The sequence below is a fragment of the Styela clava genome, chromosome 12 (genome assembly GCF_964204865.1).
Source record: "Styela clava chromosome 12, kaStyClav1.hap1.2, whole genome shotgun sequence".
NCBI lineage: Eukaryota > Metazoa > Chordata > Ascidiacea > Stolidobranchia > Styelidae > Styela > Styela clava.
The window spans coordinates 10799516-10915163 of NC_135261.1; the positions used below are offsets into that span (position 1 = coordinate 10799516).

General features: G+C 33.8%; 12 protein-coding genes and 1 long non-coding RNA gene across 15 annotated transcripts; all 13 read left to right on the forward strand.

Annotated features, from left to right (window-relative positions):
- Positions 1 to 8060: 8060 nt before the first annotated feature.
- Positions 8061 to 14760, forward strand: LOC120330487 (bifunctional peptidase and (3S)-lysyl hydroxylase JMJD7-like). Its single transcript, XM_039397451.2, has 7 exons — positions 8061 to 8348; positions 10420 to 10580; positions 10712 to 10881; positions 12340 to 12494; positions 12579 to 12743; positions 13377 to 13513; positions 14453 to 14760. Exons 1-7 carry the CDS (start codon positions 8098 to 8100, stop codon positions 14587 to 14589), a joined length of 1176 nt encoding a protein of 391 aa, XP_039253385.2. The 5' UTR covers positions 8061 to 8097; the 3' UTR covers positions 14590 to 14760.
- Positions 14761 to 16425: 1665 nt separating this feature from the next.
- LOC144411639 (bifunctional peptidase and (3S)-lysyl hydroxylase JMJD7-like) lies at positions 16426 to 20517 on the forward strand. Of its 2 annotated transcripts, none has more exons than XM_078118437.1 (7): positions 16426 to 16758; positions 17355 to 17515; positions 17731 to 17804; positions 18418 to 18572; positions 18657 to 18821; positions 19446 to 19582; positions 20217 to 20517. In XM_078118437.1, the coding sequence occupies exons 1-7, from the start codon at positions 16508 to 16510 to the stop codon at positions 20351 to 20353; spliced, it is 1080 nt and encodes a 359-aa protein (XP_077974563.1). In that variant the 5' UTR covers positions 16426 to 16507; the 3' UTR covers positions 20354 to 20517. The 2 variants fall into 2 exon arrangements, with proteins under 2 accessions (XP_077974563.1, XP_077974562.1); XM_078118436.1 differs by having other exon boundaries at positions 16429 to 16758; positions 17635 to 17804.
- A 1811-nt stretch (positions 20518 to 22328) lies between these two features.
- Positions 22329 to 24694, forward strand: LOC144430700 (uncharacterized). The gene is made up of 4 exons (XM_078118738.1): positions 22329 to 22925; positions 23010 to 23174; positions 23616 to 23752; positions 24387 to 24694. The coding sequence occupies exons 1-4, from the start codon at positions 22861 to 22863 to the stop codon at positions 24521 to 24523; spliced, it is 504 nt and encodes a 167-aa protein (XP_077974864.1). The 5' UTR covers positions 22329 to 22860; the 3' UTR covers positions 24524 to 24694.
- Positions 24695 to 26002: 1308 nt separating this feature from the next.
- Positions 26003 to 30058, forward strand: LOC120330490 (uncharacterized). Its single transcript, XM_039397456.2, has 7 exons — positions 26003 to 26314; positions 26913 to 27073; positions 27193 to 27362; positions 27965 to 28119; positions 28204 to 28368; positions 28991 to 29127; positions 29762 to 30058. The coding sequence occupies exons 2-7, from the start codon at positions 26989 to 26991 to the stop codon at positions 29896 to 29898; spliced, it is 849 nt and encodes a 282-aa protein (XP_039253390.2). The 5' UTR covers positions 26003 to 26314; positions 26913 to 26988; the 3' UTR covers positions 29899 to 30058.
- A 1738-nt stretch (positions 30059 to 31796) lies between these two features.
- Positions 31797 to 35842, forward strand: LOC120330491 (jmjC domain-containing protein E-like). Its single transcript, XM_039397458.2, has 7 exons — positions 31797 to 32094; positions 32694 to 32854; positions 32967 to 33136; positions 33751 to 33905; positions 33990 to 34154; positions 34779 to 34915; positions 35550 to 35842. The coding sequence occupies exons 1-7, from the start codon at positions 31844 to 31846 to the stop codon at positions 35759 to 35761; spliced, it is 1251 nt and encodes a 416-aa protein (XP_039253392.2). The 5' UTR covers positions 31797 to 31843; the 3' UTR covers positions 35762 to 35842.
- Positions 35843 to 37587: 1745 nt separating this feature from the next.
- On the forward strand, positions 37588 to 41319 carry LOC120330488 (bifunctional peptidase and (3S)-lysyl hydroxylase JMJD7-like). 2 transcript variants are annotated; one of them, XM_039397452.2, is made up of 7 exons: positions 37588 to 37892; positions 38489 to 38649; positions 38762 to 38931; positions 39172 to 39326; positions 39411 to 39575; positions 40367 to 40503; positions 40937 to 41319. In XM_039397452.2, the coding sequence occupies exons 1-7, from the start codon at positions 37642 to 37644 to the stop codon at positions 41071 to 41073; spliced, it is 1176 nt and encodes a 391-aa protein (XP_039253386.2). In that variant the 5' UTR covers positions 37588 to 37641; the 3' UTR covers positions 41074 to 41319. The 2 variants fall into 2 exon arrangements, with proteins under 2 accessions (XP_039253386.2, XP_039253388.2); XM_039397454.2 differs by having other exon boundaries at positions 38858 to 38931.
- Positions 41320 to 45442: 4123 nt separating this feature from the next.
- On the forward strand, positions 45443 to 50296 carry LOC120330493 (bifunctional peptidase and (3S)-lysyl hydroxylase JMJD7-like). Its single transcript, XM_039397464.2, has 7 exons — positions 45443 to 45723; positions 46103 to 46260; positions 46391 to 46560; positions 47392 to 47546; positions 47631 to 47795; positions 48494 to 48630; positions 48916 to 50296. The coding sequence occupies exons 1-7, from the start codon at positions 45473 to 45475 to the stop codon at positions 49050 to 49052; spliced, it is 1173 nt and encodes a 390-aa protein (XP_039253398.2). The 5' UTR covers positions 45443 to 45472; the 3' UTR covers positions 49053 to 50296.
- Positions 50297 to 50709: 413 nt separating this feature from the next.
- LOC120329885 (jmjC domain-containing protein D-like) lies at positions 50710 to 54064 on the forward strand. The gene is made up of 7 exons (XM_039396677.2): positions 50710 to 51026; positions 51353 to 51501; positions 51891 to 52060; positions 52646 to 52800; positions 52894 to 53058; positions 53281 to 53417; positions 53763 to 54064. The coding sequence occupies exons 1-7, from the start codon at positions 50776 to 50778 to the stop codon at positions 53906 to 53908; spliced, it is 1173 nt and encodes a 390-aa protein (XP_039252611.2). The 5' UTR covers positions 50710 to 50775; the 3' UTR covers positions 53909 to 54064.
- A 7739-nt stretch (positions 54065 to 61803) lies between these two features.
- On the forward strand, positions 61804 to 65727 carry LOC120329728 (jmjC domain-containing protein D-like). Its single transcript, XM_039396507.2, has 7 exons — positions 61804 to 62174; positions 62269 to 62429; positions 63010 to 63179; positions 63741 to 63895; positions 64196 to 64360; positions 64767 to 64906; positions 65401 to 65727. Exons 1-7 carry the CDS (start codon positions 61915 to 61917, stop codon positions 65538 to 65540), a joined length of 1191 nt encoding a protein of 396 aa, XP_039252441.2. The 5' UTR covers positions 61804 to 61914; the 3' UTR covers positions 65541 to 65727.
- Positions 65728 to 74116: 8389 nt separating this feature from the next.
- On the forward strand, positions 74117 to 76707 carry LOC120330102 (uncharacterized). Its single transcript, XM_039396930.2, has 3 exons — positions 74117 to 74649; positions 74727 to 74968; positions 75733 to 76707. Exons 1-3 carry the CDS (start codon positions 74248 to 74250, stop codon positions 76325 to 76327), a joined length of 1239 nt encoding a protein of 412 aa, XP_039252864.2. The 5' UTR covers positions 74117 to 74247; the 3' UTR covers positions 76328 to 76707.
- A 4565-nt stretch (positions 76708 to 81272) lies between these two features.
- Positions 81273 to 86772, forward strand: LOC120329628 (jumonji C domain-containing protein 5-like). Its single transcript, XM_039396347.2, has 8 exons — positions 81273 to 81435; positions 81671 to 81943; positions 82353 to 82513; positions 83032 to 83201; positions 83575 to 83729; positions 83984 to 84148; positions 84502 to 84638; positions 85325 to 86772. Exons 2-8 carry the CDS (start codon positions 81681 to 81683, stop codon positions 85465 to 85467), a joined length of 1194 nt encoding a protein of 397 aa, XP_039252281.2. The 5' UTR covers positions 81273 to 81435; positions 81671 to 81680; the 3' UTR covers positions 85468 to 86772.
- An 11739-nt stretch (positions 86773 to 98511) lies between these two features.
- Positions 98512 to 100104, forward strand: LOC144430389 (uncharacterized). The gene is made up of 3 exons (XR_013479518.1): positions 98512 to 99008; positions 99096 to 99149; positions 100048 to 100104. It is a non-coding gene; the product is annotated as an uncharacterized LOC144430389 (long non-coding RNA).
- Positions 100105 to 100270: 166 nt separating this feature from the next.
- Positions 100271 to 109829, forward strand: LOC120330386 (uncharacterized). The gene is made up of 22 exons (XM_078118416.1): positions 100271 to 100303; positions 100376 to 100444; positions 100692 to 100790; positions 101150 to 101272; positions 101584 to 101706; positions 102625 to 102780; positions 103808 to 103894; positions 104143 to 104226; positions 104395 to 104505; positions 104613 to 104659; positions 104971 to 105022; positions 105236 to 105343; positions 105647 to 105693; positions 106004 to 106055; positions 106321 to 106422; positions 106953 to 107029; positions 107521 to 107593; positions 107880 to 107898; positions 108123 to 108155; positions 108409 to 108453; positions 108941 to 108961; positions 109149 to 109829. Exons 1-22 carry the CDS (start codon positions 100271 to 100273, stop codon positions 109238 to 109240), a joined length of 1653 nt encoding a protein of 550 aa, XP_077974542.1. The 3' UTR covers positions 109241 to 109829.
- Positions 109830 to 115648: the final 5819 nt, after the last annotated feature.

Below are 115648 nucleotides of genomic sequence, written 5' to 3' on the forward strand. Positions count from 1 at the left end.
TCAAACTGTTTTATTGTGCATTAAGTTACATCTGTGTATCTAATCAGTTAGGGTTTGGAAGCATTGTAGTCCAAACTATTTTAAATCACTTTACCTCACACCAGTGGCCACAATAGTGCTTATACAGTTGAGTGGACGAAATAAAGCAAGTGCGTTTCGTTACTGGGTCTGGTTTTGTGCATGAGAAATTCAGCGGCTGTCAGGTTCAGTGCGTCCAAACCCTCAGGGCAAGCCCCCCATTAGTGACTCATCAGAAGAATTCTTGACACCACAAATACTCGCTGATTGAAGTCAGGGTGTGTACATATATCTGCTTGTCATCTCATTCATCATTTAAAATAGTTCACGGTCCCCGACTACCGGTGAATTATGGAGGAAAATATACGAGACATTGTAGTTGCTTCTATGCTTTCATCTAGCTCAGCAAAAACAAGACTTTCATCAACATTATCGAAGTGCCTTCAGGCAGAACTGATGTTTCTTGATGCTCAGGAAGAATTGTTGAAAGAAAAAATAGAAACAGCAATGGCAAAGTTCGAGAAGAAGAAGGTTGAGCTACTTCTAAAGTCTAGTTCATCAAGGGCTTCGTCTAGACGTCGTGATTCAGTAGATCTCACAAGATTAAAATCTTCTCTGGATGAAACAGACAAGCAACTACCAATAAGACAGTATGCCTTAGATGTAGGTCCTGCACATATGGTTCGTGAGCCTATGAGTCATACTGCTGTTAGGGAATCTTCCCCTATTACACAGATTACAAGTGAAGAGGTGCTGCAGAGCTGCGGTTTTGTACCATCTGTGTTAACACATGCTACTGGTGCGCATCATCCAGTAGTAAATTCATATGCAAGTGAAGGAGTGCTGCAGAGCTGCGGTTCCGTACCACTTGTGTTAACACATGCTACTGGTGCGCATCAGCCAGTAGTAAATTCATCAGATGTGGGTCACGCGCATATGGTTCGTGAGCCTATGAGACATGCTGCTGTTAGGGAATCTTCCCCTATTACACAGATTACAAGTGAAGAGGTGCTGCAGAGCTGCGATTTTGTACCACCTGTGTTAACACATGCTACTGGTGCGCATCAGCCAGTAGTAAATTCATATGCAAGTGAAGGAGTGCTGCAGAGCTGCGGTTCCGTACCACTTGTGTTAACACATGCTAATGGTGCGCATCAGCCAGTAGTAAATTCATCAGATGTAGGTCACGCGCATAGGGTTCGTGAGCCTATGAGACACGCTGCTGTTTGGGAATCTTCCCCCATTACAAGTGAAGGAGTGCTGCAGAGTTGCGGTTCTGTACCACCTGTGTTAACACATGCTACTGGTGCGCATCAGCCAGTAGTAAATTCATATGCAAGTGAAGGAAAGCTGCAGAGCTGCGGTTCTGTACCACCTGTGTTAACTCATGCTACTGGTGTGCATCAGCCAGTAGTAAATTCATACGAAAGTGGTGATCGTCAAGTTGGCGATGGGGTTTATCAGGCGGTACCGAATCCAGCTTTTTCAATTCAAACAGCAACAAGTGCTGTTCCTCCAGATTATGGAGCTATGATTAACGTTCTTCGAGAAGGCTTCACGTTGCCCAAAGTTGAACTGATGGAATTTGATGGAACTCCCTTGCATTTCCATGCCTTCGTGAAGTCATTCGAGACTAACATTCATCGTCACCAACATGCACCCGAGACAAAGCTCACACAGCTGATTCAATTGTGTTCTGGCATTGCAAAGGATGCCATCAAGAATTTAGTGCTAGTGTCACCACCAAGCAAGGGCTATCAGATGGCTTGGCGAACCTTATATGAACAGTTTGGTAACCGGAATGTGGTTATTGGAGCTACAATTAAGGAGTTAACAAATGGTCCCAAGATTATGGCAAACGATACTCAAAGACTTTGTGAGTTTGCCACTCAAATGCGTAACTGTGAGATTGTGCTCAGTGAGTGGAATGCAAATTAATTCATGGATGGCTATGAAAATCTTGAGGGTATTTTCTCACGCCTGCCCATGTACTTACAACAGAAGTATGCAGACCAATTCGATGACAGGGAACTTTCTACATTTTCACACTTGGTCGCATTCGTGGTGAAAAGGGCTCAGAAAACTAACACATTTATGGACGAATTGTGGCAAGGAATTCCGCCAAACAGAAAAGTATATCTGCCCCCAAGAAAGGATATGGGACCGGTGCAAGAATCGAAAATGTGAATTTTTCTGAATATTTCAGTGGGCTTAAATTTGTGCCTGCGGAGCTAACCAGCAATGATGCTTCTAATGTTGTGTGTACTTATGCATATTAAGATAAAGAAGAAAGTTCATACTAGGAATCCTGATCTAGTTCACGATGTTAAGAATTTTATTGTATGGTCACATTGTGTTTGATTGTTGGATCAATCATCCTCATTATTTGAAATAATTTTGTGCACAAAATGATCGGGGCCGGTGTGTTGAGGATGATTTCCGGTAATAGTTATCTCTTTCATTCGCATCTATTAATTCTGCTAGGTGACGACATAAAGTCAATTATCCTTTTTTCTGTATAAAAAAGCATGGTTTAAAGTGTTGCCACATATTGCCATTCCTATGTACATATTTCGATGTAAATGTCACTTCACATTGGCGTTTGCATATTATCTCACCTATTTAGAATTGTGTTAGGTATAGGCTAATGATCCACTTTGATGACTCTTATTCTATTGAGATAATAATTTGTTATTGCAGTCTAGTGCCCTATCTTAATTGTCACTTTGCGCATATTGTGGCAACCTGTTATTGCGACAGTCTCTTGGTTCATCAGTGTTTGGTGAAGGAGCGTGATTTTTTATGCTGTAGCTTTAATGTTAACTTATAGGAAAATTAGGATTGTATTTTATGCAGAGATGTGTTAGGATAGGGATTAGTCATTAGGTTCATACTTCAAACTCTTTTATTGTGCATTTAGTTACATCTGTGTATCTAATCAATTAGGGTTTGGAAGCATTGTAGTCCAAACTATTTTAAATCACTTTACCTCACACCAGTGGCCACAATAGTGCTTATACAGTTGAGTGGACGAAATAAAGCAAGTGCGTTTCGTTACTGGGTCTGGTTTTGTGCATGAGAAATTCAGCGGCTGTCAGGTTCAGTGCGTCCAAACCCGGAAGGCAAGACCCCCCCCCCCCCCCAAATACTTGCTGAATGAAGTCAGGGTGTGTACATATATCTGCTTGTCATCCCATTCAATATGTGATAATTAATGTTATTCTGAACGCACATAACTGATAGTCGACTGGAAGATAAACAACAATATTAAAAGCAAAATATAACACGTGTATTCCATGCCCTGGCATTCCCACTTCAGTGTTAATCGAAATCCATGTGCTTTGTGAACTTGTACTGTGTCAACAGTCTTTTTAATGGAATCCGTTATCAAATATTCGTTACATCTGACTTTGACTGTTCGTGTTATCCTCAGCTTTGATCGGTTTTCCACGATAAACTCAATTTGCGGTTTCAAAACTCTCGTTGTTTTGATAGGGACTTACTATTGCTGAAGTAAAGTCTTTGGGTTAGGTCACAAATCTTCATATAAAATTAGGATATTTACTTTCATAATGAAAGCATTAATCTAAAACAATAAAAAAATAGAACATATTTGTGTAATAGTATTACGAGAACGGAAAACATTGAATCCTAGCACTTGTTGAGGGGTCTGGAGATATCAACAACGTTTTGAATTCATCATTTTTCATTATTAGATTATCAACTCTTCTACAATTTGCCACTTGCTATTTTAGTGTTCATTTTTATTGGAAGGTCTGCACAAGATTGGTCGCTGTCAAAAGAATAATACCCCAAACGAAAACCTGGATCAGGGATGATGAACCTTTTCAATGAATAGGTCAAATATTTTATTTTTATCACGAGAAGAAGATTGCGGACCATAGTTATTTAATTTCCAATTAACAAAAAACTTGTCGTGCATCTTCCTCGCGAGTCTCATAATACAGATTTGGTAAGATATAGTTTTAAGCTCTGAACATGGAGCATTCATATCAGGACTGATGTAATTTCTGGTACTTGATTTTTTGAGTGTCTTGTACAAAATAACGAATTCGAATGCACATGAATTACCGAAAAAAAATGTTTATAATGATATGGCAAGATTTTTCGTAGTTCCAAATGAATGGAATTGCAATTGCATCTGCCCTAAAAATCAAACTTGCTGTTCAATATGGCAGCCCGATATGCCCCTCACATTAGAAGCCGTTCAACAGACGATAAAGCATTGTTGCAGGTAGCTGCTTATCGGTATACTGTACTATAATAGATTACTCATCGTTAGATTAATTTAAACCAGTTTTAATATCAATTTTCATCGTTGAAATGATAGCATGTTTTTGAACTAGTTTGTGACTTTGTATGGTTACCGAAAAATAGTGATGAGTCACAACAATTTATACCCAATTATGTGCAATAATTGAGGCACGGAGCGAGTTCACGAATAAGAAACGCGTTCTGTTGCGTTTATTCCCCGCCCGCTGCGTTGCAAAGTAGCTATTGTTTCATAAACAAACCGCCGTTTTACGTTTTCATTGAATAAAATAATCATGAAAAATATTAGTTTTTTTGTTTGATGACCGATACTCTTTAAAAAACGTTGCGTCATACAGACTTATGTAGCTTATGCGCCTTATGTATGAAAAATCCCAATCTAAGCAATTTATTGACGATGCGCCTTATAACCAGTGGTGGGGTTCAGCCGGTTTGCATCGGTTCTATAGAACCGTTTCGCGGAATTTCATGAGATCAGCGAACCGGTTAACATTACTGGTTACTGTCAATGTTCTGTTTGTAACAGAACCGGCTGAAAAATAAGACTTTTGTGAGGGAACCGGCTGACAAAATTTGAATCCCACCACTGCTTATAACCCCGGTGTAGCTTATGGTAATTATTATTATTCTCTTGAGCTAGCCACAGGTTTCCTTTTAAAAGTCACGATGGATAATAGTGAGTAAAATAAAAACAATACGACTCGAAAACCTTTAAGTTCATGGACGCCAAGTTTAAAATGGGCGATATATGAAATAGTCTACATACATCAAATGCGTACTTCCACAAGGCTCCATTCTTGGCGTGCTACTATTCTTATGTTATATAAATGGAAACAAAATTTAATTATAAATAGTTATATTCACTTCCATTCAAAATATGGCATTCTTAGTTCAGGTTTAGCAGCAAAGAAAAAGTTTAGTTACAAGGATTACTTTTACTTCACCCGTATTCACCAATATGCCACGAGATTCACAATATGTCCCTTGCGAAGTGCAATAATATGATGAGTTACGAAAAGATTTTGATATTTTTCAGCTATAGTAACAAAACCCAATTTGGATGCTTGTACAACGGGTTGTTCAAAGTGAAAGGCATGAAAATGCACCATATAAAATAAACACATAGGGTTATGCGTTAAAGGCAGTATTGCTTTCGTCTGGGGAAGCGTTATATCCGTTCTTATTGTCGTAAATTTATACCACGCGGATGTTTGTAGAATGTGAGTAATTATTAAATAGTGCCAGAATTATCATCACGCCAGAATTGGGATGCTTGATATATATCTAAAATTATACAATTTTCCATGAAATTGAATGCACGTAATTTATGCTGCCATATTTTGTTAATTCTCTTTCCAGAAATAAATAGGAAATCCTATTCGTGCAATCGACAAAACATACATGAATAATCAGACACAGGAACATACGTTGAAACAGATATATATATATATACTAGCTTAGTTTCTAGTGATATCAGTACCCAGATGGTTCAGCAGTCTAGAATTTATTAATTATGCTGAATTTAATAATTTCAATCATAGGATTTTTGAAGAGAAACGTTGAAGCGCTATATGACTGAAATTTGAGTGTTTAATAATTTTTGGTTTATCTGTGTGAACACACGATTAACAAGAGAGCTATGCTCAAATATATGGACACGTAGAGTCACATAATTTTGATGACGTCATAGCGAAAAAAAAAGTAATAGCCTTCTGGAGAAAATTTTTATCTTTAACCACTAAAAATTTCAAAGCAATTGGTCCAGTATTCGAAGAGAAAAGCGACTTTTAAAAACGTGTCAAGCGGTACTGAGTTAGCAGTCAGGCAGCATCTTACCTGTACACTGTAGGCCATATACGGTAATTGATCACAGAACAGTTGTTCCCTTGCAAATTTTATGTTGTTTACACTTTAGGACAGATAATTGATCACAGAACAATTCTTCCCTTTCAAATTTTATGTTGTTTCCAGTAGACTCTCATCAAAATAAACAAATATAGTAGGCTACAAGTGCTACAACGCTTGCATTACTGCACTGGTAGGACCGTGAAAGAATAAGTTACGGTAATTTCATTGTGGTAAGACACCGGTACCGGCACCAGTACCAGTATCGTACTTACGTACTGAGCTACCAGTACCGGTTAGCAGTCAGCCAGCATCTTACCTGTACACTGTAGGCCATATACGGTAATTGATCACAGAACAGTTGTTCCCTTGCAAATTTTATGTTGTTTACACTTTAGGACAGATAATTGATCACAGAACAATTCTTCCCTTTCAAATTTTATGTTGTTTCCAGTAGACTCTCATCAAAATAAACAAATATAGTAGGCTACAAGTGCTACAACGCTTGCATTACTGCACTGGTAGGACCGTGAAAGAATAAGTTACGGTAATTTCATTGTGGTAAGACACCGGTACCGGCACCAGTACCAGTATCGTACTTACGTACTGAGCTACCAGTACCGGTACCGAACCTGTAGGTCTGATATTCCGTTCCGCATACGATAGGCTATAAAACTTGCATTGCAGCATTAGTAATACCGCGGAAGGAATAAGTCAATTTCACTGCGTTACGGTACCTGTATGGCAACTTACCAGTACCGACCTACAGTAGCTGTAGTACTGAGCAAGACAATCGATCGCGAAACCGCTTGAAATAAGTGTAAAACAGTGTTCCCATGAGTAAAAATAAATACCGCGAAATTTTGTATGAAATATCATATCTCATAGGATTCATATAAAATTTAAGAATAAACAAAAGTAATAGCCTTCTAGCGAAAAAATTAATCTTTAACCACTGAAAATTTCAAAGCAATTGGTCCAGTATTCGAAGAGAAAAGCGACTTTTTAAAAACGTGTCAAAGAACAAGAACAAGAACAAGAACAACAAGAACAAGAACAACAACAACAACAACATAATATTGAAACGATCGTTATGTCCACTACGTGTCCAATAATGATTTTAAATTACGGAACCGTGAATTAGTGGGATATAAATAGGCAGCAACCGATTGTTTTATTTTATCAAAGTGAAATCACACACACACATATATATATGAGTCAAATCACGAATGGTAATCGATGATACATGGAGATAACACGAAAGCGAAAATGTTATTTAGGCACATACAACATTCACAATTATGTCCACTCATAATTTGTATTGTGGTGAACAATAAAAACGTTTAAGAATATACAGGGAAAATTTCGTGTAAGCGATAAAATTTACTTGGACGACTTATTGAGTGAAATTTGCATTCCTTTTCATACAATTTGCTTCCTTCCGTGCAAAAATTGGCTGAATGATAACTGACAGAACAATCAAGGTTTCTTTGCACCATATGGTTAAAGACGTCATCATATCAATTAGTGAACAATGTAGTCAACGCATTCAAAGCCAACCAAAGTCAACGTACGCAGCTTTTATCGCAACGAAGTTGCATCAAATCATAAGTACTTTATAGGGTTTGATATCAGAAAGTTAAAAAGTCTTCAACGACGCAGAAAGATATTGACATTACTATAGAATTAAACGAATAGATCAGTTTCAGACAGACATTGATTTGCATCGTCGGAATGTTTACTTACGTGTTCAGAATATAAAAAGCAGACGACATATGCTTATCTGAAACCTTCAAGATATTGAAAGGAATTTCCACGGACGCTCACGTAAAATAAACCCATTATCTCGTCTGGGGTTGAAATAAAACCCCATTTTATACTTAGATATATTTCAATTTTGTTTTAAAATACATACCACAGAATATAAAGTTAACAATTGCAATGAAGATGGATTTTGCATTTTTGTTATGTCTTGCTTCAGTATTTTGTGTAGCCAAGTCTGATGACCCTCCAGGACATCTACAACCTCTCGGCTCCCATATGCCTCCTATTAAAATCGATGTGATCGATACTCCACCCAATCCACAAGAATTTTTTGATAAATACATTAAAGTCAATAAACCAATCGTCATCAGAGGAGCGGCAAAAGTTTTTAGCAATTTCAATACTTGGAGAGACGATGATTACTTGAGGTAAGATGTTCATTTTACCGAGAGAAAATGATATTGTCATATTATTATTGACCTAACTAACAGTTAGGTCAATAATAATAACTAATAATAACTAGAATATCGCTTAGAAACCGAAGACTTATCGATCGAAGGTTAGGGCATCCCCCAAAACAGTGGTCTTACTCCATAGTGACACCGTGTGTCCCATCACTATTTAAATAATAACTCGCTAATTATAAGACATAATCCATCCAAAATCATTCTGATCCGAGCTATGATGAATGCACATGCAAAATTTGGAGCAGATTCAACCTCGCTTTCGTGAGATATCGCGTGCATCTAACACACAGACAAACAGACAGACAAATACCTATCAACATACTTACCGATCATAAGATCGATAAGTAATAATAATACCTAATAACTAACAGGGGTTACGTGAAACTAACTACCTTTCCTTGATCTATGCCTTTGCGCAGGTGGATACTTATGCGTATAACGCAAGGATGCAATAGCAAGAGTGAAAATGACTATTCTATTTAATTCAAGAGTCTTGCTGCACACGTACACAAATACATTTCTGTAACTTTTCGTCTGATCAAGCATTTTACAACTAGAAATATATTTGTGTAAGTGTGCAGCAAGGCTCTTGAATTATTATTGACCTACGTTAATAAATATGGATTTGCATTGACACATGCTTGTATGCATACCTTTATTCCGAACAGCTGCCAGACACAAATTTGTCTATTAATTGAGTGGGTATTTTAATTCTAGGTTTTGGAAAGTATCCAAACTAAATTTCAAAATTATGCCTTCCAATTTCAAATGTATTTTTTAATTAATTATCATTTTCTATATTGCCGCCAGTAATTCACAAAAATCTATCTTTTACAAATGTTTTTGTCATTGATTTTGCTCATTTAAAATGTTGCAATGAAATGTTATTAACCGCACAAAGATTACTAGTCAACGTAGCACAAAGTTACTTGGACGCTTGAGCTTTAGATTTAATGCATCCGTTGCGGTAGGCACAACGACATTAGTCAACATCATCAACATCAACAACACAGGCATCTTTTTTTACAGTGGTATAGGACAGTGGTTCCTAAACTTTTTTTCGCGGCCCCATTTTTATAAAATCGAAAACCACAGATATTCGCGACACCACAACAAGAAAAGTTGAATTAAAAAAAAGTGTTTTCTATTCAACTATCTTAATGCGAACAATGCGCATAGATATCGTGTGTACGTGTTTGAAACCTGGGTGCGGCGTTGTTGTATTATAGTTCCCAACCTTTTTACATTGGCCGATAGGTAACCTCAAATAAAACGACCCCCCAGACCGGTAACAAAATACAGGAATCAATGATACAGATAAAAAAATAACCTTTGTTGCAGTAGAACACTTCAATATTTTGACAAAAAAGAGTTCGAACAAAAAATTTCCGATTGAAATCAAATATGAACCATTACATTCACGTGGACGATAAACATTAGTCCGACGAAACGTCAAAAAAAATGGGGAATCCTCAGAAGATTCGATAACACATGACATATAAAAATCGCAAAGAAAAAAACCGAGATTCGCAATATAATAACGGAACATTAGGTCTTTTGGCAATACGTAGACAGACTTCAGACATAAAATGTGGTAGAAAAAGCGTGAAGAGAAATAGTAAGATTGCTTCTAAATACGGATAAATTTGAAAGTTTTTTTAGTTTTCAGTCTAAACATGGTCAGTCTAGGTTTCATGCTAAAATATTATGAATTGCTTAATTAGTAATTCGAAAGTAAAACAAAGAACGGAAAAAAAAATAAACATGTACGAATTCGTCTGGGTGCTTGTCATTGATGCTTAGAATTTTTTTTCGTGTTGCTCTAACTCTAAGGAATTATGTATACATGCAACGCTCTTTATATTATTAATTTAGGGCATTTATTTTTATGTCTAAATACAACAATGCAACATTGTTTGTTCACTAGTGTAGGAAAATGTACACAATTTACTTTATAACGAATAATTTCACATATACAGTTATTAATTCATTTCAAATAACTTAATTTGTTTAAACAATTTCTACACCACAGAGAAAAGTACGGTAAATGGATAGCTCCAACAGAAATCGGAAAATTTGAAGCTCAAATATACGGAGAAATTGTAGAGATGAAATTTGCACGTTTTCTGAGAAGCTATAAAAAGCGAGAACTCTGCATAATTCGAGACATTGTGCCCAAAAACCCAATGAGAGGTAATTATATCACTACGTTCGGTAATAAATTTTTGTACTCATATATTGATCAAATTTTTTTCGAGAAAAACACCTGCTGGTCACTTACAAATATATGTAATATATTCTAATAAAATACTTACTCTTCTTAGACGAACTATCTTTTATAAAATCTATGTCGTGTGGTGGATTTCAAGAACGGATTTCGAAGGTGATATTTCTATTTTCCTCCGGATCTGCTCAATCGGCACTACATTGGGATATGCAAGAAAATATGCACTGTATGCTTGATGGTACGAAGAATTGGACAATTATTCACAGGGTAGATATTATTGTTCTTTGTATAATAGGTAAATAGGCGAAACAAATAGTATAAATTAGGAGTTTATTGAATTTCGAATTTGCCACCAAATATTTTTTTGGTGTTTGGAAATTGACTGGGTGAACTGGTTTTACATTGTTTGATCACGCATCGACAGCGACAAGCTACTTATGCTAACAACACGTATTTTCATGCCACTTTTGTCCTCCGTAAATGATGGTTCTTACGTGCCGCTTCAGTGTAGTATTCGAGCGTTTTAAATGTGTTAAACTATATTATAATACCGGTAGTAATAAGTCAGTAGAAACTAGATTGGTCTGTTCTAAAAGAATTTGGCTGTTTTTCCAAAGCAACATTTTATAACGAATGAGTATAATTTCAACCAGGGATGACCAATTCGAATAAAGTATTCGAATGTATTCGAATATCTCGTCATTCGAATATCGGAATTAACGTTTAAAAAATATCGGATTTTGTGTGACGTCACACATCTGCGACACGGCTCTCAAAGCGTCTATATTAAATGGTAACTTTCTCGATAGAAACTTACGCATCGCACACACACTCAGCACATGCGCGCTTACGCCACGCTCTCGCCACAAAAATCTAGGTCATACACGTTCTCTCGTTTTGCAAAAATCTATTCTTTTCCCGTCTTATTTTATCGTCGCTCAACGCGTGCTTTCTCAGGCGCACGCAACAACAAACCAGGTCAAACTATATTATTTCATTCTCTTTCAGCATTTCATTAACTGCGTTCTTTTTACTGTACATAAACACAATTACGCATTGGTAGATTTAAGTTCTGCGCTACTCATAATAACAATACGGTACACATAAATTAATATATATAAATATACTGTAGGCTTAAATATTAGAATTTGTACAGAGGCCTAATGGATATTGGATCGTTGTCGCTTGATTCAGTTGCCTTTAATGCCAATGAATTTTATTACTCTCGCAAAATATACAAAATTATTTAAATACAAAAAGTACTTTTGCCAATAAATTATTATGGTAATATCATGGTTCCAAGAACACAAATCATCAAAGAACTCTTTGGCTATCCTTTCATTCGGCCAATTATACAAAGTATACAATTTCAATTAATTTACTTTGTCACAAGTTGCTAATATTTCTAATGAAAGTTATAAACTATAAAATAATTTGTGTACATATACTGTTGGTTTGTGGCTTTATTCTGATATTTCTATTGGAGCTTATTTCCTATTTTACTGGATATTAATTTACTAAAACAAAAATTTGTATGTCTGATTTTAGAAAGTATTCGGAATGCCAGATTCGAAAATATTATTTTAGAATGTATTCGGAATAGTTCAGTATTCGGAAATGCCATCCCTGATTTCAACAAACTATATATAATATCCATCAATGATTCGATGTCGCAAACTATATTGTGTTCACATTTGAATAAGTTTATTGAATTTATTATAACAGAAAGATCGACACATACTCCCGGAAACTGATTATTCGCCCGTATATTCTGGAATTGATCCAAGAAGTGTTGACATGTACAAATATCCCGTAATGCAAGATATGCCTTGGTATCAAGCTTCCGTTGAAGCTGGAGATTGTTTGTTTGTTCCAAATAAGTGAGTAAAGTTTTTCATTTAGTAATTTTGATATACAAAATATCTATACCGTGCGCATATAACTAAATATATATTTTTAATTAGCGCACCGCACTACGTGAAATCAGGAGATTCGAGGAATATGGCCTTTTCTATCTGGTTCGATGCCCCGAGATCGCTCAATCTAACAGACTGTCCGGAAAATGAAGCAGATTTACCTGACTCTGTGCCAATTGGCCAAAGCGTAATATCAGACTTGGAAAGTGTAAAGTATGCAATAATACGATATTTCAATAAAACATTATCATTATGATTATATGGTAGTTGCTTATATGCAATATTATATTGCAATTTTGTGGAACCTCATTAACCTAACTACTGTCTGGCGAAAGTCACGGATCACTTTGAGAAACCTCATTAGACGTAACCATACGCTTAATGAAAGCATTGTTTGTTCGACGACAATGAAAGTATAAGCACACTCCTCAGTGAATGATAAAGTAACTGCGTAGCAAAATTGGTTTATCCCCAATATATAACAGTATCTTTTGAAGCAAACTTTATGATAAATATATTCGAAAATTTTCAGAAAATTTACTACTTATTTCCGCATTTACCAAAATGTTCGTTTTTTATTGAAATTGCAATATATTCGGAAGTATTAAAAGGAAATTGTAATGAGAGAAAAAGATAATTCATTGGAAGTTATTTATACTTTTAAACTCTTTTGTCTTTACTCTTACCGTATTTGAATAATCGCAATAATTTGTTGATCACTCAGAAGAAGAAAATTACCTTCTAGAAACCTAAATTCGGGCTGATTTCATTGCATAAGCACCAAACTTTATATCTTATACCAAAGTTCAGTGAAATAATTGACTGGTCTTGTTTATTGTAATTAAGGGCATTTTTGTATACAATGATTGATGATCGTACTGATAGACTGTCCGTCATCAAGTTTACCAAAATGGTTCACGCGTTTGGTGCGGACGAGGAGACTTCGTCGGATCTTCGTGACGTACTCGATAAGGATAAAGACGGTGAGTTAATGTTACCTAAATGTGATATCGTATTTCGAGGCACTGACTAATGGTTATTTATTTAAAATTAAATACTGTCTTGTATTCATCATACTGTTTTAATTTTATGAGCATTCGGAACATCGCGGCATTATAAAGAATAACGTCACATCTCACAAATCTATTACCAACCATGTATAGGGTTCATGCTGTTGTTCCCTAAACTCCGCGTGCCGAGACTGTGCTTCCTTATTCCTGTCCGCTTTCAAGTCTCTAGTAAAATGTGCAAGTTTTTTGTTGTATGTTGTATTAAAATAGCGACGTTATAAAAGCAAAAAATAGATATCAAACAGTAAAATAACTTAACTCAAAAATGAGGCAGTAGTAGGTGCGTGTCGCGAGAGATCCCCGAGTTGAGTGTGGTAACTTTCTTATTCAAAACAGAAGCCAAAACGTGGCAGCGCGACACAGGTCATGTGACCCGAGCCTAGATGTCGCTATACATGAAAATTGATCTGAATTGTGCTATTATAAGCATATGAATGGAAAAATTATAGTGTCAATGAATGAAAAGAAACGGCCTTGTTAATTAAATGCTTTCAAAATAGTTCTCGAGCTTGTTTAACTTTGAACTGAACTGCGTGGTTCTTTGTATCTAATATATCATACTATCGTGGTATTTCAATTAGATATTACTCCTTGATAAGTTTCCGTATATGCCCTGATAAAGTTTTACTGTATAGAAATGTAGAAAGTCGCGAATTACATTGTTTTTCAAACATCGTCTTTGCTCCATATATCCTCAAAGTGTCGTGCATATTGAGTATGCAAGATTCCAAATGTGATAAACAAACTGCAGTGGCGTTGCTGATTCCTAATTTTTTTAAGTTTTTATTCTCTTTCATACTGAACATTCAGGCAGCATATTTTCATAAAATTACACGTCTTAATATTGTGCAGGTTTTATTACCGAAGAAGAGATCGAAGCTATAACAGATGTCACCGATGAGATGTGGTCGGGGCTTTTAGATGAAACAGATGAATACAAAGAGGTAGAAGACTTCAGGAAAAGTAAAAAAGAAAAAGATGAACTATAGAACTAAAACATTCAAAAAACTTGACCCAAAATTTTGTGAAAATTACCATGAATGTAAATTTTTTGCAATGATTTAATTGTGCTAATAGTTATGTTTGATCAATTGTAAATAACATTATGATGAAGTGCGGTAACAATTTTGAAATAGATAACTAAATTGAGAAATGTTGAATTTTTTTATCTTTCAATTTTATAATGGTATGGGTTTAGTTGAGCGTCATGACAAGCACTTATTCATAGAAAAAACGTTAGGAAACCTCAATTTAAAAAAAGCAGTGAATAAATTACACCTAGCCTGTGTAAATACGGGCGGGAGACAGTGCTTAATCAGTTCAACTCCTGCTACACATTCTCATCATTAGTCATTCTCATCATTGTCTCAGTTATCGTCATCAAAAATGAAAGCTCACGCTCTTTAGCAAATTCAAAAATATCATTCTCGAGTAGAGTCACGCAAACGTGGCCTAATTATTCTGCTAGCATACCTAGAAGGTTGTATGCACAAGGGGCGCGCAGATGGCTAGTTTTTGTAAAAAGCATACATTACCTAAATTACATGATCCGTATTATCTTAGAAATTTTCGAATGCAGTAGGAAAAATATTTTTTTGTTTCGGTCAGCAGCGTGATTTTTCCGTGTCTCTTGAATTAAGTATTTCCTTAACTATAAGTCCTTACGAGTACGTCCTTATATGAATGACTTGGAATACACTCATGTATTGGCTAAGTTTGTTTTCGTGTTGTGGTTTTAGTAGCACATAGGTGTGCGGAATTGTACATACATTGTAGTGTCGGCACAATTTTAGATTGTAACACATGTCCTGAGAGTAATATATGCGTAATTGAATGCACTAAAGTTTTTGGCGGCTTTGCTTTTAAAAATAAGATTGAAATAGGTATTTAGAAAATTGATACTAATATTGCGCAAAATTAACTTGCTGTAAATATATCAACATTAGCACAGTTAAAAAGTTCTACAGTATCGAGATTTAATGTCCATGCAATTCGGCAAAGATTTATCAAATTTGAAAAAAAAAATTCGTTGTTATTTTTAAGACTCATAGTCAATAGTCAATTTTATTTTATATAGTGACGTACTCGGTACGAACTTGGAGTAACTCATGCTGTTCAATGTTTGTCATAACCTCGCTTTATTTTTCCATGAAGTTTTCTTGAATATGATTGTTCTGAATTTTGCACTATACGACGTCTCATGAACTGTATCAAACCTGTCAGATTAATATTACTAAATTTTATATACTTTCCATGTATTTTTCTCTCAAGTTCTGGCCCAGGAAGAAATTATGCAATGAGACAATAAATCCTGAACAGGCCCCGAGTAGTGCTATGTAACATCTTGCGTAACGTGAGAAGAGAGTTTAAACAATAGATTCAGCGGTGTCTAGGATAAGTTATATCCGGACATCAGTCATATGCTGTCGATGTTAAGGCAAAATGCGGAAGGCAGTTCGTGATGCGTGCAAGATGGGTAAATATTTAAGTGCATATTGTCCAGGCATTACGAACTTTGCTAACTTTATAATTCTTAATACGGTATAGAATAGAACTTTACAATACGTATCATGTCGCTGTGCCCCAGCATTTTCTAAAGACTTGGATAGAAAGGCTGTAAGATAGCTGTAAAAATACGGTTTGAAAATGCACAATTCAAGAATTGAGATTAGAAGGAATGTTCAAGCAATGAAGATAATTTAATAGAAACTCTCACTCATGGCAATCAGTAGAATGAATCGTTTTTTTCTGACAAAGTTAACAAATTAGGTGAAATAGATGAGATAAAAGTACTTTTAAATTATATTTTTTATAAAATATGTTTAGGAGAAAAATAAAAACACTTATTTTAAATTTAAATTTATTTAAGTTAACCTTAAAAATATCAGAAAATAGTATCATATCACCATGAGCATACAATTTATTACATTAGTATGGTTTGTTTCTCTGTCGTGCATTGTAGAATGTGGTGACCCTATGGGACATCTTCAATCCCTTGGCTCCCATATGCCTCCGATTAAAATAGATGTGATCCATACTCCACCCAGTCCACAAGAATTTTTTGATAAATACATTAAAGTTAATAAACCGGTCGTCATCAAAGGAGCTGCAAAAGTTTTAAGCAATTTCAAAACTTGGAGAGATGATGATTACTTGAGGTAAGATGTTTATTTTACTAAGAGAAAATGCTATTGTCATATTATTATTATTGACCTACCCTTAATAATTAGGAATTCGCATATTTCTGTGTGCAAGCTTGGATCCCGAACGGCTGTCGTTACAATTCACGGCTTGGGGAGAAATTCTTGAAATTAGAATCGAAAATTATGCTTTTCAATTTCAAATGCCTTTTTTACTTTTCATTTGCAATATTGTCGTCATAAAATCACAAAAAAAAAGTTTTTCTCATGTTATATCATACATTTTGCTCATTTAAAATGTTCAAATCATTTGAAATAATGTGTTGCAAAATTAATAGTCAACTTTGCACGAAGCTGCTTCGGAGTTTAATCATTAGATTTTAAGCAAATGTTGCAGAGCGCGCTGATTGGTAGTGGTTTATATTTTAAAACCAAGTGGTCGCAAATTTGGCCGACATCATCGACTACATACGGAGGCATACGGAGCTTAAAAGATTATCACAGTGGTGCAGGAAAATTTAAATAAAATAATCATATGAGCATTATATAACATAAGGAATTATTATCTCATTTTAATTATAACTTAATTTGTTTTAAAAATTTCTACACCACAGTGAAAAGTACGGTAAATGGATAGCTCCAACAGACCTCGGAAAATTTGAGGCTCAAATATACGGAAAAATTTTTGAAATGAAATTTGCACGTTTTCTAAGAAGCTATAAAAAGCGAGAACTCTGTATAATTCGGGACATTCTGCCCGAGAACCCAATGAGAGGTAATTATTTACTACTTTCTGTTATAAATTTTGTACTCGTAAACTAAGTAAACTACCATCCGGTCACCTACAAATATTTGTCATATATTCCACTAAAATATAATACGTACTCTTTTTAGACGAACTATCTTTTATAAAATCTATGTCGTGCGGTGGATACCAAGAACGGATTTCGAAGGTGATATTCCTATTTTCATCTGGTTCTGCTCAATCAGCACTACATTGGGATATGCAAGAAAATATGCATTGTTTGCTTGATGGTACGAAGAATTGGACAATTATTCACAGGGTAAATAATATTGTTCCTTGTATAATAAGTGAGATAGGTATTATAAATTATAGGCTTATTGAATTACGTATTTGCCACCAAAACTAATTTATTGTTTGACAAATTGACTGGATAATCATATTCGTAGAGGCAGCAGTCTAGTAACAGCTATTGATACTAACAGACGCATTTTCATGCAACTCCTGTCCTCCATGAATGCGATGGCTTCAGTGTAGTTTTCAGCGATTTAAATTGTTTATTGCCTTTTGTATTGTATTTCAAACGACGAATTCAGTAAGACATTTGCAGCTGGCTTTTTCCCCGACTACTTCACGACTAGTTTAATCTTCTCCGCGGGCCACACTATTTTTCCAGGTGGGTCGCATTTGGTCGCAAATTCAAAATTTTAAATCATTCCTAACCTCAGATGTGTATCAACTAATTTGTTATTTCAAACGTGGTGGGGTGTCTCCCTCAAATCTCACATTTTTGCATTAGTGTCGGGGGATTCGTACGAAAGATACGCAACTTAGACAAGTGCCTGAGCCTGTGTCATGCATATATACTTATACACCAATTCGTTGGCTATTGTAGAGTTCGAATTCGAATAAGTGTATGGAATTTACCTTAACAGAAAGATCGACACATACTCCCAAAGTCGGATCATTCGCCAGTGTATTCTGGAATTGATCCAAGAAGTGTTGACATGTACAAATATCCCGTAATGCAAGATATGCCTTGGTATCAAGCTCTTATTGAAGCAGGAGATTGTTTGTTTGTTCCGAATAAGTAAGAAAAGTTTGTCATATATTAATTTTAATATACAAAATATCTATACTGTGCGCATATAACTAAATATATTATTTTAATAAGCGCACCGCACTACGTGAAATCAGGAGATTCGAGGAATATGGCCTTTTCTATCTGGTTCGATGCCCCGAGATCGCTCAATCTAACAGACTGTCCGGAAAATGAAGCAGATTTACCTGACTCAGTGCCAATTGGCCAAAGCGTAATATCAGACTTGGAAAGTGTAAAGTATGCCATAATACGATATTTCAATAAAACATTATTATTCTGATTATAAAGTAGTTGCTTATATGCAATATTATAATGCAATTTTGTGGAACCTCATTACTACTGTCTGGCGAAAGTCACGGATCACTCTGAGAAGGCTTTTTTGGACGGAACCATACGCTTAATGAAAGCATTGTTTGTTCGACGGCAATGAAAGTAAGCACGCTCCTCAGTGAATATGATAAAGTATCCGCGTAGCAAAAGTGGTTGATCCCCGATATATAACAGCATCTTTTGAAGCAAACTTCATGTTACATATTAGGAAATGTTCAGAAAATTTACTACTTTTTTCCGCATTTACCAAAATGTTCGTTTTGTATTGAAATTGCAAATTATTAGGAAATATTAAAAGGGAATTGTAATAGAAGAAAAATATAATTCATTGGAATTTATTTACACTTTTAAACTCTTTTGTCTTTACGTTTACCGTATTTGAATAATCGCAATAATTTTTGATCAGTCAGAAAAAGAAATTAACTTCTAGAAACCCGAATTCGGGCTGATTTCATGGCATAGGCACCAAACATTATATCTTATAACAAAGTTCAGTGAAATAATTGACTGGTATTGTTTATTGTAATCAAGGGCATTTATGTATACAATGATTGATGATCGCACTGATAGACTGTCTGTCATCAAATTTATCAAAATGGTTCACGCGTTTGGTGTGGACGAGGAGACTTCGTCGGATCTTCGTGACGTACTCGATAAGGATAAAGACGGTGAGTTAGTGTTAAACTACAAGTGATATTGTATTTCAGAGCACTGACTAATAGTTATTTATTTAAAAATAAATACTGTCTTGTATTCATCATACTGTTTTATTTTAATGAGCATTCGCAACATCGCGGTATTATAAAAAACAACGTCACATCTCACAAATCTAATACCAACGATGAAAATGGATCTGGATTGTGCTATCATAAGCATATAAATGGAAAAAGTATAGTGTCAATGAATGATAAAGAAACGACCCTGTTAATTAAATTCCTTTCAAAATAGTTTTCGAGCTTGTTTAACTTTGAACTGAACAGCGTGGTTCTTTGTATCTAATATATCATACTATCGTGTTATTTCAATTAGATACTATTCCTTGATAAGTTTTTTTATATGCCCTGATAAAGTTTTTCTGTATAGAAATGTAGAACGTCGCGAATTACATTGCTTTTCAAACATCGTCTGTGCTCCATATATCTTCAAAGTGTCGTGCATATAGAGTATGCGAGATTCCAAATGTGATAAATAAACTGAAGTGGCGTTACTGATTCCTAAATATTTTTCAAGTTTTTATTTCCTTCCATACTGAACATTCAGGCAGCATATTTTCACAAAATTACACGTCTTTATATCGTGCAGGTTTTATTACCGAAGAAGAGATCGAAGCTATAACAGATGTCACCGATGAGATGTGGTCGGGATTTTTAAATGAGGCAGATGAATACAAAGAGGTAGAAGACTTCAGGAAAAGTAAAAAAGAAAAAGAGGAACTATAGAACTATAACATTCAAAAACCTTGACCTTAGATTTTGTGAAAATTACCATGAATGTAAATTTTTTGCAATGATTTAATTGTGCTAATAGTTATGTTTGATCAATTGTAAATAATATTGTGGTGAAGAGCGGTAACAATTTTAAAATATATAACTGAATTGAAAAATGTTGAATTTTTTATCTTTTAATTTTGTAATGGCATGGGTTTAGTTGAGCGTCACGACAAGCACTTATTCATAGAAAAAACGTTAGGAAAACTTAATTTCGAAAAAGCAGTGAATGAATTACACCTAGCCTGTGTAAATACGGGCGGGAGACAGTGCTTAATCAGCTCAACTCCTGCTACACATGTTTGATTAACCACAAACATTCTTAATCATACTCATCGTTGTCTCAGTTATCGTCATCAAAAATGAAAGCCTACGCACTTTAGCAAATTCAGAAATATCATTCTCGAGTAGAGTCACGCAAACGTGACTTAATTATTCTGCTAGCATACCTAGAAGGTTGATTGAAATAGGTATTTAGGAAACTGATACTAATTTTGAGCAAAATTAACTTGCTGTAAATATATCAACATTAGCACAGCTGAAAAGTTCTACAGTATCGAGATTTAATGTCCATGCAATTCGGCAAAGATTTATCAAATTTGAAAAAAAAAAATTCGTTGGTATTTTTAAGACTCATAGTCAATAGTCAATTTTATTTTATATGGTGACGTACTCGGTACAAACTTGGAGTAACTCATGCTGTTCAATGTTTATAATAACCTCGCTTTATTTTTCCATGAGGTTTTCTTGAATATGATTGTTCTGAATTTTGCACTATACGACGTCTTATGAACTGTGTCAAACCTGTTAGATTAATATCACTAAATTGTATATACTTTCCATGTATTTTTCTCTCAAGTTCTGGCCCAGGAAGAAATTATGCAATGAGACAATAAATCCTCAACAGGCCCCGAGTAGTGCTATGTAACATCTTGCGTAACGTGAGAAGTGAGTTTAAACAATAGATTCAGCGGTGTCTAGGATAAGTTATATCCGGACATCAGTCATATGCTGTCGATGTTAAGGCAAAATGCGGAAGGCAGTTCGTGATGCGTGCAAGATGGGTAAATATTTAAGTGCATATTGTCCAGGCATTACGAACTTTGCTAACTTTATAATTCTTAATACGGTATAGAATAGAACTTAACAATACGTATCATGTCGCTGTGCCCAAGCATTTTCTAAAGACTTGGATAGAAAGGCTGTAAGATAGCTGTAAAAATATGGTTTGAAAATGCACGATTCAAGTATTGAGATTAGAAGGAATGTTCAAGCAATGAAGATAATTTAATAGAAACTCTCACTCATGGCAATCAGTAGAATGAATCGTTATTTCTAACAAAGATAACAAATTAGGTGAAATGGATGAGATATAAGTACTTATAAATTATATTTTTTATAAAATATGTTTATGAGAAAAATAAAAACACTTATTTTAAATTTAGATTTATTTAAGTGAACCTTAAAAATATCAGAAAATAGTAGCATATCACCATGAGCATAGAATTTGTTACATTAGTATGGTTTGTTTCTCTGTCGTGCATTGTAGAATGTGGTGACCCTATGGGACATCTTCAATCCCTTGGCTCCCATATGCCTCCGATTAAAATAGATGTGATCCATACTCCACCCAGTCCACAAGAATTTTTTGATAAATACATTAAAGTTAATAAACCGGTCGTCATCAAAGGAGCTGCAAAAGTTTTGAGCAATTTCAAACTTGGAGAGATGATGATTACTTGAGGTAAGATGTTTATTTTACTAAGAGAAAATGCTATTGTCATATTATTATTATTGACCTACCCTTAATAATTATGAATTCGCATATTTCTGTGTGCAAGCTTGGATCCCGAACGGCTGCCTCTACGAATATGATTATCCAGTCAATTTGTCTAGTAACAGCTATTGATACTAACAGACGCCTTTTTCATGCAACTCCTGTCCTCCATGAATGCGATGGCTTCAGTGTAGTTTTCAGCGATTTAAATTGTTTATTGCCATTTGTATTGCATTTCAAACGACGAATTCAGTAAGAAATTTGCAGCTGGCGTTTTTCCCGACTACTTCACGACTAGTTTGATCTTCTCCGCGGGCCACACTATTTTTCCAGGTGGGTCGCATTTGGTCGCAAATTCAAAATTTTAAATCATTCCTAACCTCAGATGTGTATCAACTAATTTGTTATTTCAAACGTGGCGGAGTGTCTCCCTCAAATCTCACATTTTTGCATTAGTGTCGGGGGATTCGTACGAAAGATACGCAACTTAGACAAGTGCCTGAGCCAGTGTCAGGCATATATACTTATACACCAATTCGTTGGCTATTGTAGAGTTCGAATTCGAATAAGTGTATGGAATTTACCTTAACAGAAAGATCGACACATACTCCCAAAGTCGGATCATTCGCCAGTGTATTCTGGAATTGATCCAAGATGTGTTGACATGTACTAATATTCCGTAATGCAAGATATGCCTTGGTATCAAGCTCTCATTGAAGCAGGAAATTGTTTGTTTGTTCCGAATAAGTAAGAAAAGTTTGTCATATATTAATTTTAATATACAAAATATCTATACTGTGCGCATATAACTAAATATATCTTTTTAATAAGCGCACCGCACTACGGGGAATTGGGAGATTCGAGGAATATGGCCTTTTCTATCTGGTTCGATGCCCCGAGATCGCTCAATCTAACAGACTGTCCGGAAAATGAAGCAGATTTACCTGACTCAGTGCCCATTGGCCAAAGCGTAATATCAGACTTGGAAAGTGTAAAGTATGCCATAATACGATATTTCAATAAAACATTATTATTCTGATCATAAAGTAGTTGCTTATATGCAATATTATAATGCAATTTTGTGGAACCTCATTAACACTGTCTGGCGAAAGTCACGGATTACTCTGAGAAGGCCTTTTTGGACGGAACCATACGCTTAATGAAAGCATTGTTTGTTCGACGGCAATGAAAGTAAGCACGCTCCTCAGTGAATATGTTAAAGTATCCGCGTAGCAAAAGATACCCCGATATATAACAGCATCTTTACCGTACCGTTTACCGTATTTGAATAATCGCAATAATTTTTGATCAGTCAGAAGAAGAAATTTACCTTCTAGAAACCCAAATTCGGGCTGATTTCATGGCATTAGCACCCAATATTATATCTTATAAAAAGTTCAGTAAAATAATTGACTGGTCTTGTTTATTGTAATTAAGGGCATTTATGTATACAATGATTGATGATCGCACTGATAGACTGTCCGTCATCAAATTTACCAATATGGTTCACGCGTTTGGTGTGGACGAAGAGACTTCGTCGGATCTTCGTGACGTACTCGATAAGGATAAAAACGGTGAGTTAGTGTTGAACTACATGTTATATTGTATTTCAGAGCACTGACTAATATTTATTTATTTAAAAATAAATACTGTCTTGTATTCATCATACTGCTTTATTTTAATGAGCATTCGCAACATCGCGGCATTATAAAAAACAACGTCACATCTCACAAATCTAATACCAACGATGAAAATGGATCTGGATTGTGCTATCATAAGCATATAAATGGAAAAAGTATAGTGTCAATGAATGATAAAGAAACGACCCTGTTAATTAAATTCCTTTCAAAATAGTTCTCGAGCTTGTTTAACTTTGAACTGAACAGCGTGGTTCTTTGTATCTAATATATCATACTATCGTGTTATTTCAATTAGATACTACTCCTTGATAAGTTTTGTTATATGCCCCGATAAAGTTTTTCTGTATAGAAATGTAGAACGTCATGAATTACATTGCTTTACAAACATCGTCTGTGCTTCATATATCCTCAAAGTGTCGTGCATATTGAGTCTGCGAGATTCCAAATGTGATAAATAAACTGAAGTGGCATTACTGATTCCTAAATATTTTTCAAGTTTTTATTTCCTTCCATACTCAACATTCAGGCAGCATATTTTCATAAAATTACACGTCTTTATATCGTGCAGGTTTTATTACCGAAGAAGAGATCGAAGCTATAACAGATGTCACCGATGAGATGTGGTTGGGATTTTTAAATGAGGCAGATGAATACAAAGAGGTAGATGACTTCAGGAAAAGTAAAAAAGAAAAAGAGGAACTATAGAATTAAAACATTCAAAAACCTTGACCTTAGATTTTGTGAAAATTACCATGAATGTAAATTTTTTGCAATGATTTAATTGTGCTAATAGTTATGTTTGATCAATTGTAAATAATATTGTGATGAAGAGCGGTAACAATTTTAAAATATATAACTGAATTGAGAAATGTTGAATTTTTTATCTTTTAATTTTGTAATGGCATGGATTTAGTTGAGCGTCACGACAAGCACTTATTCATAGAAAAAACGTTAGGAAAACTTAATTTCGAAAAAGCAGTGAAAGAATTACACCTAGCCTGTGTAAATACGGGCGGGAGACAGTGCTTAATCAGCTCAACTCCTGCTACACATGTTTGATTAACCACAAACATTCTTAATCATACTCATCGTTGTCTCAGTTATCGTCATCAAAAATGAAAGCCTACGCACTTTAGCAAATTCAGAAATATCATTCTCGAGTAGAGTCACGCAAACGTGACTTAATTATTCTGCTAGCATACCTAGAAGGTTGATTGAAATAGGTATTTAGGAAACTGATACTAATTTTGAGCAAAATTAACTTGCTGTAAATATATCAACATTAGCACAGCTGAAAAGTTCTACAGTATCGAGATTTAATGTCCATGCAATTCGGCAAAGATTTATCAAATTTGAAAAAAAAAAATTCGTTGGTATTTTTAAGACTCATAGTCAATAGTCAATTTTATTTTATATGGTGACGTACTCGGTACAAACTTGGAGTAACTCATGCTGTTCAATGTTTATAATAACCTCGCTTTATTTTTCCATGAGGTTTTCTTGAATATGATTGTTCTGAATTTTGCACTATACGACGTCTTATGAACTGTGTCAAACCTGTTAGATAAATATCACTAAATTGTATATACTTTCCATGTATTTTTCTCTCAAGTTCTGGCCCAGGAAGAAATTATGCAATGAGACAATAAATCCTCAACAGGCCACGAGTAGTGCTATGTAACATCTTGCGTAACGTGAGAAGAGAGTTTAAACAATAGATTCAGCGGTGTCTAGGATAAGTTATATCCGGACATCAGTCATATGCTGTCGATGTTAAGGCAAAATTCGGAAGGCAGTTCGTGATGCGTGCAAGATGGGTAAATATTTAAGTGCATATTGTTCAGGCATTACGAACTTTGCTAACTTTATAATTCTTAATACGGTATAGAATAGAACTTTAGAATACGTATCATGTCGCTGTGCCCCAGCATTTTCTAAAGACTTGGATAGAAAGGCTGTAAGATAGCTGTAAAATATGGTTTGAAAATGCACGATTCAAGTATTGAGATTAGAAGGAATGTTCAAGCAATGAAGATAATTTAATAGAAACTCTCACTCATGGCAATCAGTAGAATGAATCGTTATTTCTAACAAAGGTAACAAATTAGGTGATATAGATGAGATATAAGTACTTATAAATTATATTTTTTATAAAATATGTTTATGAGAAAAATAAAAACACTTATTTTAAATTTAGATTTATTTAAGTGAACCTTAAAAAAATCAGAAAATAGTATCATATCACCATGAGCATAGAATTTATTACATTAGTATGGTTTGTTTCTCTGTCGTGCATTGTAGAATGTGGTGACCCTATGGGACATCTTCAATCCCTTGGCTCCCATATGCCTCCGATTAAAATAGATGTGATCCATACTCCACCCAGTCCACAAGAATTTTTTGATAAATACATTAAAGTTAATAAACCGGTCGTCATCAAAGGAGCTGCAAAAGTTTTTAACAATTTCAAACTTGGAGAGATGATGATTACTTGAGGTAAGATGTTTATTTTACTAAGAGAAAATGCTATTGTCATATTATTATTATTGACCTACCCTCAATAATTATGAATTCGCATATTTCTGTGTGCAAGCTTGGATCCCGAACGGCTGTAGTTACAATTCACGGCTTGGGGAGAAATTCTTGAAATTAGAATCGAAAATTATGCTTTTCAATTTCAAATGTCTTTTTTATATTTCATTTGCAATATTGTTGTCATAAAATCACCAAAAAAAAAAGTTTTTCTCATGTTATATCATACATTTTGCTAATTTAAAATGTTCAAATCATTTGAAATAATGTGTTGCAAAATTAATAGTCAACTTTGCACGAAGCTGCTTCGGAGTTTAATCTTTAGATTTTAAGCAAATGTTGCAGAGCGCGCTGATTGGTAGTGGTTTATATTTTAAAACCAAGTGGTCGCAAATTTGGCCGACATCATCGACTACATACGGAGGCATACGGAGCTTAAAAGATTATCACAGTGGTGCAGGAAAATTAAAAAAAAATAATCATATGAGCATTATATAACATAAGGAATTATTATTTCATTTTAATTATAACTTAATTTGTTTTAACAATTTCTACATCACAGTGAAAAGTACGGTAAATGGATAGCTCCAACAGAACTCGGAAAATTTGAGGCTCAAATATACGGAAAAATATTTGAAATGAAATTTGCACGTTTTATAAGAAGCTATAAAAAGCTAGAACTCTGTATAATTCGGGACATTCTGCCCGAGAACCCAATGAGAGGTAATTATTTACTACTTTCTGTTATAAATTTTGTACTCATAAACTAAGTAAAATACTATCCGGTCACCTACAAATATTTGTAATATATTCCACTAAAATATAATACGTACTCTTTTTAGACGAACTATCTTTTATAAAATCTATGTCGTGCGGTGGATACCAAGAACGGATTTCGAAGGTGATATTCCTATTTTCATCTGGTTCTGCTCAATCAGCACTACATTGGGATATGCAAGAAAATATGCATTGTTTGCTTGATGGTACGAAGAATTGGACAATTATTCACAAGGTAAATAATATTGTTCCTTGTATAATAAGTGAGAGAGGTATTATAAATTTTGAGCTTATTGAATTACGTATTTGCCACCAAAACTAATTTATTGTTTGACAAATTGACTGGATAATCATATTCGTAGAGGCAGCAGTCTAGTAACCGCATTTTTCATGCAACTCCTGTCCTCCATGAATGCGATGGCTTCAGTGTAGTTTTCAGCGATTTAAATTGTTTATTGCCTTTTGTATTGCATTTCAAATGACGGATTCAGTAAGAAATTTGCAGCTGGCTTTTTCCCCGACTACTTCACGACTAGTTTGATCTTCTCCGCGGGCCACACTATTTTTCCAGGTGGGTCGCATTTGGTCGCAAATTCAAAATTTTAAATCATTCCTAACCTCAGATGTGTATCAACTAATTTGTTATTTCAAACGTGGTGGGGTGTCTCCCTCAAATCTCACATTTTTGCATTAGTGTCGGCCGTCGGGGGATTCGTACGAAAGATACGCAACTTAGACAAGTGCCTGAGCCAGTGTCAGGCATATATACTTATACACCAATTCGTTGGCTATTGTAGAGTTCGAATTCGAATAAGTGTATGGAATTTACCTTAACAGATAGATCGACACATACTCCCAAAGTCGGATCATTCGCCGGTGTATTCTGGAATTGATCCAAGAAGTGTTGACATGTACAAATATCCCGTAATGCAAGATATGCCTTGGTATCAAGCTCTCATTGAAGCAGGAGATTGTTTGTTTGTTCCGAATAAGTAAGAAAAGTTTGTCATATATTAATTTTATTATACAAAATATCTATACTGTGCGCATATAACTAAATATATATTTTTAATAAGCGCACCGCACTACGTGAAATCGGGAGATTCGAGGAATATGGCCTTTTCTATCTGGTTCGATGCCCCGAGATCGCTCAATCTAACAGACTGTCCGGAAAATGAAGCAGATTTACCTGACTCAGTGCCAATTGGCCAAAGCGTAATATCAGACTTGGAAAGTGTAAAGTATGCCATAATACGATATTTCAATAAAAATTATTATTCTGATTATAAAGTAGTTGCTTATATGCAATATTATAATGCAATTTTGTGGAACCTCATTACTACTGTCTGGCGAAAGTCACGGATTACTCTGAGAAGGCTTTTTTGGACGGAACCATACGCTTAATTAAAGCATTGTTTGTTCGACGGCAATGAAAGTAAGCACGCTCCTCAGTGAATATGTTAAAGTATCCGCGTAGCAAAAGTGGTTGATCCCCGATATATAACAGCATCTTTTGAAGCAAACTTCATGTTACATATTAGGAAATGTTCAGAAAATTTACTACTTTTTTCCGCATTTACCAAAATGTTCGTTTTGTATTGAAATTGCAAATTATTAGGAAATATTAAAATGGAATTGTAATAAAAGAAAAATATAATTCATTAGAATTCATTTACACTTTTAAACTCTTTTGTCTTTACGTTTACCGTATTTGAATAATCGCAATAATTTTTGATCGGTCAGAAGAAGAAATTTACCTTCTAGAAACCCAAATTCGGGCTGATTTCATGGCATTAGCACCCAATATTATATTTATAAAAAGTTCATTAAAAAAATTGACTGGTCTTGTTTATTGTAATTAAGGGCATTTATGTATACAATGATTGATGATCGCACTGATAGACTGTCCGTCATCAAATTTACCAATATGGTTCACGCGTTTGGTGTGGACGAAGAGACTTCGTCGGATCTTCGTGACGTACTCGATAAGGATAAAGACGGTGAGTTAGTGTTGAACTACATGTTATATTGTATTTCAGAGCACTGACTAATAGTTATTTATTTAAAAATAAATACTGTCTTGTATTCATCATACTGTTTTATTTTAATGAGCATTCGCAACATCGCGGCATTATAAAAAACAACGTCACATCTCACAAATCTAATACCAACGATGAAAATGGATCTGGATTGTGCTATCATAAGCATATAAATGAAAAAAGTATAGTGTCAATGAATGATAAAGAAACGACCCTGTTAATTAAATTCCTTTCAAAATAGTTCTCGAGCTTGTTTAACTTCGAACTGAACAGCGTGGTTCTTTGTATCTAATATATCATACTATCGTGTTATTTCAATTAGATACTACTCCTTAATAAGTGCTTTTATATGCCCTGATAAAGTTTTTGTGTATAGAAATGTAGAACGTCGCGAATTACATTGCTTTACAAACATCGTCTGTGCTTCATATATCCTCAAAGTGTCGTGCATATTGAGTATGCGAGATTCCAAATGTGATAAATAAACTGAAGTGGCGTTACTGATTCCTAATTATTTTTCAAGTTTTTATTTCCTTCCATACTGAACATTCAGGCAGCATATTTTCATAAAATTACACGTCTTTATATCGTGCAGGTTTTATTAGCGAAGAAGAGATCGAAGCTATAACAGATGTCACCGATGAGATGTGGTTGGGATTTTTAGATGAAACAGATGAATACAAAGAGGTAGAAGACTTCAGGAAAAGTAAAAAAGAAAAAGAGGAACTATAGAACTAAAACATTCAAAAAAAATTTGACCTTAGATTTTGTGAAAATTACCACGAATGTAAATTTTTTGCAATGATTTAATTGTGCTAATAGTTATGTTTGATCAATTGTAAATAATATTGTGATGAAGAGCGGTGACAATTTTGAAATATATAACTGAATTGAAAAATGTTGATTTTTTTATCTTTCAATTTTGTAATGGCATTGGTTTAGTTGAGCGTAACGACAAGCACTTATTCATAGAAAAAACGTTAAGAAACCTTAATTTCGAAAAAGCAGTGAATAAATTACACCTAGCCTGTGTAAATACGGGCGGGAGACAGTGCTTAATCAGCTCAACTCCTGCTACACACGTTTGATTAACCACAAACATTCTTAATCATACTCATCATTGTCTCAGTTATCGTCATCAAAAATGAAAGCCTACGCACTTTAGCAAATTCAGAAATACTATTCTCGAGTAGAGTCACGCAAACGTGACTTAATTATTCTGCTAGCATACCTAGAAGGTTGAATGCACAAGGGGCGCGCAGATGGCTAGTTTTTGTAGAAAAGCATACATTACCGAAATTACATGATCCGTATTATCTTACAAATCTTCGAATGCAGTAGAAAAAATATTTTTTAGGTTCAGTCAGTTGCGTGATTATTCCGTGTCTCTTGAATTAAGTATTTCCTCACAAGAAGCTTATGTTAACTATAAGTTCCCACCGAGTACGTCCCTATATGAATGACTTGGAATACACTCATGTATTGGCTAAGTTTGTTTTCGTGTTGTGGTTTTAGTAGCACATAGTGACATAGGTGTGCGGAATTGTACATACATTGTATTGTCGGCACAATTTTAGATTGTAACACATGTCCTGGGAGTAATATATGCGTAATTGAATAAACTAAAGTTTTTGGCGGTTTTGCTTTTAAAAATAAGATTGAAATAGGTATTTAGAAAATTGATACTAATATTGAGCAAAATTAACTTGCTGTAAATATATCAACATTAGCACAGCTAAAAAGTTCTACAGTATCGAGATTTAATGTCCATGCAATTCGGCAAAGATTTATCAAATTTGAAAAAAAAAATTCGTTGTTATTTTTAATTCAATAGTCAATTTTATTTTATATGGTGACGTACTCGGTACGAACTTGGAGTAACTCATGCTGTTCAATGTTTGTGATAACCTCGCTTTATTTTTCCATGAAGTTTTCTTGAATATGATTGTTCTGAAATTTGCACTATACGACGTCTCATGAACTGTATCAAACGTGTTAGATTAATATTACTAAATTTTATATACTTTCCATGTATTTTTCTCTCAAGTTCTGGCCCAGGAAGAAATTATGCAATGAGACAATAAATCCTGAACAGACCCCGAGTAGTGCTATGTAACATCTTGCGTAACGTGAGAAGAGAGTTTAAACAATAAATACAGCGGTGTCTAGGATAAGTTATATCCGGACATCAGTCATATCCTGTCAATGTTGAAGCATAATGCGGAAGGCAGTTCGTGATGCGTGCAAGATGGGTAAAATTTAACTGCATATTGTCCAGGCATTACGAACCTTGCAAACTTTATAATACGGTATAGAATAGAACTTTGCGATAACTATCATGTCGCTGAGCTCCAGCTTTTGCTAAAGACTTGGATAGTAAGGCTATAAGATAGCTGTAAAAATTGGGTTTGAAAATGCACGATTCAAGTATTGAGATCAGAAAGAATGTTAAATCATTGAAGATAATTTAATAGAAAGTACTCTCACTCATGGCAATCAGTGGAATGAATCGTTATTTCTGACAAAGTTAACAAATTAGGTGAAATAGATGAGAGATAAGTACTTATAAATTATATTGTTTATAAAATATGTTTATGAAAAAAATACAAACACTTATTTTAAATTTAGATTTATTTAAGTGAACCTTAAAAATATCAGAAAATAGTATCATATCACCATGAGCATTGGCTTTATTACATTAGTATGGTTTGTTTCTCTGTCGTGCATTGTAGAATGTGGTGACCCTATGGGACATCTTCAATCCCTTGGCTCCCATATGCCTCCGATTAAAATAGATGTGATCCATACTCCACCCAGTCCACAAGAATTTTTTGATAAATACATTAAAGTTAATAAACTGGTCGTCATCAAAGGAGCTGCAAAAGTTTTTAGCAATTTCAAAACTTGGAGAGATGATGATTACTTGAGGTAAGATGTTTGTTTTACTAAGAGAAAATGCTATTGTCATATTATTATTATTGACCTACCCTTAATAATTATGGATTCGCATATTTCTGTGTGCAAGCTTGGATCCCGAACGGCTGTAGTTACAATTCACGGCTTGGGGAGAAATTCTTGAAATTAGAATCAAAAATTATGCCTCTCAATTTCAAATGCCTTTTTTTCTTTTCAATTGCAATATTGTCGTCATAAAATCACCAAAAAAAAAAAAGTTTTTCTCATGTTATATCATACATTTTGCTCATTTAAAATGTTCAAATCATTTGAAATAATGTGTTGCAACATTAATAGTCAACTTTGCACAAAGCTGCTTCGGAGTTTAATCATTAGATTTTAAGCAAATGTTGCAGAGCGCGCTGATTGGTAGTAATTAATATTTTAAAACCAAGTGGTCGCAAATTTGGCCGACATCATCGACTACATACGGAGGCATACGGAGCTTAAAAGATTATCACAGTGGAGCAGGAAAATTTAAAAAAAATAATCATTTGAGCATTATATAACATAAGGAATATTATTTCATTTTAATTATAACTTAATTTGTTTTAACAATTTCTACACCACAGTGAAAAGTACGGTAAATGGATAGCTCCAACAGACCTCGGAAAATTTGAGGCTCAAATATACGGAAAAATATTTGAAATGAAATTTGCACGTTTTCTAAGAAGCTATAAAAAGCGAGAACTCTGTATAATTCGGGACATTCTGCCAGAGAACCCAATGAGAGGTAATTATTTACTACTTTCTGTTATAAATTTTGTACTCGTAAACTAAGTAAACTACCATCCGGTCACCTACAAATATTTGTCATATATTCCACTAAAACGTACTCTTCTTAGACGAACTATCTTTTATAAAATCTATGTCGTGCGGTGGATACCAAGAACGGATTTCGAAGGTGATATTCCTATTTTCATCTGGTTCTGCTCAATCAGCACTACATTGGGATATGCAAGAAAATATGCATTGTTTGCTTGATGGTACGAAGAATTGGACAATTATTCACAGGGTAAATAATATTGTTCCTTGTATAATAAGTGAGAGAGGTATTATAAATTTTGAGCTTATTGAATTACGTATTTGCCACCAAAACTAATTTATTGTTTGACAAATTGACTGGATAATCATATTCGTAGAGGCAGCAGTCTAGTAACAGCTATTGATACTAACATACGCATTTTTCATGCAACTCCTGTCCTCCATGAATGCGATGGCTTCAGTGTAGTTTTCAGCGATTTAAATTGTTTATTGCCTCTTGTATTGCATTTCAAACGACGAATTCAGTTAGAAATTTGCAGCAGGCTTTTTCCCCGACTACTTCACGACTAGTTTGATCTTCTCCGCGGGCCACACTATTTTTCCAGGTGGGTCGCATTTGGTCGCAAATTCAAAATTTTAAATCATTCCTAACCTCAGATGTGTATCAACTAATTTGTTATTTCAAACGTGGTGGGGTGTCTCCCTCAAATCTCACATTTTTGCATTAGTGTCGGGGGATTCGAACGAAAGATACGCAACTTAGACAAGTGCCTGAGCCAGTGTCAGGCATATATACTTATACACCAATTCGTTGGCTATTGTAGAGTTCGAATTCGAATAAGTGTATGGAATTTACCTTAACAGAAAGATCGACACATACTCCCAAAGTCGGATCATTCGCCAGTGTATTCTGGAATTGATCCAAGAAGTGTTGACATGTACAAATATCTCGTAATGCAAGATATGCCTTGGTATCAAGCTCTCATTGAAGCAGGAGATTGTTTGTTTGTTCCGAATAAGTAAGAAAAGTTTGTCATATATTAATTTTAATATACAAAATATCTATACTGTGCGCATATACCTAAATATATCTTTTTAATAAGCGCACCGCACTACGTGAAATCGGGAGATTCGAGGAATATGGCCTTTTCTATCTGGTTCGATGCCCCGAGATCGCTCAATCTAACAGACTGTCCGGAAAATGAAGCAGATTTACCTGACTCAGTGCCAATTGGCCAAAGCGTAATATCAGACTTGGAAAGTGTAAAGTATGCCATAATACGATATTTCAATAAAACATTATTATTCTGATTATAAAGTAGTTGCTTATATGCAATATTATAATGCAATTTTGTGGAACCTCATTACTACTGTCTGGCGAAAGTCACGGATTACTCTGAGAAGGCTTTTTTGGACGGAACCATACGCTTAATTAAAGCATTGTTTGTTCGACGGCAATGAAAGTAAGCACGCTCCTCAGTGAATATGTTAAAGTATCCGCGTAGCAAAAGTGGTTGATCCCCGATATATAACAGCATCTTTTGAAGCAAACTTTATGTTACATATTAGGAAATGTTCAGAAAATTTACTACTTTTTTCCGCATTTACCAAAATGTTCGTTTTGTATTGAAATTGCAAATTATTAGGAAATATTGAAAGGGAATTGTAATAAAAGAAATATATAATTCATTAGAATTCATTTACACTTTTAAACTCTTTTGTCTTTACGTTTACCGTATTTGAATAATCGCAATAATTTTTGATCAGTCAGAAGAAGAAATTTACCTTCTAGAAACCCAAATTCGGGCTGATTTCATGGCATTAGCACCCAATATTATATCTTATAAAAAGTTCAGTAAAATAATTGACTGGTCTTGTTTATTGTAATTAAGGGCATTTATGTATACAATGATTGATGATCGCACTGATAGACTGTCCGTCATTAAATTTACCAAAATGGTTCACGCGTTTGGTGTGGACGAAGAGGCTTCGTCGGATCTTCGTGACGTACTCGATAAGGATAAAGACGGTGAGTTAGTGTTGAACTACATGTTATATTGTAATTCAGAGCACTGACTAATAGTTATTTATTTAAAAATAAATACTGTCTTGTATTCATCATACTGTTTTATTTTAATGAGCATTCGCAACATCGCGGCATTATAAAAAACAACGTCATATCTCACAAATCTAATACCAACGATGAAAATGGATCTGGATTGTGCTATCATAAGCATATAAATGGAAAAAGTATAGTGTCAATGAATGATAAAGAAACGACCCTGTTAATTAAATTCCTTTCAAAATAGTTCTCGAGCTTGTTTAACTTTGAACTGAACAGCGTGGTTCTTTTTATCTAATATATCATACTATCGTGTTATTTCAATTAGATACTACTCCTTGATAAGTTTTTTTATATGCCCTGATAAAGTTTTTCTGTATAGAAATGTAGAACGTCGCGAATTACATTGCTTTACAAACATCGTCTGTGCTTCATGTATCCTCAAAGTGTCGTGCATATTGAGTATGCGAGATTCCAAATGTGATAAATAAACTGAAGTGGCGTTACTGATTCCTAAATATTTTTCAAGTTTTTATTTCCTTCCATACTCAACATTCAGGCAGCATATTTTCATAAAATTACACGTCTTTATATCGTGCAGGTTTTATTACCGAAGAAGAGATCGAAGCTATAACAGATGTCACCGATGAGATGTGGTCGGGATTTTTAAATGAGGCAGATGAATACAAAGAGGTAGAAGACTTCAGGAAAAGTAAAAAAAATAAGAGGAACTATAGAATTAAAACATTCAAAAACCTTGACCTTAGATTTTGTGAAAATTACCATGAATGTAAATTTTTTGCAATGATTTAATTGTGCTAATAGTTATGTTTGATCAATTGTAAATAATATTGTGATGAAGAGCGGTGACAATTTTGAAATATATAACTGAATTTAGAAATGTTGAATTTTTTATCCTTCAATTTTGTAATGGCATGGGTTTAGTTGAGCGTCACGACAAGCACTTATTCATAGAAAAAACGTTAGGAAAACTTAATTTCGAAAAAGCAGTGAAAGAATTACACCTAGCCTGTGTAAATACGGGCGGGAGACAGTGCTTAATCAGCTCAACTCCTGCTACACGCGTTTGATTAACCACAAACATTCTCAATCATACTCATCGTAGTCTCAGTTATCGTCATCAAAAAGGAAAGCCTACGCACTTTAGCAAATTCAGAAATATCATTCTCGAGTAGAGTCACGCAAACGTGACTTAATTATTCTGCTAGCATACCTAGAAGGTTGAATGCACAAAGGGCGCGCAGATGGCTAGTTTTTGTAAAAAGCATACATTACCTTAATTACATGATCCGTATTATCTTACAAATCTTCAAATGCAGTAGGAAAAATATTTTTTCAGGTTCAGTCAGTAGCGTGATTATTCCGTGTCTCTTGAATTAAGTATTTCCAAACAAGAAGCTTATGTTAACTATAAGTTCCCACCGAATACGTCCTTATATATAGGAATGATTTGGAATACACTCAGGTATTGGCTAGGTATGTCTTCGTGTTGTGGTTTTGGTAGCACATAGGTGTGCGGAATTGTACATACATTGTAGTGTCGGCACAATTTTAGAATTGTAACACATGTCCTTGGAGTAATATATATATGCGTAATTGAATGCACTAAAGTTTTTGGCGGTTTTGCTTTTAAAAATAGGATTGAAATAGGTATTTAGGAAACTGATACTAATTTTGAGCAAAATTAACTTGCTGTAAATATATCAACATTAGCACAGCTGAAAAGTTCTACAGTATCGAGATTTAATGTCCATGCAATTCGGCAAAGATTTATCAAATTTGAAAAAAAAAAATTCGTTGGTATTTTTAAGACTCATAGTCAATAGTCAATTTTATTTTATATGGTGACGTACTCGGTACAAACTTGGAGTAACTCATGCTGTTCAATGTTTATAATAACCTCGCTTTATTTTTCCATGAGGTTTTCTTGAATATGATTGTTCTGAATTTTGCACTATACGACGTCTTATGAACTGTATCAAACCTGTTAGATCAATATTACTAAATTTTATATACTTTCCATGTATTTTTCTCTCAAGTTCTGGCTCAGGAAGAAATTATGCAATGAGACAATAAATCCTGAACAGGCCCCGAGTAGTGCTATTTAACATCTTGCGTAACGTGAGAAGAGAGTTTAAACAATAAATCCAGCGGTGTCTAGGATAAGTTATATCCGGACATCAGTCATCTCCTGTCAATGTTGAAGCAAAAAGCGGAAGGCAGTTCGTGATGCGTGCAAGATGGGTAATATTTAAGTGCACATTGACCAGGCATTACGAACCTTGCTAACTTTATAAAAATGCGGTATAGAATAGAACTTCGCGATAAATATCATGTCGCTGCACTCCTGCATTTCTTTAAGACTTGGATCGAAAAGCTATAGGATAGCTGTAAAAATAGGGTTCGAAAATGTAAGATTTAAGTATTGAGATTAGAAAGAATGTTTAAGCATTAAAGATAATTTAATAGAAAGTACTCTCACTTATGGCAATCAGTAGAATAAATCGTTATTTCTGACAAAGTTAACAAATTAGGTTAAATAGATGAGATATAAGTACTTATAAATTATATTTTTTATAAAATATGTTTATGAAAAAAATACAAACACTTGTTTTAAATTTAGATGTATTTAAGTGAATCTTAAAAATATCATAAAATAGTATCATATCACCATGAAAATAGAATTTGTTACATTAGTATGGTTTGTTTCTCTGTCGTGCATTGTAGAATGTGGTGACCCTATGGGACATCTTCAACCCCTCGGCTCCCATATGCCTCCGATTAAAATAGATGTGATCGATTCTCCACCCAGTCCACAAGAATTTTTTGATAAATACATTAAAGTTAATAAACCGGTCGTCATCAAAGGAGCTGCAAAAGTTTTTAGCAATTATAAAACTTGGAGAGATGATGATTACTTGAGGTAAGATGTTTATTTTACTAGAAAAAAATGCTGTTGTCATATTATTATTATTGACCTACCCTTAATATTTATGAATTCGCATATTTTTGTGTGCACGCTTGGATCCCGAACGGCTGTGGTTTTAGTTCACGGCTTTGGAAGAAATTCTCCAAATTAGAATCGAAAATTATGCTTTTCAATTTCAAATGTCTTTTTTACTTTTCATTTGCAATATCGTCGTCATAAAATCACAAAAAAAAAAGTTTTTCTCATGTTCTATCATAGATTTGGCTCATTTAAAATGTTGCAATCATTTGAAATATTTTGTTGCAACATTAATAGTAAAATTTGCACAAAGCTGCTTTGAAGTTTTATCATTAGATTTGAAGCAACCGTTGCAGAGCGCGCTGATTGGTAGTAATTGATAGTTTAAAACCAAATGATAGCAAATTTGGGCAACATCATGGACTGCATACGGAGGCATACGGGGCTCAAAAGATTATCACAGTGGTGCAGGAAAATGTAAAAGTTTAATCATATGAGCATTATATAACACGAAGAGTTATTATTTCATTTCAATTATAACTTAATTTGTTTTAACAATTTCTACACCCCAGTGAAAAGTACGGTAAATGGATAGCTCCAACAGAACTCGGAAAGTTTGAGGCTCAAATATACGGAAAAATTTTTGAAATGAAATTTGCACGTTTTATAAGAAGCTATAAAAAGCGAGAACTCTGTATAATTCGGGACATTCTGCCAGAGAACCCAATGAGAGGTAATTATTTACTACTTTCTGTTATAAATTTTGTACTCATAAGCTAAGTAAACTACTATCCGGTCACCTACAAATATTTGTCATATATTCCACTAAAACGTACTCTTCTTAGACGAACTATCTTTTATAAAATCTATGTCGTGTGGTGGATACCAAGAACGGATTTTGAAAGTGATATTCCTATTTTCTTCTGGTTCTGCTCAATCAGCACTACATTGGGATTTGCAAGAAAATATGCATTGTTTGCTTGATGGTACGAAGAATTGGACAATTATTCACCGGGTAAATAATATTGTTCCTTGTATAATAAGTGAGACAAATATCAACTAATTTGTTATTTCAAACGTGGCGGGCTGTCTCCCTCAAATCTCACATTTTTGCATTAGTGTCGGGGGATTCGTACGAAAGATACGCAACTTAGACAAGTGCCTGAGCCAGTGTCAGGCATATATACTTATACACCAATTCGTTGGCTATTGTAGAGTTCGAATTCGAATAAGTGTATGGAATTTACCTTAACAGAAAGATCGACACATACTCCCGAAGTCGGATCATTCGTCAGTATATTCTGGAATTGATCCAAGAAGTGTTGACATGTACAAATATCCCGTAATGCAAGATATGCCTTGGTATCAAGCTCTCATTGAAGCAGGAGATTGTTTGTTTGTTCCGAATAGGTAAGAAAAGCTTGTCATATATTAATTTTGATATACAAAATATCTATACTTTGTGCATATAACTAAATATATTTTTTCAATTAGCGCGCCGCACTACGTGAAATCAGGAGATTCGAGGAATATGGCCTTTTCTATCTGGTTCGATGCCCCGAGATCGCTCAATCTAACAGACTGTCCGGAAAATGAAGCAGATTTACCTGAAATGGCGCCAATTGGCCATAGCGTAATATCAACCCTGGAAAGTGTAAAGTATGTCATACTCATAGTACTATATTATCATGAAACTTTATTATTATTATGAAGTAGTTGATTGCTTGAATTTCACAATACAATTTTGTGGAAACTTATTAATCAAATTACTAACTGGCGAATTACTACTGACACTACTGGATCACTTTAAGAAGCAATTATATACGAAACCACGCGCTTGATATTTAATTACAGCACTGTTTGTTCGTCGACAAATTTATCGAATTGAAAACACGTTTTCAGTGAATATGGTAAAGTATTTGAGTAGCAAAAGTGGTCATTCTCAGATGGGCCCGATATAGACCAAAATCTTTTTAACATATGCTACTTATTCTCGAATTTTTCACACTGTTTGTTTGGTATTAAAAATGCAATTTCATAGATAATATTGAAAATACCCGACCTCTTTTTTCTAAAAATTTGCCAATTCGGCTTTCATGACGTTATTATCTTTTTACCCAGAGCAAAATATTTACTCTTCAAGACGATACGAATAAGCAAGTTAAAATAATATTTGAACACATATATATATGATCGAGAAAAAGGATAGAAATTCATCAAAAGTTATTTACATCTTCAAGTCAATTTCTTTTATTACACCTATTCCATTTTTACTGTATTTCAAAAATTGCTAATTCTTTGGGTTTTTATCTGTTTTAATTTGTAGCCAGAAAAATGAATTTATCTTTTAAAAACCTAAAATGCGGCTGATTAAATAACATTAACACCTACCAATATATACTATAACAAATCCAGTGAAATAATGACCAGTTTTGTTTATTGTAATTCAGGGCCTTTTTGTATACAATGATAGATGATCGAAGTGATAGACTGTCCGTCTTCAAGTTCAACAAAATGGTTCAGGCATTTGGCGCAGACGAGATGACTTCGTCGGAACTTCGTGACGTACTCGACTCGGATAAAGACGGTGAGTTAGGCTTGAACTACATGTGGTATTGTATTACAGAGCACTGACTAATAGTTATTCATTCAAAAATACTGTATTGCATCCATCATATTTTTCATTTTTCATAAAGATAGGCCTGGATTGTGTTATTGTAAGCATTTCAATCAAAAAACTATGTTGTCAATGAATGATAAACAAATGACCCTGTTATTTAAATTGCTCTTTGAATAGTCCTCGAGCTTGTTTGAACTTGCGTGCTTACTTGTACGTAGTATATCCTTAAAGTATTGTGCATATTGAGTAAGCGATATTCTGAATGCGAATAAAACCAAACTGGCATTAATGATTCCTTATGAAGACAAAAGTGCAATGGTTTCATAAGTTTTGTTTCTTCTTGACTGAAACATTTAGGCAGCATATGTTCATAAACTTACAGGTATTTATATTCATGCAGGTTTCATTACCGCAGAAGAGATCGAAGCTTTAACGGATGTCACAGATGAGATGTGGCCGGTATTTTTATTTGACACAGATGAATACAAAGAGGTAGAAAACTTCAGTAAAAGTAAACAAGAAAAAGAGGAACTATAAAATTAAAACATTCAAAAAATTTGAAATAGGAATTTGTGAAAAATACCATGAATGTAAATTTATTTGCAATGATATTATTGTGCAACTATTTATGTTTTTTCAATTGTAAATAATATTGGGATGAAGTGCGTAACAATTTTGAAATAAAGAATTGAATAAAGAAAGTTTTAGATGAGCGTCACCACAAGCACTCATCCATAGATAGCCTATATCATAATGAAACCTCAAGTTGCTATAATCAGTGAATGAATGGCTCCAAATATGTGTAAATGTTTGACGGTGACGGTAGGTCTACTCTTGCTATTATACAGTTACACATGCAAGCGCTTTATCAACTACGGTTGCCTGCAAATTTCGTATACATTTTCATTCATTCTTATCATTGTCTTGTCAAAAATATCATTCTTGAGTAGGGTGAAACAAACGCGGCTTCGTTGTTTTTCTTAGCATACCTAGTAAATTGCATGCTCATGAGGCGCAGATAGCTAGTTTTTGTAGGAAGCTAACCTGACATAAGTTACGTGATCCATATTATGTGTACAACTCTTTAGAAGAATTAGGAGAACAATTAGACAGCGGTGCAATAGTGGGATTATTCCGGATCTCTTGAATAAAGTATTTCCTCGCAAGAAGTTCATGTTAATTCTCAGTTCCCGAGACGGTCCTCATAGTAAATATCTGCCATACACGTATGCAGTATGTTTTTGTGTTGTGGTTTTGGTAGCACATTGGTGTGGGGAAATGCACATACATTACACATGTTCTGGGAGTAGAACAGAGTCGTCCAACCTTTGTGGCCGAAGCGCCACATGTAGTTTACTGTTAATTGAGAGGGTCACTTAACATGTAGTTATGTTCTAGTTTTGCTACACTGACTTCAGGTTATTGAAAAAACAAACAATACCCTCACACCAAACTTGCACAATTATTAGAACAATAAAACCGTTGTTTTCCAACCATTGATGGAGCGCCACCAGTGGTTATTCCCGAAGGTTCCGCCAAAAACCGGCCAAGACGCTTGACCATTTTCATCGCAGCTCCCAACAAATCAATGCCTCTAGTCGTACCCTTAATAGGGACAATGGCTGCGAGCTCTGCGAGCCAGGAGTACAATATAAATTTACCCGCTTTTGCAATTAACGTTTCTGCTATAGAGTTCCCAAGCTCTTCAACACGACGAGTTATGATCTGTCTTGACATGCTATTTTTGCAAACACCTCTTTTATTTCCGGACATAAAACATTGGCAACCCGAACATTACATAATATACGTTCCTTGACGAATTCAATCTCAGAACGGCTTGGATTGTTTTGCGATAACATCATATAGAGTAGTAAAAGACCAAGAGTGTAAATTACTATGGCACTTTTATGTACCCATATTTTCTCCCAATTGGTTTCGATTAAAAATGGCTTGTTTGAAAGGGCTGGCAGAGGGCTTTTCAGGAAAAAAAACAAATTGTTTGTATCACATCTTTGTATACTACATCACTCGAAAAATAGTTTACTCAATTTTTATTTATTCAATTCTGAAAAATATAGCGCGGTCCACTCGAAATGCTTCCGCGGGCTACATATGGCCAGCAGGTCACGGGTTTGACGACCCTCGAGTAGAATATGCGCAATCAAATACACTGAAGTTTTAGACTTCGGCAGCGAAGGTTCAGGTTTTAAAAAAGAATTCGTTGTTATTTCAGACTCATGCTGTCCAATGTTTGTACCAACTTCGCTTCGCGGGTGAATTACTTCTGGACTAAATTAAAATTTTCCCATCATATAGTACTTCTTTCCAAATGATTGAAATTGTCATGAAATGCTATGCACCAAATTTATAAAACTAGAATTCGGTTGGAAACCGAAGACTTATCGATCGGAGGTTAGGGGATCCCCCAAAACAGTGATCTTACTCCATAGTGACACAGTGTGTCCCATCACTAATTAATTAATAACTCGCTAATTATACGACATAATCCATCCACAATCGATAGGCTCCTGTTCCGAACTATGATGAATGCACATGCAAAATTTGGAGCAGATTCAACCTCGCTTTCATGAGATATTGCGTGTATCTAACAGACAAACAAACAACAAACAAACAAACAAACGAGAATATCGGTCGGAGACCGAAGACTTATCGATCTTAGATCGGTAATTAGTTAATAACTCGCTAATTATACGACATAATTAACCCAAACATACAGACAGACAAACAGACAAATACCTATCAACATACTTACCGATCTTAAGATCAATAAGTAACAAACAAACAAACAAACAAACAAACAATCAGACAAATACCTATTAACATACTTACCGATCTTTTATTTATATAATACTCAAGTATGCATGGAAAACTGTTGTAATCATAGTAAACATGGGCAAGAATTAATTTTCCCATACAGTTTTTTAAATTTTATCCAATGCGACGTCCCATGAAACGTAACAATATTGATAGTTTAATAATATGATCATGTATCATCAGGTTTATGAGGAAAGTGTATAATGAATCCATAAAACGTGAGCGACGTCGGATGTTATGTAAAATCTTGTGTAACGTAGGATAGCAGTTTGAACAATAGATTGAAGAGTTTCTAGAACATCCTGCCATTGTTGAAGATACGCGTGAAAAGGATTTCGTGCGGTGTGCAAAATGGATAAAATTTAACTACATATTGGTAAGACATTGCGACATTGGTACACCTAATTTAATTTAAAGTTTTTTTTACGAAACTACAACATGTATCAAATATGTATGAGGCTAGATATTGTAACAATCAACTCAATGAGAGGTAAGCTCAAAAACATACGTTCACTCACGCAATGAACTCTTATGCCTGATGTATCTTTGGCGGCAGTAAACTATCTACCGGTATATACTTTATTATTGCAAGTTTCCCATGCTTATTTTATGGTGAGGTTACGTGCACATTCATAATTTATAATCTACCTGCGACCGCACAAAGTTCAATTGTGTTCAATTCAAGATATGACCTATAGATTGATGTAGTGAAGTATCAAAATTGATTATTCATGATTCCCAGTTATATATGTTTTGTTTCCACCAGATGAACTGTCTCTTATGTATTTCAAGATCTGGTCATCGGCACTGCATTAGGATCATGAGGAAAATATGCATTGTATGCTTGGCGATGCACAGAATTGGACAATCTTTCACTGGCGACGTGTGTCTACTATCTGTTGCTATAATATATATATATATATATAGAACAATGGTTAAAAAAAATTCAATAAATAAGGTATGTCGGTCGACCTGGTATAAAATGCGAGACATGATTTACGAAATGAAATAATACACATTATTACATGAGCCCACCATAACGCCGCCTTACCAATCTTCCATGGCGTAGGTGAGAAATTTAAAATAAAACAATCGGTAATTAATTCGAAAGCAATTTTAGTTTGCAATTTCAAATTAAATACCCTGTGATTTGAATTCCCATGGACAAGCCAGGCAAATCCGTCATATAAAATAAAGACCCGAAGTTATGTGTGAGAAGCAGTATTGCTTCCGTATGTGGCAGCGTTACATCCGTTCCTATATAATTGGCGTAACTTTATACCTTGCGTATGTTTGTACAATGTGAGTAATTATTATTTATTGCCAGAATTATAATCACGCCCGAATTGGAGTGCTTGATGTCCAATTATACAGTTGTGCCATTATTTTTAATGCTGGCCTTTTATGCTGCTATATTTCTATAATCCTCTCTCCCAAAATTCGTGCAATCACCAAAATATTCTTGCATAATCAGACACATGCAGTCAAACAGAGAAAAAAAATGATAACGCAAAGCGTATAGACACGATTATGTCCACTCATTATTTTTTATTGTGATAAATAATAAAGATGTTCAAAAATATACGGGAAATATAATTTATGCTTCCTTCCATGCCAAAGTTGGCTGAGGGATAATTGACATATTACTCAATGTGAACTTCTCTGCACCATATGGTTAAAGATTAGGCGTCATCATATCAATTAGTGAACAATGTGGTCAACGCATCCAAAGGAGCACGTGTCCAACGGACGGAGCTTTGTCGCAACGAAGTTGCATCAAATCGTATATACCAAAAAGGGTTTGATATCGGAAAGTAAAAAAGTCTTCAACGACGCAGAAAGCTTTTTACATTACTTACTTCAGAATTAAACGAATAGATCAGTCTCAGGGTTATATTAATTAGTATCGACAAAATGTTATATCATGGGTTCAGAATATCAAAAAGCAGACGACGTATCTGAAACCTTCAGGTTTTCGGAGGAAATTTAGATTCCACTGACGCTCGTAAATTGAAGCCGTAAAGGTAAAATAAAAATTCATTTCTACTAAGATATAATCCAACTCTGTTTAAAATCACAGATTATAAAATTAACAATTGCAATGAAGATCGAATTTTCATTTTTGCCATTTCTTGCTTCAGTATTTTATGTAGCCAAGTGTGATGACCCTCCAGGACATCTACAACCTCTCGGCTCCCATATGCCTCCGATTAAAATAGATGTGATCGATACTCCACCCAATCCACAAGAATTTCTTCATAAATATATTAAAGGTAATAAACCGGTCGTCATCAAAGGTGCTGCAAAAGTTTTTAGCAATTTCAATACTTGGAAAGATGATGATTACTTGAGGTAAGTTGTTTATTTTACTAAGAGAAAATGCTAGCGTCATAATATTATTGACCTACCTTAATAATTATGGATTTGCAATAGCACATACTAAAACATAGATAATACACATAATACTGAATTCTGTAATCTGTTTTTTGTTTGCCAAGCTTGCTTACCGAAAAGCAACCAGAAACAGATTTTGGGGAGTGATTGTGGATACTGTTTAATTCACGATACAATTGGCTAACATAAGGCATAACAGGGCTTATTACTTGATTTTATTATTACAGTGGTGTAGAAAAAAACGCAAATATCCAGTCATATGAATATTATATGACAAATAGAATTAGTTCATTTCAACTATCTAACTTAATTTGTTTTAACAATTTCCACACCACAGTGCAAATTACGGTAAATGGAACGTTCCTACAGAAGTCGGAAAAATTGAGATTCAATTTCCAGATATTATACCAATAGAGTTTGCACATTTCCTCAAGAGCTATAAAAAGCGGGATCTCTGCATAATTCGGGACATTGTTCCCGAGAACCCAATGAGAGGTAAAGATTTTATCAAGGTCTACAACAAATTTTGTACTGATATATAGGGAAAATGTTTCGTGAGAACAAGCAGCTGGGCACATACGAACATGTGCGATATATTCAATTAAAATACTCTTACTCTTCTCAGACGAACTATCTTTTATAAAATCTATGTCGTGTGGTGGATTCCAAGAACGGATTTCGAAGGTTATACTCCTATTTTCATCCGGTTCTGCTCAATCGGCAATACATTGGGATATGCATGAAAATATGCATTGTTTGCTTGATGGTACGAAGAATTGGACAATCATTCACAGGGTAAATAATATTGTTCCTTTCATAATAGGCGAAACAAATATTATAAATTTTAAGTTTATTGAATTTGCCACTAAAAACATTTGTACATTGTTTAATCACGGGTGTATTCGTGAAAGCAAAGTAGTGACAAGATATTTATGCCAACAGCACGCATTTGTCTAGATTTTGATAGATTCTTTTTGTAAGGAACACATTATGAAATCAATTTTCAAAAAATTGAAATCAATTTTCAAAAAATTGATTTTGTTTATATCTATTATTAAATTGAAAACACATTTACAGGTCATTACTTGCTTTCAACCTAGTACGAATCACTTTAAATACTTTACAATTACGATATTTTTGGTGACGTTTTCGATATTTATTCGCTGTTTGACTACTACTTAAAATCTTTTCAATAGATTAATTATTGATATAAAGTCTCAGAATTGTATTCTGTATAACGTCGAAATAAAAATCAAATATAGATTTCCTAGCGTCTCGACGTACCCTGCGGATTGTGATCGTTGGTGCGAGTCGCTTAGAGATTTAGTCAACGATACCTTTGACACTCAATCATTCATTACTCGAACGGTTTCAGTGTCTATACAGTCTAATTTCCTGGCGATTTGAAAGTGTCAAACTATCTTATATACTAATACTAAGTTAGTAGAAACTAGATTGTTGTGTCTATGTGTATATATAGAATATTGCTTTTTTCGAAAGCATTATTTCAAAACGAATTAGTATAATATTTACCAATTATATATCATATACAGCATACACCAATGATTATTTGGCGCAAATTATTGTGTTCACATTCGAATAAGTGTGTCAAATTTATTACAACAGAAAGATCGACATATACTCCCGAAGGCGGATTATTCGCCCGTATATTCTGCAGTTGATCCAAAGAGTGTTGACATGTACAAATATCCCGTAATGCAAGATATGCCTTGTTATCAAGCTTTCTTACAAGCCGGAGATTGTTTGTTCGTTCCAAATAAGTAAGAAATTTTTTTCATATATTAATTTTGACGAAATATCTATACTGTGCGCATATAACTAAATATATATATCTTTTCAATTAGCGCACCGCACTATGTGAAATCAGGAGATTCGAGGAATATGGCTTTTTCTATCTGGTTCGATGCCCCGAGGTCTCTCAATCTAACAGACTGTCCAGAAAATGAAGCAGACTTGCCTGACTCGGCGCCAATTGGCCATAGCGTGATATCAGATTTGGAAAGTGTGAAGTATGTCGTAATACTAGGTTTCCATAAAACATTATTATTATTAAGATGCACTGTAGTAATTTACAATATTAATTTCACAATACAATTTTGTGTAACCTCATTAACTGTCTGGCAAAAATCATGGTTTATCTCAGTTGGGATCAATATAAGACAAAATCTTTTTAAAATAAACTTAAAGTTTTGGAAGATCTTGAAAAAATTTCTAATGCAATATCATGGAAGATAATAAAAATCGCCGACCCTTTTTTTCTCAAATTCGATAAATTTGGCTGTGAAGTAAAATCATTCTTCGCCCCGGATTTGAAACAAAAAAAAAAATTTTCAATTTATAGACGATAATCAACAACGTTATAAAGTATAATAATGAACAACTTTATTTTCTCTTTACTTGAAGCAAATCTGACAAAATACTTACTCCCCTAGACGCAAAGAATAAACAAGTAGAAATAATATCTGAACACATATGATCAAAAAAGGGGATGGAAATAGAAATTTATCAACAGTTATTTGATTTTCTCAGTCAATTATATTTATTTACAATCGCTAATTTTTGATTAGTTACTTTGTAACCAGAAAAAGGTACTTAACTTTTAGAAACTCAAATGAGGTTGATTTCATGACATAAGCATAAGCACATTATATCCCATGATAAAAACGAAAAGTGAAATATTTGATCATTTTGGTTTGTTGTAATTCAGGGCATTTATATATACAATGATAGATGATAGAAGTGATAAACTGTCCGTCATCACGTTTGACGAAATGGTTCGCTCATTTGGTGCAGACGAAGAGACTCCGTCGGAACTTCGTGACGCACTCGACACGGATAGAGACGGTGAGTTGAGCTTTAAATACAAGTGATATTTTATTTCGGAGCATTGACCAATATTTATTTATTTAAAAATAATATTGTATTGTAATTATCACAGTGTTTCATGTTATATTTTTATGAAACATAAAAATGAACATCGCAGAAATAGCAAACTCCGAATGCGTTTAATTAACAAAACTGGCGTTAATGATTCCTTATTAGGGCAACAGCGTCAGAGTCATTTTTTCTTCGTCTTGAAACTTTTAGACAGCCTATGTTCATGAATTTACATGTCTTTATATTCGGCAGGTTTTATTACCGCAGAAGAGATCGAAGCTTTAACGGATGTCACAGATGAGATGTGGTCGGGATTTTTATTTGACACAGATGAATACGAAGAGGTAGAAGACTTGGGCAAAAGTAAACAAGAAAAAGAGGAATTATAGAACTAAAACATTCAAAAAACTTGAAATAAGATTTTGTGAAAATTACCACCAATGTGAATTTATTTGCGAAGATATTATAGTGCAAACATTTATTTCAATCAATTGTAAATAATATTATGAAGGTATGCGGTGCAAATTTTGGAATAAAGAACTGAATCGAAAAATTTTGAAAGAAGCGATGAACGAATGTCTCCAAATATGTGTAGATGTGTGCCCGTAGCAGTAATCCTGCCACATATGTAAACCAGAACCACAAGTGTGTGCCAATTAGATACACACTATCATTAATTTTCATCATTATATTTAATATTGTCATCAAAAAGCAACGTCTCATTTCACGCACTTCAGTAGATTTCAGAAATATCATTATTGGATAGGGTAATGGAAATGCAACCTAACAATTCTGTTAGAATGCCTTTAGACAGTTGAATGCTTAAGAGGTTTGCGTATAGCTGGTTTTTGTAGGAAGCTTACCCGGCCTAAATTGCTACAAATCTTCAAAAAGGGGTAGGAAAAATTTTCATATTTAGTCAACGGTGCAATAAGGGGGTGCGGAACTGTACATACATTGTGGCGTCCGCACAACACCTGATAGTATTTTATTCGTAATCCAACGTAGTAATGTTACAGGCGAAAATTTGTTTTTACAATATGATTGAAATAGGTGTTTAGGGGACTTATACTAATATCGAGCAAAATTATTTTTTTGCATATATATCAACTTCAGCTGAGCTCAAAATTTCTACAATATTGAGATTTTATGTTCCTGCAATTCGGCAATATTTTCGTTGTTATTTCAAAGACTCATGCTGTCCAATGTTTGTAATAACTTTGCTTTACGAGTGAATTACTTCGCGACTAAATTGAAATTTTCCAATCAGATAGTACATCTTGCTGAATGATTGAAATTGTCAAATCGTCATGTAATATTATGCTCCAAATTTGTGGAATACACATTGTTCAAGTATACGTGGCATGCGAACATGCATCACAAAATGTTTATATAATTTTTTAATACTTTTTTTTAATATACTCAAGCATATATGGAAAATTTATGTAATCACAGTATACATTGGCAACAATTTTTCCGAACAGTTTTCGTAAACACGATTTTCCTAAATTTTACACAATGCGTCGTCTTATGAAACGTATCAAATCAATTCTGATGGTTTAAAATTGCTATGGTAGCCTACACCATCAGGTTAATAAAGAAAATATGTGATGAATCCATGAAACCCGAGAAATGCCGGATGTTATGTAAAATCTTGCGTAACGCAGGAAGGCAGTTTGAACAATAGATCGAGTGATTTCTAGGAAATCCTGTCATCGTTGAAGAAAAATATGGGAAGCAGTTCGTGATGGGTGCAAGATGGGCAAAATTTAATGTTCAATATAATATAACTTTTCAATAAGTATCATGTCGCTGTGCCTCAGTATTTCTCAACATTTAGATGATAATATAGCTATGTTATATATATAAGGTCAGAAAATGTTAGATTCAAGTGTTGAGATTATAAAGAACGATCAATCAACTTATTTATTCGGAAGTACTCTCACTCCAGACTATCAGTTAAATGAATCTTCATCTTCTGCAAAAAATTAGCAACTTAGGTAAAAGAGATAAAATTAAAAGTACAAGATAAATACAAACACTTATTTTAAATTCAGGTGTGGTCTATTCATAGTAAAACCTTAAAAAACCAAACAATCGTACCGTATCACAATGAACATAGAATTTATTACATTGGTATGGTTTGTTTCTGTGTTGTGCATTGCAGAATGTGATGACCCTAAAGGACATCTTCAACCTCTCGGGTCTCACATGCCACCAATTAAAATAGATGTCCTAGATACTCCTCCAACACCTCAAGAATTTTTCGAGAAGTATATCAAGGTTAATAAACCAGTCGTCATCAAAGGAGCAGCTAAAGTATTTAGCAATTTCAAGACGTGGCAAGATGACGAATATCTCAAGTAAGATTTAAGAAGTTTCACTCAACCAGCAATTAATCCAAAACTAAGCCCACTTTCTCATTTGAGCATACCTTTATGTGACTGTAATTAGCTCGCCGTAGGCGGCGAGAATAGTTTTCAGTTAATCTCATACTACCGATAAGATACAAATAAATTTTACCATAAACATACAAGTCCGATAAGGTGTAATTTTAGTCATGTTAGAAGGTTGGTTATAAAGCACCAGTTATATAAGACAAATAATGCGTATTGTTTTTTGAAAATTATATATATATACTAACATTACAGAAAAGTTTTCAATCCTACTATACATTTGTATATTGCAGAAAGAAATACGGTAAATGGCTTGCTCCAGTAGAAGTTGGAAAATACGAAAAAAAAATTGTACTAATTCCATTTAAAGTATTTTTACGAAACTACAACAAGCATCCAATATGTATATCACGAGATATTGTACCGCTCAACCCAATGAGAGGTAAGACAAAAACTTAATTGCACTCGCACAATGAAATGTTGTGACTGATGCATGTTTCACCAATTTTTGACCCCAGAAAACTCTCTATATTATTTATAAAATGGCGCGTTTGCATGTACTCAACCATCATGTCAAGTCAAAATAAATAAGCACCCGCGAACATTCATTTACATGCACACTCATAATTTATAATCGACCTGCGTGAAAAAAGTGTCTAAGTTAGTAATTGCTGATTTGCTGTTTTTCCGAAATGAACAAGAACATCGCGTACCTGAAAACATCCACAAGATTTGAGATCTCAAAATAAAACATATAGATTAAAAAAATTGAAGTAATAAAGTCTAATTTATTTTTATGATTCATACCTATATATATTCTGTTTCCACCAGATGAACTGTCTCTTATGCAATCAATGTCATGTGGCGGATATCGAGAGCGGATAGTCAGAGTGATGTTTCTATTATCATCGGGATCATGCCAATCAGAATTGCGTTGGAATAATGAGGAAAATATGCATTGTATGCTTGACGGTACAAAGAATTGGACAATCATTCACAGGGTAACGTGTGTGTACTATTTATCACACAAAGAAATATAAAGGACAATTGTTCCAATGAGTACGTTGTTCAAAAATAAACAAAATAATGTTTGACGACATGGTATCAAACGCGAGGAAACAATACCGGTATAAGGCGAAAGGGCGAGTCATGGCCAATTCTTTTTATATCGAACTAATTAAAATACAGTGAACAGCCTGGGGATAAAAATCTTATATATCCGTTAAATAATTTTCAAAGCTTTAAACGATAAATAATATTATTTCGGTTTCATCTATCAAGAAAAATAGAGACATGATTTGCAAAGTCAAATTATACACATTATTACATCAGCCTACTCCAACACCGCATTACCGATTCCATGACGTAGTTGAGAAATTTAAATAAAACGCATTTAAATCACATAACAAATGGTTATCGTTCATTGTAAACAAGCATACCCCATAAAAGCTACAATAGGTTAATTCGAAAATTATTTTAGTGTGCAATTTTCAAACTCAAATGTCCTATTAACATGGCAATGAGAAAAAGTACAATTTTACATGCATGTTTTAGTAAATATACAAACATTTTTGAATTTTTAACAGAATGATCGCCATATACTTCCAAGTCATAGTCAAATGCCTATGTATTCTGCTGTAGACCCAAGAAGTGTTGATATGTACAAACATCCCGTAATGCAGGATATACATTGGTATCAAGCTTTCGTTGAGGCAGGAGATTGTTTGTTTGTTCCAAATAAGTAAGAAATGTTGTCGGGTTTTATATATCTTGTGTATGTGTATGTATGTTCTTTCTCCATTTATTCTTCAACTAAATCTATATTTCTGTTCAGTTCGCCTTACTACGTGAAATCGGGAGATTCAAGAAATTTGGGGTTTTCAGTCTGGTTTGCTGCACCGAGGTCTCTAAGTCTAAAAGATTGTCCAGAAAAAGAAGCTGACATGCCCAATTCTGCTCCAATCGGTCGCAGTATGATATCAGAAGTAGAATTTGTCAAGTAAGTATTGCAAAAACACGGTACTAACTAAAGAGTAGCATTAAAAAGCATTCTGATGTTATAAAGCTTCCGCAGTGAATAGTGTATAGTATTTGCCAACAAAAGTGTTATTTATGTTCGTGCATGTCAAATTTCTAGTAAAATAATGGGCGTGATATGGTAGTCAAATTAAATATAAGACCTGGATTTACTGAAAAAATATTTTCCTATAATTTATTACAGATCAATATTTTATACAATGATTGATGATCGCACCGATAAAGTATCAAGTTACGACTATCACAGCAGTTCTAATATTCCTCTCATGGATATAGAATCGAGATTATTGCTATTTGATATATTAGACTCGAACGATGATGGTGAGTTACAATGATCTACAATGAAAAGTCTGCTGTTTCAGTTTCCGCCACGGCGTGATTTGATAAAAAGCAATTTTGAATAGGTCGCAATACAACAAATGTGAAAGTATATAACTTGCAAATTTGTCTAATGGTACTATGCTAAACAATATCATATAACTCGTATGCGGAGTAATATTGAACTTTGTTTCATCTTCTCTCACAGAATATGCTCGAAGCGATCCCGCTTATCTATTAAGCGTATGTGCTCTTATATTCCAAACCAAATAAAGCTGCGTTATAAAGAAGCCACACGTAGCTTTTACATAAAAATTCATAATCTTTGATATGTTCATTCTTTTGCAGATTCCATCAGCGCAGACGAGATTGAAAGTATTTCTGACTTATCCGACCCTATTTGGAAAGATCTGATATATGACCAGGACGAGTATGAAGAGTTGGAGGATGAGAAAAAAACTGATGAAACTGGAAAAGATAAAACAGAGCTTTGAATATCTTAATGCCTTTGATGACATCGTAATTTGTGTAACTCAATAAAACCGGGGTGGGCAAATTTTTTTCAGTATAAGAGCAGCATGCAGCACATCATAAATACAGGAGAGCCGCCTAATTTTCAAAATTATTATTATTAAAGCTCATTAAATCATTTTGCATTGTATCTGTTACAGTTGTACCAATTTGGGAGATGCGCCTTTGTGTATTGCGACGCGAAACCGGCGTTTGGGCAATTATTCGCTTCGTGTTGTTGGTATCCAAGACTGGGACAACATCAGCAATATTGTTTTTCACAAAATCACAGTCATAGTATGGCTGTTTAGCACGATAAATATTCTATGATATAATCAAACTAGCTTCCCTTGTTGCATCGGAGTTTTTGCAAAATGATATATATAATAAATTTCTGCCATGCGGGGTTAATTATGTGCGAGGGGATTGCGGGAGTCCTCGCCGTCGTAGAGTGGTTGACGTAAGCGCTGATCGGTTATGACTTCCTCCACCATGCATCCTAAAACAAATAACTGGCATACTAATTCCCTATCCGACACTGACTGGTAACCGGACGATAGGCCGTGGTTCGTCTTTTTTTACCGCCACATAAATTTAAAAAAATAAACTAATAAAGTTTTTCGTAGTTGAATTTGGATAATAATTAATGCCAGCGAAAAGAGCCGCATTAAATCTCTGGCGAGTCTCGGTTTGCCCACAGTTGCAATAGTTGTTCGTTCATTTCACGCAGACCAATAACCGATACGCTTTAGCAGCATTTCATGAAACAAAAAAGCTATGCTCAAATATTTGGACACGGAAAGTAAAACGAAATATTTTATCATCAATTCCCCCAAAATCATGTGCGGTAACTTCCCAATACCTGTATCAGTACAGGGACTGTCAATAATCCATGCTACGGTCCGCGGGCCGAATTCGGCCCATTGGTTGATTCAATCTGGCCCGCCTGATGCTGCGACAACCAAACTAAAACCAAATTTTAATGTTTAAAATCACCTAATTAATAGTTGACATTGCGATCAAATTTAGTTTTGGCACGAGGCTTATTGTTTTCCACTTTGGCTTTTGTAACACTGTAAATATTGTTCATGAAATGTACCCGCTAGTCTATGTGAGCAAAAAACCTTGCTCACCCTTGGCTACCCTTCTCCATAAAAAACTTCCCACTTTGGCCTAACACGATCCGCTGACCTTCGCTGAGCACGGGATCCGCGGATATGCGACCGCCACAAAGTGCGCACATTTTGTTGACGTCATAGCACACAAATAACAAATCCCATAGAGTTCACAGTACAATTTAAAATGAATAAAATTGATATCGAAAAATACATTCTATAATCACTCAAAATTTTAAAGCAATTGGTCCAGTGAATAAAGAGAAAAACGATTTTTTCATAACGATAGGAAGAAAAATTCTCACATGATGAAAAAGAACAACATATTAACAAAACGATCTGCAGGCCACTCCGTGCCCAACAAAATCAACAACATAATCGCAAAAACGATTTATTGGTCCACTACGTTCCCAATCAGAGCAACAACAACATAATAACAAAACGATGCATAGGTCCACTCAGTGTAAGTAGGCTACCCCGTGCTGGAGGAATTATTTTCCGTCCAGCTGTTTTCCTGCCTGTTATATTTAAATGAGGCCACACAACTCTCAACACTCTCACTCAAATCTAACTATAAACTGACATATGTTCCAAAATTTATGTGTACATCATCGGGTCTCAGTGAGAACTTTATTGTATTTAAAAAAATGTATTACATTATCAGCAAAAAAACTAAAACCGGTTACTACAATAATGACTTTGTCTATCGAAATTGAAACAACTTTGAAGTAACAGAATCAGTGGAACTATTTCAGTAAGCAAATCGTTCAAACGACCTCGGAAAACCAATAGTGGAAATAAAAAGAGTGAATATTACCAGTTAAATTATAAAACATACACTCAAGCTTACAAACATATCTCATATACAAAGAAGAGAGAAGAATAGAATCTGAGAAGAAGAGGTCAAGTCAGATTAGCCGACACTGTTAGGAAGTTCGCAGTCCGCACCAGGCCCTCCAGAAAGGACGAGAACTCCGGATGATGTGCCAATGTGTCCCAATTGTCCAAAGTATCCCACCTGTCTCACTTGTCATTAGGGCGGGACACGTGCGACACATTGGACAAGTGTGACACGTGAGATAAGTGGGACACGTAGAATAAGTAAGACGCATGGGATAAGTGGGACAAGTGGGAAACGTGAGGAACGTGGAGCAAGTGGGACAAGTAGGACAAGTGGGATACGTGGGACAAGTAGAACACGCGGGATACATAGGACAAGTGGTACACGACATTTTTAGGACACCCGAAAAATTTGCATTTATCTAAGCTGCGTGTAATATTAAGGTATCGATGTGACTTAGACGTTATGTACCAGTTTAACAATGCGACCCACTTATTTAAGCGTGACTTTGTGAAATCGTGTCATGAACATCGTCATTGCAGCAAATGAACGAAGCTAGTCGCGGCGACAAGAATTTCAAACAAAAGGTAAGGAAAACGAAGGTAAACGTAAACATTGTTGAGTAGGATATATTCATGCCATGAAAATATGGAGAATTCGGTGAAGTTTGAAGAACTGAACTTGACTGAACACATACCTGAGAGTAACTTGTAAACGAAACTATATGCTCTCAATATACGCCCATTCAAACAGTCACTACGGCTCCACAATATCCAAATTACATTAACAGTATGGTGACGCATACATGTAATTCTAATTTTGTCTTGTTATTCAATTCCTTCGGCCTATGAACAAACACAACAAGAATATCCTTGTGCGACGTACGCATCTAGCACGTTGCAAAAGACAGCCAGAAGTGGACGGAATAATTCATTTGATGAAGCAAATGCATGAACGCATGTTAATGCTAATCTATCTTTGAAAATTCTATTGCACAAGTATGACTATCATTCATGAAATATGATGCTATATTTACGACGGGTATATATTATGTATATGAATATGTCTACTATATATAAGGAAATGCGATTTATAATAGAAGGCAGATGATAAGTTCTTTATATATACTCAGATTATTATCCAGAAAAGGTTGGACTGTTCGTATTATAATATTAAATTCTAATGAACTTTAACTGAGCATAATAGGGGATATTGTACCAAAAAATCCAATGAGAGGTAAGGTAATAGAATAAAGGGAATAACCACACTATGTAAAATCGGGAGATTCGAGAAATATGGCAGTTTGAATATGGTCTGCTGCACCGAAGTCACTCGATTTTAGGGATTGTTCATAAAACATGGAAAGGATTCCAAACTCAGTACCGGTAGGTCGAGCTATCAACATGTCTAGATTAGAATTTGTCACGTGAGTGTAGCAGAAAGAATATATCGTATTTTATAGCTAAATAAAAGGGTCAAAGTGTTATGGATTGTTGGTCTTGATCAATGTTTTTTACTCAACTCATAGATTATGTTATTAAGCTATGCCATAAATCAATGTGATTTTAAAAAATTAAATGTTATTACTCTAGTTTATGCTCAATTGCTGAATATAAATTCGAATTTTTCCATCTCATATAAGTGAATACTTATCTGAAATCTTATCATCTTATTTCCATTATTCCGCTTTAAACCTGAGAATTGTGATTGTTTACATTTAAAATTTAAGCAATACGACGATAACACTTAATAACGCTTATTGACTGTCCCCAATAGCTGGCTAATTTAACAGACAATATATCGATCATATAGGGCTATGCTATACAGCATGATAGACAACCGAAGCGACGACTTGGAAGAAGGGATAATATTTCAATAATATTGAATACTTCAGCGTGGGCGATGATAACGCTGAGAAAATATACGATGCAACAGATAAAGATCATGATGGGATTTCTATATAATAACGAATGGGATTTTGTTAATTTTATTTTTCATGTAGACAATTGTTGGCAAGTAGTTTTGTGACTTATTCGATTATCGGTTATTTCTTTTCTATTTATCAAAGATAAAATATCCATCTTTGTGTGGCTGTCGGGTGCATTGTGGACCTTTTTTCCTGATAGTGTTAGGTTGAAAGGTTTCTATTGGTCTTCCGTAACAATAAATTCACATGCAGCTTATTTAACAGTATTGATCACTAACGAGTAGTAATATATTTTTATAATAATAAATTCAATATAATTACATTTGAGCCAACTAATATCAGCATTGTTTTGGATGTTTATTTAACGTTAAAAGTGTTGCTAAATAGGAACTAAAGTCAATAGACAGTGGTAAATACGTGAAGTTGATGTGTTTTTCTTTGTATAGGCGTCATCACCGCTAAGGAGATCGAAGACACCAATGATGTATCAGATGAAATGTGGGATGAGTTTTCAATCGATTTTGATGAATATGAAGAACATGAGGAACAAGCCGATACTGACAAAAACGCAAAAGAAGAGTTTTAAAAATATTTGACAAAACGATTCAAACATTTCCCTGATTAATTTTAGTCAAACTAAACATTACCAATGCGTATTTTAACGCCATCACTTTAGAGTAGACAAATGCAAAAAACAACTTGTGTTTACAGTTAATACAAGGTACATAGAAAACGATTAGTATTTACGAGTATGTCTGCGCAGGCGTGTATGAATGATTGTTATATTTCATGCTAGACAATTCATTTAGAAAAGCGTATTTTGTTATCAGCCAATTGTACTGTGATTGATTGCGTTTATTTCTTGTTCGTCTCATGTGCAGCATCAATGTATTCGAACGATCTTTGATTCATTACGTTGTAGATTTAAGATGTGTTTTTAAAATTGGCTGCACTCGGGGGCCTTTAAAATTGAATATTTCATTCATGATTTTTTTTTCTTGGCACTGGAAGTTACTTTGTGTACAATTCATTGTAAAATTCAAAACGAATAATGTCTGACAAACTTCCCGTCAACTCAAAAATTTGTACATTTTGACAACTGAAAATAAAAGCATGGTGAAAGCAAATTAACAACACAAACAAAATAAAACATACAAATTTGCTAGTAATTTTATTTAACTACTTAGTAGTAATAGCTACGCTCCACAACAACAATAAACTTTAAATTAACTAAATATCGTAATTCAACACGTGGTGCATTTGACGCGTCCATAATTTAATTACCTCCTCAAAACATTTACAATTCACTCAAACGGACTCACATTATTATTCAGAGATTATTAAAGAGCAGCATTGTGCCACTCATTTTTTTCCATCTGTTGGGTAAAACTTCACTAATGTAAAAATCATGATTTAGCGATATTCAAGTTGGGTTAGAAAAAAGAGACTAGGTAGAAGTCAATTCAATAGCAGACTTTGTTTGGAATTAACAGGACTCAAACATGCTAATCTTGAGACTCATAGACAAACAGTGCGTGGACACACTATCCAAATATCTCCAACTCGATTCTATCTAGTAAAAGTGGAAGGCATTGGTTGACGGCATAGATGAATGGAACTCATCCGAGGTTTCGGGCTGTCATTACTTACACAAAATTGAATAATTAAAAGACAGGAGACGATAAAAATATTATAGATTTCAACCAACTTTGATAATGCAGGTATTCCATACTAAATCCACAAAATAGTAAAAACTTAAAATTAATCTCTCAAATGTACGAATATCTTTATTTAATTGATTTATTGCATCTGAAACAAGAATTCGCCACTTGCATAGCTTAATGCTTCTACTGTGTTAATTTTGATAATTTTGTCAAATCTTACAATCGTGAGCTGAATTTCTGTTATGCGTGACATTGAGTATGGTGACATTCATTCTTAACTAATCAATTCATTTATTACCTGTTAACCCACATTTAGCCCACCCCGTATATATCGTTCTTTTCACCTATTATGAAATAAGCTTCAACAAGAAATAATATAGTATGCCATTGTACAAAACAGCAGAAAATAACAATTACATATTTATGTTTTTAAGTATTTCAATATATGTTCGAGTTTTACTTTTACCATTCATTTGGAATCATATAAACAATCTGAAATACTTTAAATTTTGACAAACAAACGTCAGTTTAAGAAATGAAATTCAGTAATCGTGATATCGATAAGGCTTAACCTATTCTAAAACAACATCATTCTGTATCTTAAATGATCAATTCTAAAGTTATTCATTCATTCCCAATATACAATAAATATAGATAAGTTATTGCGAGACTTTCACGGATTATGCTACCAGCTTTTGAACGTTCATGCTGTCTTTATTTTGGAATATGAAAGTTTTGTATTAAATATTAAACCTCCATTAATTCTTGTGATAAAACAAACATTGATCTGACCTGTAGAACCATATCGACTGAGCATAAAAAATGTTTTGTTGTGATTTGTAGCTCCAGAACACTACGGCACATAAACTGTGGGCTCAGACTTTCCTAAATATTCTGTTGTAAGATCATCATAGATTGTTGACGATACCAAAATCTAATTTTGAGACTTGGATACGTCATGTTTGAGAATATCGTTTAATATTATGAAAAATGTTCTTACGTGTAGAAGAAAATTGGATTACTGGTGATGAAGTGTTTTGTTATTGTCCAAGACGCAATTTAAACATTGTGAATATCCGTAGTCAAGCAACTAACTCCAGATTTTATCTCACGGAATCTTATCAGTAAACTTGTATGCTTTGAAGCTGTTGATACTTTAAAATCTATCTATTCCTCTGAAAGACACAACGGTTGTTACGAAAAAATTCATCGGTTCCGTACTATTTCTAATGTACAGTGTTTTCAGGAATGATTGCATGTGTATTCAGGTTTTATTTACACTAAAACGAGATCCGCACTGAAGTCTAAATCGATTTCAAAATGAAGAAGTTGTCTGATACGAGATCGATCAAAATGGAAACCTAAAAGAAGAACTTAAATTGTAAAGCACATAAACCTTCATAAATGAATTGAAGCAATAAATAACTTCATTGTAGGATATAATAAAATTTGTTGGATTCTGCGGGATTTACTATAGCAGACATAATTGCCACAATGCACTACAATGAAAAACCAAAAATCTGCTAGATTTATTGGTATTTTTTTTAAATAATATGATGCGGTACCTCTGCAGTCACAATGAATCGGTAGTCCTAAAACAATCTGGCCGGTGTGAAATAGCTTCGCAATTCATAGAACAGCGTAGAAATACCGACGTATACTTAAATGATATGCTGCTTTTTACCATGAATGAAGACTTGATTAAGCGTGACATCGTGATACCGTGCCGTGTACATCGTCATCCTAGCAAATAAATGAAGATGGTGTCGTGGGTGAAAACGTTTTATATTTTTAAGGTAAACGGAAACATTTTTGAGCAGGGTCTTTTTACGCTATGGAAATCTGGAGTATTCTGACTAGTCTAAATATTTCAATTTGACTGAACACATATTCCAGCGTTACAAGAAAATAATATGTTTTTAAAATATATGCACATTCGAACAGCTTCTGCTGCTTTACAATATACAAATTGTATTAGCAATATGGTGACGCACATATGAAATTCTAATTTTGTCTCTTTATTTGATTACTTCAGCATATGGAAAACATATCAATATTATCCGTGTGCCGCGTACACATTTCTAGCACGTAGAAAAAGACAGCGTGAGGTAGACAAATTAATTTAAATTGAAGGAAATGCATGTACGGAATTATTGCTAGCATACCATATTTATAAATTATATCGCAAAATTACCAGGATCATTCCTAAAACGTCAGATTATATTTACGACGATGGACCAATCAAGACTTAAATATAAAAATAAAATTATGGGATGCGGTCTATAGGAGCCAGATTATTACCCAGAAGAAGCTGTTTGTATTAATATATCAAATACTAATGAGGTTTATGTCAATTATATAAAGTTGTGCATGACATGGTATTTTTAAACTGTGTTTAGAATATAAAATATCGTAACAAATTAGAAAAAAAAATAGAACAACAATGCGTGCATCTTCGATCTTCATTCACGTCTTGTTTTGTGTGCTTTCCCGTCTCAGTTCTGTACAATGTGACGATCCTTTAGGACATCTTCAGCCCCTCGGATCCCACATGCCACCAATTAACATCGATGTAATCGATACTCCACCAAGTCCACAAGAATTTCTGGATAAATATGTCAAGGTTAATAAACCAGTCGTCATCAGAGGGGCAGCAAAAGCATTTGATATTTTTAATACATGGAAAAATGATGAATATCTCAGGTGGGTATCTGAAGAAACGTGTTCAGGTCCAGTCAATTCAAAGGATTGCAAATAATCTTTCTTTTGATTTAAATTCATAAAACAACTTTTACAGGGAGAAGTATGGAAAATGGCTTGCCCCGGTAGAAATCGGAAAATACGAAGCCCACTTCAACGAAACCGTAATAAAAATTTCGTTTGATTGGTTCTTGTCAAACTATAAAGATAAAGAATTGAGCATAATAAGAGATATAGTTTCTAAGAATCCAATGAGAGGTAAGGAGATTTACAAATATTTATATTCATTGATAGATAGTATTAAATGCAGATAGTAGTTATGTTTCAAGTTTTAAATTTTGATCATACCGCTTGTACGAAAAAGATAATTTACCTAATTGTGTGCTATGTATATCAATAGCATTTGCGAATTGCGATTATAATGAGCCACAGTACTATAGTTACAGACAACGTTCGCAGTTAGATATTGTCACAATTCTTATGTATTTACAACTTTTCATCCTTATAAATGTTAATTTACCCACAAATACCAAAATAGCTGCGTGGAGCGAAATTTTTTACCATTGCGCTTTTTTTCAACATTTTTTTTGTATAAATTTCTACAAATGGGACTTTTTGTCTTCCTAATAATACAATATACATAATTCCTCAAACGGAATTGCGAAAAAACGTTTTGCTTGAAATAAAATTGTTGATGGAAATTAAAAAAATATTTTAATATTTTGGCACCAAGAATATACTTTTATATATGCAACGTCTATTCATTAATTATATGAAATTGAAGCTATGAAATTGTTATTAAATGTAATACTTTATAATTTGATATAATTTTATTCAGATGAAATATCTTTAATGAAATCGATGTCATGTGGCGGATATCACGATCGCGTAACGAATGTAATATTTATATTCTCATCCGGTTCTGGTCAGTCAGCAATACATTGGGATCCTGCGGAAAACATGCATTGCTTACTTGACGGAACAAAGGAATGGACAATAATACACCGGGTACAATATTCATAAAAAATCATTTTAACGCTCGATTTCTGTTTTTTTTTTTCGATTCCTCGAAATGATTCTTTTATATCTATCTTGGAATATATACATATATATATATTATTCCATGAATTTCTATCCACAAATAACTGTTACACGTATACGGTTAGGCAATATCAGCTTCAAAATCATATCTGTTTTTTCATTCCACCATTTACTATTATCAACAACTGAGCAATTTTAGTGACTGCGGATAGGGCAATGATATATACATATTTTTATCTTTGAGAGACCGCAAAGATTTTGTAAAAATATTATGGATGCCAACGAATAAAAAAGACTAAATTGCATTGAAAATACATGTTTTACTCAAACTGTCAAACTTTATCATATACTACTGCTACTATTTAACACATCTAAACCGTACTTCTATTGTTGGTGTTGGATACGACGAGAAGTCCCTGATTCGGGCAAAACTAGTAAAAAGTTTGAAATTCCCAAGGTTATTCCAAAAATCTCACAATTTCGTTATGCAAACACTCTATGGGGTTAATAGCAGGTATTTTTGAACAGAAAGATCGCCACATTCTTCCAGAATACAACGAATCTAGAGTGTACTCTGTTGTGGATCCAATGAGAGTCGACATGAAAAAATATCCAGTAATGCAAGATATGCCTTGGTATCATGCTTCTATCGAAGCAGGAGATTGTCTGTTCATTCCAAACAAGTACATTTATTTTCATCTCTTTATTTTTCAATCTTGTGTTAGATATAGATTACCGAGAACGTTTTTCTACGTGATCATTAAAACATTATGAACATACATAACAAAATAGACCCATTAAGTTATTTATGTATATTTATGTAAGTATTCCGTTTTTTTTATTAGATGCAAATTTACTTTTTGTGGAATAAATTTATCTATACATATTTACATCACAAATAATTATATGTAATAAAAAAGCTCACATGCAAGGTACTTGAATTTGTACTGCTAAAATATACATTACATTATTCATTATTTCAGCTCACCGCACTACGTAAAATCGGGAGATTCGAGAAATATGGCAGTTTCAATTTGGTTTGCTGCACCGAAATCGCTCGATCTCAAGGACTGTCCAGAAAACATGGAAAATCTTCCGAATTCAGTACCACTAGGTCGATCGCTCATTTCGAGATTAGAAAATTTCAAGTGAGTAAAATAAATGTATTCATCGTATTCCATATTTTATTACGAAAGTTAAGCTATGAATTATGGTATGCGATAAAATAAACGATGAGATTTTTGAAAAGTTAAATGGTAATACTATGATTCTGCACAACGAGTAAACGAGAATATTGCTCGGAGACCGAAGACTTATCGATCAAAACTGCGGTTTCGATTCATGACTCTATAGTGACACCGCGTGTCATATTCTCGTTTATTTATTATTTATTTTCATTGTAATTTAGAAATACGACGATAACGCCAATTAAAATACGACGATAACGCCAATTAAAATACAATCGTTGAGCCTTCGGTACATATATATAAATCAAAGTAAAAACTAAAATATTCACTACCCATAGTTCGCTAACCTGATTCATTCAAAATCCAGGGCTATGCTGTATATGATGATAGACAACCGAGGCGATGAGTTGAAAGAGGAGAAGTTTTTCCATGATATTGAATACCCCGGCATGGACTATTATGATGACGCTGTGAAAGTATGGAAAGCAATAGATACAGACGATGACGGTATTTTCACATAATGCGAATATGCTTTTTTAACCCAGATATTCATTGTATACATTTGTAGACACTCTAATTAGGTTAATCAACACCTGCTCTATTTTAAATAGCTTTTCGTTTATTAGAAACGCTATTTGGTTGATATACTAAATAAGGGATTTGCCTTACGCAATAATTTGCCGTAATGCTACCTCTTGTAGATGAATGGCAATTCAGTTTTTTTAACGTAGGTGGAGAGCTTTATTCTGTCAGTGTTGAGCTGAAAAACCCACGTCAAGACTATATCTGTTGGTATTTCATAAACAACAATAAATCCGTATCTAACTCTTTATGTAATTAATCACTATCGATATATAATCTATCTAGCTTTGAATTATACCAAAAAGAACATCGAAAGGGTGTCAATTTGAAAATTGTTACTAAATTAAAAACTAATATAAATAACAAGGGATAAAATTTTTTCTCCCTTTAATTATTTTGAGGGCTTTTTCTTTGCATAGGTGTCATTACTGCGAAAGAGATCGAAGATATCACGGATATATCTGATGAAGTTTTGGATGCGTTTTCATTGGACGTAGATAAATATGAAGAAGATGAGGAACTGACTAAAATTGTCATGAAGGCGAAAGAAGAGTTATGAAAATGACTGACAAAGTGATTCAAAATTTTTCATGACTCGTCTTAGTAAAATTAACAACTGACAATGAGGATTAAAAATACAATAGGTTTTTTGCATTGTAGATAAAAATGATGAATGAATATAGTAAAAAAATGATAAAGTACATGAGTGAGATCAAATAAAATTATGCGAATGTACTAATATAATGTGAATGGTTCGTTATTTTGCCGACTAGGGTTATTTAATTAAAAAATACTCTAAAAACACAGCTTACACAAATCTGGCAGTAGTTAAATAATGTAATCAGTGCTGTACATTGTGTCACCAACCGTTCGTATTATGTGTGTGGCGACGCACACAAGCTGTTATTGAATGGATTTGTCTATTGATCGGCTCACTTTTCACACAAATATAAGGAAAAATTTCGATGATAACGATCGCGTATAGAGATGCGAGATCTATACTTGAGATTAGACTCGGAAATTCATTCATGTACTTCATATAACAACTATTCTATTCAGAATGATGTTTCTTTCGAGCTTTTTCATTGACTTCAGTATAACAATCGAGGTGAATGTTTTCTGGCAAACTTTTCGTCATCCTTAAAATTTGTACCTTTAAGAATTATAATATAACGTTGTTAAACAGAAAAAAGTTATATAGATTTGTTATTTGTTTTCATAAAATAGCAATTTTGTATACTTTCCGGTAATTTTAGCTATGCTTCACAACAACAATAATGCAAGCTCATTGAATATCGTATTCTGAGACGTGGTTTATTTATTCACCTCCTATATATTTATATAATTCATGCCAACGGACTCACATTATTAGTCAGAGATTGCTGGAGATCTTCCCAGTAAAATGTTTCAGCTTCAGGATGTAGATTCACCTAGACAAAAATTCCCCTAAGTAAAGTTAGGATTGCAAAGAAAAAACATGTACAAACTAATTTCATAACATATGTCGATATACATACTATATACATCCCCAATATTTTCCAAATATATTCTTTCTAAAAAATGTGGAATGCGTCAGCATACTACAAACTGAGTGGAATATACTACAAACTACAAGCCTTTTCATTACTCCTAATAAATTGCCTTAGAAAAAAATTACAGAAGACTTAAATAATTCATAAATAAGAAAATAATTCAGGATATGATGAAAATAAAGTATGCAGCTATTTCTACTAAAGTCACGAAGAGAAAAATACTAAATTTAAATGTCTCGCGTGAACGAATGAATATTGCATGGTGTATGGATTCGGAAACGAGTTTTTTTTATTGACAATAATTCCATGCTATTATCCGGACATAAATAAAATTATCATTTGTGTGATTTTTATAATGTAGCTTCATAGATGGTGCAGATATTGCATGCATTTTAAAAGTACAAAAATTTTTCAGAGTTTATTTGGATTCTTACCGTTGTGAGCTCAAGATCTGGTATGCATTTCCAATTATCTAGTATGTATCGCCCTCTCCACCGTTTCTGAAATAACATGGTACGATAATGTATAAAAGCAAAAAGATAAAAATAATTGAAATATTTTTCATGCTAAATATTACGATATTTGATTTCAGTGTATTTTTTATTTATTCAAGATGGGAGTCTGAATTTGATACGTATTTATATTTCATCCAGCACGTGATTCTCTAAAGCCGTCTTTTACTCTAGCATCAAAATCATACACCCGTTTGAAGAATACTGGCTTCTTCTCAGACCTGTGATAGATAGGTTTCATACATCTCCCAATTTTTAAATCTTTAAAAAAAAAACTAATACCGGATTTAATGACTGGTAGGGAGGAACATGCAATCACTAATCAAAATTATCATGAATAAGATGATAGGTGAATTTGTTGTTGCTAGTTATTATGCTATCAAGTAGCAAACAACTTCATATCTTATGAGCTTGTTATTTTTTTCATTCAAAAATGAAAATGAAACTATTTGTGACAAGCTTTAATGCACTTATTATTTCAAAACGTACGCATGAGCAGCAAAACCATTGAAAAATCGAGATCCACACTTTCCGTCGCCTCCTTTTGGTTTTTAATAATATATATGTTATGCGAAGTACGAGAGAACCAAGTGGAACAAGAAAAAAAACAAAAAGCCAACCTGAGAAAGAAAATTGATTCCGATAAATTAGCAATATGAATTTAGCTTTTAACTTTAAAATTTAGGATATTGCTACCAATTGTTAGTGTCAGCCTAATTAATTTAAAAGCTTTAAATATTCAGCATTACTAACTCTGACTGCATCCACCGGCACCATTGTCTATTAAGCCTTGTTTACATTCACAGACATTTCCTTCTTTATATATTACACAATTCCTGTCGCTGTGGCATTCATTCCACTTGTTGCATTCGTCTGAGATCATGTAAATAATTTGAAAACAATCTCATGTTTTGTTACAATATAATGAATTATATAAGAAATTTGGGGCTAAAATTGTACTAAAATAACTGAATTATTTTTTGTGCTTTTCCTTCATTTATGGCATTTACAGTATGGTATACAGTTTTAAAAACAATAAGATGCTTGTACACTTCACGACATCCAAGCATTAGTAGCATCCAAGATATTACCAATATATATTTCAATTTTCACATTAAGAGATTTTAAAACAGAATCTTCTGAACTAAATTTAGCTTCAGTGAATACTATAATTTTTTTAATTAAATTATTGACTGCAAAGATTTTATTAACTTTCGTCTGGAAACAAACATTGTTCTGACCTTTGACACCAAGATATGCAGATATGTTGCAGTTGATGAGAATGTCGTTTTCTGGAGCTCTCGCTGAATCAGTGAATGATAATAAATGTGGTTGGGTGGAATTTTTTTTTGTAGAACCGCTCCCAGGAACTCTCATTGAAGCACGCATGTTAGTTATAGTAGACAAATCTGACATCGACATCCCAGAGGTAACAGCGACCGTAAAGAATTGTATATCAGTATTTGAATTGGGAGGTGTAACAAGACTATTTGTAGAAAAAGCATTTTTATATACCGAGTTAGCATCTTTGGTAGTGATTCTTTTCTCATACTGTATTTTTTCTAAAGAAAAAGATGCTTCCTTGTTGTTTGTAGCTCCAGAAGACGGCAGTACCAAATCTGTGGGCTTAGATTTTCCCAAGTATTCTGTAATAAGATTATCATATATTGTTGACGATGATAAACTCTCAGGTGTGATTTTAGACTTTCTTAATGATGCTGATGAATACGAAAATGATGGCTCCGTGACACTTAAAGATGGTAAGTTTAGTGCATGCTGATAATCATCATCAGCAGTCGCAGGCACTGTTGGAAATATTGTGTCAACATCATGTACGACTGACAATGTTGATCTTCTGGAATTCAAAGAAATTGCTGAATTGACGTTTATGTGAGTTGCTTTGCTTTGCATGGCGACTGTTGGAGAAGGCATCTGTGTCGGTTCTGTATAAGAAGAAAATGCATTTTTGCTACTTGCATACTGGGATTGTAATACAGTTTTGTTTGTTGTTGAGATCTTCGAATTATCAATTCTAGTGGCGCCATTATTCTGAGCCTTGTTGAATTCCTCTGGTAACTTCGATGATCTTTTAATACCATGAAAGTTTCTCTTACTTGTCGCAATAAACTGGCTTACATCTGACGGCGTGCTTTGTTGGTTGTTGAGAGACAATTCTCTTGCTTGCATTAAAATATAAGGAATTTTCAGCGCCAGTTCATACGTTGATTGCTCCTCAGTTTTAGCCTTTGTTGGCTGTCTGCGCGAAAGCGCCAGGTGTTCTACAGGAGATGTCATATGAGTTGTCCCAGAAATCTCCATTAAAGCAGGCATAGTATACAAACCTGACATCGACATCTTAGCGGCAGCAGCGATCGTAGAGAATTGTATCTTAGTATTTGAAATAGAAGGTGTAACAAGATTATTTGTGAAAGAAGGTGTATTTTTGTTTACGGAGTACGCGTTTTTGGTGGTGAATTTTTCATTTTTCTGTATTTTGTCAGATGATGAAAATGCTTCATTTTTGTTCATAGATGTAGAAGAGAATGTATTTTTGTATATTGTATTCACGTTTTTGTTGGTGAATCTTTCCTTGTGCACTATTTTTTCTGAGGCTTCGTTGTTGTTTGCAGCTCCAGAAAACGATAGTATCAAATCTGTGGGCTCAGTTTTACCTAAGTATTCTCTAACAGGATTATAATAGATTGCTGAAGACGGTACACTCTCAGATGTGATTTTAGGTCTATTTAATGATGATGATGGATACGAAAATGATGGCTCCATAGATGGTAAGTTTAGTGCATTCCGATAATCATCATCAGTAGGTGCAAGCACTGTTGGGAATATTGTGTCAACATCATGTACGACCGACGATGTTGATCTGCTGGAATCCAAAAAAAATTGCTGAATTGACGTCTATGTGAGTTGCTTTGCTTTGCATGACAACTGTTGGAGAAGGCATCTGAGCTAGTCCTGTATACGAAGAATACGCATTTTTGCTACTTGTATACTGGGATTGTAATACAGTTTTGTTTGTTGTTAAGATATTCGAATTAACAATTCTAGTGGCGCCATTAGTTTGATCCGCGTTGAATTCCTCCGGTAACTTCGATGATCTTTTAATATCAGGGAAGTTGCTCTTACTCTTCGCAATAGACTGGCTGACATCTGACGGCGTGCTTCGTTGGGTGTTTAGAAACAAGTCTCTTGCTTGTGTTGAATTATTGTGAATACTCATTTCCAGCGCCAGTTCATTCGTCGACAGCTTTTCAGTTTTAGCCTTTGTTGGCTGTCTGCGCGAAGGCGTCAGGTATTCCACAGGAAATGTCATAAAAGTTGTCACAGACTGTGCCTCGTTACTGGTATTTACTTTGTTGCTCTGGACAATGTTATTCTCGAGAATCTTGTTTGGTGGTGAATAAGTTTTAGATGATCGCGTGGAAGCTGAGGGCATTTTTGAAGAATAGACTGATGAGCTTGTATTATGGTATTGCAAATTGGTTCCTTTGAAGGAAGTTCTTCTTTTCTTAGCTCCAAACGAGTTACTTCTGGGTGTCATTTTTGTATTCACCAATGACAACGGTCTGGTTGATTTGGCGACAGATATCAATGATTGGGAAACTTTCATTCTGTATGCTGAACGATTACTACTCAGGTGATTTAATGAATTTCCTCTTTGCATTACTGCAGGACTTGTTTTCTTTTCTGTGACATTCTGTCGATAAGGCACTGACGTAGATGAAACTAATATGAAGTCAGGCAAAATGATAGGAATAGGTTCACTGATGAGACGTGTATTTGAGATGTTAGACAATGAGGATACTACCGAAACTTTGGTTACAGATTGTTTTGAATATTTATTGATAGGAACACCTCGATATTCCGCTGATAATGGGCTCTCTGGTTCAATTCTAGATCTACCGGATGAGCTTGGTGTTGATGAATATAAAAGTGATGGCTCCGTGAGTCTTTTTCTTGAAGATGTTAAGTTTGTGACGTGTTTATAGTTTCCAGCAGCTGTTACACTAACAATTGAGTCTGTTTTGTAAACAAGCTTCTTTTTCGTTGATTTTTGTTGGTGTGGATATAGAGTACCTGTCGAATCAACAGCAATGTGAATCATTTTGTTTTCTTTGCCAACTGTTTGAGACGCTCGCAATGTAGACTTGTGTGCCGCTGTCAAAATAGAATCATTTGAACTAATGATATTAGTGGAGTCAGTCGGTCTTAGCAGGTTAGATTTCATTGGTAACTTCGAATATCTTTGAATAATGTGTGACTTGGATGTACCTGTATAAAATAAAAAGTTTTCTTGTGATGACTTGTATGGTTTTGTATAAATGGACCTGTCTTTCGTCGGTGTTGTGATATTCAAGAAACTATTTCTGACCAAGGTCAGTTCATTAGTAGGAAGTTTTGCAATATTGGCCATTGCTAACAATTCTTGCTTATTAACAGTCTTCAAAGTTTGTGCAGGTGTAAATATTTTTGTGGAAGATGCCACAGAAGTTGTCGCAGACTCTGTTATGTTTGCGTAATCTACTTTGTCCCGTACAATGTTCTTCTCTAATAAGTTTTCATTTGTTGACGAATAGGTTCCAAAGTGTCGTGTGAAATCGGGAGTTTCCTTTGCAAATTGGGTTTCTTGAGTTCTATTCCTTTCTTTGATTCTTTTTATTATGGTAGATTCGGATTCATCGGAACCAGGGGTTGTGGTTTTTTCACCTTCATTATAATCTTTCGTACCACCAACGTCTTTGTCTAAAACATTTCAAAATAAGTATTCAATAGGACTTGAAGAAAATTGAGAGCTCAGCACAAATAAGTAGTAATAAAACAGCAGAATTTAAATGTGTAAACCCAAATTGCATTGGGCTGATCGCTGGATTCATGTCTTCCTTTATAGGAAATGCAACACGAATTAAAATCTATAACACGACTTTAAAATGGATAGTTAAAATTCTCGCCTCTATTTACATAATGGGATGTTACATACGGAATTAATACCCCCATTCCAGATTCCGGTGTTCTATTTAAAATAGTGGTGATATATATATACGAATGTGCTTACCTGTTATGGTTTCAGCATTAATGCAAATCACACGATATAAAACAACCATCCATAAAAACGCGCGACAATTCATGAATATTCCAAAAAATGTGAAAACCGTGGTAAACCAAAATATTGTGATTTTTTGACAAAAACCTAATCCGTTACTCCAATGCTGTAAAATAAAATAAGATTACTAAAAGTGTCATTGTAGCAAGTAGGCTAGATTTATTTTAATATAAGACTATTCTAATCAAATTGTAATTGACTATAGTCGTATTGAATCTATAATTCTAAATCTTATAATTCTATACTATAACAATTTAAGTCCAAAATGCAGGGAATATTGCTTGTTAGATGGGAGGGAATTTCACGATGCAGAGGGTTTTATAACTACTCGTGACCTAAATTTTAATTATTTTTGTCTTCCTGAATTACTTACCACGCACCCAATAAAAATGTATAAATTTCGTTTGTTTGCAGATCATTGAAATTGTTCACTCGATTAATGAGATCCGTCTAAGAAATACTCGTTCAAGAGATTATTATAAAAATTCATACGACGATGACGCTAGCGGAGTACATAGCAATTATTTTAGAAAACATATCACTTAAAATACCCTTCACTTTACTAGTAGGTTTATTTTGATTTTGTGTATATTTTTATGACAAGACTAAAAAATCATAAGTGAAATTTTAACTTATATGCGCTAGTTTCACATTTTATTAAATTATTTTGTCATTTCCAACAATTTAAGATGTCTCAAGGTATTTATGGATAATACATGAACAACAGATCATCATTTTAGAATATTCTGTTGTATACTTATTTGAAAAAAAATTGCTTTTCAACGGATATGAACTCTCTACCACCGACCATTTGTCGAGTAATATTTTAAAATGTTTCGTTCTATAAATTAAATACCTCCATTACCATACAATCACGCATGTACTTTTAAAATTGAACAATATTTAGTAGTCTACTCTGCAACGATATTACTACTATTTCGGTTCTTTACTATGATTGTTCTACTTCGCAACTTTTGTGTATGTACCCTTAAGAAAGCAACTCGTATTTTGAATAGGTAATGCACATTATTGATCATTAGCGTTTGACCTTTACAAGCAAACTATAAATTTATAACATTGAATTTATTGAGAATGAATTGTGTGTTAATCAGCGGTTTAATCCCCTAACCAATAAACTGTATAACGTCGTGATATATTAAACCATTTCATGGAAAGTAATTAATCAAATTATTAATTCACAAATCAAGATAAGCAAACGGGTAGACAATACTCACTGTATTCGTATTGATTCTTCATTGCTACGGCACATCACGTACATCCGGTACGTTTCTTTTTTTACCTTGCTTCTTTTATGGGTAATTCTGATTTAAAAATGAAGGCTAAACGTCTTTGATTGTGTGACTCTATTACAGATCATTGATTACCTGCTTGCAAATCCGTTTGATATAATTGAATTTTTAACTTTGTTGACGTCACCACACGAAACGTCAAATAAAAAAAAACAAATTCTACAGATCTCATAGGAAGTTTTGAAATAAATGACATCAACAGCCTTCTAGCGGTAACAACAATCTTTAACCACCGAAAATTTCACAGCGATTGGTCTAGAAGTTCACAACAACAAGTAAGAAAATTTGAAATGACAAAACGGTTCATAAACCACTTCGTGTCCAATAAACTGTAGAAATGATGAGAAAAATCTAGTGTCGCTTTTCAGAAGCAGAGCACACTATTTGCATTATCCACCCACATGATATGTCATTGTTTTACCTAGTGTCGAAGATGATCTGGATAAAATAGCCTTTTATAAATTTTTGATTACAAACTGAATGCCGTTTTGTGGTTTACAATTTTCATAACACGATACGAGTTAATCGTTTACACCGATGGGATCAATTATGAAACCAAATCCCTACTTTTTCACCCCGTATCGACATCGCAAACACTCGATGTAGTCATTCATATGGAAAAGCAGCAATGAATACCACTCTAGGTTTAAATGATTCTACAGGAATACTGCAACTCACGGATCCGCTGACTTTGATCGAAGAAAATGAATTACTTTTGCGAGGACATGCAATAGTGCCGCTTGCGATCACCATTCCCGTGGCAGTCGGAATTGTTCTGTCAAACTTTTTATGCATTATGGTTAAAGTGCGTTACAAGCCGCGGTTTCATGAAGAGAACAAGTATTATATGATAAACTTGGCTTTGACTAATATACTGTACGGTATTCTTATAATAACTCATTGTGGATTTTACTTGCATCACGAGAAAAGTATTAGTGGGTTATTAAATAAAACTACGGCAGTATGTGTACTTTCAAAAGTGCTGTATGTCATAGAATATCAACCGTTTTTATCACTTACTGCAATGGGGTTGGATATAGCCTATTATTGTTACTATCCTCTGGATTACAGCATTAGAATGACAAAATGCAAAATCGGAAGAAATATTAGTATTTGTTGGCTCTATACCTTAATACTCACAGTGATAGTCATGAGTATTGTTGGCACAAGCAACGTTTGCAACATTTCTGCTATTAAGGTAATTTTTATTTCATTTATGTCTTTTTACTTTTATTATGGCGCTTGCCATAATCATATATATTTGAACTTTTTCAGGCACATTCTGCGGTCCTGATGTTTCCACTGCTTTGTCATGCTTTGCCTGGAATCATTGTGATAATTGTATTTGCATATATGCAAAGGATGCTAAGTTGCAATGGACAAGCAATTGAAATGCCCATTCATACCGTTCCCAGATTTTTAAAAGATTTTTTCCTGCTTTTTACGGTGTGTACGTTCTTAGGCATTCTTCACGTTATACTTCACGTTGGATTTTATACGTTCAAGTGGAATATCAAGTAAGTGTTATATAATATCGACTAACTGATCACGCTTGTATAGGCTCTATGTCTAAGACATAGTTCGACGAGTTCACTATATAATGGCTCAAATACGTAAATTCAGTGGAGGAACGATTTTCCGATACCTTGTTTTACTATTATTGGGTGCGTCTAGAGTCTAGACCAGGGGTTACCAAGCTATTTTCAGGACGACCCCAAAGACAATTTCCAAGTGTTCAGTGCGACCCCAGGTCAATATATATATTTTTCATGAAACTTTAGAGCTTCTTTCACTGGACTTTTGAGTTTGGTCATGTGGTGGTATTAAGTAAAATAAGCTAAAACATAACAGTGATGTCACAATAAAAACCTACATTTTCAATAACAAAAGCATAGAGTGATGCCTATAGGCCTGTTTTACATTAAGCCATGGTACAAACTGCTAAATTTAACATGGTTCGTCAAATCTTAGATGAGTTTTACATCCATTCTCTACCATACCTCAGCGACCCCATGACCTGGTCGCGACCCTACCTGTTTATCACTCCGACCCAATTTGGGGTCGCGACCCCTGGTCTAGACAATGGGGTGTATTGAATATAAACAGAACAAATATCACAGCTAAAAACATTGTCCCGGAAAAGAATTGTTCCAGAATTTCACCATAAACGAAACATAGCGTATGCTGCAAGACTATTCCGGCAATAAAACGTAAGTGACCGCTGCTCCTAAAAAAAGTGTTTTCAATTTCTCAAATTCAATAAATTTTCACATTTATTTAGACGATGGTCTGTAGAATTGATCGTTTGCCTGAACAATTTTTTCAACTGCTTCTTTGCTCCATGGGTCTACTGCCTTGCAAGAAAAGAAGTTCGAGTTCGAGTCATTAAGTCATTTCGAATTTTTCTATCAGAGAGATTTGGTTTAGATTTATACAAAAAATGGGAAGCTAAGAACTTCTTCCGGAAACCATCTGCAAAAGTATCTACAATCGCAAAGAGCAAAAACTGTTTAGTAGTTGAATGTGCTCAACAACAATCGATAATTAAAAACCAAAACTTTCCCGAACCAATAAACAGTGTCAAAGAGAACAAAGAATTTTCAACAAAAAAGACGCAATTGCCTGTTGTTGCTGAAAAAAATTGTGTGGTGTTGGTGGAGGGTGGCACTCCAAGTAACTTTATACGCGGTGGCGTATCAGCCGTTGTGCCTACTGGGGCAGCTGTAACTCCGAACATAGTATCTACGGTTACCAAAACTGCTATCCCTAGACCTATGCTCAGAGTTAGCCCAGTTGTTGTTCTCCAAAAACCGTCAATCAAGCGAAAAACTGTTGTGAATGAAGATGCAATCCTTCCGCATGTTCCCATGCGTTGAACATACATTCTATTCACTCCCAATAAAGAAATATAAAATCATTTTCTAAATAATAATCTACTTACAATGCTACTTAGAGGAAAAGTCTGTAATTCTCGGAGTAGTTTGGAGACAATATAAACATAATGTACAACAAAAAGTTGATCTTCACTGTTGACAACGGATTTTACAAAATGTCAAGATGAACAACTTTCAATATCACGTTGAAAAATTGCACTAAGTACATCTGCAGCCATGCCAGCTTGTACAGGCGCCTATATTTCGAGTCATGTGACATTACGTATTGTATTTTAACAACATATTGAAAAAAATTTTGTTAATTGTACAAAGTACAAAGTGTGATATTTTTGGATTAGTCAAATAAAACATATTTTTAAAATTGATGGATTTTGTTAAAAATGTTATATTCTGTATTGAACTTGAATGAGAAGTTCATGAAATACAAATTCTATTTGATGATGATATTTTTATAATAAAAGTGTAAAACATTCAAAATTGTCGTTGATGTGAAAAAGCTATAGGCTAAGAAGAAAAGAATATATTTTGGGATATATATAAATATTGGTGAAAAATTGACAATTCACGTTTAGCTTCATACTGCATAAACTGCTGAGTGGGAGATATTCTATCATTCTCACAATTTCCATTAATCTGCATGTCCTTATCTCAAAAAAGACGTATTCTCTTTATCCTCCCCTACAAGCGAGTAAGAAGTAGCAGGAAAATCACAATAAGCATTTTGAAATATATTTATTACTTCTGATCGCGTCAAAGGATATGCGTAGATCTACGCCAAACCCAATTGTAGGTTAGGTCCAACGAAGCAATACCCTGCCACCATTTGTGACGTTATTTTTCATATTTTTTGGTTGATGCCCCGATGAAAAAACCCTTGACTTTTCAAGAATTACTGGAGCGAGAGGCTCCATTTTCATTAAAATCTGTTTGAGCAGGTGCCGTAAATTATTTTCACAACATTCTGTCGACACAGAACACGATGAATCTCATCACTAATTGCGCAAGAACTGTGGCCCCCAGAAGCTCACAGAAGGTGCAATGCGGCCCGTCGCGCAAAAAGTTTGTGGACGCCTGTTCTAAAATCTATTTTATTATTGGGTCTAGACGCGAGGATCATGCTGAAGATGGCAATAGCACCGGTCTTCACCAGGTTTTGTTTCCGGCGTCCATAAGAGTTGATCTTCGACGTTAGGCTCGATTTTAGTTGTTATTATTATTAGTTGTTTATTTACGATCAGTCGATCGCCAATTCGAACGATATAGGTCGAAGACAGGTTGATCACCCATGATTCATAGCATATCAATTTTACACACCCGATGTGCTTTTCAGCATTTACAATGATGTTTAATTGATTAACAGATACATACAATTGAATATTTAATGTATTATCACGTTTATTCAGGTAGTGTGCCAACACCTTTCGCTGAATGATTTATATTAAGTATCCATGAGACTATGCATTTTTTATAAAAATATTATTCCTCGTTAAAGTATAATCTCATTGCCGACTGATTTATCCCATTCTAATTACCTGTTAAAAATACGATTTGCGCGTTTCACTTCATAAAGCAGTGGCCTAATTAAAAGGTGGTTCATTAGCCATTCTTTTCTGTAAATAATAATTATTCAGAGCTAGCAGTTTCAATTATGTACACACATAGCCTAACACAAACAAATATTGAAAACAGTAAATTATAAATATTGAATATAAATATTATAAACAGTAAATTATATATATCGAAAACTGTACCGTCACTTAGAAACTTCTAATATGTCCATAACATCAAGTTCTATATTTCACTTTCATATGTTTATATAATTTTTGCAACTCAAATGTTGTAAGAAAATTGATTGCTACATCTCCCTATCATAGCAAGTTATGAAATATACAATAATAACAAAACCATCTTTACCCACGCAACGTCTTATAACCTGTGTGTATGATTTTGTCAAAACATATGTTAGTATAACGTTCATTATTGCCTTCGTGTTATCCTTTTTTTTAGCAAGTAACGCACATAATGTATGAAACGGCAAAAAAATTAAATATAAATGGCAAATTGGCAATATAATTGCAATGTAGCTTTAGAGCAGTGATTCTCAAACTAGGGTTTAAGAGCCGCATCTTTCCTGCGGCTCTTTTTAATGCTTCAAAATTAAATATTTTCAAAGGAAATTTTTCATTAAAAACTAATTATTGACTTGAAAATAAAATGCGGAAGTCTATTAGTCAGTCGAATGGATTCCCCTGTGTTTATTTGAGTAGCATTGACTAATCTACAATATGCAATAGTGACGCAACAGTAAGCATTTTCGCGGCCACTCGAACACTTTTCACTTGGAAAGATTTTAGACTTGGATGTAATCATTGGCTTGCTTTCGTGAATTTTTAGTTTTTGTCGCATTTCCGAATATTATGTATAAATCAAATAAATCAATGATTGTTTTAGTAGTATACCCTATTAGTACACATCAGCGACAGCTGTTGAATACATTAAGGGCCGATTTCAAAACCAAATTTGTTTTATTCTGAGTTTTATCCTCTGCCTTGGATTTGATCTTCCTTATTACCGCTTGTAAATTACCCGTGCCTGTTTAAAATGAACGGTAACCGAGATGCAGATATTTATTAAAATGATAATTGAGTTTCTCATGCTTTTCTATGGTGTTCGTGTTATTTTAGTATTAGATAGATAGATAAACCTAGCAAATTTACGATTTCGTGAATCCTGAATTTTGATTCAAAATAGCGATTAAATAATTGGCAATAAAGGCATTTCTAGGCCTTCGGGTCTAATAGAGGGTCAGACGCTATTTATAACTAATTCCTTCAAGTTTTAACGTTTTTTTTTTCAACAAAACAACACCCCGATGGTTATTATATGATTATGTCATGCCCTAACGCTTAATTATTACTGCCCAAATGCTTCAAAATTTAACAATTGTAATCATTTTCGATGATAATAGACGCAACAATTCGTGAACATATTTACGTTTACGTTTACATATTCGAAACATTACTTGGCCAAGGATGCAAGCGATCACTAAAGAGCTGATACAAAGTGATTTAAAGAGAGTGGGACATGACATTTCTTATATGGTCACAACTTAATGAGTGTTTTTCATACAAGTAACTCATACCAGCTTTTGGAAAAACTTTTGGTCATTTTTAAATCCATGCTATTTATATAACTAGAGTTTTCTAACGACCCAAAATCGCCGTTTTCACAATGTAACGCCGAAAAGTCATTTTAACATTTAATTTTATTCAACTTTATGATCGGTATGGCAAGAAATGGCTAATGACATGTCACCAAGCATGCGGAGTTTAAAATCTGGGAAATTTATTTTAATTACCCAATCTGGTATGACGTTTCTGAATCTACGGAACGGTTGGTACGTTTTTTTGCAAAATATGGAATTGAAACGATACGTTAGGTGCAAAGATAGTATATTATAACACTATAACCATAAGACTTTTCAAATTTGTCTTTTTTTTTCTGATGGCGAGCGCCGTTGGGAAATCTCGCACAATTCACAAATGAGTTGGAGACGCGCGAGTTCGGTGTCCAAGCAGAGCGGCTCAGGTCACGTGGTACCAGATATTCGAATAGTAAAATGTCATTCGAATATTTTAATATTCGAATATTTTTCTCAGCCCTAGTTGTTACGTGTGTGTTTGTTACGATAACTTGGTATTTTAAAAACGCGCTTAAGGTTTGTTGCTATTTTACTTTGCGTTATTTGTGTGCGGCTGACTCTTCATAACTTTGAAGTGCGAAATGCGACTCTGTTGCATGCACGAAATAGAGTCTTTTTGTTATTGAACTCATGTCGTCATCATGAAGGGTTCTTGCAGGAATAATGAGTTAAAACGCATAAATTTCTTAAAACTATAATTCAAATATATTGTCACACCCAATTTAAACAAATTCAGTGAGAAATGTGCTGTTGGATTCTTTTCCCAACTGCTTTTAGCCAAATTTGTTTAAAAGGAAGTGCTAGCAATTCGATATGACGTCCATTTTAGTAAAAAGTATGTAACCTAAACGTGCCATGTTTGAAGCCATGACTTTTTTCAAATGTGGAAAGTTATCTTGGTTGAGATGTTTTTGGTATAATACACCAAGATTCATTTTCAAATACTTTGCTGTCAAATCTTATTCTAGATTAGATTTAAACAAAATTAACTGATAGGCTGGAACCAAAACTCATTTAGCTTTTGTATCTCATTTTTCTCTTAATATTGAATCTTTTCAAATTGATTTCCAGTTGCCTAATCTTCAATTGCCCGCTGTAATAAATTCATTAGCGTCTGCTCCGTATTTTCATTTAAATGTTCGCTGCTCGGCAAGTGACAGCTTTGTGAACCGTGTTGTTCGCTTCGATGTTAGGACGTTGTAAAGTCATAGACATAGATAATAAATTGGACTCGAATATAAGCTTTGCAGCGCAAAGGGAAACAGATCAAACTAAATTAAAAACTAGTTTAGCTGGCCACACACCCTTCAAAATTGGCAAGATTTCTTTTCGCGGGCCGCATTTGGCCCGCGGGCCGCCCTTTGCACACCCCTGCTTTAGAGTATAGTGTATATCGAAGTACGCTTTATACGTTACTTTAGACTGGGATTAGTTAATTGGGTTAATTGGACGCTGGTGCAGTTATTTGATATAATACCAGCATATTGTTTCCTATAGACCGAGCCAGCTGTTTAATCGCCAACATGCTTTTAACTCATTACACGATGCACGGAAGATATGATTCCAAATATGTCGAAATCCTTTCTTTTTCAGATTAACTATCTTCGTTGAGTTGTTTTTCCATAAGGCAACAATTTAACGATAAATCCGTTTAAAAGTTAACAGTGTAGGTGGATATTTGATTATACTAGGCTTCTGTATAAACATTTCTCTTTTATATGTAGTTGTGAAATGAAGTGTGTTTGCGCTCTACAACATTGTATTTAAATATAATTGCTGAATGGCTGGTTAAATACTATCGACTTATTACAAAGTGACTAAAATATTATTGCCTACTTGAAAATTTGAGAAAAGTGCAAGCAACACATAAATGCTGTTTATATTAGTGGTGAGCAACTCTATGATACAGCTCTATAAGGAATTTAGTTATTATTGAAATTTATTTGGATCAACCCGATAGAAGTTAAATATATATATAAGACTTTAATCAATAGATTCAACATATTCGTTGTCAAGTTTGCATGAACATTCATGATATAATTTAATAAATTTTTAATAGTCTATACCCTATACGCTTTCATTATGTTAATTTTGTTTATTTTATTTTAATTTCTATTTTATAGAATACATGAAATGTTTTGCGTGTCGAAACTTGCTTTTCTCATTTTCCATACTACTTTATGGCATGTTGAACCTGCCGAATCTGATGATCCACCTGGGCATTTAAAGCCATTTGGAAATCACATGCCTCCATTTGAAATAGATGTCATAGATACTCCTCCAACACCCCAAGAATTTCTAGATAAGTATATTAAAGTTAATAAACCCGTTGTCATCAAAGGAGCAGCAAAAGTATTTGATATTTTCAAAACATGGAAAGATGATGAATACCTCAGGTTTGTGGAAATTGATTGCAAATTGTAGATTCAATGAAAAGCTATTTGAAACAACCCAATTTCGTTATCCTACATTTTAATGTTTGGAATATGATGATGATTGAAAAACCAGTTTTACAAATAACTCATGATAATCAGATTATAAATATGTAAAATTGTATTCAATGTTAAATATTATTCCAGAACTCAGAATTGATTCTTGAATATTAGATTGCGCGGATGTTAATATTAGGTTACTAATCTGCTTTGTTCTAACTAATCTAACATTCATAGATAATATTTCTGTTTATCACGATCAAAATAGCCTAATTCCGGAAGTGAGAGGTACCAAAATGAGGTCACGAGTGCCTATATATAATATCCGCCCATTTGTCACCTTTAAATTTTAATTATTTTCTCAAATTTACAGAAAAAAATATGGAAAATGGATATCTCCCATTGAACTCGCGAAAATCGAGTCAGGACCAGAAGGTTTGATAGCCAGAATGCCGTTTTCGTGGTTCTTATCAAACTACAAAAAGAAAGATTTAGCTATATTGAGAGATATAGCATCAACAAATCCAATGAGGGGTGAGTCAACACTCTCTTCGTGGCATGACAGCATATGGTCAATAATAATTAATAAAGAATGAGTATTTATACCTCCAGGCTTCGAACACTTCAATGTTAGTCGCATCACTATATTATATTCGTTAGCTCGAATTTACCAAGTTAAATTTGACACCAAGAAATTTGTCTGGATATGTTTATGATTTATACAAAATTCTTTATCGTTGATCATTTTTTTTAATCAGATCAAATTGAACAGCTTTAGGTTTTACAATAGATTGTACTTTCTGTCCCCTAAATCGCACCATAGGTCGCTGCTTTCGTTTTTGACTGTTTCATAATGTATTTTTCTTTACATCTGATAAAGCGTCCCGTTTTTGTTGAAATTCATCGTTCTATCAACAAAAACTGAAATTCTTGGGTCATCGTGACTCGAGATCGTCTGATTATTCCAACTTTATTCGATTCCTCTTATAAACTATTTAAATCTATTTTAGGAAATATCTAAATTTTGGAAATCACTAATTGAATTTATTCAGATGAAATATCCGTTTTGAAATCTATGTCATGTGGCGGATTCAAAGACCTTTTGACTGATGTAATATTCATATTTTCATCTGGATCTGGCGAATCAGCGATACATTGGGATCCTGCCGAAAATATGCATTGTTTGCTTGACGGAACAAAAGACTGGGCAATTATTCACAGGGTATTAAACTATTCATATTTTACGACACATTTATTTTTCTAATAAAAAATAATTTACTCTAAAATTGATGAAAGGAAATGATATTTGGTTGAGGTTTATAATATTTCTTGAATAATTCTTTGACTTAGTTATTGCATAAATCAAATATGTTCTTTGAATCAATTTTGAACAAATAGTAGTGAGACAGAGATTCATAAACCCCGGTTCATAGACCAAGATGAGTAATTTTACTTGTTCAGTTTTGTCATATGTCATTTTAGTAGCTACGGGTTGTCCAAAACTTTTTGAACGAGGAAGACTATAATTGAATATTGTAACAAGTACCTGTGTTTTTTGTTTATATTTACAAGCTCCAATACATTTATTTCAAAAGAAAGATCGGCATATTCTTCCAAAAAGCAAGGAATCAAGTATGTATACAAGCGTAAATCAGAGCAGCATTGACATGTATAATTATCCGGTGATGCAAGATATTCCTTGGTACCATGCATTCATTGAAGCAGGAGATTGTATATTTGTTCCTAACAGGTGAGAAAGGTCAAAGTACAGCTGAAGACAAAATAATTCCCGTCTATGAACTGAAATTTTGCAGTAGAAAAGATGATGTGAATTTTTCTGATCATTTTTATGAACAATAGTTGTACATGTGTTATTAGTATATGAGTATTTTCTTGATTAAAAATGATTACAGTTGAAATTTATGTTCTATTGATACTTTAAAATTGATGTTGAAGTACAAATCGCGGAAGTACAGTTTGAATTTTTCTATTATTTTGGCCTAGTTCACCACATTACGTCAGATCGGGGGATTCCAGAAATATGGCGATTTCAGTTTGGTTTGTTGTACCGGGGTCTCTCAATCTTACAGATTGCCCTGAAGATGAAGCAGACCTACCGGATTCTGCACCAGTTGGTCGCGGCCATGTATCAAGATTAGATCATATTAAGTAAGTTTAGCTATGTCTAATACAAGTTTGTTATGAGTAGCCTATTTATCTATGGGCATTTTCATAATTTCCAGTGGTTGCCTGCAACTCATATAGGAATAGGCGTTTCGATTTTATCTGAGGCTTACGGTTCTTCTGATAAAAGGAAACATATGATATTATAGATTATATCGATCAGTGAACTTGATCTATTAAATAAAATTGGCATAGAATATGAGCAATTTAAACATTGTATAATTTATTTTATAGGCAGTTTGAACAGGGCTAATTATTATATGTTACTTTTATTCGTCAATATTTATGGTATATATCTCCTATTCCACTTGTTATACCATCACAAATTTATACTCCAGATCGATGGTATATATGCTCATAAATGATCGAAGTGGGAATATTTCATTACCGACATTTATAGAGAATGGAGTTGGGTTGTATCAGCTGGAAGAATTTGGATACATGATCTTCGAAGCGATTGACGAAAATGAAGATGGTCAGTGGTTTTTATTCATAGTCCATTTTAGGCGCTCCCGTAGTACGTGAACCAAGATGGCGGACACGTGAACATAGTATTGTACAAGGTTGGGGTTAGGCCACAATTTCTTTACAATTTTTCCTAATGTTAGTTTCATTCCGAGTTCGGGGACTAATCAAGTGACTCTCGCAGTATTTGTACCTGAAATTATGGCCTAACCCTAACCTGGTATACACACTACGTGCCGGTGTCCGCCATCTTGTCCGTTCACATACTACGGGAGTACCCCATTTTATTGTCACCACTACAATACTTTATTGTCTCGGTAACTCTTGTCGCTTCATTCGTCATTCTTCATTCCACTTCGCTCAGAAATCAGTCAATTTTGCTTCTGAGTGGGTGCGCATGAGCTTGCTTTTTTCTAGGAAAGTATTATCATATAGGAATATATTACCCTAAGACTTCCTTCCTATCATTATCTTTATGAATTATATGTTTTTATTTTTCTTGTTTTATTTTTTATTCTTTGGAATTAGAATAACCACACTTGGTACATTAATAAAATAATGCAATAAAGATGACTGCACAAATCTTGAAACTTTGTCTGTTTCAATTATTCTGTCATAAAAGTATATATTATTTTAAAATAGACTGTTAGGAACTAGGCATAAACACTAGACAGCTCTAAAAATTCTCTATTTCAGAGGTAATTACTTCAGAAGAGATTGAAGCACTTACTGATGTATCTGAAGAATTCTGGAACGTATTCTCAGATAACAAAAAAGAATATTTTGTGATAGAAGAGAATGGAAACATCAAAGACATGATAAAGAAGGAAGAATTATAAATAAAAAAAACTACGTTATGAAACTATTTTAACAAAATCATTTCTGCAAAAAATCATCGATCGATTAAAAATTCGTATTGTTCGTGTATTGAATAAATATAAAATATCATGTCTTATCGATTTTTGAAATATCACCGGATTCTATTCGTGATTATGTGATTGAATTAAAATTGTAAACAACCTAATATATCATCATTTATCCAGCAGAAAAAAAAGTTATAATTACTGCTTCCTTTATCTATTTTAAACAACAAAAGATTTTAAAAGTAACCCCCAAACTCGACTGATAGATTGAATGGCCCTTTATAGTCGAGTATGGGTTCTTAATGATATCTAGTCACTGTTATACTGACATAAAGGTAGTTTATTTGGAAAATCAAAATCAAAAAAAATATATCAATTGCAGATTCATTGCAATAACTGTAATTCGGTCAATAAGACGACGTGAGTCATAGTCCTTATTGCTTTCACTTACCCCGGTGAAAAAAAATTATATTTTCTGTGTCAAAAATTACTCCGCTCGGAACAGATACAATTACTTCGAATTAAATATTACAGACAAGCATCTGATTGCACATGCGTGTATATGATCTGAAATCTTCTGATAATACAATGTATGCACATGTGAGGTGTCGAATGTAATGACTTCCTGTTACTAATTATACCGTAATTTCAGATGCATATGGTTAATTTGAAATGCTCGATTACTTGTCGATCGATGCAAAGCATTTTGGCAACATATATATGAATTAAAATCCTATATGAAAATTCAAATTTGGACTAAAAACTGCGCGCTGAAAGTGTGCTGGCACTATTACGATTTGTGAGCTTTGTCAAATAAACTGACTCAAAACACTAATAGCCACATACGTATGTGATCTGTAGATTTATTTCTAATAATTTTGATACCTCGGACGACTCAGCAATAGCCTGGTACAATACCATATTAGTTAATTTATTTATACATACAATAAAAATAAAAGTAAAGTGTGCTTCGATTGAACAGAGAAATTCTACAGTGAAAGTAAATACAATGATTACAAGAAAATCGAGTGCTCGACCTAATTAGGAATGACGTAACAAGCAAATCAACAGAAGTTTTGCAATATCTCGTCGAAAAATTATGTTCTCAATTACAACCTAATTTACATTTCAAGACTGGTGAAAAATATTTGAAAGACTTAAATAGAAAGGGTGATCACAAGAAAAAACGTTATTGGACACGTTTAGTGGACATAACGATCGTTTCAAAATTTTGTTGTTATTGTGATTTGTCTCCATCATTTTTAAAAAATCGCTTTTCTCTTCGAATACTGAACCAATTGCTTTGAGTGAATTTTTAGTGGTTAAATATAAAATTTTTCTCCAGAAGGCTATTACATTTTTTGTTGGTATGACGTCATTAAAATTATTGTCATTGGGTGGCGCTACGTGTCCATATATTTGAGCATATCTCTCTTGTTTTGCAATAACGATAGTTTATCGATGACAACGCACTAAAAAATAAATATGAAATGCCTGTCAATGACAGATAATTTAATGTTTTTAAAAAATACAGTGAACAGGTAACGATGGTCTGTGCCAAGCACGACTGCAGTATTTTACATCAACTCCTGAGTTTAGCCTAAACATCTGCAACAGTGGCCTCGACTAATTTCCTTTAAGCCATGAAGAAAGTCTTGAAGATTTAATTTTGGTGCAACAATACAGTTCCAGAAATTTTATTCATTAGAAGCTACGGCTAGGCTTGCCAACTTTGACAAATAACAAGGGACACTGTGACAGATATCCCAAGTTTTAAATTAATCGACTGCATTTTTATTTATTAAAATCGAACTAATGCTTATTGCTGAATCAAATAACGATGTAAAGTCGTCATCTATGTGAGTTACAACGTAATCTACATTTTTGATAAGTGATATACATTATATCCAAAGATATAATCGTGTAACGGTAATTTATCTTTTTTTTTCTATAAAATATTAGTTCGAAAAGTTATAGGAATACTACTACTAGAAATACTACTGCTTTATCTCCCTCAACCTTTCTACCTTCGATCCACCGTTCTATCCTCGATACACTGCCCCATCTCCCTCATCCTTCTTATCCTAGGTAGCCCATGGCGACAATGTGCACATTTTATGTGACATTACGGGGCATTTTTCCGCTTTAAACAGCGGCCTCCATCATCTCTTAAATTCTAACAATAAATCGTTAAATAAGTAAAGACATGTCCTACAGCACTGCAAACACCTTATCTTTATTAACTTAAGTCCGACGCATCTTTTTGAAATGAAATAACTGTACCCAACAATCAAACACTTTTTGGTACGAGTCATCTCAAAAAATGTAAATTATATCAAAATTTCAAGCCATAATGTGTAAACCATCAAAAAACTTTTTCCGTGAAATGAATGCAGTTCAATAAAAATAAAGTGTCTTTTGACATAAAAAAAATACAAAACAATTACTTTTACTGCACTTTTTTTTCTAAATTGAGGAAATTCAATATTTGCTTGGAATGGCCCAAATGAGTCCGGGCAAGCCCGATAGTGAATATCATTACGTACCGAGTTTGTACGCTGCCGAGGTACAAAATGAACGAGCCAAATAACTTGTGTCTTGACTGACAAACGATCCTAAAATAACTTCCGCAGTATGCAAAACTCATTGTCTCTTTCATTAGTTTGATAAATTTTATTTGCAACGGTAGCAGTGGCGTCAGAATTTTTGCCCAATTATCTTAATTTCAAGCCATCAAAGAATTGGGCTTGGAGGAAATTGTAAATTAGACACTAAAGTTTGAGTTGTCATGTAACCATTGTAGTTTCGCTGTTAAGATAATACATGGATATTTACAATAACATAATAAAATTAACAAATTAAACGGAACATAAAAAATGAATTTTTGTTGGCGTGTTTATCAAAAATGTGCGTACAAAGCCGGATATCAGGTATGTATGGCCCTATTGTCTACTAATAAGTTAATCGCGAGTTATTATGAAGATTTTAGTTGATCGCGGTCGGAAGCATGTTGGCCATCCCTGTTATAGTTATGTAGCTGGAATACGATACCTCCAAACATGTTAAAAGCTGTTCTTGTCTAAATCTATTTAAAAGATGTATATATGATATTTTAAACAATGTTCGTTCGAGTGTAACCTCATTATGTTGTGGGTAACTATCGGTCAACGAGACACCTTTTTCCTTTCGCAAAAACCGCATAATTCCCCCGGTTAGCGACGAAAAGACAGAAATTTAACTTGCGTAAGTTTGTAATTTGAATACTAGTTATGTGAAATCTCCATCTTTTTATCGCGGAGTAGCCCCATAAAAATGTCTACAAATTCACAGAAATTTCCGAAGTGGAAAAATGAAGTGCTCCATTAACATAAGCATTAAAAAAGTCAATTGAAATCAATTAAAGATAAACATTGAAAGGTGTGATAGCATCATAATAAAACCCAATATTTTGCATAAGTTGCGTAATTGGAAAGTTCAACAAGTGTTTATCTCAATGTTTAGTGACGAACATGCTATACCCGTCCAATATACAACAACACAATCAATATACACATACACTACACTGCAGGTCTACTCAACTATTTTTACCAAGAATCCGGATACAAAAATCTGGGTCCGGTCTTTACAGAAATTATATTTCGGCATGCTTAGACGCGCACTTCCTCGGCCGACTGATGATTATGAGCTAATCAAGATTTTCATTATAGCGTTATAGTTCTTTTCATATATATTTAAAACTATTAAAAGTGATTTTATCAAAGGAAACTTCAAAAATGTTGCTAATGATCCAAAATAAAGAATTAGGCGCGGTCCGAATACCCGAAAGGTCCGGATTCGCCAGTTGAGTAGCCATTCACTACAGCAGGGGTCACCAACGCGTTGCCCGCGGGCACCAAGTCGCCCGCGAAGACCATATGAGTCGCCCGCCCGCAGGTCTGTTCTAAACTAAGCTTTATAACGGCTTTTATAAGTAAGCTAGATCAGTTAAATTTTGTCCTGCTATTTTAGTATAAAATCACACTTATATGGGAACTAGAAATGCACTATATTAACTATTGTAATCATCAACCTTATTTTATTTGACCTCAGAAATGTGACGGGTCAATTAACACTCTTCCAATTATGACATCCCTTTCCACGAACCCGCACTTTTTCTTGTCCGTTGGTTAGCGGAGCAGTAACAATACAATTATTGATTCCAAAGAAAAATCCATCATTTTCACGATGAATGGTAGGTGGATATATTTATACCACCATAAAAACAGTCTGCGTGTGTCTCATTAGTGGGGCGATTTTAGCGACGGCAGAGGGGAGAAATATTTCACATCTTGTCACGTAATCTTCCGCGCTAACTACCCACTGGTCAGCACAGTACGGACAGAAAAAGCTCGCGATTCAAATCATACAGCAATCCTATTTTACGAGACCATCGTTTGTTTCAACCTATCCTTTCGAATCAACATTTTTGACAATCTTAGGATTGGAGGAGATTTACATATTTATCCCGGGGGAGAAGATAGCCGATAGGACGGCTTAACCATATGACAAACCACGGCTTCTCGCCGGTTACCATTCGTATCGGGTATGGGATTAGTTAGTTATTTGTTTCCGGAAGCCTGGACTTGATGGCGAAGGAAGCCTTAACCGACCAGCGGTTACGTGAACCACGGCGGCGAGGAGTCCAGCAATCCTTTCGCACATAACTATCCCCGTATGAGATTCTAACCTGCGAACCTAACGCTCACGATGGGCCATAGCGCCGCGACTCACTCCACCAGGAACAAACATGAAACACGCCTCACTGATGAAAATCTGCAAGACTTGCTCAGAGTTACAGTGTCAAGTTACACGTCGGAGTATAATACTATGCAACATTTGATAGTACAACTGTTAAGTCCATTTTATCTTAGACTTGTGCAGAGTGTTGAATATCAATTTAAAAACACTCAGATCTGAAATACAAGTGCTATTGATAGAAATTTATTTGTAACGTTGTGACAATCGTTTGATTCCCTGAAGAATCCTAAAGTTTATTAGTGTCTATACTTCACTAAATACCGGTAATTATATCAATAATTGAAGCATAATCGGGCAACTGATTTTTTTAGATGTGTACATTGAACTGGTAGCCCGCAGCTTAATTTGTACCCTAAAAGTATCCCCCGGCTTCGAAAAGGTTGATGACCCCTGCACTACAGTATTTGAGTCAGTTTGGGCCGATAGAGGCCGATAGAGCATATAATTACGTAACAAACGCAAGCTTCGCCGCTGCTAAGGTCTGAACTGAGTACCGAATATCGCGTATCATGACTGACAAACGATCCTACAATAACTTCAGTATGAAAAAGTTATTGTCTCACTTCAAGAGTAGAGTGATACATTTTATTCGCAACGGGAGGAGTGGCGTAAGAATGCCCAATTTTCCCTCTAATTCCAAGTCAACAAAGAATGGAGCTTGGAGAGAATTAAATGGATAAATACATATTTTTGTGGCTCTTCAGGAATGCACTCAAAGAGCCAAGCTTATTGGCAGCGGTGCAATTTTTCGTAAGCGTGTATGCAGTTATCTGCATATTTAGTACTCACTCGTGTTTGTGGGCGACCTTATTACCGATCAGTCGATCGCAAGCATTTTTGAAGATTTTAGTCGATCGCGTGAGTAACTTTCGGTCAACGAGATACCACCTTTCATTCGCGAAAACCGCAGAATTCCCCCGGTTAGCGACAAAAAGGCAAAAATTTTAAGTTTGTAATTTGAATACTAGGTAAGTGAAATTTCAAATTTTTACAGATATTTCTACATTACACCCACACGCATAATTCTCATAAATGTCATTTCTACTGAAGCCAGGCCATGATAATTGATTGTTACAGATATAGTGGTAAATTAGCGAAGCGTATTGACTGAATGACTCCAGTAGTGATTGTGAAATTTTGCCTGGTGAGTTTTATGTCTGATATCTAATTTTCGGCACTTGGCTTTTGAGAAAATTGTCCAAGCTAACCTTCTGAACCAGTGTGTAGTGAATTAAACAGTTTGTTTGAAAGCATTTGGTTCTTGTATCGGCGGAGTAGATGATTTCCCGAAAATGTCTACATATTCACAGAAATTTCTGAAGTGAAATATTGAAACGCTCTAATGACGTTTGCAATGAAAAAAAAATTGAAATCAATAATAGTTAAACATCAAATGATGTGTTAGAATTTTCTCCTTTTTTTAAAACCCAATATTTTGCATAAATTGCGTAATTGGAAAATTCAATAAGTAATTGTCTCAATATTTTGTGACGAGTATGCTATACTTATACACAGGTATCGACGTAGCTGAAACATCAAAATGTATGATCAAAAATTTTGATCATTGACATTGGCGCTTAACTAAAATTAGTATGTGTCTACCAAGCATATTTATTAAAGCATTTTATTAAAGCCGATTTGGAAAAGCATATTGATTAAATAAGTTTGATATATTATAGGCGTTTGCTTGATTAAGATGGCGCAGTCGAGTTGCAGATCTGAGATCTTATTTTAGAGCAGTGTTTCCCAACCCGAGTCCGCGGTCCTAGTCCGCGAAGCGTTTGAATGAGTCCGCAACAAGCCAGTAATTCACTGTCGGCCGCAAACGTTTTTGCGAAAATTAACTATCAGCCAAGTTATGATTAACGTTAAAATTCACATAAAACATAAAAAGCAAGTTTATTCACATAACATTAATCAAGCCATTCATTACTAGTTACTGAGTAGGGCTGGGCATATATTGGAATATTCAACTATTAGAAAGCAATCCACTATTCGAAAATTTGGTAACAGGTGGCGCGACAGGTGGAAACGATTGGATTTCACAACTCACTTGCGAGTTCCCGACGAAAACACGAGTACACGCGTAGTGTTTCTCGCGAGTTTGAACAACAAGGAATAATTTTTTCTAGTAGGTGTCAATAGTGGCAACCCAAATTTTCTATGAAAAGCGGCATTACAAAATCCAAAAAATAAAATGGAGAACACCTTGACTTTTGTTTTGTGATTCTACGCGACCTATTGAAAACGCTTCTTTAGACATTGCAAATCGCAAAATTTTGGGTGATACTGTAGTATATTTACCGAGGCATTTCCGTTGGTCCTCCACATTGGTACGTACAGTACTGGAGCGCCGTAAGTGTTGTACGAACAGCTCAGATTTGTTGAATTCACAAAAATACGAATCAAAACAAAATTTAATCGGGCACTTTACCACGCATTCTTGTGTCCACGGATTGTCATGATATTTTCTCATTAGTATTGCTTTTATTTCGTCAACACAACCGCAAATTAAAATGATCACTATTGAATTAATAAAAAAAGGTGGTGAATATGTATTTTTGATTTACTAATATACTTTAAATATATTTTTAATAACTACTAAATCAAGTTGTACTTTCTGATTCATAGCAGATAGTAGGATTTTCCTAACGACGATAACAAATTTGCAAGATCTCTAAAAATATGTTCAAATCTAAATATAATCGGGCAATATGTTAGCTGATTGCTGTGGCATTTTAAAGAAGTAATGCTATCATCTTGTCGTAAGTCGACGCAACCGCGAGTTACCATGAACACAATTAAAATAGAAAGATATTTTAAATTCTCGTCGTTGTCATGGATTGCATAAAGTGCGACAGAAAGGGCCATTATACAATAAAAGGGTCCGGCTCTTTTGACGGACGTGTAATTGCGGTAAATTTCCGATTTTGAAATTCGTTCAAATTCAGTTGTGTTTGGTTTTATTGCTTCTTCACATAGAGTACGGTTGAAATAAACGCACGTTGAGTCCGCAAAGGTTTTCGCCGGTGAGAAATTAGTTCGCGACCCAAAAAGGTTGGGAAACGCTGTTTTAGAGACTTGGATTATAGAGAGAACCAATGTACGGTAAACTAAGTATCTGAGTAATTAAGTTAGTAATAATAAACATGTGATACCGTGTGTCCACCTTTTATATGCCTCCGCCAAAATTTTAACTCTGCCCCCGCCTTTATTTTAGGACCCAATACTTTGCACAACTTGTACAATTGAAGGGTGTAAAAATCAACTAACTTTTGCAAAGCACCGATGAGAAAATGTTCCAAAACAAGCCAGATTTTAGGCAGCAGCAATATAGTCTATCACAAACTTTATATCCGAATTTAATACGATGTGATTTGGTTTTTGAAGTAAAAATCAACTCGGGTAAAATAACACATAAAGGTTATTGACATGAAAAGAACTGGAGAAAAAAATTCAATCAAAAAATCTAGCAAAAGGCAAAAATGAAATGATAGGTATAATAAGTTTATTTTTTTTATTTTGTAACGTTTTAAATATTTACATACGTACTTAAAATGGAACGGCTTGTAAATATTTATTATCTACGACAGTTGAAATTTATGTTCGTAGTTAAATATTGACTCGCAAGACAAAGAATTAGATAACACACAATTCCAGAAACCAGATTGCGTATAGCAAAGCGAAACTATAACTATAAACCAGATATGTTTGTTATGCATAAAGCATAAATGTATGGTAAGACAAGATAAAAAAAATATTGTTTTTTTCTGAGAAAGTAAAATTACTTTTGATGAATGTAATGAAAAATGACGACATGTTTTATGCCGATTAATATTACATGATCTTCCAATATGGCTTTTCAAATCTAAGCTTAATAACTAACAATTTGTTAGTTGAGCAAGTGACAGCATCGTATGGTTCACAAATACATGTTGAGATTTTTTTACATCTCAATAGACAGAACTAAAATAATATTTAATAAAAGTAATGGCAGAAAAATTAAAAACAAATTAATCAGGTGAAACCATTTAGATAAAAAAACTCAATTAAATATTACTAGACAATTAATAGAAGAAGTTTTCACAGAAATGATTTGGTAATTTTTTTTGTATCTGCACTTTAATTGCATAACTTGGTACGGTAATTTATATAAATATATATATAAATAATATTAAAATTAAAAAATGGTAGTTAGCAGAACTTTTATTTGAAGTAAAAACTAATCAAATTTACACCATTCATGAAATGTATTCATCCATTCGATTAAATATTGCTGATATGATCTTTGTTATTGCATGAATTTGGATAAAAAGATTTACATAGTTGATAGCATTAATTGTTAAACACTCTGATGTATGATGAGCCGTTGTTCGAGCTAATTTCAGAAGAGACCTGCTGACGACTCATTTGATCCTTACGGGCGACAAGATGCCCGTTTGGATATTGATGCAAATATTGATGGGAAAACAAGACTATTGTTATTACTAACATTTGGCAGTGGCTTTACTAAGCTTATAAACATTATAGATTTACCGAGAAGTGTTCATCAGCTTAAAAATTTAAAGCATGTAGTTTGCGTGCTAACAATGAATTGACGGCCCGCTGTGGTATGTGCAATTTATTGCATGCTTTCTTTGGTAATTTGGTGAAGACACAGCTTAAGAATGATCTGGAAAAAAATATTGCTCAAAATATGAGGAAAAATGTCAAGAAAGATATGAATAGAGGTATCTGTAATTTTTAGGAAAATATATTATATATATAAATGTATAATTTTTTTTAAAAAATTCTATTCATCTACTTACATACCATTTTTACGAAGTAACAAGATTGTTCCGACAACATATTTCGTGCAAGTTTATTTGTGCTTTTGTAGTAGAAAAAAAATTGTCTGTTTTAATTTTTTATATCAAGTATGTATCTACACTTGTTCAAGTCCATTTCAAGACCACACAATGAAATTTAGCTTCTCTGTTTTCAAACAATGTTTGTTTGAGCGTAACCACATTTTAATGTCCCATCAGCAACAACCCCAGAATTCCCCCGGTTCGTTAGGACGGGACAGCAAATTTAATTACGTAAGACTGTAATTTGAGTGCTTGGAATGTAAATTTCGTGGTTGCTAAAAAACATCAGCCAACTGGCTCAATTGTCCATAAATGGAGTTAGCAATAAATATTTTCACAGTCGTGTCTGAAAATTCAGCTCCTAGAGGGAACGGGTTTATATTTGAGTCAGGTATTCAAAAAAGTTATGACTATTTATATAACTGTATCCAAAGCCTTACAATAAAAAAGTCATGAAATCAAGAAATATTGGGAAAAAAAATTAAACAAAAGTAAGCTCAAATATTATTTAGTCCTAAATTGAAATTTCATTCGGAAGCGATAGTTTATTGGCAGGATAACAAATCTCTAAATGGTAAGCCATATTCCCACAACGAAATACCTAGTGAATCCCCGGGTTATAGAGAAAAGTATTAGATCGGGGTGTAACCTTTGAATGACTGTGGTTGGCTAAAAAAGATGAGAGAACCAGAATAAAAAATATATTCTTTTTTTTAAGATATTTTAATCAGATAAGCTCAGTTTTAATTAAATACTTTTCTATTTTGGTGCAGCATGGCAGCAAGCCAGATTTATACAATGAAGTGCTACGGAACGGACAGGATGACCCAACATATATATATATATATATATATATACATTAACTTGACTAGAAAAATAAGGAAATTAGTTTAAATTAAAGCATATTTGCAAATCAAGTTTTAGTGAATAAAAATGTACACATAATGAAAGCAGGAATGAAGTAGGCTTTCAAATAATATTTTATGTGATTTTTGGTTTTCGGAAGAAAACAAAAAAACTCAAACATATCCTAGAAATAATTTGCTTCCTGCACTTTTGCTTTGTATATATTGTACAATGATTTGCCGCTTAACGACAATGCCAAATTTGTTACTGGTTTGAAATTGATTCATTTGAAAAAAACATTCGATGGCCCGCGATCTCATATCTATAACTATAGCATGATAAAATGCCAAAATAAGACCAGTCCTAATACACTTTTTCATACATAATTTTCATAATATTGCCTGGAAATATGTCTACGAAACTATCTAATATCTTCTCGATTATATGTCTGATTTTATTCTATATTATGCTTATATTGAATCTATGTATGTTATGTTATTTGTAAAAAATCGACTAGAACAGTAAAATTTGTGGAATTTTTTTCTCCCAAAAAGATCTAAATAAGTTTATATCATTGATAGATTGGATTTAGTTATACAACCTAATAATATAATTATTAAACAACCTGTATTAATTAAATAAAATAATAATAAAACGTTACTTTTCGTTTTTCTTTTTGGTTCGTCATTGAAAATGAAAGGTAGATATTGAAAATTTTCTTTGTTCCTCATCATGCATATACTTACTGCTTACGTGTTGACTAAAGTAAAAAAAAATTTGAAGCGATCGTTTTTTCAATTAAAATTTAAATTAAAATTTCAACGCAGGAACGCGGCAACGTTTTTATTGTAAACCACATACCCGTAAAACAAAATGTTAGATGGGTGGAGAAGAATATTAGATTAGATCAGGGTGGAGCATGCAAATGACGGTGATTGGCTGATACAAAAAGAAGAGATTTATGTGTAAAAGGCGTTGACTCTAAAACAGCGAGTTTTCAATCAGATAATCTCATTTTCAGATATCTTCCGTGTTTTTTGCAGCAGGACTATTCGGATTTAGAACGGCGTTAACTTCAAGACATTGAGCCTTCGATCAGATAATCTCAGTTTTAGAAATCTTTTATGCAGCATGACTATTCGGATTTAGAGAATAATGAGCTTGATAGCAAGTAACACAAGGCAGCTTGTATGTGAACAGAATTTGAAATAGCTATGTATTTTTTTCAAAACCCCAGAGCTCTAGATAGACGTTTTTCATATAGTTTTGCAAAAATACACGGCTTAAATTATTTTGCATCTATCAGCTTGAACAAAAAGTGTAAATATTTTCATGTTTTGTTATTCTTCAGATCATTGTGTAACATACTCAGATAGAAAAAGCCTTTGTTGTTTCTATGGCTCGGTAGCAAAAAATCTTATAATTCCAATTTATTTCTAATTCTAATTCTATAAAATATGTTTGTTTCTACCAATCGCGACAGTACTCAGACAAAAAAAAATAAATGAGTATTCCTGGATTTTTCGGATTTATTCAGTATATGTCTAATTAATTTCATCTTATCTAAATATTGTACGAAAACATGTTATATGTGCAAAAATTATTTTAAAAACAGGGCAAATATTCAACTAATTCAGTTTATATAATTTATAGAGTGTAGTTAGATATACAACCAAATATTATTATCAACTAACAATGATAAATATTTATTATTTTGTTACATGCACTTGTGCGACATCAGTGAAAATGCAGCCTACGCACAAATTGATGCAAGAAAAAAAAAACAGAATGCAATTTTTGTGTTTTCTACTATTCACGTTGTCAAAAGTTGCCGGCGACTTTAGTGAGCTTTTGCTAAAAAAACCTCGAATTGACTTACTGAGTTTTAAAATACTATTTTATCACTAGTGATTTTTATTTTTTGAAAAGCATTTGCTTGGTTATGGCGTAAGAATTTGGGAACTGTCTATGAAACAATAGTGGTATATAATATCAAAGTAATCTTAGTCGTTCTTTTTGTTTTATCAATCCTGACAATCGGAGTCGCGTTGTAATTATTATTTCAAATTACTTACAATTTTTCCGGAAAGCTATTTGTAAAATGATATACTGTGTCTCGTTCTAATATAATCACTTGAACCCCACTTCTATTAAAACAGCAGGTAATGTCATATTATGTTGTCGAGGTCGTTTTTTAATGAAGTTTTTGTAAACTCCTTATCAAAGATATTCAAATATTCCAAAACTTTTTCTTCATGGATCAGGTCGACATATTGCCGCTGCTTCCAAGCTCGGTGCCGCTAGCGTCGTAGTAGACCGATCGCGCCATCGAGTGTGTCATTCATCAAATCGCGTTTCGGGCATCTATAAAACTTGGAATACATAGGTAACATACATATATTACAGATTTAAACTTTAATCTGAAATGCATAATTTCCGTATAATTTGAATACTTTGTATGTGAATATACTTTCTATGCCATTATGCACCTTCATATAAATCTGAAATTTCTCAACTTAACAGCTTACAGCAAAATTGGTTTTATTTTATAACAATATTATTAGAATGGGCAGTGGTAAGCACATGATGCAAACCCGGAAGGAACCGAAAAAAAGGAATATCCTTGGAAACATTTATAGACAGATCATCAACCCGAAGAAGTCTGTTAAGGTGCTGTTACAAAATTACAAAAGCAATTCCCGACAGACCAAAGGTCACATTATTAAATATAAATATTCAAATTAAACGTTTTATAGCTTTCGAGTATTCATCCTCAAGTGGAACAGGTACATCTGACTGGCTATCGTTCGCTGGTACCGGAAAACAATGGGCTTTGGAGACAACTGAAAGATGAAGAACAGTCAACGCAGAATGTGGGTCATTTAATTTGCTTCCCCAGCGTAGAATAGTGAAACATAAATATTGTTCTTTACCTTGCAGCTCAATGTACTAGCCAATGTGTTAGTGGCAGCCGAAAACTGTCATCCATGTTCACCGGACAAAAATGATGGCTCACTGGGACAGGTTGTATTTTATTTGAAAGTTGTTTTTAGAGTTTTTTTTATCCTTTTGTTCTATTTAACACTTAATACATAAATGTAAATATCGCAGAATAAAGAACGCACAGAAAAGGAAAGAGTTATCACTGAGCAGCCACATTCTATGGTAAGTTATTTTTCTGAAAAAACATTGCATTATATCAATAGCACAGCTCATAAACATAAATGTTGTCAACTTAATCAAATGTCAATTAAACAAGAGAGCTATGCTCAAATATACGGGCACGTAGACTAAAATGAAATATATTATCATCACTTCACCGAGTACCGTATCCTGCACTAAGCTGAACAGTAAAACAGCTAACTTACATGGCTATGGTAACTGACTCACTATAGTACCAGTACCCAGTACGACACGGTTTACCTATTCCAAAAAAGCCTTCATATTAAAATACATTAATTATAACTGTGAATGCAAGCCCCACTTTCAAGAGAATGTTTGAGATTCTAAATCGGCAAAGCGGCACTGTTACAGGTCTGCAGACTGCAGATACAGGGATTTTCCAGTTTCTTTCGCGATTCTGCTTCAACATGATTGAGATACCAACTGATTCGAGTTACCCCGGTATCATAACAGTAAATACCGCAGTCTACAAATATATGGACACCAAACGAAGCAGTAGTTCACTACATTACGCGTACCGGTAACCTCAATAATCTTCCGAGTTTTTTGAGCAAGAAGTTCGTTACACACCACCGACGTTCGATGAGCACGTGATCGAAAAAAAAGGGGAGTGTTAGCACAAAAACAATCAATTACTTGTCAAGAAAACGAATCCCACAGTGCTACCAAGAATATTTGAAATAAATGAAAGTGATAGCTTTCTGAAAAAAAAATCAATCTTCAACCACTGAAAATTTCAAAGCAATTGGTCCAGTATTCGAAGAGAAAAGCGAATTTATGGTGACGGAGAAGAATATGAACAACAACAACAACAACATAATATCAAAACGATCCCTAGGTCCACTCACGTGTCCAATAAATATAATATTTTTATTCAAAGGTTCATGTGAAAGACTTATTACCAGATTCGAAACCATATCAAAGCAGAAAGAATGGCTTATTCGATGAAACGCCGGCAGAAGAGGATGCAAGAATTAAGCGATTTGAAAAGGTCAAAGAGGTAAATGAATGAATTCATTCCCGAATTTTCGTTTTATCATTAAGAGTTGCAATTTTTTCTTGATGCTATAAACAGTTTTGTATTTTCATAGTTCTGGGAAAATATGCAAGCACTACCATCACAAAAAAGTCCAAAGGTAAGAAGTTCGAAATTAAATTATTAAAAAATATAATAATATTCTTCAATGTAATTAATATTCATTTTACAGGAAAAGCTAAAGGACATTGAACGCCAATACCAAAAAGACAAAAGAGTTCTCCAGGGTATTGCTGCTGCGGTAAGAAAATTGTCAACTATTCTACGTTTTTAAATTTATTTTATGTGTCTAATATTAGCATGATATTTCTTCTATGACTTTTCGAGAATACAGTGTTATTTTTATTTATAAAATTTGTTCTTGTGTTTTGTATCTTTTTAGTTGGAGTTAGTTATCGCAAAAACAACATTAGTTGTTCTCTAAATATTGGCACTTAATACAAGTGTCAAATATTAGGTATTCAACCAATAAGGTTTATATCATACAGGATAACATTGGTGATTACGAGACAGATGAACTTGAGGATGTTGGAAATGCTGATGAGCTAGAGAACATACTCGAAGGCTTTAAAAACACGAAAATCGAGGTACAAATATTCGAATACTGTACTTTAAACGAAACTCAACGAATGTTTTCAAATCAGTTACAGTTATTAAAATCTACAAGTTGCAAGTAACTACAAAATTGATCGTATCATCAAAAATTACAGAATATCAACTTTGCGTGTGTAAATTGCTATCATTTAGTTTATTTCTTGAGCGAATATGAATAAAGTTTTGAAATTTTAAAAGTTGAAAATTAATTCTAAAATTTTTAGTTATTAGTGTTGAAAAGATTTTTAATAAATAATCTCCACATCACAGCTCACATAAAATATGAATAATATATGTGATCAATTATTGAGATCAAGACAGATTGCTAATGTAAAAATAATTTTGGCGCCAGGATAATCATCCCTCGCAAAAAGAGTCGAAAGATACTCAATCGCAAGAAGAATCGTGTACTTCTTGCGATGAAATGAAAAAAACTGATGCCGATTGCAATACTGGAAAAGAAGACGAAAACTTGGTATGATAAAATATTATTTTAAGTGAATACTCCTGTTCCAGAGGGTTGGTAAATAACAAGTTACCAACAAGTAATAAACACAACAACATATCTTCAATAAATGTTTTTAAGTTGCTTTCATTTTAAAATGAATTTTGTGCAGGACTTGCTAAGCGAAGTTGGCGTATCGCCCCTCCCCGTATAAGATTATGTAGTGTTTCCGGTTTGCTTTTCGTTAGCATATGAATGTTAAAACAAATCAATTACCTATCAGACATGGATATTATTGGAAATATTAAACATGTAATAAAGAAAATAACATCTGTTTTTAGGATTTGAATATTGGATATAATACCTCGAAACTTATGGAAAATGAAATAATCAATTCTGAACGCACTGTACTTGAACAAAAAGAATCGGATGAAAATGAGATCATTACAATAGAAGATGCTTTGGTATGATTTACTAAGATAAACTATAACTCAAATCAAATAGATAGTCATAGATAGTCATCAGTCATTTTGGCGATTTTAGGTTTTTTATAAAATAGGTATTTATGTAATGCTGCGCACCTGTCGGTTAACTCAGAATTTATTTTAAGAATTCTGAAACCCATAAAAATGGAGATTTAGTATGACATGCACATTTGAGAAATTGTTTCGTCATAATGAATTATAATTGTTACCGCTTGACTATTGTGACGTCACAAAGGCAAAATAACCTCGGCGACGTATTTTCGAGTTTTTGCATCTCGGATTCTAGCTTAGCGCGTATTAATTTGAATTTATACTACAGTATAGGAAGGCGTGCACTTGTGATATTGACTGTCCGAGTCCAATTCACCTTGGTTGGCTTTTATATTGGATGCATTGCTGTTTTATTCTTTATATTTAATCTTAATCTTATTTCGGTGGGTGTGCAGAACGTGCTATATTGATGAAATATATATATTTTTAAACAAAAAAAATAATGTAATTGAAACTGATTAGCTATTTTGGGGATTGGACATTGTGGATACTGAGAATTACATTCGTTTTTGGAATGTTTAGTTTTCAGGACTAGTGCATATAGTAAAGTTGCAAAATTGCGTATGTCCCCAAGTCATATACACATTTCTGCCTAAGTCACAGTGCGCCATTGTGACGTCACTTAACTGCGTCATACAAATTAACTTTAATCCGGCTACAATCGAAAAATTGAACCATGGCAAATTATTGACTCTCAATGGCATAACAATATCATTAGGAAGTTTTTTACGTTTTTCTCAAAACTGCTAAAAATGACTTACGCAATTCGGGTATTAGCGTGACGATATATAGTAATATATAAGCTGCTGGCAAAATTATCAAACTTATGTCAAATACCTTTTTCAGAAAATCCATACTGAGTTGCGTTCAGCTGCGAGCTCGGACGACAATTTAAATGTGACCCACGGTATACCAACTCCTACTTCTGGAAGCAGAAATGAAACAAGGGGAATAGAAGGCGAAAGAAGCTCCAGTGGTTACAGTTCCGTAGTTTCTAAAGAAGTGAGTAAATTATTTAATGAATTTCAAACAATAACATGAACAACATCCTAACAAAGCGAATATATATGTATATATATAGTATCCAAAAAGATTGTTTTTTTTTAGAAATTCCCACATTTTTTCAAGATTAAAAGTCAAAACAAAAGATACTAAAGTGAAGCAGTGTAGGTAACAGCAATGATGTACAAATATAATCCTCAATATTACCCAATAAAAATATGTTAACATGAAATAATGCATAATTTACTTTTAAAAAAATAGCTCTGATTAGGGCTGGGAATTTCAGGGAAAACCCTTTAACCGTTAACCGGGTAAAACGACCGGTTAACCGGTTAACCGCAGCGTGACGTTTCACGTAATAATTTATAATTTTAGCTTGTTACGCCACAATGGTTACAAAAGCCATTCCGCTTGATCTAACCCTGGTATCGCTCAAAATTATTCACGAATCGAGATAGTTCATTATCGATCTGCTGCAAGAGATATTCAGCATGGTTTGAACAAATGGTAGTATTTTAGTAAAACCCGATTCCATTATTAAATGTCATTTATGTGACAAATTTTCTGTGTTCGATGTGCAAATTGTCCTTTGAGATATCATGGAGAAAAACTGAATCAACTGCGTACGTGTTGGATGACATTGAATAGACGATTTTACAATGAAATCGTGAACAATATATTTCGACCGAAAACTGCTACTGAATTCATCATTGTCAAATTTTTATATTAAAAATCTTGGTACTTCAATTATTTTTCACATTTGTTGGGTCCTTACCAATACAGTTAGTGATATTCCATGGAATTAAACGGCACAGAAGATAAATTTGTGATGACGTAATCATTTTTGAAGGAATCGTACATTAGAAAGATGATCTATACCTGAAATGTCAGTTAACGGTTAAAATAAATCGTAGCCGTTAACCATCTCAAATCGGTTAACTAATTAACCGGTTAATCATTCCCAGCCCTAGCTCTGATCTATTATTTTGCAGAATTAAACATATCACTTACTATATATGTCTTATAGATTTCTTCTGAAGTAGATGATAGCAAAAGCACGGAAGAAGAAAGTGGAATAAGTTGTGGCTCAGCTGATGCAGAATCTTTAACAGAAGTGAGTGAATTTTAAGAATAGTTCTGTTGTTTCAATTTTAGCAGTGTTATAATAACTCAAACATGCCGCCATATGACGGTATTTGCAGATATTAAAGTTACCATTTAATAAATGATACAATACATATTTAAAACGCATATTTTGCAACTGTAGATTACTACATAGTTCAAAGATTCATCAGTTTCGATATATTATTCTAAACTTGGTTACGCAAAAATTTTGTATTACCATGCATTTTTTCGAAAAAGGATGCTCATGAATCAGAAATAATATCCAACAATGAAGTCCCAAGCACGAAGACAAAACGTCGATCCCGAAAAGAGACCGAAGAAGTAAGTAATAAACTTATATAATGGTAATGTTTTTTTTTCAAAATTATGTAGACATGTTATATTATATGAAGTGTTTTTTATTTTTCCCGAAGCGAAATATTTGACTCAATCTTAGAACCACTATTTCATATTAATCGATGAAAATTTACCTTTGTTTTAATTTTATAGGCAACCCACTTCGACGGAAAATACAATTCTAGTTATTGGTATTCGTCTGAAACAGACAGTAATTCGTTTTCAAGCTACGGTGACACTACCGACTCGGATAACACTTTCATGGTAACTATTTGCATAATAATATATAGAATGAAACGCTTTTACTAAGCGACAATCAACAATAATACAACAGATAGTAATTTCGATTTTTAAGTATGTTTGAATTACAGAAAAAGTCTAACAAGATACCAGTCAAAAAGAAAACAAAATCAAGAAAGTACGTATTATAATGTCATTTTATACGACTTTTTTAACTATACTTCCTTCCGATTTTGATGTATATGAACTGATAAAAAATAAAATTAAAACTGATAAACCCAAATCACAATCAGTATTTGTATAAACATACACTTTAAAATTGGCGTAATGGGTAAAAAGTTGTTTAGCAATAGAGCAAGTTTGGAGAAGGACTTGCCAGAATTTCAATACCGGTTTTAGTATATTTCAATGAAAATACTAAAAATAATATTCCGAATAAAATATTCTGTGCCTAAAAATATCAAACTTTGTCTTATTGATATATTCCAGAGATCCATATACTAAACATGAGAGTAAAACAAGCAACAAAGAAAAAGCCAAAGTAAGTGATTATATAAATTTAATTTTACGTATTCTTGTGAAATTCTACTTTAAATATTTTTTTTTTTATTATTATTAGTTGTTGGTATAACAGTGTTTATTAACAAAAAGATAAGAGTTAATGAGGAAATATTTGATCGAAATATGTGACTCAATCATCGAGCCAAAATCTTATACTTATCGATGAATATTAACTTTTGCTTCAATTTTGTAGGCATCCCGTTCTGACAGAAAATACAATTCAAGTTTAAAACGGTATTCGACAGAAACAGACAGTGATTATATCTATGGTGACACCACCGACTCTGACAGTACTCACATGGTAATTATTTGTACTCTATTATATACTTTTTTCTGATTAGACCAACATTTATTGATATAATATTTGGAAATCACTACGTTTCGATCACAAAAACTTAAACATCTTAGTTTAATAAACTTTAATTAAATTTCATGATTAGTTGATTGCTAAAACTGCTTTGCAAAAAAATTGCAAAGCGTTTTGGTGTGCGTTACTACGTTATATAAACAACGGTGCCAGCTAGCGTTTCAAGATAAATAGTGTGATATCATAACTACAACTATGATATCACAATACCCATACTTTTTATTACGTTTTTTACAGAAGAATTGTAACAAGCTACCCATAAAAAAGAGAAGAAAAACAAGGACGTATGTTTTATAATGTTATTTATACGATTGTTTTAGGACTTTTCATACTTTAAATCAGCATTTTTTTTTATATCTTTTCATTTCTTCTCACTTTGTATAAACTGATAAAGAAAAATGATGATAAAAATAAAGCTTTTTGATTAGAATAAGATTTTTCTAAATACCTATATTCGTAGATTTGAAGTTACAAACAGTATTTGTATAAATGAATACCCACAACGTTATTATCGTAATGCAAATAAAATTGGTAAGCATTCATATAGCACGTTTGGTGGAGCGGTTCCCAGTGCAATAATTGTTTAAATTTCAGAAAACCTTATCCTAAACATCATCGAAAAATGAACAACAAAGAAAGAACTAAAGTAAGTAATTTGATTTTGAATTCATCAGAACTCACCAAGATATATCAGGTAAAATATTGATTACATATGAATTTTTTGAATAATCGAATAAAAGGAAAAAAAAATCAAGAAATGTTTATTTCTATAGTGCTTAAATATGGATCCAAGTTTGGAATAAAATTGTTAAGAAATAGAGATTGATAGAACTCAATACCAGTTTTAGTCTATTGCAATTACAAGTCGAAATGTTTTCGATTAATATTTGCAATCTACAATTCCGCTTTAGAAAACTTTGCCAAAAGAAGTGCACAGGGTGAGTTCAGATGAACGTTCAAGTGGAATAGGAAGTGATTCATCGACAAGCTCTTACTACTATACATCTACCGAGGTAATTGGGGATAGTTTTGAAGAAGAATACTAATCCTACAACCCTTAAATCTTCACTTTCAATCACTTTAAAGATCACACAAGCTATGATGATCTTACTATGAAGAGTATATACGATTTTATTCGTAGCATTGCATAGTCGTTATATTGAATTAAAGCTTGGATAAAGCAAAATTTTCGAAACCTACTTCAACAGGTTCAAAAATTACTGGCTTCGACTCGGGACTCGTTTTTTTGAAATAATAAAGATTTTTTTTTAGTTTCATCGGGGAATTTTAAATGTGTTTTATGAGTTCTGCTTTTAAACACATATTGTAAAATTTGACTTCAAGTTGTTTCTCGCTTGCTCCCAGCCTAAAATGTAAAACTTTATAGCCCTGGTTAGTTTTATGAACACGAAGTGGATTTTTAGATTGGTTTGAATTGGTATATGCATTGGTTCGACAAACTACGACCAATTTTTTCGAAATATACAGAAATCCATCTGTTTTATTTTAATGTGGTCATGTTTTTGTATTTCTTACTTTACAGAAAGAATTCAACAGCTCTCGTCGATCCAGACACAGAAGGAAAAGTCATCGATATAATCCATGTGGACGTTGCCATAGGTATGAATGTTGAATTTCAATTTCATTTCTTTTAACTCAAAGACTAAAATTTGGACATGAGGTGAACCAGGGGGTCGTTTTGTCATTACGTTTTTGTTCTTGACTTTATTCCCTTGTTGTTGTATTTCTTGTGAAAAAACGCTTAATCTACTTGACCATTTTTTCTAATTTTTCAGTGGGTAAAAATTGTTGTTGTCACTAGAAGGATATCAGTTTTATATAATTCAAAATTTATGTGGGCTCTATTTGATTCGTTTTTTGTGTGCGACGACGTCATCAAAATTAAAAAATTGCGTACCCTATGACGCTTCCGACCTGCGATCAATTGAGGGTCCGTCGAAATCGGGAAGACTACGGCAATGGTAGTTTTTGATAAAAAAAGTTAGATACGCGTACTACAGTAGCCTACGCAGTTTTGGCCTCTGTGTGCATATTTCGGAACAATACTCTATTGCTCAGTATTACGATGCATTTCCTACAATCTTTTTCAGGCGACTATCAGACAAGGATATGAACTGGAATGCTTTCATTTCCGTATTTCATTTAATCACTTCGGCAATAAACGTAAGATTTCGTTATTTGTAAATCGAAACGTATCACCAAAATGTGTTTAATAAACATTGCTTTGTTGAATCGTTATTGTTTAGGAGGCAACCAAAAATAGCCATTATACCGTAATTGAGATGGAAATTTCTTCTAAAAGGGTTTTAAATTTTCACGTTCATAAAAAGCACCACCACGTAATTCTTCCATGGTATTTGGTATTTAGTGCAGCACAAAAGGAGTTTATAGTATTTCGGTACCATGTATTTTGTTACTCTTTCATTAACTTCAATTTTAATTGTTTCAGTCACTGAAAGAACAACTGGGTATGTGCTAAATGATTATGAATCTTCTGAATGCTCATGATTACTGCTTTTGTTACCTTTAACAAAAATACATTACTTTAGCATTGTAACGGGCAAACGCTAATTATATCAAACTTACCAAATATTTTATTACAAATTTATAATATTCTAAAATACATTTATATAAATATATATGATTAATTTTCTGGTCCAAATTTATTTTTAAATTGTTTCTGATTTTTTAGATACCGGCAAAAAAGAGTTTGAAAATGAAAAAAGTAAGTTGGTAAAACTAAAAAAACGTGGCATACAATATGGAGGTGTACTGATGTAAATTAAATAAACTTAATTCATTTAATTTATTCCATATTTCAACGTAATAGATCAAGATGTTGTGGAATCAAATTTTCATTTGGCATCATTCCCTCCATTTACACCAGGCAACTTTTTCTAGGGTTCTACACTGGAGGTTAACATTACATAACCATTCTGTTTCGTAGGTAAATTTAATCAGTTTTTGACTTCTTTCAGGAGAATACAACCAATTGTTAATGACCAAACTGTTTGACCAAAAAAGTAAGTTGAACCTATGAGCTGCTTGGCAGCCTTGTCTCATTGTTACGTCATTATTAAATTTTCGTGATTTCTAGTACAATCAATAGTGATGATAATCAATTGAGTTAAATCAATGTCATAACAATGTCGCCAACAGTATTCAATTTTAGACTTCTGATAGTTTTGATCGGATTTCTGGTAGAACATAAAATACCTTAAATTGGCTGACTGAAGCATATTTAACAGAAAATCGAAAACGGCTTTTTAAATAAAATATTTCTTTTTTGGAGTCTGAAACTGGAGCTAAAATATACCTATTCAACTGAAATTGTATCTGAATTTTTTTCGGTAAGGTGTCAGAAGTCTTCATTTTTTATTGGCTCGCATTTTGACCTAGAATTGCATGCTTTTGATTTTTTTTTATAGTTTAGTAAATTACTAATGGATAAATAATATTAGATAATTTGTAATGAAATATTGTGTTGAAAATATGTTTCTTTCTTACTAGATAATCAACCTGAAATCAATGGTAAGTTGGGAAGTTTGATTATTTGTAATTAGATAATTCGGTACCAGTAATCATAGGGAACAGAACATTAGAAAGTTTTATTTCTATCAAAACAAGACTACAATTTTAGCAACACTTCACTGAAAACTGTCCCATTTCTAAAAATTGATTCTATAACCGAAAATACGAATAATTCTATTTTTTTAAGTAAACGGCAACTTTATTGCAAAAAACGCAAACTGCGGTGGGACTTCCAATGTACAGGAGAAGAAGTGTCGTGACAGTATGACATCAAACTGACGAAAAGCTAGAATGGAAAGTCCGATTTACAAAACTATAACTTGCAAATAAGTTACAATTTCCCAATTGAAAAGTTTCGTACTCAAAATAAAATGCAAGAGATTTGAAAAATAATAGAATTGAAAACCCAACATGACCATAACAAAAGTAAAATCCTGGTAGTTCTCGCTAATATTTGTCTGTGAATATTTTTCGCTTGGATTGGACTGTTAACATTTTTAATTTCGACTTCATTGCGTATTATTTCAAACGAGAATTAATTTGTATTGGCCTTCTAGTGCAAATATCCATGACGGCTTCAGCCATCATTTCGGTTAATTAGTCGATCAATTCAAGTTTCAAATCGTCAAAAATGTTTTTAAGGTTTTGCATAAAGTATGTTGACTTATTTTTTATAAGACCAATATTTTTAACCTAAATATCATAAGTTTGTTGCCAAAGATGATCGTAAATTATGTAAATAGGTATACCTAATTATTGATAACAGAAATTATAATTGAATAAACCTTTTCGTCTCACTGACCCATTAATCTGAAATAGCTCATTATTTATTTTTCAAATATCCCACTAGAGGCTCAGCGCATGTAACCTTCCCGCTTGAGATTTGACTTCCTGAAGTATCTGTTGATTGTTACACTGATCTCGAGGTCACAATCATTTTATTGAAATAACATGTGAGAGAAAATTTTAGTAAGAAAATAATTCAAACTAGGCCTACTTCAATCTCAATTCCACTATTGAATTTCGGCAGGGCGCTTCATGTGAAAGAACATGTAAGAGGAAATTTTAGTAAGAATTTAGTTTTAAACTACTATAGGTATTATTTTAATATATATATATATATATTAGTTAAAAAAAGTGGCGTCTTCAATAATGGTATAATGTTTAATATACAGGCATACTGAACCTTTCATGTTACCAGGGTAGAATTACTTACTGGATTTCATTCGTCGCAAATTTCAATTTGCCACTCGGATATTACACAAGTTAATCTTTGGCTGAGAACCTTGATTTTCGGCGTAACAACTGTAATTTTTCATCAGTATAAAACAATGATTCATATTCTTGGGGCAATGAAAACATCGATATTTTCAACATAAACTAGGTTATCTCATAAAACTTTACAAGATATTTGACCTAAATAACAGTGTCGATGAAATAAACAATTATCGTGCGCATCTCAAATTCCTCCTATCGAAAACGAGAAAACTGGTATTTGATTGGTCAAAGAAAAACCTGCTTCCCGAAAAAGTAAGAAATAAAGATAAATAAATTATCCGATCGCTATATTGAGAAACCCCAAGCCCATTTAAATAAAATGACCTAAGCCAAAATGTCAGAAAAAATGAGGGTTGTAGGAGGGGAAAGAACACGCAACAATCTCATATACTTTATGCTTTATCTTGTCCTTTTTACAATTTGATTGATGAGTTATCATATGTTTATTTAAACGGAGCTACAAAATCTTAAAAGATTGTGAAAAGCTTGTTATATCAAACTGCTATATCAAATTAATAGGATTCCCAATTGAACACGTATAACTTCTGATTAATTTATTGATTTATATCGGAGGTAGATCCTAGGATTCTAATATATAACTAAAGTAGTAAACAGCAACAAACGAATTAGATCTTGTTACACATTAGAAGCTCAAAGAATTTTTTCTTCCGAATATGCGAAGTGTAGATGCTTTTCATTGAAATTCATTATAAGCTAAAATAGTGATATAAAGTTAAAGCAGTCTAGCTGGGAATTATATTCTTCAATATGTTCACATATATCCAGAGATGACTCCAGCTGCAGAGCTGACTTTCATTACCAAAGATCATTTAGTTGTAGCAAATAAGTAAAACGTGGTGATTTTTTCCAGAATCAGTAAATATCACTCTGACAATTCACACACAAGCCTATTAGGCGAGCAAGGTGTTCTGGAATATATATAAAAAATGAGCATGACCTTATTCTCATGCATAAGTTTGGAGTCAGATTGTAACATGTGTTAGAGAAAAATTATCCTTTTTTTATTTATTTGTATAACAAACCGAGAATTTTCAAATAAAACATAACATTCATCAGAATAAAGGGAAGTGAAGAAAGTGGAAAAGATGTGTTGTCTGAAAATTCCATCAAGATAGTCCAATTATCAAAAATAAATTTTATTTTCAAGTGAATAACAGGTAATAGGTACCGACGTAAAATGAGATACCAATGATTGCGATCTCATAATGTAAACTTCCAAAATCTATGACGCACGGAAGTTGTCAATTCAAATTGTTGACGCTTAAGAGTAACTTATTATTACATTGTTGTATTATACGAATTTTGTCAAGGAATGCTTTTACTATTGAACAGAATTTTTCAAAATCTACGATCGTGACCTAATTCATTTTACGCTAGGGTGTCTATCATATTATAATATACGATAGAGAAGGATCATAATGTATTTTGTATTAATCTTACGTCGTAATGCACAGTCAATTGCGTAAATCTGTTAACATACGAAATGTTTTCATTTGCTTTTATGTTACTGAGAACGAACATGGAATTACTTCAGATTTTGACATAACTATTTTCACATCTCATTAGCATGAAGGCATTCTTGGACAAAAAACTTTAGAGAATCATTCAAAATGTAAGATACAGGTTTTAATCATCGAAAAGCTATTTAAATTTCTGGCAAAATATATTTCAGAACGCCTTGTTACATAGCGCGCGTGTGTGTGAATTGTCAAAGTAATATTTACTATTTTAGCAGATAAATCGCTACGATTTACTATTTTGATCGAAATAATTTAACAGTTTTAATTGAAATCCAGCTTTGAAGCTAGAGTCATATTCGTATATATGAAAATATATAGAAGAATGTGGTTTTTATAACTATGCTGCTTTTATTTTTCGCTCTTGCAAATGTTATTAAATTTCTACAAAAAGTATCTACATTTCGCGTATTTTACCAAACAAATTTCAAATTTTTTGACTTGATGTTTTTAGCTCTTTGTAAAACCTAGAAAGTAATTCTACCCTAGTAACACGAAAACCCCAGTATGTCGGTATTTTAAACATTAACATTATAAAAGAAACCTTCAGTTTTCAACAAATATATATACCAGGGTGGTCCAAGATTGGCAGCTCCACGAGCCACAAAATTACTTTTGCATTGTTCGCGGGCGACAATAGCGCCAGGAACTTCGCTAGTTGCCTCAGCAAAGCATAACACTAGTCAATTCAGTGACATTAGTGATGCAACAATATGTCAAAAGTTTTTTGGTTAGTTTCATGATGAAACAATACGAAATGCGATTTTTTGATTCCTCTCCGAATGCGACGCAGGCCACAGATAATGAGGCAGCGGGCCACATGTGGCCTGCGGGCCTGGGTTTGAACGACCCTGATGTATACTATATTAAAATATCACCGTTAGTAATTTGAACTCCGTGTTCCGCCAGACTTTTTAGTGTATTTAAGATTGAATCTCCCGCTGTCGACATTGACAAAATACTAACAGGTGGCAAATGAATGCGTACTCCAACCGCGATCTCCAGATCATTGTAACAGCCAGAAGTTAGTCTAGAAAATTCAAGTCCTAATAATAGTAAAGAGGCAAGGGAGTTGAGTCACGAGCTGAATATTTAAAAATCAAATAATACTATTCCAAAAATTGTTGGAATTATTTTTTGGTTCATCCATAATATATTTACGAGTATCAAAACCCCGTACTTCGAAATTGTAAATGCACACGCAATTACGGTAGACTAATTTACGAGCTCATGAGATCCCTAAAACAATTCATTTTAAATCCTAATCAATTTCAACCTAACTCTTGACACTCCTGAGATTCTATATCAGAAATCTGCTCTGATGACCTACTTAATTTAGTCTAACCAAAACTATTACAAACATTATGGTGAGCCTATATTTCAAATATATATTCAATATGTCGGCCATCGTTGGCATGCCAGGCAGTGATATACGCAGTCATACGAGAAACCATTACAAAAAAGTTAGAGGATGTAGTGCATAAAACGTATTGTGGAGAAACTGTATGTTTACATACATTGTCCTGGCATTTTAATCTAATATATATATATATATAGGCTTACCATAAATCTGAAACAAAAAACCGGGACGGTGCGATTTGGCAAACATTCGGTCGATTGCCAGTCTTGATAATATTGGAACGTCTACCATGCCATTGCGGGTATATACGGCTGTAAATCTCTACTGATCATTGAATTAGAAAAAACACAAAAAATTAGTTTGTATTATTCATTTAGACCAAAAGTATTTGTCCGCAGATGGAACCTTTCTCAAAAATTTTTGTTTTGATTTTGTCATAAAACTGATAACAAGAGACATCACCATTAAATTTGCAGGTTACGGAGTGGTTTTATATTTTCTTCTGGCATTCTGCACCTGCTTTCGGACCAAAATTTTTCAACAATGGAAAAAATCCTTTTAACAGATGCCGATGTTCCGAAAAACAAAATCAACTAATTTGCTGCAAATTCGAAATGCTAATATTTCTGTTAGAAAAAACGTTAAACATCTTTGTCCACTTAATTTCAACCGGCAAAGTAAGTCAAATTGCATTTGAACCATGCTCAGATAAATATCTCTTTATCAGTATTCGTAAAAGTGCATCGCTATTCAAAACCTGATCAGCTAACCAAACATATCATTTATCAATTTTGCAGACCAAACACTTCAGTCCAGTTTATTTCACTCTTCAAATTTGTCCATATGTGTGGCCTGGCAGCATTGTAGGCTTCATCGTGCAGCTTTATATACGATAGACATTTTTCGTAAAAATCGCAAACATTCTTTTTAAATGCAACTTTTTTCCCTGCAAATTTAGCTTCACCTCTGACAGAATATTTGCAACATCTACGGCAGGGGTCGGCAACCTTTTGTCGCCCGCGGGCCAAAATTAAGGGTTGCGAGTCATTGGCGGGCCGCAGATATTTTTAGAAAGTTGAAACTGAACGGATGATAGTTTTTATATTAAAAATCAAGCAGTGATACATCTCTCGAATAGAATATAGATTTATTTCCTCATTGCATCTCAAAAAAATTCCGTTTGAATATTTTCAGCGCCATTGAACCCTTTGCACTTAGCATCAACTTTTCTGCGTTTTGTTGCCATTCGAGCTTGAAGTAAATCATCATTAAATTCAGAGGAGAACAACGGAGCAATGCACCAACTCTCATTTATTTCTGGCTAAACGTGCAAAATCAGCGAATCCGCTTATCAAACAGCGGACATCAGAAATTCTAACTGTGTATATTTACAAGTTAATGCAAATTTAGCCTCAAAAAAATTTGAAATTAATTTAGAGGTGCAGTCAAAACTTTGGTCATGAATAGCAGTGTGATAGGTAAATGTCGGCTGCCAACGACACAGAATCATCCGAATTTGTTATCGCAAAATTGGTCAGTCGAGTCGATGCTTCAATGTTATTGTTTTGTGCTTCCTGCTTTGGATATGATCGTTGACGTCTGAACGTCCGCCATGACTAATAGAAAAACAGATCTGCAATGCGTACAGTGTACCTTTCCTCCTTCAGTTTGCTTCAAAAAGGTAAATCTTTCTTCAACTCATCAGAAAACTTGTACTTTCTTTTTGGCATTTCGACAACTTAACGACATTGCAGTTACCGCCAGAAAACGCATTAAAACATATGGTTCCATTACATTTGAACCCACGTACATTTGAACCCATGACAATTGCACCTGTATGCTATTGCACCTATGGAATTTTTTTTGTTTCACGGATAGTTAAACCCATACTAACCCTAACCCATGGGTTTTAGCACCCGCATATAGATTGAACCCGTGGATATACGCATGGGTTCAAATGTACATGGGTTCAAATGTACGGTCACCAAACATATACCAATTGTGACATAACAATAGAGCGATTTCTCTCTCTGAACTAGCAAAGTGTGTCGCAAAACAGTGTTAAAAAAAAATTTGTAATATTAATGAATTTGAATTTTTTACCCATGAAAACCGTGCTGACAAACCGGGACATTTGAGTCAACCGGCCGGGACGCCGGGACAGCTTGTCAAATTCGGGACTGTCCCGGCTAAACCGGGACGTATGGTAAGCCTATATATATATTAGATTAAAATTTACAAATGATTTCACGGATAGAAATATTCATTTTTTAAATGTACTTTCACAAAATTGTTTCCGCATTGATGCCAATAACATCAAATTAGTAAAAATACACTACTTCATCAATCAAAACTCCAATTAGGTATTTTAGAAATGACATGACAAGCGAAATATAACTATAGGCAAATATGTTGCACATCATCTACTAAACTATTAATATGTCAAAAATGCAAACTATTTTTTGTCACCATTCAATCATTAAGTTTGAAATGTACTAAAGTCTTCCCCCA

Coding starts and splice junctions, on each gene's coding strand:
- LOC120330487 (XM_039397451.2), top strand. CDS start 8,098: ATGAAGATGGATTTTGCATTTTTGTTATGTCTTGCTTCAGTATTTTGT. Junction 10,581..10,711: donor GCCCAAAAACCCAATGAGAG/GTAATTATATCA, acceptor TACTCTTCTTAG/ACGAACTATCTTTTATAAAA. Junction 12,744..13,376: donor TCAGACTTGGAAAGTGTAAA/GTATGCAATAAT, acceptor ATTGTAATTAAG/GGCATTTTTGTATACAATGA.
- LOC144411639 (XM_078118436.1), top strand. CDS start 16,508: ATGAGCATACAATTTATTACATTAGTATGGTTTGTTTCTCTGTCGTGC. Junction 16,759..17,354: donor AGAGATGATGATTACTTGAG/GTAAGATGTTTA, acceptor TCTACACCACAG/TGAAAAGTACGGTAAATGGA. Junction 17,805..18,417: donor ATTGGACAATTATTCACAGG/GTAAATAATATT, acceptor TTACCTTAACAG/AAAGATCGACACATACTCCC.
- LOC144430700 (XM_078118738.1), top strand. CDS start 22,861: ATGCAAGATATGCCTTGGTATCAAGCTCTCATTGAAGCAGGAAATTGT. Junction 22,926..23,009: donor TGTTTGTTTGTTCCGAATAA/GTAAGAAAAGTT, acceptor CTTTTTAATAAG/CGCACCGCACTACGGGGAAT. Junction 23,753..24,386: donor ACTCGATAAGGATAAAAACG/GTGAGTTAGTGT, acceptor TATATCGTGCAG/GTTTTATTACCGAAGAAGAG.
- LOC120330490 (XM_039397456.2), top strand. CDS start 26,989: ATGAAATTTGCACGTTTTATAAGAAGCTATAAAAAGCTAGAACTCTGT. Junction 27,363..27,964: donor ATTGGACAATTATTCACAAG/GTAAATAATATT, acceptor TTACCTTAACAG/ATAGATCGACACATACTCCC. Junction 28,120..28,203: donor TGTTTGTTTGTTCCGAATAA/GTAAGAAAAGTT, acceptor ATTTTTAATAAG/CGCACCGCACTACGTGAAAT.
- LOC120330491 (XM_039397458.2), top strand. CDS start 31,844: ATGAGCATTGGCTTTATTACATTAGTATGGTTTGTTTCTCTGTCGTGC. Junction 32,095..32,693: donor AGAGATGATGATTACTTGAG/GTAAGATGTTTG, acceptor TCTACACCACAG/TGAAAAGTACGGTAAATGGA. Junction 34,916..35,549: donor ACTCGATAAGGATAAAGACG/GTGAGTTAGTGT, acceptor TATATCGTGCAG/GTTTTATTACCGAAGAAGAG.
- LOC120330488 (XM_039397452.2), top strand. CDS start 37,642: ATGAAAATAGAATTTGTTACATTAGTATGGTTTGTTTCTCTGTCGTGC. Junction 38,932..39,171: donor ATTGGACAATTATTCACCGG/GTAAATAATATT, acceptor TTACCTTAACAG/AAAGATCGACACATACTCCC. Junction 39,576..40,366: donor TCAACCCTGGAAAGTGTAAA/GTATGTCATACT, acceptor ATTGTAATTCAG/GGCCTTTTTGTATACAATGA.
- LOC120330493 (XM_039397464.2), top strand. CDS start 45,473: ATGAAGATCGAATTTTCATTTTTGCCATTTCTTGCTTCAGTATTTTAT. Junction 45,724..46,102: donor AAAGATGATGATTACTTGAG/GTAAGTTGTTTA, acceptor TCCACACCACAG/TGCAAATTACGGTAAATGGA. Junction 47,796..48,493: donor TCAGATTTGGAAAGTGTGAA/GTATGTCGTAAT, acceptor GTTGTAATTCAG/GGCATTTATATATACAATGA.
- LOC120329885 (XM_039396677.2), top strand. CDS start 50,776: ATGAACATAGAATTTATTACATTGGTATGGTTTGTTTCTGTGTTGTGC. Junction 51,027..51,352: donor CAAGATGACGAATATCTCAA/GTAAGATTTAAG, acceptor TGTATATTGCAG/AAAGAAATACGGTAAATGGC. Junction 53,418..53,762: donor ATTAGACTCGAACGATGATG/GTGAGTTACAAT, acceptor ATTCTTTTGCAG/ATTCCATCAGCGCAGACGAG.
- LOC120329728 (XM_039396507.2), top strand. CDS start 61,915: ATGCGTGCATCTTCGATCTTCATTCACGTCTTGTTTTGTGTGCTTTCC. Junction 63,180..63,740: donor AATGGACAATAATACACCGG/GTACAATATTCA, acceptor ATTTTTGAACAG/AAAGATCGCCACATTCTTCC. Junction 64,907..65,400: donor AATAGATACAGACGATGACG/GTATTTTCACAT, acceptor TTCTTTGCATAG/GTGTCATTACTGCGAAAGAG.
- LOC120330102 (XM_039396930.2), top strand. CDS start 74,248: ATGGTTAAAGTGCGTTACAAGCCGCGGTTTCATGAAGAGAACAAGTAT. Junction 74,650..74,726: donor GCAACATTTCTGCTATTAAG/GTAATTTTTATT, acceptor GAACTTTTTCAG/GCACATTCTGCGGTCCTGAT. Junction 74,969..75,732: donor ACGTTCAAGTGGAATATCAA/GTAAGTGTTATA, acceptor ACATTTATTTAG/ACGATGGTCTGTAGAATTGA.
- LOC120329628 (XM_039396347.2), top strand. CDS start 81,681: ATGTTTTGCGTGTCGAAACTTGCTTTTCTCATTTTCCATACTACTTTA. Junction 83,202..83,574: donor ACTGGGCAATTATTCACAGG/GTATTAAACTAT, acceptor TTATTTCAAAAG/AAAGATCGGCATATTCTTCC. Junction 83,730..83,983: donor TGTATATTTGTTCCTAACAG/GTGAGAAAGGTC, acceptor ATTTTGGCCTAG/TTCACCACATTACGTCAGAT.
- LOC120330386 (XM_078118416.1), top strand. CDS start 100,271: ATGCAAGCACTACCATCACAAAAAAGTCCAAAG. Junction 105,023..105,235: donor GCAACAAAGAAAAAGCCAAA/GTAAGTGATTAT, acceptor TCAATTTTGTAG/GCATCCCGTTCTGACAGAAA. Junction 106,056..106,320: donor ACAACAAAGAAAGAACTAAA/GTAAGTAATTTG, acceptor ATTCCGCTTTAG/AAAACTTTGCCAAAAGAAGT.